This window comes from Lactuca virosa, chromosome 8, assembly GCF_052849685.1.
Source record: "Lactuca virosa cultivar CGN04683 chromosome 8, Lactuca_virosa_CGN04683_v6, whole genome shotgun sequence".
Lineage (NCBI taxonomy): Eukaryota > Viridiplantae > Streptophyta > Magnoliopsida > Asterales > Asteraceae > Lactuca > Lactuca virosa.
Genome location: NC_136433.1, coordinates 387,694,588 through 387,838,766, shown reverse-complemented (window position 1 = coordinate 387,838,766; position 144,179 = coordinate 387,694,588).

Here is a 144,179-nt window from a genome sequence, read left to right as displayed (position 1 = left end):
GGATAGAGATAATTTCTGCTCTCAGTCGGGCTGGGTATTTACCCTAAATGGAGGAGCAGTTACATGGAAAAGTTCCAAACAGGAGACTGTAGCTTATTCAACGTGCGAATCAGAGTACATAGCAGCAAGCGAAGTGTCGAAGGAGGCAATATGGATAAAGAACTTCATCGGAGACCTTGGAGTTGTACCAGCCGTAAAGGAGCCTATGGAGATTTTCCGTGACAACAAGGGTGCGGTCGCCTTAACCAAGGAACCGAGGGATCATGGTAGATCCAGACATATCGACAGAAAGTACGACTTCATAAGACATCGAGTAAAAGAAGGACTCCTTGTAGTGAAGAGGATATCGTCAGAGAATAATCCAGCAGATCCCCTTACAAAGGGACTGAGTAGGGTTAAGCATTTACAGCATGCTAAGAGCATTGGCCTAAGGGACGATATTAGTTTTAGTGATTAGATAGGCAGTTAGAAACTTGTAATAAATAAATGTAATTGACATTTGATAATTAAATAATAAGGGTTTTATTTATAAGTAAAGTTTACTGTCTTCTTTCAATTGTTTATTTTATGTTTCACTTTTTGCATGTTTTGACTTCCAGAATAATATGATTATTCGAACTATCCACAGTCAATCATACTTTGGAAGTAGGTTATGAAGTTAGGCTATCATGAATTGACATGTGATTGTCTAGAGTGTTTAGACATAGAAAACGTTTGCTACAAAGTTCATGAGTGCTCCTGAAATAAGATTTAAGTATTGGATTAAACCCACGCTCACATGAATCACTTCATGGAATTTATCACGAGTGTTTGTGAGACGATAATATTGTATAGTCTTCAAACCAAGATATATGAGTTATTGATTACGAGTTGGTTGTGCATTGATAATACGAAAACACATCAGTAAATTGATGTTATAAAACGTGCTGTTGTGTATAATTTAACAAGTAATTAGTACAAGCATATAAATCGAAGTTTATCTGTTCCATTTATCCTAGGACGATTAAAAACAATATCTTGGGCCCCTCGATGATTTTGTTTTGACTTATGTGTTGGGCCCGATCAGGACTAAATTCATGTGTTCAATTAAGTTCTATGTCAAAGAAATCAGAAATCGGGAAACAAACTGCTAGACAATAAGTATGACTTTATTCCATTTTTCCACACGATATCTTGAAGAACAGAGGATTATATAATCCCTTATCTAAAGGACGCATCATAGTTCGACAACGGCTTTTAAGAGCTACGATTGCTAATCGGATTTTGAAGTCGTACTTGCAATTATAGTTATTAGACGTATCCAAGTGGGAGACAGTTGGATTAGGTGTCTAAGCCCATTACTATAATTGGTATGTACTTGACCCGATAGTAGCATGGTCCATTTGGGTTGCCTTCACCGGAGCAATTTGATAGGATGGATATTTGAGGAAGTGGTTATTTGTGATTTATTAATATATTATAAGTATAATATATTAACTGAGCAATCATATTATTTAGTTGGTATTGATCAAGAATTAATTTGGAATTAATTTAGTGATCAAAAGAGACTAATTAAATTAACGGGGACTGATTATGTAAATCAGTGATACATATAGTTTGGGCCAATGATCCATGATTGATTAGTAATGGACTAAGCTTATGTGAGAGTTCATGAAGTGTTAGTCCAAATGAGTTATTGGATTAAACGCCTAAGTGAATAAATTAGCGTTTACAAGTGACCCTTGGAATTCTACACTATAAATGTAACCCCTAAGCCCTAAAATAAAAAACAAGAGTATTCGAAGAAGAAGCTAGCCAATTTTTGGTGCCTCCAAGCTCTCTCTCATTCTCCTTCATTGTTCTTGTTGTTTGTGACTTATTTGATGCATCACATTTGAGGTGATAAGCTCTTGTAAGGCCAAGTTCTACAAGCTATAACAAAGAGGTAATAATCTTAATTGTTTTTATGTTTCAATTATCAAAGTTGTATGCTAGTTAGGCTCCATTCTTTGGAAAAATGAAATTGCATGTATAACTTGAGAAAACTTAGATCCAAAGCATCTAGAGTTGTATGTACACCATAGGAATGCTATAGTGCTCAAAACCCATCATCTTCTTCTTCAAGGATCTCTCGCATTTCATTTGTCAAGGGGCGAAAGCCTGAGAAGGGCAAACTGCGATAGGCTTGCAACACATCACTCGCTGCCGGAACATCACAAATCATTGCTTCAGGAATGGAACCGATAAAGCTGGACTTTGAGTTATCAGCGAGTATGATGTTTGTTGTGTGAAAAATTTGGATCGAAGCCATACAAGACCCTTCCAAGACAGGAACTTTGAGTTTTTTAAAAGGTCATTGAACGATGATGGTTCCGAAACTAGCACAGGAGATTTCATTGTGTCGTGAGGTAAAAAGAGTGCTTTGGACCAACTGAGCCTAGAGAATAGACCTGTAATCCAAGTTGATGCCAGAGTAGATGCCGTACATCACAGTCATGAACAGCTTTCTTGCACAGTACGAGCGAGTAACCCTTTCCGAGAAGCTCTTAAAGATCATCGTGAATATACCATTCCACATCGGCGACAAGTTAGGCTTCTTGAACTTAGAAACTGCTACCATTATTTCCTTGTAGACCATCTGGCATAACATCTCCAGAATTGCTGAGTTGGAGACGCTCTCAGGGGAAATTAGTTCAAGACCCTGTTGAAGCCCTAGGAGTTGACAGAACCATGATTTTGATATTTGGGTCTTTTTGTTGAAGATCTCAAACGAGATCCGTTCTTCCCCTTTTGTATAACTGGCAGTGGAATAAGCCTTTGAGAGATGCACCATAGGAACAATTTCGACTTGGTAAGCGCGATAACGAGTGGGGAGTACTTCAGGCACTCAACGATTGGTTGAAGAAACACTTCATATTTCGTCGGGTCAAGATCGAGTATCAAGTTTTGATTTGCTTTTAGGTTGAGGATTGAGGACTGGGCCACATTTTCTTCAACTGAAGAAGTCTCTGAAGAAGCTGCCATTGATGCTTGATGAAGAAGACGATGAAAAATAGAGACTATAATCGCCGGAGGATATGTGTGCTTTTTGAGAGTAGTAATTAATTAATGAAGGGTTGAAATCCTTTTATACGGAGTGGTAGGTGAGAGAAAACCGTCGATTGGTTGTATCGGTTATTGAAAAGGTGCCTAAAAAGGCGTGACTGACAGCTGTGACATGTGTCAGGCGGCATCAAATCTGTGTCGTTTCAAATTCTCGCGCGCAATCTTATTTTTTAAAATGATGTGTCAGCAACGTGCTTTCTCAGTTGATTCTTTTATGAACTTTCGCAGTGAATAGTCATCATCATGTCTGTGAAACTAAAAGAACATATGAGTGCCACGAACCAGACTTTGGAAAATTACAAGGATCTTCGTGCGAGAGTGTGCCAAAGATAAAGAAATAAATCAAAATTGTATGGGAGTTTAGTGATGTCTTATTAAGCAGTGGATCCCGGGCAGTGATCTCTTCCTTCGGAGTCAAGACAGACTCTAAAGTGTCTGTGTGTTTTCCCGTTGAATTACGATCACATGTTTGTTGAGAAACAGTGAAAGCCATCTTTTCATTAGGCTTTGAGGGTGGATTTTAGCTACAACCGAACTACGAAACTTGATATAAGTCCGAACGTTCGGATGAAGTACTTGTCTGACCGGTGTAGCCATAAAAACAAGTATGGTATGGAATTAGTTTAAGTGACAAGGGTAAGAATAGAAATATCGAAAAGATAAAACTAGATCTATTGGGAAGAAACGTCTTAGGTCTAGATCGTCTCATTAAGATCATTCAAAAAGAAAAAGAGATTTCTTTGTACTGACCATGAAAGTGGATATTCGTTAATTCCTTGGTGAAATATCTAGAACATGTATATTGTTCACCGGCTATATGTATATATGTGTTGGATGTTGGGTTTCACTCAATTCATGGTTATAACGAATTTAAGATCATAAACACAGAATTGGTTGTAACCATAAACCTCAGTGGTAAGCTTTGAGAGTCTCAAGGGTTACATTTGTGAATGCGAAAGTGATGGAGAAATGGTATGAGGTGGCTTCAAGGAAATAATGTACCTCTTAACTCAATGTGAGAAGAGTCAGGTAGCTGTTGACTTATGTGAATGAACAGCCTTATTAGGAAGAAACGATTGATGTTATCGATTCATTAAGGCTTCAATATAAAAAGTCTTTGAGGCTTTGGATGACATGCATCAACATGCTTCTACGGACACTGAACTAGTGCAAAGTTTTGGAATTTATACCTGTCCCATCATTCGTAATTGAGATTACCAACATGTTTTCCTTGAGACCTGCTCAATTAGCTAATATTTTTGGTATTTTATAATTTTATAATAGAAATAAATGATGAAAATAAAGAAAATATTTTTGTATTTCTGTTTTTTCTGAAAAAGAAATAAAAAAAACAGAAAGAAATAAAGAAAATATACATAGGATACAAAGAGTTCCAAACCACGAATGAATAGTAGACGACGAGTCACTGTGAACATTCACATCAATTCACAGTGTGAATAGTTTGTTGTGAGTAGCTGCGAGCGTTCGCACCAATTCGCAGGCCAAAACGATGACTGCGAGTCACTGCGAGCGTTCGCACCGATTCGCAGGCCAACCAAAAACTTATGAATGCGAAGGTGATTTTGGAACAGATTCAGCTTCTATCCTTCCTAAGCCTTGTAGAATGCGATTAAAGGATTGTTCAGGTAAGGCTTTCGTGAAGATGTTGGCTAACTGATCAGCGGATCTTACAAAGTGTATCTCGACATTTCCATCTTCCACATGATCTTTGATGAAGTGATACCTCAGTGCTATGTGTTTCGTCTTTGAATGTTACGCTGGGTTGTGACATATGCGAATGGCGCTCTTTGAATCATAATACAAGGGGCTTCGTTTCATGTTGATTCCATAGCCACGAAGGTGACTCTGAATCCAAATTACTTGTGAAGTGCAAGATGCAACAGCTATGTAATCTGCTTCAGCAGTTGATAGGGAGACGTAAGTTTGCTTTTTAGATTGCCAACTTACGAGTTTTCCATAAAGAAATTGGCTCCTCCCGTTGTACTTTTTTTTATCTAGACCGCATCCTCCAAGATCAGCATCCGAAAACGCTTTCACAAAGAAACCTGAACTCGAAGGGTACCATATTCCCAATGAGGATGTTCGCTTGAGATACCTGAAGATGTTCTTAACAGCAGTCATGTGAGGTTCGCGAGGATTCGCTTGAAACCTGGCACAATAACAAAACGAAAACATGATATCTGGATGACTAGCAGTCAGATACATCAATGAACCTATCATTTGACGATAGAGTGTCATATCAGCAGCCGGCTTGTCTAGAGATGTAGTTAGTTTCGTTCCGAATGCCATTGGAACATTCACTTTTGAATCTCCATCCATCCCAAATTTGGAGAGTAAGGTCTTTGTATAAGCCTCCTGATTGATGAAAATACCTTCCTGACTCTCTCTTATATTAAAGCCAAGAAAAAAGTTAATCGGACCCATGGAGCTCATCTCAAACTTAGTTTCCATCAACTTTTGGAATTCGGTTGTTAAGCTGGGGTTAGTTGATCCGAAAATGATGTCATCAACGTAAATTTGCACGATCATCAAGTGGTCACCATCTTTCTTGCGAAAGAAGGTTTGGTCGACGGGTCCTTGTTTAAATTAGCCTGTTTTCAATAACGAGTAAGAGTTTCATACCAGGCTCTTGGAGCTTGCTTTAGACCATAAACTGCCTTATCCAGAATGTAGCAGTGGTTCGGATACTTTTCGTTTATGAACCATGGTGGTTGATTCACATACACTGTTTCTTCTTGTTCCCCATTTAGGAATGCACACTTTACATCCATCTGATAAACTTCAAAGTTTTTGTGTGCTGCATATGCCAGAAATATGCGAACAGATTCCAACCTTGCAATGGGTGCGAAGGTCTCTTCATAGTCGATGCCTTCTTCCTGACAACACCCTTTAACAACGAGTCTCACCTTGTTTCTTATCACGTTACCTTCCTTATCAAGCTTGTTGCGAAAATCCCATTTAAGACCAACAACAGATGCATCCTTTGGAGTGGGAATAAGTCTCCAGACTTTGTCTTGTTGAATTCATTGAGCTCCTCCTGCATTGCTTGCACCAAATCTGAATGATCAAGAGCAATTTGAACATTTTTAGGTTCAATCTTGGAGATAAACGAATTAAACATGCAATATTCCACTTTAGAGAATAATGCAGTTCGTTTCGCATTTTGCTATGCTCTCGTAAGAACTCCTGAAGACGAATCTCCTATGACTTGAGTTTTTGGATGATCTTTGGTCCATTTAGCCAATGGAGGGAAATTAGGATCATATGTTGCATCCAATTCAACATACACTTCTTCAAACTCTGATTGTACATCCGAATCATCATTCAGATTTCTATTCCCCCCCTCGAATGATGTATATATGTCTTCTTCTGGATTCGTATTCTCCCCCTGGAAAGTTGGGTCTAAGCTGACTTCAGGGGTTTCGTTCTCCCCCTAAACTGGTGGATTAGTTGAGGAGGTAGACGTTGAGCCCTCCCCCTGCGGTGTAGCATTCACAACTGTTGATTGAGACGAAGCTTCCTTGTCCTTCGTAGTTGGTTGCTCACGTTCCATATCTTTTGCAGCATCATCAATGATTTTCTTTAGTTCGTCTTCCTTATTGTCTTTTGCTTTGGACTTAAGGAGATTTCCTTTTCTGGTTCTTCAAATAAATTCAAGAACTCCTCGTAGAGATTGGAGAGTGGGATGGTAGTAGGATTCGTTTTGGGAAAGATCTCCTTTAATGAACTGTCATTCTTCCTAAACTTCCTCAAGTAATTGTTATCAAAAGTGACATAGTAGGTTTCTTCTATCTTTTTGGATATTTTATTGAGAACCCTATATGGTTTAGAAGTTAAAGAATACCCCAGGAAGATACATTCGTCAGCCTTCACATCGAATTTGTTCCGTTGCTCCTTTGAGTTGAAGATAAAGCACCTGGAACCAAAAACATGGATAAACTTGACATTAGGTTTTCAATTATTTATGATTTCATATGGGCTGACAGAGAATTTCCTATTGAGAATAGATCGGTTTTGGGTAAAGCAAGCAGTTCCTATCGTATCCGCCCAGAAGTAACGTGGCAAATTCACGAATGACAGCATGGCTCTTGCAGCTTCGCACAACGAATGATTTCTTCCTTCGACTACTCCGTTTTGTTGAGGAGTATAAGGAGCTGAAAAATTTTGAGTTACTCCTTTCGCAGTCAGGAATTCTACAAACACTTGGTTTTAGAATTCCAGACCGTTGTCACTGTAAACGTTACAAACCAGCTTTCACAGTTGTAGCTCTATCTTCTTTATGAAGTCCTTGAGCTTGGGAGTGGCTTCTGATTTCTTTTTAAGAAAATACACCCAAGTGAATCTAGAAAAATAACCTACAATTACGAGAATATATTTATTACCACTGATGCTTTCAATTGTAGATGGACCACAAAGGTCTATATGCAAAAGTTCAAGTGGCTCAATGACTTTCGTGTTGACAATTGTTGGATGACTCTTCCTACTCTGTTTCCCCATTTCGCAGGCTGAACATAGATGTTCTTTGTCAAATTTTAGGAGTGGTAACCCTCGCACGTGATCACCAAGAATAACCTTGTTGATATCTTTGAAATTGAGATGTGAGAGTCTCCTGTGCCATAGCTAGCTATCATCAGTGGAAGCTTTTGTAAGTAAGCAGATTGCAGGCTTCCCTTTGATGAGATTCAGATTCATCAGATACATTTCTCCTTTTCGTTTTGACTTTAGGAGTACTGACTTGGACTTCTATTCGATTCTTTTCGATCCTTCTGTTGGATTAGGTTTCTAAGCCCATAACTATTATTGGTATGTACTTGACCCGAAAGTAGCATGGTCCATTTGGGTTGCATGGCATCGGAACAATTTGGATAGACTTTTGTGAGAAGAGGATATTTATGATTTATTAATATATTATAAGTTCTAATATATTAATATGAAATCATATTATTTATATAGTATTGATCAAGAATTAGTTTGGAATTAATTTTGTGATCGAAAGAAACTAATTAAATAAATGGGATTGATTTGGTAAATCATTCATTCTTATAAAGTGGGCTTATGATCCATAGTTCTTCATGTTGGGCTAAACCCATGTGGTGACCCATGGATACTCCATGGAGGTTAAAACCCATGGATCATGAGGAATGTGGAAAGTCATGAGTTACATGGTGTAACCCTAATGTGCACACTATATAAGAAGCCTCATAGTTCATGAAATTGGCACTAGTGGATACACAAGTGAAGGCTAGCTGATTTTGCTATAATATAATCTTCTCTCAAGTTATTCCAATTGTTGGTGGTCTTGTGTGATTCCATTTGAGGTGCAACACTTGGGACACTAAGTTCTTAAAGGTCCAAGGCTTCCAACTACAACAAAAGGTATGTCTTCTAACTTGTTTTATTACCCAAGTATCCAAGTTTTGTATGCTAGTTAGGGTAATACCTTAGAATGTTCAAGTTTTCATGTATAATAGAGAAAACATAGATCCAAGGTATTTAGGGTTGCATGCACACCTTAGGAGTGTTAGAATGCTCAAAACCCATCAGTGGTATCAGAGCCTAGGCTTGTTTTCAATTATATTTGATGCTACTTGCTTGCAAATGCTTTAAAAATCGATTTTTTGCTGTTCTGGACAGTGGATTCGCCGAGCCCACTGATGGACTCGCCGAGTCCAAGTACAAATTCATCCAACTCGCCGAGTTGGTTCATACAGTCGACGAGTTGGTGCCCCGGAATGCAGTTTTTCGAGTTTTTTGGCTGGAATTGGACTAGGATCATTACCCTAAGCTGTTTTTGAACTTATAAACCTATTTTTGACGTGGTAATGATCATACTAATCCAATTTAAAAGATAATTGTCAAAGTTTCATGTTTTGTATTAGATTATATAGTTAGGCTAATTACATGAAATTTGTTTGATGTGAATTGTCTTGTTCTTATGAGTTTAATTTAAATCAAAGACAAATTATTTGGTTTTCTTGTTAGAATTTTTGATCTAGATGATTTTGATGAATTCCATAACTTGTCCTCAAGTTATGGAAAATGAAAAGTTTTCTTTTAAAGAGATCATTAAAATCATAGGTTATGAACTTGAAGAGTCTTTTTCCCATAAATTGTTTTTTATGAACTCCATAACTTGTCCTCAAGTTATGGAATGTCAAAAGTCTTTTCTTAAAACCTATATTAAACTAATAAGTTATGGATTCCAAAAGTTTTTGAATATTTCAAAACATGCCCTCAAGTTTTGGAATTTGTAAATGTAAAAGTCTAACTTTTGAAACATTTAATTCCAAACCCTAGAATTTTAAAATTTTAAAATTCAATCCTTATACTATTATAATATTATAGGTTTAATATTTATATATATGTATAAGAGTAAAGTCAGTCTTACCATTAGTAGGCCTCATTCACGACGCCGATCTATAAGGGGGGTATAAGGTTACTGCCTATAAAATGACAGTTTAATGGGTGTCCACTCTCACCCACCGCTTCCTTGACTGGTGGAGGGTCGTTAGCCAAACGGGTAGGATAGGACTCTAATTCTCCCTTCATTAAAAGTATAATAATAAATATAAAGTAACTAAGCACTTAGAAATTCCCAATCTTAGTTACTTTAGGAAAATATGAATATGGTTCTAACCCATGAAATTGCACTTTGCACCTTGTTAAGCCGTTAGTGGAGCGTGTGTGGTTAACCGGCACACTAATCGGGACTGACAGTGCGTGGAAAAGGGTAGCTTGATGTTAATCATAGATCAATGGAGCGTGTGTGGTTAACCGGCACGTTGATCAGGTGGTTGTAACATTGAGTGTACCAAGCTAATTTGCATGGTTATTCACACCTTGTTTGTGATCCTCGGCATCCCAGTCACAAAATTGAAGGGCATACTCGAGATTTAAACATGCCATTGAATTGTTCAATGAATCTCAAAGGATCTAGGAGTTTCAATTCACTTAAAACCTAAAACTCTTTTTCGTTTTTCGTGGTGGAAATTGGTAAATCGTCATTTACCTACCTTCAAATATTTTGCGATTTGGATTACGGCATCGCTCTTCTAGATTATAAAATATTGTGTTGGGTCCTAGCCTTGATATTTCATTTGGGTGTTATATTAAGGACTTGAATTTGAATTTTCCCATTATAGATGTCTAGTTCAGACAACTATGGTCTTCCTAAATCCTTTGGAACAAGCTTTCCTCTTGAAGATGATGTCCCGCGGTTGGATCGTGGAAGTCATACTTCACTTCCTCCACCTCCTCGAATAATTCTCCCTAAACCACAAGTTCAAAGACTTGAAAAATTCAAGGTCACTCAATCCCTACTTGCAATGTAACATCAAGATAGAAGGCCTATGTGTACTCACATCTTGGAGATGAAGTCACATATTGACAGGCTGAGAGTATTGGGTGTCGAAGTCTCGAGGAAGTTGGCTGTTGACAGGGTTATTCAATCACTTCCTAAGTCATATAGTAACTTTATTAAGGACTACTATGTGACAGACCACGACATGACCCTTGTTGATCTTACCTATTTGCTTGTTGTTGCTGAATCAACAATGATTTGGTGCACTGGAAAAGAAAATTCGATTGGAAGATCTACTCTCCAAACTTCCATGGACATTGACAATGGAAACATTGGAAGTCCAGAAAAGATTTCTCTTTCCAAGGGAAAGAGAAAGGATATGTCTGAGATTGTCCCGTGTACCATTACAAAAGAGTCTATATGTTTCTGTTGCCAAGAGAATGGGCATTGGTTGCGAAGCTGCCCTGACTACCTGAAAGATCTGAGAAAAGGTTGAATCGAAAATTTTGACTCTGCTTCAGGTAAGTCTACTGTCTAACTCTATTAAGTTCCTAATTGTTGATTCTTAATACATGATGTGAAAAGGTTACATTTTGATGTTTTGTAGGATCATGAAAAGGGAAGGAAGCTTAAAGGAAGAGTATGTTGAATCTGATCGTGAAGATAGATTTCAATCGCATGGTTCGAAGATTGGATTTTTGAGCTACTGCTTAGGAGTTATGATAGATTGCTAGGAAATATGTAATAACATAGTTTCATTTGTAATTGCATTGTAAGGAAATTTTTTGTTCCGCATTTTATAAATAAATAAAATTTTGGTTTTATTTTTATTATATATCCTTGCAATGGCATTTGTGAAAATTGATGTTTGTATGTTTTTATGTTAACAATATGAATTTGATTCTTTAGTTTATGGTAGTGTCGAGTATTTGCCAAATAAGGAAAGATTCTCATCACCCAAGTTTCAATTGGACAGAAACTTGGAATCATGCAAGTTGTATTTTATGATGAATGAGAATTTTCAACTTTGGTTAAATTAAGACTAATTCCTTATTCACATGTATATGTGAGTCAAGTGAAGGACTAAGAGATCGGGTACACTGGGTGCGCGATGGTCAAGATCCACCACAAAGATCGATAATACTATTCGTCATGATTTACTAAAGTTTAGTAAACATGGTTATGCTTACAAGTTTAAGTATAATTCTGAAACATTGGAAACAGGTTCAATGTATGTCAGAACGAATGAGAAAAATCAAATTAGGCAGAAAGATAAAAGTTTCTCCAATCTGAAAAGATGGGAGAGTACTTTAGTATCGTGTTTTATGATCATCTTAATGATTATGGAAAACCATATCACAATTGATCCTCTAAAGACATCTTAGTGCATTTGTATGGCTAAGAAGAGGAATCGCGAATTGTTGAAATGGGTAAATCAAGAAGATTAGTCATACTTCGTTCCCAAAACAAGTCTTAGAGTTATACTCCAAGATTGTAACCTTGAGTGACATAATCTTAAGAAAGGTTTAACACAATTATCAAATGTAGAGTAAAAATTTTTCTACTCTTATACATTTGAAATTGGTAAGTTGTGATGTTTTGGATAAAACAAAGACCAACTAAGGCCAATTGTGTGAAGTGTTTTGATTAGAATCCGCACTGACTCTTGAATATTGGTTTGTCAAGTAATGTTCCTTGACAAAGTGAATCATATATGTCAAGAGGTCAGTGGGAGTCTCAAAGATCTTGACAAGTTTCAAGAACCAATCAAGAATAAACCTATTGTTAAAGACTAGCACACGAATTGAGGTTTGTGACCTATCGTGTTGACATATTCTTGTTTATGTGCCCATTCCAGTTAAAGCTGACTATGCATGTGAGTTCTGCGAGTTCTCAATTGGTTGCATAACAACCTGGAGGCAATGGTAGGCCCTTGTGCTGCCAGGTGGCAAGAAATTAAGATTGAACAAGTTCAGTCCATATGAGTTTGGATTTGTCACTAACCATGTCTTGTGATTATGGTTTGGCAAATTCACATGGATAGGAACACATATACCATAAAATCTAAGTGTCATAAGGTTTCTCTCCGCTTCATGAAAATGATTGTGAGGAAACGCTTTCACTAAGTAGATTTTAAGGAGATAGAATTGTGATATTTGCATTCTCAAAATTCAATTATGATTACGGCATCCCTCTTCATAATTTGAATTGTGAGAAAAGGAAGAGGGTCTAAACATTCGAGACTTATTGCTATAAGTTCTAAAATTGTTTAGACACACATGTGAGCTATCTGAGGTAAGGTGTATAAGTTTGAGACGCCTATATAAAGTCTTATCAAAGCATCTCATATCAGAAATCTGAATTTTGGTAAGAAAGTCAATAAGTATTGATTTCTAGAACTCTAGCTATTTTCTGAATACATGTCAAAGCTAGTGGGAGCATAAGTGTTATGCTAATAAAGATAATAATTATTATGCTAGTGGGAGCATAATTATTATGGTAAGTGTTGCAAGTTAGCAATGTTAATTATAGAAAACAAAAGTTTCAATTCACAAAGTTGTTTTGCTATAATTAAGGAAGAGGAAATTATACTTCATGTCAATTCTAAAAGCTTAGATTGAGATTTTAATCAAATTTAGTAAAATATATATGAATGTTATGTTGGAATGGTTCAACATAAGGAAATTCTATATATGGATGTGTTAATTGCATTCTCAAAAACTATGATTACGGCATCCCTTTTCATATTTCGAATGATGAGAACATGGCAAATAGAAATATTATAGCAAAAGACTGGTCAAGTATCATGTCTTTATGTTAGACATTATAAATCGTGTCCCATATGCTTCGGGTATAGGATCGATTGCATATGCTATAATATTCTCGTGTTCTAAATTTTTCCAAATGCCTAGGGCATTAAGAGGGAAAAAGGGGTAGAACCGGTCATGACTAAAGTGGTTGAGCAACTATTAAGGACAATCTAAGGTTCGCCAATGATTGTTCGCTTAAGGAAAGTTGGAAATATAGTAATGGATGGACCATATTGACATTATTATGAATAGACAGGAGTTTATTAATAATGAGTTGTCGTATGGAAAATATGGAATGTTTCCATATTGGGAGTCGAAGAATATATGGAAAAGTTAGAAACTTTTATGCAAGAAGGATGTTCAAAGGAATATACTTTGAATTTGAGACTTCATTTCCATGGAATTGTCTTGTAACAATCTCCATAGGAATATTTTGTAATAGCATTGGTCAAGTCTCTGTGACTTTTGGCACCTAGACATTACAAAAGAATCATTGCATGATAGTTTAGAATCTAACACTTTCTAGCAGTGACAAGAATTTGGAATTCTTACACTTGCAATTAGGATTTGGAATTTTGAAATGAGCATCGTTGAAATGTTTTTCAATTGATCTATTTCACAAAGTAAGGACCATAGACAAACATAGTGTGCATGCTTGGTGCATGGCATAACTATTGTTTAGACAAACATAGTGTGCATGCTTGGAGCATGGCATAACTATTGTTTTAATTCAAGTATTAAGTTGATTATTCGAAACATTATACAATGAATAATGAGTAATCAATATGACTCAAAAGTTTTTGTGCCATATAGGATTAGTATTATTCTTGTGTTTTGCTTTTGCATGTTTTGACTTCCCGAATAACTAGGTTATTCAAATAATCCACAGTCGATCATACTTTGGAAGTAGGTATTGAGGCAAGACTGTCATGAATGGGTCTGTAGTTTATCTAGGACAAGGTGGCTGTAGTGTTCATGAGTGCTCCTGGAATTAGATTCGAGTATTGGATTCAACCCACGCTCATTTGAATCACTTCATGGATTTTATCATGAGTGATCATGAGACGATAATATCTTATATTCTTCAAACGAAGAAGCGTGAGTTGGAGTTGAGAGTCGGTTGCACATTGACATATGTAAACGCACCAGTAACTTGGATGTTATATAACATATCGTTGTGTGTAATTTGATGAGTAAGTACAAGCGAGGGATTGATTTGCCAAATCATTCATTCTTATAAAGTGGGCTTATGATCCATAGTTCTTCATGTTGGGCTAAACCCATGTGGTGACCCATGGATACTCCATAGAGGTTAAAACCCATGGATCATGAGGAATGTGGAAAGTCATGAATTACATGGTGTAACCCTAATGTGCACACTATATAAGAAGCCTTATAGTTCATGAAATTGGCACTAGTGGATAAACAAGTGAGGGCTAGCCGATTTTGCTATAATATAATCTTCTCTCAAGTTATTCCAATTGTTGGTGGTGTTGTGTGATTCCATTTGAGGTGCAACACTTGGGGCACTTAGTTCTTAAAGGTCCAAAGCTTCCAACTACAACAAAAGGTATGTCTTCTAACTTGTTTTATTACCCAAGTATCCAAGTTTTGTATGCTAGTTAGGGTAATACCTTGGAATGTTCAAGTTTGCATGTATAACAGAGAAAACATAGATCCAAGGTATCTAGGGTTGCATGCACACTTTAGGAGTGTTAGAATGCTCAAAACCCATCACCTTCATCATCAAATGATACTTTCGGTCCTGTACCAACTACTAGCTGCGAAACACTGATGAGGTTGTGTTGCAGTCCTTCCACGTACGCGACCTTGCGAATCGAGTACTCTCCACTGGTTATCATTCCATAACCGTTGATTTCACCAAGTGAATTGTTGTCGTACTTCACTCTTCCTCCATATTTTAGAGTTCTAAAATCTCGTAGTTCCTCCTTCCTACCGGTCATGTGACGCGAGCAACCACTGTCGATGTACCATTCAGAGTCAAACTGCCCGTCACGTATTAAATGCGAAAATCAAGTAGATTTAGGAAACAAAGTTGTTTGGGTCCTCATGAGTTTTTCACAGGAAAAGAAACAGTAGGATCAACCAAATAAGTTCATTTTATTAAGGTTGTTTTATCTTTCTTTGTGATTTGAAATACAGTAATCCTATTGTCTTTTGAGTTTGTATCCTTAGACGTTGTTTTCTTTTGTTTATTTAGGATGTCCTGCTTGACAAATTTATTATCATTTTCCTTGAGATTAGTTTCGGATCTTTTGAAAGGAACGTTTGACAAATGTGAGACGTTGTTTTCTTTTGTTTATTTCGGATCTTTTCGGATCATTTTCCTTGACAAATTTATTATCATTTGCCTTTGACATCATGCGAAGTCTTGGCTGAATGCGAAACATTCATATTAGGAGAAAAGTGAGATTTAGTTTTCTGCACAGGTTTCGCATGATTTGGAAAGGATAGTTTTTGAAAAACTTTTTGATTTGAAACCTGTGTAGATTGATTTCGTTGAGAATTATTAGGTTTTGCAAGTGAAGAGACTTTCACATTTGGATTGTATTTTTCTCTTTGAACGAAGTTGAGATTCTTAGACTGCCAGAACTGCTTTCTTTCCTTGAGATTTTTGTTCTATCTTGCATTCCTTTGGCGTTTTTGAGCTGCGAATTGCTCAGAGGATTTGTGAATACTAGCCCTAGGTTTTGACTTTCTTGTAGAGGTTTCAGTTCGAAATGACGATGTCTCACTTGGAACGTTCTTAGTTCCACTGGGATATCCTTTTTCGTAGCTTGAATTGACATTGTTTAGGGTTCTGCTATGTATCGGCTCTTTGTTTTCCAAGAGGTCATCTCAGATAAACCCTTGGTTTCGTTTTGCATTATCTATTGGACCAGACCAGAAGAACTCATCACAACCATCTTTGTTATCATCCTCGACCATGGATGTTAATTCAACTGTTTGATTTTTTTTTAGTCCTTTAGTTGTAAAAACTTGGTTAGGAACAGTTTGAACTTTTGGGAAAACAGTTGCTTTAGCTTTTAAAACTTTAGATTTTTTCTCAGAAACACGTGCGAACTCAACTGAATTTTCAGAAATTAGGACTTTCGCAGGTACAGGTTTGTTTTTAACAAACTCAGAGCAGTCAACCTCATCATCCATAGAGATTTCACTCATATCACTTTCATCGTCGAATTCAGCAACGTTTTCAAGATCAAGTTTATTTTCTGAATTTAACTTGGTGCTTAATGAGTCAAACTTCTGTACAGTTTCGGATTTAATTTGATCTTTTTGTATTTTTCATCTAAAAGCTGTTTAAACATGTTTTTGTGATCTTTGGATTTTATGAAAGATTCAATTTTGTTCAGTCCTACTCTATATGCATCTGAGGTTTTGTCTGATGAGACGATGGATTCGCACCTGTAACACTCTGCGTCGATTTCATCCTCTTTCAACTCAAAAAAGGGCAAAATAATCTTGAGAATTTTCTTTCCAATCTCACAATTTAGATGCAACTAAGTAATATTAAAATAAAGTCTTTTGGCAATCAAACAAAAAATGTTGCGCTGTTTTAAAAGACCTAAATTATCCCTCTGCAAATAAATTGACTCATCCCTAGACTTAGACAAATCATACTCCAAATTTTCAATCCACATGCGTCTCTCTTCACTTTTTGACGAAACCCTGCCGAGTTGATCGGTTAAGTTAGAATTTGTTAATCGAGTTTGTTTTAAACTATCACTGAAACTTGAAAATGTGTATTTTAAGTTGTTCAATTCAGTTTCATATCTAGACACATGTATATTCAAAGATTCAAGAATAGATTTTACCTTGTTGATCACCTGCTCGCACTCGCTTATCTGTTCAAGAACTAGTTTCGCAGCGAAATAGCTATTAGCGCCACGTCCACCACCAGTTGCATAGCCTCTCATCTCTGACACTTCACTTGTAACCATCAAACACCTTCCATTGAACTACGAAACTTCATCCTTTGCTATGAAGCTCCTTCCATGAGTAGGTTTATGAACTTCTTCATCTTCAGAGTCAGTCGACCAGACCTCGACTCTGCCAAATTCATCTTCAGCTTCGTTTTCCTACACAATTAAAGCACGAATGGTGTTATCAGAGTTCTTCTTCTTTTTGATCTCTAGCTTTCGGAGATAATATGCTTCATCATCCTCACCCTCCTTCTTCTCGTTCAATCTTCTCAGCATGCATTCCTTGGCCTGATGTTTTTTTGCCATGACAGTAATTACAATCATAGCCGGAGTCCCCCGTCAGCTTTTTATCCTTCTTCGCTTCTTCTTTCTGAGAGTTATTCGTACTCTCCTCTTTTACATTTTCGGAGCTATAACTACCCTTCTAGTTTCGATTTTGTTGCGACTGAATTTCTTTTTTGCAAACTTCCTTGGATTGGACACCATGAATGCTTATTCTTCCTTGAAAAGTTCACAATCGGAGAGATCAGACTCCGAAACATTATCATCTACAACCTTTTTACCCTTCGAAACAAGGGCCAATGATCCATTCCCAGAAACTATCTTCCCATCTTTCGTCACTTTAGCTTCATGTGACCTCAGTATTCCAACTAGCTTCATGTGACCTCAGATCTTAGCCCGTTCATGAACATGACTTTTTGCTCAATCTTGTGCTTCATCATCCTACTGAGAAGATGATTATACCGATTGAAAGTTTGATAAAGACTCTCTTCAGATTTTGTACGAAAGCTCCAAACTCTGAAAGCAGTAGAGTTTGAGTAGAATCCTCAAGATCAACATCAATTGAATATAGTTCCTTAAGCCTATACCAAATGTCTTTTGTTGTGTCGCATGAACTAACCAAATGAAAAGTGTCTGGTGGCAAAGCAAATCTGATGATCCTCATCGCTTTAATGTTGCTCATCAGCCTATCCTTCTCATATTGTGATACGTCTTTTACATTAAGAAGAAGTTTGTTGTAGTCTTGCTGAGTTTTAATTTCTCTTCTTGTTCCTGTATGAGTAAACAACTGGATAGTAATGTCTTCCCATATCAAACACCCATGGTCTTCAAGCCCAAGGACGTAGTCTTCAAAATGCAACGCCCACACTTCATAATCATTGGGGAAAAGAATAGGGATTCTGGCTGTGGGTCCAATGTTGCTTGAAAGATTTATGGAGTTAACTTGAGAATCGTCTGACATGTTTCAAGATCGATTATAACCTATATGAATCAGATGTGTAAACTAAAATTGTTTTTGGGTAATATCAAGAACAAAGATCAGCGACAATAACAATGATGACGGCCGAACCAGATCCAATAATCGCGGAAACCCTAAAAACTCTTTCAACAGAAAAGATGCGTATATATTACACAGTCTCCTGCTCTGATACCAATTGATGAGATAAAAACTCTAAAGATCGAATAGACTTAAACAAATAATAACAATCAAACACAGAAGATGAATCCAGAATGTGTCGAATGATTATAAGTCACAGCCTCAGAAGAGCTCGATAAAGAACTTCTACTGTAGAGGTGTGTAAGGCTTACAATGACACGATTAGAAAATACATGATGCATCCATGCACCTTAAATAGTAAACCCTAATCATTAATCACGGGTGGACAGACCCAACCCGGATACACAAAAGACTAAGTAAAAAGCCCAAAATACACAACATTAAATACCCAAGAAATGATTTTGTAAATACTTTTATTAGTAAATGGGTTGTTTTGAAAGGTTTAAATTTGTTGAAATTTTTGGGATGTTACAGTGCGTGCGCAGTGTTCGCGTCGTGCGCTTTGCAAAAACTCAGATTTTGTAAATTCCGTAACTTCTTCATACGAGCTCCATTTTTGACGTTCTTTATATTCACGCGTAGCTATCGACGAGATCTACAACTTTCATTTAGACTCCGCCGGTCTCAATTTAATGTTTAAGTAATATAATTTATAGGTTACTGTTAAAGTCTGTATAAAAATCATAACTCTTTCATACGATATCCGTTCTCGACCGTCTTTATATCGACAAGATCTTCAACTCTAGTTTAGAATGTTTTTTCTAAAAATTAATTGTTCTTAATTTCAGTTTCTATGTCGCTCCCTACTGCGCTGAAACTTCGAAAAAGCTTAACTTCCTCTTATGGAGTCAGATTTGGACGTTCCTTATATGCACACTCTCGGTTTAATGAATACGATGACTCTCATGTAGACTATTTTCCCTAAATAATCTTCTATTGAAAATATATATACTTATTGTCGTGACGAATAATTATAGTATTATCCTTTAATCATCTAGCCCTATCTTTCGGGCCTTACATGTCATCACATTCAGAACCATATAACTATATAATCCTAATGAGTCTTCTAATCTATCGATACATAATACGACATTAATGACGCCTAGTCTGCCATTTATCGTTCATACTAGACGTAAAGTCAAGCAAGCCACTATCAATTCCAATTAAGCTCTCTTCGGTAGTAATCTATACTACATATATTACAAACTCCTCCAACCAATAATTTCTATTATGACATTGCAACCATTCAAACTTTCCTTCTAATATATTCTTTTGCGAGTATAGTATTTCAACTACTAATGTTACTATTAATTTATTATTCTCCAATGTTAATATTACATCCACCAAGGCTATTTCATACTGTAATATTAACATACAAGCAATTATACATCCTCATTACCTCATGGTGTTACTGTCACCAAGATCACCACAAATAACTTATCTCAACACAATGATGTTTCATTCACCAGGATCACCACAACTCAAAATAGTGATATCACAGTCACCAAGTCCAGTATAGTACTAAATAATTCCTATATCATGGCGTTACAATCACTAATACCACCATAATATTTATTCATTCCAACACAATGGTATTTACATCACCAAACATACTACTAATATTCAATTTCATTTCAATGGTGTTTACAACACTAACACACCAATAACAATCAATTCACATATAATGGTGTTAACAGAACTAAGCACACCAATAATAATCAATTCCAATACAAGGGTGTTTACAACACTAATCACACTAATAATAATCAATTCCAATACTATGGTGTATATTGTTGGATTAGGTTTCTAAGCCAATAACTAAATTGCTATATACTTGAATTATTAACAAAGTCCTTTTGGGTTTCCCTCAAACTTGGTAAATGAATAGGATAACTTTTAGAGAGAGAGAGAGAGAGAGAGAGAGACTGATTTATTGATTTATTATATGATTAATAAATAGCAATAAATAAATTATTAATATATTATGAGAATAATATATTAATTGAAAATAGTATTATTGAATGAAGAATTAATCAAAAACTAATTAGAATTAATTTTGAGATTAATTGGATTAATTAAAAGTGCAAGAACATAAGTTGCAATTGTTCAATAGTTGAACAAGAGAGGGATTCTAGAATAATCCTAGGTAGGCTGAAAATTATAGGCTTCCTTAGGATTCTAGAATATGCATTGGAGATAATTAGGGAACTAGATAATTACCTAATTTAAGATATTATTATTTTAATCATGTAAGAGTTATCTAGGGCTTTTCTGTCAGCTATAAATAGGGACCATTAGCCTACAATTTTCGGCCATTCATTCTAGCTAAGAGTCAACCGAAATTTGTCCCTTCCATCTCCTATCTTCAAGTTTTCCCAGTTGCTAGGGTTTGGGTGTGAGCCATCAAAGGAACGAGATTTCTAGTGCTAGCTTCCAAGAGTTTTTATCAAGAAGGATTGTTTGATTGTTTACTACAACAATCAAAAGGTACGTGATCTTCTATGAATTTCGAAATTAGCTAGGGTTATAGGGTTTCTATTGTTCAATAGAATGTTACTTCAATAATGTTATGACTAGATCTAATAGGTTGCATGTACCCTTAAGTGTATAAGGATTTATCTGCGTTATTCCATGTAAAACTCATCAGTGGTATCAGACCGTATGGTTGTCTAACAATTAAATGTACATTGCTTGAACTTGATCAAAACCCGACTTGGAGGAAAGACATATTTGTCATTCTGTCACAGCACCACGTCGTGGTCTTCTTCTGCCACGATGTGGAGATCTTTGGATCTGTGTTTTTCTTTGTTCTGCCATGACATGGCAATTGTCTACCATGACGTGGTGAACCCTCTAATCAGTGAAATTTGTTTTTTCTTAATTCAAAAATTGATTAGGATAATTACTTTAGATAATGTTTTTTAATTGTGATTTCTATGTAGTTAGTGGAGCGTGTGTGATTAACCGACACACTAATAGTGATTATAAGGAGTAGTAATGGGCATCTCGAAAAATTATCGTTGTTAATGGAGCGTGTGAGGTTAACTGACACATTAATTAGAGATGATAAATGACATCGAGAGTGCCAAGCATATTTGTATGGTTATTCACATCTTGTTTTTGATCCTCGACATCATAGTCACAAATAGAAGAGCATAATCTGAGATTAAACATGCCATTGATAAAATTCAATGAATCTCAAAAGATCTATAAATTTCATAGTTTGAAATTGGTAAATTGCCTTTACCTACCTTCATAAATTCGCGATAAAATTACGACAACCCTCTTCTTAGTTGTGAATTGTTATTTTGGATCCTAGCCTTAAATATTAATTATGGGTTAAAATATTAAGGATTATTTCCATCTAACTAAAACTACTTTTTTCTCTATAGATGTCTACTTCTGGTGATTGGATGCGCAATATTAAGATGGCTCTTCGATACGATGGCAAAGATTATGTGCTTGAAAAACAACTTATCAAGATCGATGAAGCTACTGCTACTCCTAAAAAAATAACCTCCTACAAGAAACACTATGACGTCGCAACTAAGGTTGCTTGCATCATGGTTGCCACCATGATCCCGAATTGCAAAACTTCTATGAGGACTATTGGATATACGAGATGAACTTGGATCTTGTGAAAAAGTTTCACAATAGTGTAAAAGTTTCAAAATAGAGCCTGTCAAGAAAATTATGAAGTCGCCAAAGCTCTTATGGCTTGCAAATTGAAGGAATGAGAGTCTTTTTTCAACCATGTGCAAAGAATGCAAAGATATGTGGAGCTACTTGAAAGGCTCAATGTGAATTTCGATGAGGAGTTGGCCATTGAGAGGGTCCATAACTCGTTGCCTCCTTGTTATGATCAGTTCATTCTGGTTTATCATTTGAACAATACAGAAACCATATTGGCCCAACTTCACAACCTGTTGCGAACAACTGAGTCATAAATGAAGAAGACTCCTACCACTACTAATGATCCTATCCATGCCATTAGGCAAAACAAAGTAAAGAAAAGTAAAGGTGTTCCTAAGAAGAAAAGGAAAGGAAAGGCCCATGTTGGGTCGTCTAGCAATGGCCCAAAGGCAAAGCCCTATTCTGATATTCCTTCTGTTAGTGATCCCAAAGAGGCCATTTGCTTTTATTGAAATAACAAGGGCCATTGGAAACGAAGCTACCCCAAGTACTTGCAGGACACCAAGGATGGCAAAGTGAAGCCATTGTCGGTAGGTATTTACACTACTCCAACTAATAACTCACAACCTACTTGTTCTTGGGTTCTTGATACAGGATGTGGTTTTCACATTTGTTCTGATTTCCAGGGACTAAAAGAAAGTGAAGAGGTAGAGCATGGAAGGATGAATCTGATCATGGGAAATAGGAAATCTTCTCCTGTTACCAAGATTGGAACTTATAGTCTTATACTTAGTAGTGATGTTATATTAGAGTTAGTTAATTGTTGCTATTCGTCAGAAATAACACGAAACATTATTTCTTTTCATGCACTATTTAGACAAGGTTTACGATATTCGCTTAATGATATCAATGGATCGATTTTGGTTTATAAAAATGGCAATTTATGTTTGAAGCTTTACCTTGTGATGGTGTGTATCGAACTGTGATTTGTGTTGATAGCTTAGATAATTGTGCTTTTCATATTGATTCGTCAAATGGTTTAGACAAGGCATGCTTGTGGTATTGTCGTCTTGGTCACATTAACAAGAAACACGTCGCCCAACTCCAAAAGGATGGAGTGATGGAATCATTTGACTTAACGCCAAATGATGAATGCGAGTTTTGTCTTTTTAGGGAAGATGACAAAATCACGTTTCACTGGATCTTGTGAAAGAGGTGAAGGTTTGCTGGATCTCATACACATAGATGTGTGTGGGTCCTTCAGATCCACAACAAGGGATGCTAATCGATTTTATGTGACATTTACAGATGATTACAACAAATATGGATATATTTACTTAATCAATCATAAATCAGAAACCTTTGAGAAGTTCAAAGAGTTTAAACATGAAGTCGAGAATCAATTAGGCAAGAAGATAAAGATGCTCCGATTTGATAGAGGCAAAGAGTATCTTAGTATCGAGTTCCACGACTATCTCAAGGAATGTGGAATTGTTTCAAAATTAACTCCTCCTTGAACACCACAACTTAATGGTGTGGCTAAGAGGCGTAATCGGACCTTGTTAGACATGGTTTGTTCCATGATGATCTTCTCTTCCCATTTCTTTCTTGGAGTATGCATTAGAGACAACCGCCCATATCCTCAATCTTGTCCTTACAAAGAAGGTTGCCAAAACACCTCACGCGATGTGGACATGGAAAGTTCCCTCGTTAGCACATATCAAGGTTTGGGGTTGTGAAGATTTTGTTAGATGAAAGACTCACAACAAGCTAGAACCTAGAAGTGAAAGACGTGTTTTCATTGGATACCTGCAAAAGTCTTTTGGATATTTCTTCTACGGACCTAGTGAGAACGTGTTTGTAGCACGGAGGGGAGTTTCTCGTGAGAGAGAGCTCATATGCAAAGAGGACACTGGGAGTACATTTAATCTTGAAAATATAAAAGAGTCAACCAATGAAGGAACCTTCGAAGATACTTAACTAGAGCATGAGACTCTTGTTCAACCCACTGACAATTTGTTACCTCTTCAACATTGTAGTAGATTTAGCATGCCACCAACGTTCTATGGTTTCCATATAACGTCACATGGTGATACTTTTATCAGTGATCGTACACTGGTAAATTTGGATAAGCCAGCTAACTATAAGGAAGCGATGGTAGGCCCTAAAGCTACCAAAGGGAAAGAGGCAATGGACAACGAGATCAAGTCCATGTATGATAACCAAGTTTGGAATTTGGTTGATCAAGAACCTGGTTGAAAGACAGTTGGTTGCAAATGGATCCTCAAGAAGAAGACCGACATGGATCTTAAGGTACACACTTTCAAGGATCGACTAGTTGCAAACGATTCCTCAAGAAGAAGACCGACATGGATGATAAAGTCTATTAGGATAATGCTCGCCAGAGCTGCCTTTCATGATTATGAAATATGGCAGATGGATGTCAAAACCGCTTTCCTTAATGGGAAGTTGGATGAAGATATTTACATGAGTCAACCGAAGGGTTTTGTAGATGCAAAGTTTCCAAATAGAGTGTGTAAGCTTGAGAAATCAGTTTATGGATTGAAACAAGCGTCTCGTTGCTGGAATCTTTGCTTCCATGAGAAGGTCAAAGAGTTTGGTTTCTCTAGGAGTGAAGATGAGTCATGTGTGTATGTCAAGGCTAGTTGGAGTATAGTAACCTTTCTAGTATTGTATTTTGATGACATACTCCTTATAGAAAACGACATGCCAACTTTGCAAGAAGTAAAGTCTTCGCTTGGAAAGTGTTTTGCTATGAAGGATCTAGGAGAGACAGCCTATATTCTTGGGATAACAATCTTAAGGGATAGAAAGAAAAGACTAATTGGTCTTACTCAAAGTACATATTTGGATAAGGTACTAAAATGTTTTACTATGGAGAATTCCAAGAAAGGAGAGCTACCTATTCAGTGTAATGCCAAGTTGAGAAATATTCAAAGCGCTAGTACAGATGAAGAGATAGTTTAAATGAGTCGAGTTATATATGCTTTGGCTGTAGGATCGATCATGTACACTATGATATGTACTCTCCCCGATGTGTCTTTTGCTTTAAGCATGGTCAATCGCTTTCAGGGAAATCCCGATAGACCTCATTAGACAGCAGTAAAGAATATTCTTAAGTATATGTGAAGAACAAAGGATCTGATTCTAGTCCTTGGTGGCAATGATATATTAAGAGTAACCGGGTATAATGACTTCAGCTTTAAAACAGATAGTGAAAATCTTCGTTCTCAATCTGGCTGGGCGTTTATGTTAAATGGAGGAGCAATCACTTGGAAAAGTTCCAAGCAAGACACATTGGTTTATTCTACTTGTGAATCAGAGTACATAACAACGAGTGAAGTATCAAAGGAAGCAGCTTGGCTGAAGAACTTCATCGCGATCTTGGAGTAGTTTCGAGCATTCAAGAGCCAATGGAACTTTTCTGTGATAATGAAGGAGTAGTTGCTTTGACCGAAGAACCGATAGATCATGGTAAATCAAGACATATCGACAAGAAGTACCATTATCATCCACAGACCAATTGCCAGAGTGAGTGGACGATACAGACTCTTGAGGATATGTTGCGAGCCCGTGTCATTGATTTTGGTGGGAGCTGGGACTCCTACCTGCCTCTGGCGGAGTTCTCATACAACAACAGTTTTCACTCTAGCATTGGTGTTCCGCGTTTTGAGCTCTTGTATGGGCGGAGGTGTCGTACCCCGGTTTGCTGGGGCGACGTTGGTCACAGGGTTATGGGGCGGACCGAGGTGGTCCTTTAGACTACGGAGATGATTCAGCAGATCAAGCAGAGGTTGCAGACTGGTCAGAGTCGGCACAAGAGCTATGCCGACCAACGCCGATCCAAATTGGAGTTTCAGGTCGGCGACATGGTGCTATTGAAAGTCTCACCTTGGAAAGGTGTGATTCTCTTCAGGAAGAGGGGGAAATTGGGTCCCTGGTATATTGGGCCATTCAAGGTTATTTCCAGGGTTGGCAAGGTTGCTTATAGAGTGGCTCTTCCTCAGGAGCTTATTCAGATTCATAGCAGTTTGCATGTTTCGCAGCTGCGAAAGTGCGTATTGAATGAAAACTCGTGTGCAAGTTGGTATCAGAGCATTGATTTGACTAAATTGGAAGAACACTCGTGTGAATCTAGTCTCAAACTAAGGAAAAAGATTTTTAAAATGATTTATAAACGTTTTTGAAAATGATCAAGGAGGATGTGATGTGTACGATCAGCCGGAGCCAGTAAGTAGACCCCAAAATAGCTTACTATTATTTGATATTATGATATGTTAGATTTGATGGGTTTTAAGCATTACATCAGTCCTATGGTGCACATATAAGCCCTAAAGCTTTGGATCTAGTTTTCTCTATTGTACATGCAAATCATCGAAAGCTTGTAAACCCTAATTCTAGCATATGAAAATCGAAAAATACTATCTAAACAAGTTTAGATGATTACCTTTCAAGAGTAGCAAGAATCTTTAATCTTCAAGAGCTTAGTATTTACAAATGTAATACCTCTTCTGGCTCACAAACACCAAAGCAAGAAGAATGATCTTGGAGAGAGGAGATGGAGGCACGAAATCGACTCTAGGAACTATAGGGTTTCACTGGTAGCCGATTTTGGATGCCCTAGGGTTCCTTTTATAGGTGTGCTGCTAGAGTTTCAGTCAAAACCCCAATTGGATAGCTTAGGCCTTAAGCAGTCCAAAGAACCTTCTGGAATAAGGCCTTGGACGATTTCAATGTGGGCTTCCACCCTAATTTCGTCCACCCCTTGATCCATAGGGATCCACAGCCTAAAATCCAATTATCTTATAATTGCAATTCCAGTCCCCTAAATTCAATTAATATCTTTTGATCACAAAATTAATTCTTAATTAATTCTTGACCAATATTAATTAACTAATATGATTTCTCTTTTAATATATTATTCTTATAATATATTAATAAACCATATTATCCTCTCTCTCCACTAATCATTGAGTCAAGTTGCTTTGGTGAAGGCAACCCAAAAGGACCATGCTTATAATCGGGTCAAGTACATACCAAATATAGTTATGGGCTTAGACACCTAATCCAACAAGATTAACATGCTAATGATCGGCTAGGGATCTTCAGGATGTTTGCAAGATAAAATTGCCTGATTATATGATGCCTAATAACCTAGGGTTATTCTTTAACGGAATTGGCATCATTACTGTAGTTCATTAGTGTATGCATCATTGTCGTACAGAACTAAGATGTTATAGCCTGAGAATATTTGGTTTGGCCTTATTTCCTATTCTTGTTTGATGAAGGGCTTAGGGTAGGATCATATACTCGAATGTCTATAGGGTCCAACGTTGTGTATGGCTAGCATACGCGAGTGCTGCAGGGTTGGTCGAAGTTTCATGGATGAGTGGTGTGGGGTCAGCCGACCAGTTTTGATATATATAATTATCCTATAGGGTGTGAGGATTGAGGGTATGAGCATGCTAGAAAGTGTTGTTAGGGTTGTTGTGATAGTTCACTAGGGCAACTACGGGTAGGTGTGGAAGGTAGTATGGGCCCGTACTACTGAAAGCACGAGACCCATACGCGTACTAGAGAAGTCGCAACCCCTAGGGTTTTGTTGGGACTTGGTTCCCCTGTTATGTTATGAGTATTATTTGATAACTCCCTGGTGTATTTTCAGTATGGTGACCACGAGGCGAGTTGAGATCGGATCTGTATCGGGATCAGGAGTCGGCAGGCAGATGAGTTGGATGCCCGGATTAGGGAGATTCTCCATGATGAGATTGTAGCCATTATTCTAGATCAAATACCAGAGTTGTTTGGGTCTATTAAGACCACGATGATGGTGTTCTTTGATGACAAATATGCAACCATTGCTTAGACTGCTGCAGTTGCAGCCTCTGCAGCTGTGGTTGCTGCGGGTATTGGACTGGGTCAGGTTTTTTAGTATCAGGCCTTCGACAATACAAAGCCCCCGATTTTCGATGGGGTTCAGGACCCGATCATTGACATGAGGTGGATATATGATGTGGAGGGATGTTTCTTCACTTATTGATTCCATGCTGACCAGAAGGTCAGGTGCGTTGTGAACCTTCTAAGGTCCGGAGCGAAGGATTGGTTAAGGCTCGCTACCAGTTCTTATTCTGCTAAGCAGATAGCTGCTGTGACTTGGGAGTAGTTTTCTGAGATGTTTCGCTCCCGATATGTTCCGCTGGTGGAGCGTGAGAGGTTAGCATGGGAGTATCTAGATTTGAGATAGGGTTTTGAGTCACTGATAGAGATCACCAAGATGTTCACGGAGAGAGCTATGTTCTGCCCTGAGTTTGCTGCATCCGAGCAGGCTCAGATGACCCGTTACTTGCGCATGCTTAAGACGGAGATCAGATAGTTTTTATCTACACAACGCTATGGTAGGTTGATGGAGATACAGGAGGCCGCTAAGTGGCGTGATATTGAGATTGATCTGCAGATGAGGAGCAGAGGCCGGCCCCGACGCAGTCGCAGCTTGCGCCAAAGCGCTTTAAGACCGCTGATGTCAGATCTAGGGGCCGAAAGGCCCGCACTTGTGGGAAGTGCGGAAAGGTGCATGATGGTGCTTGTATATAGTCATCTGGATGCCACAATTGTGGTCGGAAGGGCCACATGGTGCGGGATTGCCGCCAGCAGGCTCCAACACTCAGTTCCAGGATTTTTTATCATTGCGACCAGGTTGGCCATGTGAAGGCCAACTGTCCATCGCTCACTTCCAGGCCGGCGCAGGCTCCAACGCTGGCTACCTTGAGGATCACTGACGGAAGTCATGGTAGGGCGAAGCCCCCGAGGGCTCAAGGTTGCGCATTCCAGCTTACTGCCGAGGAGGCCAAGACAGCACCAGATGTTGTGACTGGTATGTTTCTATCCCTTATCTTATTGATTATGTTTGTATTATGCTTATATATTTGTACCTTTGGTATGTACGTTCCTAGTGAACTCCTTGCATGCTTTAGTGTTGTTTGACTCGGGTGCAAGTCGGTCCTTTGTTTCTCGGTCTTTATTAGGGAGTTTGCTATGCCCTTAGGGGAGTTGTAGTCTCCGTTGCGAGTTTCTATCTCCAACGAACACGGGGTTTCTGCTTCTTTGGTATATCAGGGTTGCGTTCTGGAGATCTTCGGGGTATCCTTTCCGATCAATTTGATTCATATCCCCATGGCGGATGTCTCCGTGATTGTGGGTATGGATTCGCTGATCCGTTTCGGTGCTATGATCGACTACGAGGGTCAGTGCGTAGTAGTTCGAACCCCAAGTGAGGGAGAACTGGTTATTTATGTAGAGGGCACCAGGATGGGTTCTGGGTTTTGTTCTGCAGCCAGGGCTCGGCAGTATATTCAACACGGGTGTGCAGGTTATTTGGCTTATGTGGTGGATACGCGGGTTGGGGATCATGTGTCGGTTTCTGATGTTCTGGTCGTCAGGGAGTTCGATGATGTATTCATGGAGGAGTTACCTGGTGTGCCTCCAGAGAGGCAGGTCGAGTTCAGGATTGACCTCGTTCCAGGTGCGGCCCCGATTGCCAAGACGACGTACCGTTTTGCACCACCTGAGATGCAGGAGTTGTCATCTCAGTTGCAGGATCTGCTAGGCAAGCAGTTCATCAGACTGAGTAGTTCTCTGTAGGAGTGCCGATTTTATTTGTCAAGAAGAAGGATGGTTCACATCGGATGTGTAGTGATTACCAGGAGTTGAACAAGTTAACGGTGAAGAACCTTTATCCCCTTCCGCGGATTGATGATCTCTTTGATCAGTTGCAGGGTGCATCTTGGTTCTCCAAGATAGATCTGAGGTCCGGATATCATCAGGTCAGGGTGAGAGAGGAGGACGCGGAGAAGATTGCGTTCCGGACTCGTTATAGGCATTACGACTTCATGGTGATGCAATTTAGGCTCACCAATACGCCTGCAATATTCATGGATTTAATGAATCGGGTATGCAGGCCAATGCTCGATCGGTCGATTATCATGTTTATTGATGATGTCTTGGTATATTCCTAGACCAGAGAGCAGCATGTGGAGCATCTTTGCGAGCTTCTAGGGGTTTTGAGGTGAGAACAACTTTATGCTAAGGTTTCGAAGTGCAAGTTCTGGTTACGAGAGGTCTAGTTCCTTGGACACCTCGTTAACCAGGATGTGATTTTGGTCGATCCAGCCAAGATCAAGGCGGTGATGCAGTGGGAGGTTCCAAAATCTCCCTCGGATATCAGGAGTTTCTTGGGATTAGCAGGGTACTACCGAAGATTCATTCAGGATTTCTCCAATATTGCAGTACCCCTCACTCATCTGACGAGGAAGGGGGTGGATTTCCGGTGAGGCCCCGAGCAGCAGTCAGCATTTGAGACCCTTCGGCAGAGACTATGCGAGGCCACAGTTTTGACCCTCCCAGAGGGAATTGAGGATTTTATGGTTTTCTGTGATGCATCCATCACTGGGTTGGGAGCAATCCTCATGTAGAGAGGATGGGTGATAGCTTATGCTTCGCGGCAGCTGAAGCTGCATGAGTCGAGATATCCCTCGCATTATCTTGAGTTGGAGGGCTGTGGTTTTTGCCCTCAAAATTTGGAGGCATTATCTGTATGGGGTCCGTCGTACCATTTACACGGATCACAAGAGTCTGAGACATATTATGGATCAGCTGAACCTGAACATGAGGCAGCTCAGGTGGCTGGACGTAGTCAAGGATTATGACTGTGAGATCCTTTACCATCCGGGTAAAGCAAATGTGGTAGCGGATGTCTTGAGCTGCAAGTTGGCTGGACCTTCTGATGCGGTGTCATGTATGAGGATATCAATGGATTCTATGCTTGTGGGATTGATAAGGGAGGCTCAGACCGAGGGTGTTCGGGAAGAGAATTGGAATATTGAGAGGATCAGGGGTGAGATCACCAGATTTGTTTCGGACAGTTGTGGTTTGTTGAGCCGTTGTGGTCGAGTTTGGGTTCCTATGTCTGGTGGGGTCAGACAAATTGTACTGGAGGAGGCTCATAAGTCTCGTTTTCTATTCATCTGGGGCCACCAAGATGTATCGGGATCTGAGATTGAGCTACGTGTGGTCGTGTATGAAGAGGGAGATCACCCGATACGTGGAGAGGTGCTTAACCTACAGGATGGTTAAGGCCGAGCATCAGAGGCCGCATGGAATATTGTAGCCTCTAGAGGTTCCCATGTGGAAATGGGAGCATATTTCCATGGACTTCATCACCAAGTTGTCGAAGACAGCAAAGGGTTTTGATGCTATTTGGGTCATCGTGGATCGATTGACCAAGATTTCCCATTTCCTGACAATTCGGGAGAGATCTTCGGCTGAAAATTTGGCCGATGTGTATATGCGAGAGATCGTTGCTTATCATGGGGTTCTGGTATCCATTGTTTCAGACCGTGATGTTTGGTTCACCTCCCGATCTTGGCAAAATCTCCATGAGGAACTGGGTACAAAGTTGCATTTCAGCACATCTTATCATCCGCATACCGATGGCCAGAGTGAGTGGATGATACAGACTCTTGAGGATATGTTGCGAGTCTGTGTCATTGATTTTGGTTGGAGCTCGGACACCTCTAGCGGAGTTCTCCTACAACAACGTTTTTCACTCCAGCATTGGTGCTCCACCTTTTTAGCTCTTGTATGGGTGGAGGTGACGTACCCCAATTTGCTGGGGCGAGGTTGGTCACAGGTTTATGGGGCGGACCGAGGTGGTCCGTCAGACTATAAAAATGACTCAGCGGATCAGGAAGAGGTTGCAAACTGTTCAGAGTTGGCAGAAGAGCTATGTCGACCGACGCAGATCTAAATTGGGGTTTCAGGTCGGCGACATGGTGCTATTGAAAGTCTCAACTTGGAAAGGTGTGATTCACTTCAGGAAGAGGGGGAAATTAGGTCCCCGGTATATTGGGCCATTCCGGGCTATTGCCAGAGTTGGCAAGGTTGCTTATAGATCGGATCTTCCTATGGAGCTTAGTCAGATTCATAAAACTTTCCATGTTTTTCAGCTGCAAAAGTGCGTATTAGATGAGGATGCAGTGGTATCATTGGACGATATTCAGGTTGATGAGCGCATGAACTATGTCGATAGGACGGTAGTTATTCTGGATAGGAAGATAAAGGTTTTGCATAGCAAAGAAGTACCTTTGGTAAAGGTACGGTGGCAGCACTGAAGGGGCTCTGAGTGGACCTGGGATCCGGAGGCTGAGATGCTGGAGCATTATCCGGATTTGTTCACAGCAGCAGGCTTCGAGGACAAAGCGTAGTCCAAGTGGGGGAGAGTTGTAACATCCCGATTCCCAGCTATGAGATTTAATCCTTTATGCATGTTTTTCCATTGGAACACGGCGTGGTGGAAGCCTCACCACGTCGTGTTGAAGGACTTGTGGGCCGTGTATTTTTATGGACCAACACGGCGTGTTGGTGGCTAGATGAGAAATCCTAAATTCTAGGGTTTTGCACCCTATATAATCTCCTTAAGTCCCCAGGGCTGATCTTTTATCAGCCTCCAAACCCCCATATCGGCCCTTGTGAACCCTAATCATCATTCCCTCTCATTTGTGAGCTAGTATGGTATTTTTGGAGCAAAAGAAGAAGAAAGTTGGAAGAAGGAAGAAAGGATCTAGCAAGCAAAGCCCTCATCTTCAGTTTGACACTCTTCTGGACCTTTGTAAGTGTCCAAGATCCAATTCTTATTCCTCTATGTAGCTAGATCTTGAGTTTTGTCCCTTTTTCTCCGTATTCTTGGATGTTGCAATGGATGGATCTCATAAAGTTTGCAACTTTATGAATCTCCAGGTCAAGGTGACCTTGTAGTGGCTTGGATCTGCTCATTAGCCAAGTTTTGATGCCATGCATGGAGTTTAGGTCATATTTTCCTTTTTTGACCCATTTTGGGTTCAAGACATGCATTGGACATTAATTTCTATAAGGCACCATCCTTTGGGATGATTTTGAGGCTAGAATCTCTTCTGGAAAGGTTGGGTTCCAAATTTCAAGGATTTTGTGCTTAATGATTAAGCCCCTGAATCTTCAAGCCTTTTGGATGGGTTTTTGAACACTTGGAGTAGCCCCAATGGAAAAAGTTGGAAAATTTATCCTTTTAGATAGCATTTGAGTTTAGAACTGAGCCTTCGAGTCCCTGGAATGAAGGAACAACTGAAGGTATTAAGCTGGGGCAAACACAGCGTGTTTGCCAGCCAACTCGGTGTGTTGGTTGGGGTTTTTCCCAACCATCTGATTACCATCAAAACACGGCGTGTTTGTTAATGCACACGACGTGTTGGGTTAACATGGACTATTGACCTTGATCGTTGACTTTGACTTTGACCATGGTTGACTAAGTTTGACTTTTGAGGGCAATTTGGTTATTTCAGAATTTTGATGGAAACGGTCACTTGTTGGGTGTAGGTCTTGAGTAGAGAAGCTAAGATTCAGAGTCGGACCTTATCAGTTATGTTCAGCTTGTGAGGTGATTGTTCGTCACTGTACTTTCGGGTCGAAGGCACCAAGGTCGACCCATTGGGTTGATAACCTGATATTGTATGTTGAGTATGGAGCATACATGCATGCTAGATTTGATATGCTAGTTTGGTAGATATGTAGGACTACCTGTGATACTGCCTATTATCTAATTATGATATTATATGTTATATGTCAACATATGGTATGGGGGTTGAGGTTGTACTGCTCCATGTTGTAGCCAACAAACCCTAGAGCATACCAGATATGAGCTGAGGGCCAGAAAGGGCATGCCAGACTTATACTGAGGGCTCATGAGCATTCCAGATACGAGTTGAGGGTCGGGTAGGGCATGCCAGACTCGTATTGATGGTAGGGCTAATGTGCCGAAGACAACAATGTCACAAGTATGCCTTTTCTAAACCGTTAGATGAACCGATATGAAATACACTCTTACCTAATCTATCAATACAAATCTCAATTCCATACACACCATTACATGGTAAAGCTTCAAACATAAAAATGCCATTTTTATAAACCAAAATCGATCCATTCATGTAATTGACAAATATCAAAAACCTTGTCCAAAAAGTGGATGAAAAGAAATATTGTTTTGCGTCATTTCTGACGAATAGTAACAATTAACAAAATCTACTCTAACATCACTACTAAGCATAAAACTATAAGGTCCAATCTTGGTGACAAGAGAAGATCGCCTATTGCACATGATTAGATACATCCTTCCATGCTCCACCTCTTCAATTTATCTTAGTCCCTGCAAATCATAATAAATGTGAAAACGACATTTGGTATCAAGGACCCAAGAATGGGTAGGTTCTGAGTTATTAATTTGAATCGTGTAAATACCTAGCGACGATGGCTTCACTTTTCCATCCTTGATGTCCTGCAAGTACTTGGGGCAGCTTCGTTTCCAATGGCCCTTATCATTGGAATAGAAGCAAATGGCCTCTTTGGGATCACTAACAGAAGGAATGTCAGAACTGGGCTTCTCTTTTGGGTCATTGCTAGACGAACCAACATGGGCCTTACCTTTCAAGTTATGCTTAGGAGCACCTTTCCTTTTGTTTCCTTTGTTTTTTCCAATGGCAAGGACGGGAGCATTAGTAGAGGTAGGAGCCTGATTCTTCGTCATTCCTGACTCAGTCGTTCACAACAGGGTGTGGAGTTGGGCCAATGCGGTTTCTGTGTTAATCAAATGATACTCCAAAATGAACCTATCATAACAAGGTGGCAAAGAGTTAAGGACAATGTCTATGACCAACTCCTCATCGAAATTCACATTTATCCTTTCAAGGAGCTCCATGTATCTTTGCATTCTTTGCACGTGTTTGTAGAGAAAATTTCCTTCCTTCAATTTTCAAGCCATTAGAGCTTTGATGACCTCATACTTTTCTTGACGGACTCTCTTGTGAAACTTTTCCACAAGATCCAACTTCATCTCGTATGCCTAGTATTCCTCATAGAACTTTTGCAACTCAAGAATCATGGTAGCAACCATGATGCAAACAACCTTAGTCACGTCGTCATAGTGTTTATTGTAGGAGGATATTTCTTCAGGAGTAGCAGGTGCCTCATCGATCTCAACGAGTTGTTTCTCAAGGACATACTCTTTACCCTCGTATGGAAGAGCCGTCTTGATGTTTCGCATCCAATCATTGGAGTTGGTGCCATCCAATGTCAACTTGGAGACGATCGAGAGGAGTTAAAAGTTCTGGGAAGTGTTTTGAGAAGCAGAAGCATCACTAGGAGTAGACATCTATAGAGAAAAAGAAGTTTTACTTAGCCGATGTAAATCCTTAATATTTTAACCCATAATTAATATTTAAGGCTAGGATTCAATATAAGAATTCACAACTAAGAAGAGGGATGCCATAATCTTACTACGAATTTATGAAAGGTAGGTGTAATCAATTTACCAATTTTGAACTATGAAATTCCTAGATCTTTTGAGATTCATTGTATGTTATCAATGGCATATTTAATCTCAGATTATGCTCTTCTATTTGTGACTGAGATGCCGAGGATCACGAAAAAGATGTGAAATAACCATACAAATATGCTTAACACTCTCGATGTCATTTATCATCTCCAGTTAATGTACCGGTTAACCACACACTCTCCATTAAAAATGATAAATTTCTAGATGCCCATTATTACTCTTTATATTCACTATTAGTGTGTCGGTTAACCACACACGCTCCACTAACTACATATAAAGCGTAATCTGCAATTTTGTGGATTAGCATACCTTTCACATTTTTCCTAAAGTAACTAAAAATGGGATTTTTAAAAATGGTTTAGTCACTTTATATCATTATACTTATTAATGATATTATGTAATATCAAATCCGTTCGGCTAAAGATCCTCCACTTACAAGAGAGCGGTGGGTAAGAGTGGATATCCAATGACGGTCATTTTATAGGTCACTCCTGAAATGCCCCTTATAGTATGACTTCGTTAATGAGGTATACTAGCAATTTGACTAACTTGTCTTATACATATAATATATTAATCTCTTAATTTATTTATAGTATAAGGTGTATTTTAAAAGTTTTCTAAAATAGTAGGTTTAAATTTAAATTTTCGAAATTAATAAAAAAATTCATTTAATTTAAAAATAAACCAATTTTGATTTAATCTTTATCTTTTAATTAAAAAATTAATTAAATTAATTAAATCATTATGGTTTAAATAACTATTTGCAATTAACCAATTAGCAAAATAATTCAAATTTAATCATAATCTCAAGCCTCCTAATTTTCGAAAATAGGCTAGGGTTTATCAGGTTTTAAGTTTTCATATTTTAAGGTTTTTAAAATAACAAATAAGGAAAGGTAAATCCTAAAAGGGACCCCTCAATTTTCGAAAATGGATAATGAGGCTAGGGTTTCTAAAACTCTTGAAAAAAATGGAAAATATAAGGTGACGTTTGGTTCGCAGAATGTTTTTGAAGGAATTAGAATTTGTTAAGGAATTGAAATCTGCCAGGAATTGGAATCAAATTCCATTTTTTGTTTGGTTGGAAGGAATGAAATTTGAATCCAATTCCATATTATGTTTGGTTGACAGAAAATGGAACTGAAATAATATACAATGACAAAATTGCCCTTTTCTTTGCTTATTTTTACTTTGTTTTATAACTTATATGTAAAAATATATTATATAAATTATAAAATTAGTAATTGTGATGGCGACAGAGGTGATGGCGGGTAGTGGCGGAGGTGATAATTGTGGTGGCGATAGTAATTATGATGGTGATGGTGATGGTGGCGGTCATGAGTAGTGGCATAGGTGGTGCGTGGTGTGGTGGTGGAGGTGGCAATGGTGGTAGTAACAGTGGTGATGATGAAGGTGGTGACGAAGGTGTTGGTGATGGTGGTGGCGGAGGTGATGGTGTCAGTGATGGTATGGTCTGGGTGGTGGAGGTGGAAGGTAGTGTGGCGGTATAGGCGGTGACGGTGGTGATGGTGGGTGGTTGTGGCGGTGGTGGGTGGTGGTAGAGGTAGTGTGTAGCGGGTGGTGACGATGGCGATGTGTGGTGGTGGAGGTGGTGTTGGTTGTGGCGGAGGTGGTGATAGCGGTGGCAGTGGTTGATGATGGTGGAGGTGACGGTGCTAGTGGGTGGAGGGTGGTGGTCGCAGAGGTACCGGAGGTGGTGATGGTGAGTGGCAGTGGAGGTGGTGGTGGTGATGGTGGGTGGTGGGTGGTGGTGGAGATGGTGGTGGTGGTAGCAACAGAGGGGGTTTCATATGGAGTGTTGAAAGTAAAATGGGTAATGTGGTAACATTCCACATTCTCACTTAAAAGGAATTTTAATTCCTTAAGTTTTTGCATGGAATTTATTTTCCCTCATTGGAAGGAAAATTTGACTATTTAGGAATCCAATTACTCATGAAAGCTTGAACCAAACAAATGAAAGTGATGGAATTAGATTCCAATTCCTTCTAATTCCAATGGATTCCAGTGAACCAAACGACACGTAAGGGTGGAGGCTTGGGTTTTATGAATTGTAGTAAAATTTGAAAATTGGCTCCTTAGGGTTTAGTATCTGTAAACCCTAATTTTGATCTATTCAACTTTGTGCAAGATCAATGAGAACAATGGCTCTGATACCACCGATGGGTTTATAGGTTACAAAAATCTTATTTTGGCGCAAAAACTTAAACCCTAAATTCACATGCAACCTAAAGGATATATGTTCTCACTATGATTTGCAATAAAAATTGAATATAATGAACCCTAAAAGTACATTGCTATTTTTGAAATTAAGAAAGCGATATTATAAATTACATACCTTTATTTTATTATATCAAATAAACTAGTATTCTTTCTTGATTGGTCTTTAGAAAGCAAGCACGAGAAGTCTCGTGCCTCTAGTGGCTCAAACCCAAACTCTAGAAATTGGATGGTAAAGAGGAGAGATGAAAAGAAGGAAGAATTTCGGCTCTAAGCTCTTGGATGAGTGGTGAAATCTGAAATCTAAACCCTTAGGGGTTTATATAGGTGTTAGGAAGGTTGTATGTAAGGCAAGTTCCATTTAGATAACCCTTACCCATTGCTTCCTCCCTAAGGCATTCTAAACTTTCATAAAGACCAAGAATACCTGCAAAAACCTCTCTAGAACCATCCCCTTCTTGCGAGGTTCTAGAATTAATCAATGTTCAACTTTTGAACATTGTAACCTTTAGTCCTTCTACTTTTAATTAATCCAATAATCCCAAAAATAGTTCTAATTAATTTCTGATTAATTCTTAATTAGACAATAATATTTCTAATTTATATATTATTCTCATAATATATTAATAAATCATTTATTTTGATTTCTAATTAATTTATTAATCATATAATAAATTAATGAAATAGTCTCTCTCTCTCTCTCTCTCTCTCTCTCTCTCCAAAAAGCATTCCAGTCAATTACTAGGTTTGAGGGCAACCCAAAACGACTTTGGTAATAATTCAAGATAATACTAATTTAGTTATTAGCTTAGAAACCTAAGCCAACATGTACTACTGAAATAACAGGATTCATACTCAAATCAAGGATGGTCACAGAGATTCTAGGAAGCCTGTAGGATGAGGAATTTTTATGGGTATGATCTGATTTTGTATGGTTGTTTTTTAGAATGGTGATGAGTACACGTGGAGGAGGTCCGGGTTCTGCTTCAGGCTCAAGTGTTGGCACTGTGCCAATGGATGAGCAGATGCAAGAATTCATTTCGTCAGAGATCACCCGCTGTATTTTGGAGCAGACTCCTATAATTTTCGGTACGGTCAAGGAAGGGATCATGGAGATTATGTAGGAGAGTTATGATGTGTATAGCTCTGGGATTATGGAGTTAGTGGATGAGCGACTCGGGGATTTTCAAGTCGAGATCACGGGAGGGCAGTTCGGAGCACGGACTCCCTTTTTTCGGGTGTTCAAGGCTTGTGGAGCTCTGGAGTTCTTTTGGGCTAAGGACCCCATTTCTAGCCACCGATGGATCTATGACATGGAGAATGCTCAGCGGACGACTTTCTACCCTGAGTGGGCGAAGGTGGGATTTTCATCATGTATTTTGAGGGACCGATCCCATGATTGGTGAGAGGAGGTTGGGAGTGGATTAGGATCAGCGGCTGTGATGGCCATGACTTTGGAGGAGTTTGCACCAACAATAGAGGTGTAGCAGCTGACAAAGGTTGTTTTAGGACGTTCGTCATACTACTGAGATTGTGGTAGAGATCACTGCTAAGTTTCGGGAGAGGACTTTGTTGTTTCTGCAGTATACGACGGACGAGGAGATATAGAAGGCGAGGTATCATGATATGTTGAGGGATGACATTAGGGATTTTGTGAGCTTTTCATGGTGCAAGAGATTAAATGATATGATTATTATAGCTCGTAAGAGGGAAATTGATTTGGAACACCTTGAGAAGAGGAAGTCAGAGTAGATTCAGATTGGAGTGGGCCAAGCGAACATGCCCCTGACTCAGGTTTTGCGTCTAGGAGGCCACCAGAGACGGGGCCGATGTACCAAGTATGGGAGGACCCACGAGGGGACCTGTCGTGAGAAAGGAAAGGGTTGCTTCAGTTGTGGTTAGACTGGTCATTTTGGCAGGGATTGTCCTCGAGGCTCAATTCCGACGTGTTTTCACTGCAATTAGGTAGGCCACAAAAGGCCAAATGTCTGAGGTTGTTGATGGAGCTATGAGTGCACCTGTTCTAGTTAGTTTGAGGATTAATAATAGTATTGAGGGAAGGGCGCATGCTGCAGTAGTGAGGAGCTGAGCATCGTAGTTGTATTGAGGGAAGGGCGCAGGCTGCAGTAGTGAGGAGCTGAGCATCGTAGTTGTAGGCAGGGGATACTAGAGTTCCATTGGATGCTATCGCATGTATTATATCTTTTGGTTTTCCTCGTGCCTTATTATTGTATACATGTGTGTTTGGATCATGTATTAGTATGCGTAAGTCATTATCTTAGTTTAGTTTCCCTGTAATTGACTGGTTAGTATTATCAAGGGTCGTTATATGCCATTTTTCATGCCGAGACTTATCAGTGGGGCTCATCTCCTTGGGCTAGAATTAGGTTGTCAATCATCTTTGGTGTGGGCACTTGGGAAAGCAATTTAGGAGTACCGCTCAGAGGATCAGCAGTCAGATTGGCATGTTAGTTTAGCACAATGGGGCAAAGGAAGTTGTATTGCAAGTTCATTTGTTTATTGGAATTCAAGATAGTTGTGGGGTGTAAAGGGTTGACCAGAATTCGGGTACAAGTGATTTGCTCTAGGTTAATGTTTTCAGGATGGTGAGGGTGGTCCTTGCATCAGAAGCTTTAAGGAAAGAATCTCATGGGAGCTGGTTGTCCCATCCGGGGTAACGAAGCCAAAGTTTTAAGGTGTTTGTATCGTTCCGGATGGATGACAGTTGATTGTTGATAGAATCTTTGATCGGATCGTTGTCGTTAATATGATAAGAGTGGTACTATGTGGGTGATGATTTTTGACATATGGGTTTGTTCAGACGTCATGATTGTCAAAGAAAATTAAAATTGTAGCGGTTGAAGATGTTTTGAATGCATACATCCTTCGGTAACTGGGTTGTTGGGTTGGTGATCCATCGGATCCGGTAAAGGGGTTCATCATTCGTTGTCTTTAGTGAGGTTGGTCAGGTGTAGTTAAATCCAAGTGGGGAGAACCGCTTAGATTTTTGGCAACAGTTTCAGGTGCAGAACAATGAGGAGTTCAACATCCTGGTCAAAAGGAAAGCCAGTTGAAGTGGCAGTCTGGATAGAGGTTGCACAAGGTTGGGGATTCAAAAACTTTCAATGATAAGGTGGTGCATTCTCAGTGATGCATGAAAGATGTGTGAATGGATCCAGATTGAGGGTTGTGTTAGAGCTTCTCTGGCTATTCTTTTCTGATGAAGGCTTTAGGGTTCGAAGCATGACCCGAACACTTGATTGGTATACAATCGATGCGGTTTTGACTCGTGAATGATTGAGGGTTGGTATGGTAGATGGAGAGCAAGACCATGAGTTGGGCCCGTGGGTGTTATGGGAGTGTTGTATGACTACGGGGTAGTCGTAGCATCCACAAGGATGATCGGTTGTCAAGGAAGTCTTGTAAGTCTATGATGGATTCGTAACATTCACCAGAATGAGATAGGCCATTATAGGAGTGGTTGTTGGAATGAAGGAGGATAAACGCATGCCTGGGTCGAGACAAACAATATTGTTGGTGGATAACTCCTTGTTTAGGTTGAGGATTGTTGGATCTGAGGCGATGTTGGGCCTGTATAGCAATCGAGTGGGTGAGACCCATTGTCGAGGCCCGTTCAATTGTGTAGATTGGGTGAGACCCGTGGGCGAGGCCCGTTTGATTATGATAGTATGGGTGAGATTCGATGGAAATTGGATTGAGTAAGGTATTGTATTACGTTTAGAGTAGGATGAATATGTGGTCAATGGATGACATCCATGTGGTGTTTAGGCTCAAGTAGCCTGTACCAGTTAGACTCTTGGGTGGATCCCTATGGTGTGACCATGCGCAAGATTGTCATATGTAGCAAACGATTGAGGATTTTATATCTCAACTTAATAAAAGGCCACCATGAAATCAGAAAATCTCGGATAAGATGAATAGTTGAATCTTTGCATTTTAGGCAGAGAGATATATTATGGGTTGGAACATAGGGATGAGACTCGCGATGGGAGTCAACTTTGTTTATATGAAAGATATTATCGACAAAAAGGTATGGTCAGAGATTCTGTCTGCCAGGGGTATCAGCTGGATAATTTAGGATCAGAAGGATTTCATTCGGTTCAAGTTACGAAGTGAGGACATTTTGTATGTGTTTCAGAATGGTTCTGTTTGTGCGAAGGTCAGGAACGGTATTGGAGTTCTGGATTTCTGGCAGCGAAGTATTAGTTATTATTCCTTAGTTAAATTAGTGGATTAATGATTTGTTCTCCATCAGGACGTGTGAGACCTGCTAAGGTTGGGTTTCAGTGGTAGCATTGGAAGGTTGTTGTGTGTATGAGTCAACTTTTAGCTGAAGTAGGGTTCGATAAAAAGAAAATTCGTCCGATAGTCTGGGTGCCTGGAAAGAAGCAAGAAGTGATTTTAAGGACGAAATCGAGTTTAAGTGGGGGAGAGTTGTAACATCCGGTTTCAAGAAGCTTCCTATTTCGGGAATTTTGGGCATTAATTAGGGGTGTGCGCGGTGCGGTACGGTGCGGTTCTGAGTCAAAATCGCAAACCGCACAACATATGTGGTTAGAGAATTTTAGAAACTTTAAACCGCACCACTGAAGCTTTAAACCATGCTATGCGGTGTGGTTTGGTGCGGGCGGTTTATGTCGTTTAGGTGTGGTTTGATTAGTTTTTCGATATCATGCGGTATGAGTTTTCCCAATTTCTAAGTGTTACGGTGTAATTATTCTTTTTTGGATAATTACGAAAATGGTATGTTGATAGTTTTAAATTAACTATTACTTATGTATGGTAAACATAACTGTAAAAGTACTTATAAGTGTATTATGTAATTGAACATAAGAAGTTTTCATCAAACTTTGTATATTTTTAATTTAAAAAGTGAAAAAACTGAGTTGTGGGGTATTATATATATATATATATATATATATATATATATATATATATATATATATATATATATATATATAAAGCGGTGTGATACAATTTGAACTGTGATTTTTTAAATATAAACCGCAAACCGGACCACATAGTGCGGTTTACAAAAATTACAAACCGAAAACCACACCCGAACATTCAAAACTGCATTATGCGGTGTGATGCAGTGCAGTGTGGGCGGGTTGTGCGGTTTATGCAATTTAATGCACACCCCTAGCATTAATGGATCAAGTTAGGGCCCTGGACTTTAAAGGGTTTGGGTTTTGGAACCAAATGGGTGTGGATTATTAAATTTGTGTGATCCAAGCTTTCGGTTTGCGTTTTGGGAGTCTAGGGGTATAATTGTAAAAGTGATGCTTCATGCCTTTTATTGAATTAAGGATTCTAGTTCGGAAGGCTTTGAGTCAAAAGAGATTAAATGGGATGATAGGGTTTTTCACTACCTTTTCTAGCATATAAAGAACGCCAAAATCGGATTTGGGATTCAAGAGTATTAGAAGTTAAGAAGGTTTTGGATTTAGGCTAGTACGCTGAGCGTACAGGGTGTACGATGGGTGTACTAGGCTTAAATGATCGCTAAGGTTCACCCTGGTACACTAGGCATACCAAGAGTACACTGGCATACACAAGTCAGAAACAAACCCTAATATTTGGGTCTTGGACCCTATTTAAAGACCTTAACTTATTCCAAGCCCTTCTTACCTTCAACGTATATCCTCTCTAACCCTAAATTCGAAACCCTAACCCCATTTGTGAGATCCTTGTGCTTTTGAGTGTTTTGGAGTGTTCTTGTGCATCTTGGAGAAGAAAGAGCTCATTGTAGAAGTGTTGGTTGTCTTGGAGCTTGTAGATCCAAATCTTAAGGGTGTCATTTCTTGGTTTGTGTTAATAAAAGCTACTCCAGATCTTAAGGGTGTCATTTCTTGTTAGATTTGGGGTTCATATAGCATAAAAATCGGATCTTGATAAGTATAAATTTTCCATGCATGAGTTAGTGGCCTTTTTGGTGAAGTTTATGACATTATGGCTTTGGTTTGGACATGATTAAGCCATGAAAAGTCATAAAGTCAGGAAATTTATGACTTAAGACGTCCCTTGGATTCAGATCTGTAAGTTAGACGTTTTGTCTTAAGGCATTAAGAGCTTAGAATGAGAAATAGGGCTTTAGCATGCAGTACATCGGGCATACTAGGGTGGTACGTGGGGCGTACTCACCAGAATGGCTTTGGGGCTATTTTTGGGCCTTGAGTCTTTTGGGTACTGGGCCAGGAATCGTTGGGCTAAGTATGGGAAGTGTAAAATGGTCTTTTACCCCTTAGCATGATGGTATAGGATTGGACCTTGGATTATGGGTGACTGATTTAATTATTGATTAGGGATGATTTTTTATATGTTCAGTGTGAGGAGCCCGGTAGTAGCTGCGCGCGTGTGATTCGGTTATCTCTAGATTAAGGTGAGTCTCCTCACTATACTTTTAGGTCGAAGGCACTATTGCCCTGCCCACTGGATTGTGTTAGGTAGAATGCTAGCTGTTTTTGTGACCCTTGCATTATATGTTGGGCTGGGCCCATGGTCATGCATGTAGGGCTAGGCCCAATTGCATGAGAGGGTGGGCTCATTGTATGTTGGGCTAGGCCCATCATATGATGGGCTAGGCCCAAATGTATGTTGGATTGGGCGAATTGATTAGGAAGGGCTATGCCCATTATTATGGGTTGGTATGTGGTATTTTAGGGAACTCACTAAGCTTCGTGCTTACAATTTTATGGTTATGGTTACAGATACATCCAATTCAAAAGGGAAGGGCCCAGCTTGACTGAACAACATTGTGACATCCCCATTTTCATGGTCGGGAAAGACCAATTTGTTTATGCTTATTTAAAAATCAGAGTATCCTTTTTGAAGAATAATATTACGGAATTTGTTCCCAGAATACATGATAATGATATTATCAAAGCATTTCCGAAGAAATGTATTTTATTTATATTAAAACATTGGAATGTCATCATTAATACAGTAACATAAGCAAAAATAGACCTTACATTAATTTACACTAATGATTTACATCTCCTTGAATCTCTCAGCAGAACGTATTTTTAATGTCGCTACCTGTAATACAATAAACTGAGTGGGTCAGGTTGTGAAATCTGGTGAGTACATAGGGTTTTCAACCAACAATAATATAATTATTATGTTTAATCATCAAACAATTAAACCAATTTCTCATCCCCGTTATCTTTTTTATTCGTAAGGATCTTTCCTAAGAATCATTTATTCTTCATTTATTCATTCCTAAGGATTGTCCTAAGGAATAGGCACGAAGTCCATCACTGCGAGGGTTAATCTAACAGACACTAAGTCCATAGTTGTTGATGTTATCTGTTAGGCACTAAGTCCATAGCTGCCAATGTTCATTTGTAAGACACTAAGTCCATAGCTGCCAGGATTTTTAGAGTACATATGTTGAACCCGTCATTCACAAACACCTACAGGTTGCGAGCATGCTAGCATTCCACTGCACTGTCTAGAATAGTCTGTGGTCGTCATCTATGCTCTGGTAGATGACTTGATAATCATTAAAGTCATCTCTTCTCATCATCATTCACCACTCATCATCTATATCAGCTTTTATCTCTCATCATTCATCTACCCATCTTTACCCAATATATAAATATAAATATAAATATAAATATAAATATAAATATAAATATAAGTATATATATATATATATATATATATATATATACATATAGGTATAAAAATACATATATAGTTTAATCACGTAAAACATGTATAAATCGTTCATCTAGCATATATATCAGGAACACAGATAATAAGCACATATAGCATGTACTAATATTAAATACTTCATATCTATGTGTAAGATGAAAGTAACTATGCACTCACTTGTTAAAGTGATGATTTGTATTTCGGGACGCGGTTTGCTTCTAACAATTGTCCTTTCCTTTGACGAAACCTAGTATTATTATCACTAAGTTTTAGTCTAATATTTATTGCGACTAATTATTAGTCTAGATTTATCATTAACTCAAAGTCTACTTTCATGGTCTATCAAGTAAGGAACAACCAGGTAGGATCATATTGTAGGTGGGGTTCGTTTGGTATACGAAGTATACTGTTTGGAAATCCCACTTTAAACACCTCACTAAATCACAGCCTAGATATCATCCCCGTAAGTAGATCAATCAGTATAATGACTTGGAATCACTGATAAATCTTGTTTATAGGTTCATAATAATGATAATGAACTGAAGCATAAGTTATACTTAAAGTGTAGTAAGCATAACTCATTTACAAGGGGGTTTAGCGAGGAACCGGGCTTTGCGCGGGCAGAACTTCTGAGCCGAAAACTCTTCTTCTTGGGGCCTTCTGGGGCTCCGGGACTCGCTACTAACACTTAGGAAGTGATAGGGAAAGGAAAAGAGAGTTTGGTGGTGTTTAAGAGAGAATGGTTGAGAAAGCTGTGAGAAAATAAGTGATTTGCGCCTTCTATTTATAGGCTGGAAATCTCACGAACACGGGTCGTTTAAGAGCTAAACGTCGGGCGTTCGCATACCATGTGTCGCCATCTCGTTCCAAGCTGTGGGGAAGAAGGTCCGGCTCAGATTGTGCCACGTGTCACTCGCAAGTTTAGACCAAAATTAATTATCATCTAAAATCTGTAACTTTGGCATACAAGCTCCGTTTTTGATGTTCTTTATATCCACGTGTAGGTATCGACGGGATCTACAACTTTCATTTAGACTCCGTCGGCTAATTTTGACTTTATTTTTAAAGTTATCTTTTAACAGGCTTAGATAGTTAAAGTCCATTAAAATTTCATAACTTTGTCATCCGACGTCCGATTTCGAATGTCTTTATATCGTTGAGCTCCTATTAACGAGATCTTCCATTCTCGTTTAGGTTGTGTCGGTTAAAAATTGATCGATATAAAATTTGATTTTCAGGTTGTGTACTGCTACGCTAAATATTAGAAAATTCATAACTTCCTCAAATGAAGTTATATTTGGACGTTCTCTATATGCACGATCTCGATGTAATGTCTACTATGGCTTTCGTTTAGGCCGCTAAGTCTAAAAAGTATTTCGTTAAACATTCACTTTTTAAAATACGCGGAGGCGTGCTGGTTTAATCGCGAAACTTCGACGGGTCATAACTTCTTCGTTATAAGTCGGATTTCAGTGTTCTTGATATGTACGAAATCATATAATATAACTTTGGTTGAGATTATTTATGCTAAATTATCTTCTATCAAAAAGTCATTTTTAACGCTTATTATCTCTAAATTGACTAGCCCGAATCTGCAGGCGTTACAATTATCTCCCCCTTAGGATGATTACGTCCCATAATCATCAACGAAATAGGGCTTTTATAATGATTTCATACGTTATATTTTCATCCTAGGTAATAACAGTAACTCTTATGTCCTTTCAAATGAGTATCTAACTTTTGGACATCTTGACTGTTGACGGTGCTCAATCTTGCACCTGATCTTCATACTATGTTGGTCTTTCGATCGTAACCTTCAAGTTACAAACTCGATCCTTATTGGAGATTCCTGCTCCTTCTTAACCATACTTAACTTAAGATAAGTTATTTACTTCGATTTTCGTAACAGACCGATGGGTCATGTCCTAATGATATCTCATTGTATGATGCGATGCTTAGACTCAGGTCTTTTAGAGTCAAATTCTAGAATGAAAGATACCTTCCTTCATGTTCTAATGTGATATAATCACATTCTAGCATGTAGAACTTCTAGTTACAAGCTCCTTACTTTAACGGTGATCGTGATAATTCTATTGACTGCTTCGATTATATTTCACTTCAATCTTCTGACTTAAGTCGGATACTACATCGAACTTGGTTCTCTGAGCCACGTAACATACTTATCTTAGTCGGACTCGATTTAATATGGCCATTAGGGTCGGAATAACAATCCTCTTCTTAGTTATTACTAAAACGATGGTAACGACAAACATGAACAAAACACAATCAATTACTAGCGCCTTGGTAACCTTGTGACTTTCCCTGATCCAAGTGTGAGTCATGTGCTTTCGGTAGCATAGGCCTCTACTACCTTTCACACCTACTCATACTCGTCCCAAGAATTGCCTCATAGTCCCCAAGTTCTTATTTCCTAATATCACAAAACGATTTAATACATACAAATGTGTCCAAATAATCTTAAAATTTTCCCTAGACTCTACTAGGACTTCTTCCATACGTACCTTAAATAGTAATTCTGCTACAACTTGGTTGGTGGTGGAAACGCCAAACGATAGGACAACTTCAGGAATTATGCCGATCGTTCTATCATCCCGCCAATCACATGTGTACATTTGGATGTACCGTACTCCTCTATACGTATTGTTATTTTATCAGGTGTATTCTAAAAGGAAGATACCACTCTTACGATTTCTTCCGATAGGTATCATTCACTATCGTAATCCTTCTCATTTCCTCTGTTTACTCAGTTCGCTATGAGTCTTCACCATGACGTTATGTTCACGGAAGCACACGTTCAGTGGGACGAGAATATAGATAAAGAAAGTTTTATTTACGACAGGCGTATAAATCTCGTTATTACTCCGAAAAGTTATATGCCAGGTCTAATACCGTAATTAAACGTTTAGAAATCTGAACACATAAAATTGCCAGATCCGGTCGACAATAGAACATAGATCTGATCACATCATAAAGCATATAAGGCATACTATAGTATAAATCATTTAGCAAATAAAATCATTTTAGGCATCTTCCCTAAATAAGCTAGTGCTTGTGTCTATTCAGGCATATATCCGAAATATAGAAGACACTCATCTCACAATCATCGCTTATCATTCTAAGTTTAAGTGTAGAAATTTCCTAAAAATCATAATTCGCTTAAACTAATGCTCTGATACAAACTGTGACATCTCCATTTTCACGGACATAAAAGACCGATTTGTTTATGCTTATTTAAAAATCAAAGTATCAATTTTGAAGAATAATATTGCGGAATTTGTTCCCAGAAAACATGATAATGATATTATCAAAGCATTTCCGAAGAAATGTATATTATTTATATTAAAACATTGGGATCTCATCGTTAATACAGAAAAATAAGCATAAACAGACCTTACATTAATTTACACTAATGATTTACATCTCCTTGAATCTCTCAGCAGAACGTATCTTTAATGTTGCTACCTGAGATACAATAAACTGAGTGGGTCAGGTTGGGAAAACTGGTGAGTACATAGGGTTTTCAACCCATAATAATATAATTATTATGTTTAATCATCAAAGAATTAACCCAATTTCCCATCCACGTCATCTTTCTTATTCTTAAGGATCTTTCCTAAGAATCATATATTCTTCATTTATCCATTCCTAAGGATTATCTAAAGGAATAGACACGAAGTCCATCGCTGCCAGGGTTTATCTTACAGGCACTAAATCCATAGTTGCTGATGTTATCTGTTAGGCACTAAGTCCATAGTTGTCAATGTTCATTTGTAAGGCACTAAGTCCATAGCTGCTAGGGTTTTTAGAGTACATCTGGTTAACACGTCATTCACAAACACCTACAGGTTGCGAGTCTACTAGCGTTCCATTGGACTGTCTAGAATAGTCTGTGGTCGTCATCTATTCTCTGCTAGATGAATGGATCATCATCAAAATCAATTCTTCTCATCATCTTTCACCTTTCATCATCTATATCATCTTTCATCTCTCATCATTCATCTACCCATCTTTACCCAATATATTCATAGGTATAAAAATACATATACAGTTTAAATCACGTAAAACATGTATAAATCGTTCATCTAACATATATATCAGGAACACAGATAATAAGCACATATGGCATGTATTAATATTAAATACTTCATATCTATGTGTAAGATGAAAGTAACTACGCACTCACTTGTTAAAGTGATGATTCGTAACTCGGGCCGCGCTTCGCTTCTAACAATTGTCTTTTCCTTTGACGAAACCTAGTATTATTATCACTAGGTTTTAGTCTAATATTTATTGTGACTAATTATTAGTCTAGATTTATCATTAACTCAAAGTCTACTTTCATGATCTATCAAGTAAGGAACAACCAGGTAGGATCATATTGGAGGTAGGGACCGTTTGGTATACGAAGTATACTGTTTGGAAATCCCACTTTAAACACCTCACTAAATCACATCCTAGAAATCATCCCCGTAAGTAGATCAATCAGTATAACGACTTGGAATCACTGATGAATCTTGTTTATAGGTTCATAATAATGATAATGAACTTAAACAGAAGTTATACTTAAAGTATAGTAAGCATAACTCACTTACAAGGGTGTTTAGCGAGGAACTGAGCTCTGTGCGGGCAGAACTTCTGAGCTTAAAACTCTTCTTCTTAGGACGTTTTGGCGCTCCGAGACTTGCTACTAACACTTAAGAAGTGATAGGGAAAGGAAAAGAGATTTTGGTGGTGTTTGAGAGAGAATGGTTGAGAAAGGTGTGAGAAAATAAGTGATTTGCGCCTTCTATTTATAGGCTGAAAATCTCACGAACGCGTGACGTTCATTTTCCACGTGTCGCCATCTCGTTCCAAGACGTGGGGAAGAAGGTACGGCTCAGATTGTGCCACGTGTCACTCGTAGTTTTAACCCAAATTTAATTATCTTCTAAAATCTGTAACTTTCGCATACGAGTTCCGTTTTTGACGTTCTTAATATCCACGCGTAGGTATCGACGGGTTCTACAACTTTCGTTCAGACTCCGTCGGCTAATTTTGACTTTATTTTTAAAGTTATATTTTAACAGACTTAGACAGTTAAAGTCCGTTAAAAATCATAACTTTGTCATCCGACGTCCGATTTCGACTGCCTTTATATCATTAAGCTCCTATTAATGAGATCTTCAATTCTCGTTTAGGTTGTGTCGGCTAAAAATTGATCGATCGAAACTTCGATTTCCGGGCTGTGTTCTGCTACGCTAAATCTTAGAAAATTCATAACTTCCTCAAATGAAGTCAGATTTGGATGTTCTCTATATGCTTGATCTCGGTTTAACGTCTACTACGACTTTCGTTTAGGTCGCTAAGGCTAAAAAGTATTTTGTCAAAAATTCACTTTTTACGATACGTGGAGTCGTGCTGGTTTAATCGCAAAACTTCGACGGGTCATAACTTCTTCGTTATAAGTCGGATTTGAGCATTCATGATATGTACAGAATCATATACTATAACTTTGGTTGAGATTATTTTTGCTAAATAATCTTCTATCAAAAAGTCATTTTTAACGCTTATTATCTTTAAATTGACTAGCCCGAATATGTACGCGTTACAAACATCCCTAGAGTTTTATTCCGCAGTAGTTGTTTTTCACTTTTACTCTGATGTTTAAATATTATTTTTACCTTGAATGCTTCCGAAAATAAATTTTTATATTGATTAATGTTTTAAAAATGAAAATTTTTCCATGGATTTTTGGGATGTTACACCTTCCCTAATTCCACCATGAAAGCATCACTTAAGCTTCAAGGAAGATGAGTTTGCTTACAAATCCAAGTGATGAAGTTAGGTCTTTGATTCCCTAAATGTTCTCATTTCACCTCAAATTGCCAAGAACTTGTGCTCCCTTTTTCTCTCTGAAGTTTGTGTGAAATATAGGGTAAAAAGTTCAATATTTTCTCTTAAAACACAATTTTTTTAGATTCTGAGACATCTCTGCATCGTGGTGGCTACCGGCCGCGCCGCGGTTTCGCAACATTTTTATCTCAACTTCAGATGGCCATAACTTCTTCACCCGAACTCGGATTTCGATGTTCTTTATATCCACACGTTCGTATTTGAGCCAATATAGCTTTCTTTTACATTTCTTCTACTAAAAGTTATTATATTTTTATTTATACTCCCAAATACCAAAAGGTATACATTATTCATCCGTTAAGACTAGACACAAACTCATACCTATACTTTAGTAAAACACACGACCTAACCCATTTATTAAACCAATAAAGATATTAAAGCTTTCTTAATATATAAGTTATAAGAAATTGGTGTTACATCCGACATGTGAAGAAACTATAACTTGAGATTCTGACATGGAGCTTTAAATTTTCTAGGAGGTGGGGTGAGGGGATGGAAGGGTGATGAAGTTGGCGATAGTGAATGACGATTATATTTGGGTTTGAGTTCCTTGGATAGATACGATGGAGATATGGTGTTTTCTTGTGGTCGTAAAATATGGATGTGGGGTTACATCGAAGGGGAAGGTTGCGACGATAGAGTAAGAGACGAGAGAGATAAAGGTGATGTAACAAGTTAAAGGTTTGTGGGAAAATGAAAAGGGGATAGGAGGGGAATAGGTTGTGTTGGTGGGTATGTGAGTCCTACCTGATAATAAATGATAATATATAAAAAATATAAATACATTAATTTTACACTCATCTAACATCAATCTGTTAATGTCTATTGGACCACGAGTGTAACATTAATAAAAGTCATGGACTTTACAAGTGAAAAATTAGTTTTGGAGATGAAATATATAATTAGTGACATGATATAAAGACGATTTATGTAATTTAGCCGTTTTCTAATATAAGTCGAGGTAGAGGTAGAGGTGGAAAAACTGACATGGCACACTAACTCGATACAAAATAAACGAGATTGGGTAATGTTTAATTAAACAGGTTGACATGACATGACATGAAAATTAAAAGGACAAGAAGAAGGTTGAGAATTTGACTCGAAAATGACACGTTTATTTATGTGTAAGTCTTTTTTTAATTTCTTTAAATAAACTAGAAAGACGCAAAACCAAAACCATATATAAAATAAGAACTTCGGATTGAATCGTCTAGGTTAACATTTTCGTTTCAATTTTTCGTCCATACTCCACAGTGCCCTCGACCACTCCCTCCTCCTCATGGCCTCATCCTCCATGTAAGGTCCTTAAATCTGTGGATCAGAACCTGTGATCAAACAAATAGCAATCAAACAAAGCGAGAATGGAGTAGAGGAAAGATTAAGCCAAGCAGGCACACGTTTATATCATAAAAACTTCAAATACAGCTTGGTTACACACACTAGAGCCGTAAACACTATGAGACACTATTGATTCGTCAACAACCCTGACAGACTTTGACAACCCCTATATATATATAGGAAATAGTTGGTCGTAAACAGGTTTACGGCCGTACACACATACCTAGCCGTAAACACTGCAAACATCAAAAAAACATGACCATAAACCCATTAAGACCGATACATATGATTGCCTAGCCCAAACCACAAAAATAAGACCTTTCAATCTCCCCCTTGGTTTGAGGCTAGCATTGACTCAGTCCTTTTCAATGATAAGCACATCTGACCCCCCCCCCCCCCCCCATGGCACCAAACCACATCTCCTTTTGGATGATCTCTGCAACCATTGCAGTGTATTCTTTAGCTGGATTCTCAAAAATCTCTTCAGCTACCTTGATTTGATGTTGAGCTAGCTGGTGAATATCCCACCTTCCAAATTGAAGTAGATCTCTCTTGTCAAACAGGAAAAAGCAACCATCTGGAAATTTAATGACAGCAGAAGCTGTGGATTCATCATAAACCCAGTAGAGCATATTTCTCAGAGAGCCATTGCAAAAATTCTGCAACACAGGAATCTGTCTCACTTGGTTGGTAGGTGGCCACAACATCGTCTTGAAAGGCTCGTTAGTCCTTGGATCCAGTATGTGAAGATGTGTTTTGATAATGGATTAACAAAGGGAGCATTAGCAAGTTCAGAGAGATCAACTCTTGTCCATGAGTTGAAATCATGAAAGTCCCTGTAATACTCCACATTTGAACTTTTACGTTTCACAATCCACATATTCAATCTGTCATGAAAGCCCCACGATACAATTCCTGATCGATCACCATACTTGTGACCAAATTGTTTCTTTTCAAGATCAGTTACAGTGATTTCGGGTTGATCTCCATGAGCATTTTCATCTGAATTCTTCTTGAATAACAGTTGCGGTTTCTTAGCAGATGCTGCCAATTTGGCACGTTTTAAAGAAACTACGTGAGGAGCTTGAATTGGTTCTTTTTCAAATCTATCAACAATTTAGTTGTTCTCACAATAGATGGGTCAACAGGGGGGTCTTCAGAAGACTGGCCAGCACTGAACTCTTCAACTGATGATTTGAACTTGTCTCCAAGTTCCTCTGCCAACTTTCTTTTTAAATCAAAGTAACATGCAGTTAGAGTCCCAAGATGCGTCTACAGATCTGAAATTTTCTTTGACTTCTGAGCAACATCTGCTTCAAGCTCAGTGATTCGAATATCATGCTGTCCAATTAGGAGATCTTTCTCTATGTTTTTCTTGTTGAGAACACCAATTTCTTTTCTAAGCTTGGACACTAAAGGATTGCCGTCCCCTGGATGGCTTTCCTCAATCGATATTCCTTTGGCACGAGAGGAAGGCACTGAACTTTGTTGATGTGCCAAGTGCATTGCAAGCCTCACAGAGGCAGCATCATGCGAAGGCCTTGGAGGAGACGATCCCTAAGCAGTTGATGGGCCTCCAGTTTCATTCATTATGCTTGTACCTTCTTAGGTTGATTCGAGTGATGCAGCAGCAGTTGTTGTTGTTGTTGATTGTGTTGGCGGGGCTTGTTCCAGAATAAGTACTCTCTGCCTTGGATCATGTCTTCTCCTTTTTAACGGAGGCTGGGAGGTTTGAGTCGTCAGAGGATCACTCACAGATGGCACAGTGGTCGGAATAGCACCATCAAGTGGAGGAATCCCTGATGTTGCATCCATATGACTTGAGGTGTCAGCCATCTGTTTTGAGGTAGAAGGCGTCGTTTCTTGAATATCTTCAGCTTCCCCTATCTCTGTTGCTTGTTGAGCAACATCATTGATATTGTCAAAGAAAATGTCGAGGTCTGCATTTGATAGGAAACCCTCATTACTTTCAAAATTTAAAGGAATGTCGTCCTTATCAAAACTTGAGAGATCAATATCATGAAATGAATCATCCTCATCTTCTTTATCATCATTCACAGTTACATCTCCATCATACTCTCACTGAAATCACTTTGAACATGCACAGATGTTAAATCATGTTCCTCGGTCACGATTATGACCGGAGGAGCTCTATTTTCTTCATGATCCGAAACTGTTATCACATCATCTTCTGATGGCATATAGTCAGAATACTCGTGAGACTCAGATGCCATACGATCAGAAGACTCGAAAGACTCAGATGCTTCACTCGATTCAGCAAACATACCAAACTTCATCAGAGGGTATTTGCCTTGAAATGTGACTTTACCCTTACGGTTTTGCTTAATTAACCTAATGGTGTTTGATCCAAGAGACTTCATGTCCAAAGTTTCTCTTTCTTTTACGATCTCCGGGAATTGCTCATTGATAATCACTTGGAGAAACCTAGGATACATCAGAAACTTGTCTCTTGTCTTTCCTTTGATATTCGCAACGAGCTCGTCCAGAATGAACTTGGAGAAATTAAAGTCAAGTCCTACAGCAAGAGCGACGATAGCTCCTGTGTTCCGTAACGAGATTTCATCCGCACCAGATCTTCTTCCTGAAATACAACTCAAAAAAAACATGAGCTAGAAACCTCCAATATGGTGGTAACAGCTTCTTTAGGGTTGGAGGAAATTCGCCTTCATAACCCATTTTACTGAGGAGTTCCTGAGCTTGGTCTATTCCGATATCGGTTGGGAAACATGATGGGTTTTAGGTAAAACAAATAAACTAGAAAAACAATTCCTAAGTTCACATGCAACCTACTTTGGATCTATGTTTTAACTATTGAACATATAACTTTGAATTGCAAACAAGAACCCTAGAGGAGAGAGGCTAATTTCAAAATTAACAAACTAGGGTTTCAGAATTACATACCTTTCAATTGTTATAGCAAACAATTGTTAATCCTCTTGAACTTGATCTTCTTGGAAGCCTAGCACCACAAATGTAATGCCTCTAATGGAATCACACCCAAGAACTAGCAAGAAGGAAACTTGAAGGAGAGAGGGTAGGGTATGCAAAAATCGGCCTAGGGTTTCTTCCAAGCTAGGAGTGGCCGATTTTAGGAGCTGGGAGGCTCCTTATATAGCTGAGGGATCTAGGGTTTAGGGAAAACCCTAATACTCCTTTGCTTAGGGCCTAAACTAACCCAAAGGCCTTATCCAAAGCCCCTTGGACGAAATCCTTAGGGTTTCCCCTATAGATTTCATCCACCTCCTTCCAAGGAGGTTCTGGAGCCTTCCACTCAACTATTAGATAATTGCAAACTAGTCCCTGCACTTTATAATTAATACTTTTAACCCCAAAATTAATTCTGATTAATTTCTGGCTAACTATTAATTAAACATAATGATTTCTAATTAATATATTAATCTTTTAACATATTAATAAATCATTTATATTAATTTATTAATCTTATAAATTAATATCTCTCCTTTCATAATTTCCTTGTCCAGTTGCTAGGTTGAGGGCAACCCAAAAGGACTGTGTTGCTATCAATTCAAGTACATACCAATTATAGTTATGGGCTTAGACACCTAATCCAACAGTCTCCCACTTGGATAAGTCTGTAACTATAATTGCTAGTATTCCTTCTAAATTTCACCAGCAAATTGTAGCTTCCAAAAGCTGCTGCTAAACTCTGACCCAGTCAGTTACGTGTCCTTAGATAAGTGATCATATAATCCTTCGTTCTGCAAGATATCCCTAGACATAAGACATGGAATGTAATCAATCTCTTTGTCCAGAATCTATGTTTCCCGATTTTCTGATTTGTGATGATGTAGGACTTCTAATTGAACACATCAATTTAGTCCTGGCTGGGCCCAACACATAAGTGAACACCAAATCATCGAGGGGCCCACAAATATAGGGCAAAAGGAACGAATAAACGTTGACTCATATGCTTGTATCTTTTACTCATCAAATTATACATGACAATACGTTTTATAACACCAAGTTATTGATGCGTTTTCGTATCACCAATGTATAACCGACTTTGTAAATTACAACTCATATATCTTCGTTTCAATATTATAAGATATTATCGTCTCAGTATTACTTGTGATGAATTCCATGAAATGCTACTCTGAGCGAGGGTTTATCCAATACTCAAATCTCAATTTCTGAGTACTCATGAATGTTGCAGCAATTCTATTGCCATGTCTATCCTTAGACAATCTACAATCTAGTTCATGACAGTCTTAATTCACTACTTACTTCCAAAAGTACGAGCGACTGTGGAGTTTGAATAATCTTATTATTCGGGAAGTAAAACATGCAAAAATGAAACACAATAAACAATTGACAAAAGGCAGCAAACAAACTCATAAATAATACTTTATTATTTAATCACCAAAAGTCAATTACGTTTACTTTGTTACAAGTTTCAGAACTAATCTAACTACTAAAACTAATATCATCTTTCAGTCCTATGCTCCGAGCATGCTGAATATGCTTAGCCCTACTCAGACCCTTTATGAGGGGATCTGCTGGGTTATCTTCAGATGACACCCACTTTACTACAAGATGGCCTTCTTCTACTCTATGTCTGATAAAATGGTACTTTCTGTCGATATGTCTGGTTTTACCATGATCTCTTGGTTCCTTTGTCAAGGCAACCGCTCCTTCATTATCGCAGAACAGTTCCATAGGCTCCTGGATGGTTGGAACAACTCCGAGATCTCCGATGAAGTTCCTCAACCAAGCTGCTTCTTTCGACGCTTCACTCGCTGCTATGTACTCTGATTCACAAGTAGAATCAGCCACCGTATCTTGCTTGGAACTTTTCCAAGTAACTGCTCCTTCATTCAGTAAAAATACCCAGCCTGATTGAGAACGGAATTTATCTCTATCCGTTTGAAAGCTGGCATCATTGTAACCATCTATTCTCAAAGTATCACTGCCACCAAGCACAAGGACCCAGTCTTTTATCCTTCGCAAATACTTGAGTACATTGTTAACCGCTATCCAATGAGCTCTACCCGGGTTTCCCTGATAGCAACTGACCATGCTCAAAGCAAATGCCACATCAGGGCGAGTACATGTCATAGCGTACATGATCGATCCGACAGCGGAAGCATAAGGTACACGACTCATGTCTGCTATTTCCTCATCTTTACTCGGGCATTGAGTCTTACTCAATTTGGTATTGCTTTGGATAGGTAGCTCTCCCTTCTTGGAATTTTCCATACTAAACCTCTTTAGTACCTTATCCAAGTATGTGCTCTGACTAAGTCCAATTAGTCTCTTCTTTCTATCTCTCAATATTCTAATCCCAAGAATATAGGCAGCTTCTCCAAGGTCTTTCATGGCAAAACACTTTCCAAGCCAAGACTTAACATCTTTCAAGGTTGGAACGTCGTTACCAATGACTAATATGTCATCGACATATAACACCAGAAAAGTTACTATACTCCCACTAGCCTTGATATACACACAAAACTCATCTTCACTTCTAGAGAAACCAAACTCTTTGACTTTCTCATGGAAGCAAAGATTCCAGCTGCGAGATGCTTGTTTCAATCCATAAATGGATTTCTCAAGCTTGCACACTCTATTGGGAAACTTTGCATCAACAAAACCCTCTGGCTGATTCATGTAAACATCCTCAGCCAACTTCCCGTTAAGGAAAGCAGTCTTGAAGGTGAAACCTTTTGCAACCAGTCGAGCCTTGAATGTGTGCACATTTCCATCCATGTCTGTCTTCTTCTTGAAGATCCATTTGCACCCAACTGTCTTACGACCTGGTGCATTATCAACCAAATTCCAAACTTGGTTGTCATACATGGACTTAATCTCGCTGTCCATTGCCTCTTTCCACTTGGAAGCCTCTGGGCCTGCCATTGCTTTCTTATAAGTGACTGGTTCATCTAAATTTACCAGTGTCATATCACTGATGAATGTGTCACCGTCTGAAGTAATATGAAAACCATACAACTCAGGTGGCACACTCACCCTAGTGGATCTTCGAAGAGGTAATGAGTTATCAACTGGTTCAATAGGAACTGTTTCCTCTGGTTGAGTGATAGTGTCATCTAAGGTTCCTTCATTGGCTAACTCTTGAATTAATTCAAGGTCAATGGTGCTCCCACTGTCCTCTTTGAATATGATCTATCTTTCTAGAAAGACTCATCTTCGTGCTACAAAGACCACGTTTTCACTAGGTCTATAGAACAAATATCCAAAAGACTGTTTTGGGTAACCAATGAAAACACATTTCTCACTTCTAGCTGCTAGGTTGTCGTGAGTCTCCCGTCTTACGAAAGCTTCACAACCCCAGACTTTAATATGTGCTAACGAGGGAACTTTCCCCGTCCACATTTCGTGAGGTGTTTTGGAAACCTTCTTTGTAGGGACAAGATTGAGGATGTGGGCGGCTGTCTCTAAGGTATACCCCCATAAGTGAATAGGAAGTGAAGCACGACTCATCATAGAACGAACCATGTCTAAAAAGGCTCGATTACGCCTCTCAGCTACACCATTTAACTGTGGTGTCCTAGGAGGAGTTAATTGTGAGACTATCCCACATTCTTTCAGATAGTCGTTGAACTCGATACTAAGATACTCCCTGCCTCTATCGGATCTAAGTACCTTTATCTTCTTGCCCAATTGATTTTCGACCTCATGCTTAAACTCTTTGAACTTTTCAAAGGTTTCTGACTTATGTTTGACTAAGTAGATATAGCCATATCTGTTATAATCATCAGTGAAAGTCACATAGAATCGATTAGCATCCCTTGTAGTTGATCTGAAGGGCCCACACACATCTGTGTGTATGAGATCCAACAGACCTTCACCTCTTTCACAAGACCCTGTGAATGGTGATTTTGTCATCTTTTCCAAAAGACAAGCTTCACACATATCATCTGATTTTAGGTCAAATGATTCCAACACTCCATCCTTTTGGAGTTGGGCTATGCGTTTCTTGTTAATGTGTCCAAGACGACAATGCCACAAGCATGCCTTGTCTACACTATTAGACAAGTCAATATTAAATACACTATTTCCTAAGCTATCAACACAAGTCACTGTTTCATACACACCATCACAAGGCAAAGCTTCAAATACAAAAACACCATTCTTATAAACAGAAATTGAACCATTCAAATCATTAAAAGAATATTTAAAACCTTGTCTGAACAATGCATGAAATGAAATAATGTTTTTCGTCATCTCAGACGAATAGCAACAATTTAATAAATCTAATCTAACATCATTACTAAGCAAAAGTTGATAAACTCCGATCTTGGTCACTGGTGAAGACTTCTTGTTTCCCATGATCAAGTTTATCCTTCCTCGCTCTATCTCCTCACTTTCTTTTAGCCCCTGTAAATCAGAACAGATGTGAAAACCACATCCTGTATCAAGGACCCATGAACGAGAAGATAATGAGTTATTAGAAGAAATAGTGTAAATACCTGCTGAAGATGGCTTCACTTTGCCATCTTTGATATCCTACATATATTTTGGGCAGCTTCTCTTCCAGTGCCCTTTGTCATTGCAATAAAAGCAATCTGCATTTTTTGGATCAGAAACATGGGGAATGGTAGCATTGGGCTTAACCTTTGGGCCATTACTAGATGAACTAGCTTGAGCCTTGTTCTTCCAGTTTTGCTTAGGAGGACCTTTCCTCTTTTTCCCCTTTCCCTATCCAATATCCAAGACAGGGGGACTTGCAGGAGTGGAGGCTATACTTTTACCCTTCATCCCTGCTTCAGCTGTCTGCAACAAGTTGTGCAATTGGGACAGTGTCTGCTCAGTGTTGTTCAAATGGTAAGTTAGAATAAACTGACCATAACAATCAGGTAATGAGTTCAAGACCATGTCAATGGCCAATTCCTCATCAAAGTGAATGTTGAGCTTGACCAAACGCTCTATGTAGCGTTGCATTCTTTGCACATGAGACACAACCGACTCCCCTTCTTTCATCTTGCAAGCCATGAGTGACTTGACTACTTCAAACTTTTCTTGACGAGCTCGCTTATGGTACTTCTCCATAAGGTCCTTGTTCATATCAAAGGGCCAGTAGTCCTCATAGTACATCTGCAGTTCTGGGGACATGGTTGCGACCATGATGCATGCCACTTTGGTAGCATCATCATAATGTTTCTTGTAGGCAGCATATTCTTGAGGAGTAGCTTTAGACTCATCAAGCTCTTTGAGCTCCTTTTCAAGGACATATTCTTTGTCCTCAAATCGAAGCGCCATCTTGATGTTACGCATCCAATCATTATAGTTAGAGCCATCCATAACGACTTTGGAGCAAATGTTGAGCAAAGAGAAGTTGTGGTTGGAGGATGATGAAGCAGAAGTGTTTCCAGGAGTAGACATCTGAAAGGAAAGAAAGTTTTAGTTAGATTTCAAGATACCTCAATATAATAACCCAAAGATATAATATTAAGGTTAGGGTCCAACTATGAAGATTCACAACTTAGAAATAGGATGCCGAGATCCTAGTGTAAATTTCATAAAGGTAGGTGAATGACGATTCACCAATTCCACCATTAGACGAAATAGACGAAGTGAAATTCCTAATTCTTTTGAGATACATTGAAACTATTCAATGGCATGTTTTAATCTCAGATTATGCTCTTCTATTTGTGACTGGGATGCCGAGGATCACAAACAAGATGTGAATAACCATGCAAATGTGCTTGGTAACCTCATTGTCTTTATCATTAACTATTGATGTGCTGGTAAACCACACACGCTCCATCCAAATGACAATTATGAGATACCCATTACTACTCTTTATTAGTGCCTTTTAGTGTGCTGGTTAACCACACACGCTCCACTAACGACCAATAAAGCATAATGTGCAATTTCATGGATTAGCATACTTTTCACATTTTTCCTAAAGTAACTAGAGTTGGGATTTTGTAAAATAATGTTCTAGTACTTTCTTTAATAACATTATACTTTTAATGAGATGTAGTTGTCCTATCAAACCCGTTCTGCTAACGACCCTCCACTAATCAAGGAAGCGGTGGGTGAGAGTGGACACCCATTCAACTACCATTTTATAGGCAGTTTCCTTATACCCCCTTATAGACTAGCTTCGTGAATGAGGCATACTAGCGATTTGACTGACCATATTCTTATACATATATAATATTAAACTTTTAATTATAATACATATATAAGGTGTGTTTTAAACTTTTTAAAACTTTAAGGTTTATATAAATTTCGAAAAATTAAACTATTAATTTAAATTTAAAATAAACCAAATAACTAGATTTAATAATTATCTATTAATTAACTTTAAATTAATTTATTAAATCTTGTAAGGATTATCTAATCAAATTAAACAATTAATTTAATCCTAATCCTTATCCCTCTAGATTTCGAAAATTAGGGTAAAGGATAATTTCCTTATTTTTCTCAATTATCCAATTAGGCAATAATTATCCAATCAAGTAATAATTATCCAAAATAAGATAAAACCCTAAAATAACAAGCAAATTTCGAAATTCAAGGGAGGAGGCTAGGGTTTTCCAAAACCCTAACCCTAATTTCGATTAGGGTTCATGGAGGCTAGGGTTTTTCGAAAAGCCCTTTGAACCAAAAAACCCTAAAAAACGAAAGTTTTGGCCTTTAGGGTTTAATGGCTATAAACCCTAATTTGCAATTCAACTATTATAGCAATTCAATTTAAAACAAACAATGGCATTGATACCACTGATGGGTTTTAGGTAAAACAAATAAACTAAAAACACAATTCCTAAGTTCACATGCAACCTACTTTGGATCTATGTTTTAACTATTGAACATATAACTTTGAATTGCAAACAAGAACCCTAGAGGAGAGAGGCTAATTTCGAAATTAACAAACTAGGGTTTCAGAATTACATACCTTTCAATTGTTATAGCAAACAATTATTAATCCTCTTGAACTTGATCTTCTTGGAAGCCTAGCACCACAAATGTAATGCCTCTAATGGGATCACACCCAAGAACTAGCAAGAAGGAAACTTGAAGGAGAGAGGGTAGGGTATGCAAAAATCGGCCTAGGGTTTCTTCCAAGGTAGGAGTGGCCGATTTTAGGAGCTGGGATGCTCCTTATATAGCTGAGGGATCTAGGGTTTAGGGAAAACCCTAATACTCCTTTGCTTAGGGCCTAAGCTAACCCAAAGGCCTTATCCAAGGCCCCTTGGACGAAATCCTTAGGGTTTCCCCTATAGATTTCGTCCACCTCCTTCCAAGGAGGTTCTGGAGCCTTCCACTCAACTATTAGATAATTGCAAACTAGTCCCTGCACTTTATAATTAATACTTTAACCCCAAAATTAATTCTGATTAATTTCTGGCTAACTATTAATTAAACATAATGATTTCTAATTAATATATTAATCTTTTAACATATTAATAAATCATTTATATTAATTTATTAATCTTATAAATTAATATCTCTCCTTTCATAATTTCCTTGTCTAGTTGCTAGGTTGAGGGCAACCCAAAAGGACTGTGCTGCTATCAATTCAAGTACATACCAATTATAGTTATGGGCTTAGACACCTAATCCAACAAAACTTGACTGATCTTCAATCTTCAGAACATCCCTGATAATTTGCTCTGTTACAATGACCTTGTATCCTTTAACAAGAGCTTCAACAGACATAGAGCCATCATTCCCTTTCTTCACTTCTGCAGACTTCCAGAATTCTTTAATCAGACTTTGATAAATTGTTGGATTTAGGGTTAGAGCGGTAGCTAAGCAGCATTCCCTCAAGCCATGAATCATGGACTTGAATTCACCATGTGCAACAGGGGGTCAACCAATAAGATCGCCAGATTGTGACTTTCAACAAATTTAAGTTCAGCCATTTTGACCTACACAAACCGAGCCAAGTGAGAAAACCATTGATTTAAACAATTAAAATTAATGTTTTACTCATTAAACAATTTAATTAGGCTCTTAATTAATGATTAAGTGTTAGAAAACATATTTAACTGACCAAAAGTTTGAGTTTACGGTCAGACAATGGGTTTACGGCCGTAAAAGGGTGTACGGCCGTAAGCGAGTTTACGGCCGTAAACTCTATTCAATGGCCGTAAATGACTCAAGAGCCGTAAATGCCGACGGTTCAATTTTTTCGATTAATCCTTCGATTCAAAGTCGTTTCTCTATTAAAATAACTTTCTGGTGATCGCAATGAGCATATCTTCAAACGCAAACAGTCAATTTCGAGTTAGAAACACAAAGTATGATGAATCGAGGAGAGAGGATGAGTGAGTTTACGGCCGTAGAAAGAAAAGAGAGAAGGAGTGAATGGCCGTTAACTCCTGCTTATATAGTTGGACCCTACCCGGTTCATCCATATGGGTTGCAACCCGAAAAACTTCAATTCCAAGCCCAATGCCACAAGTTAATTAAAATTTTAAAAAAAAATACATTTTGAGGACTTAAAAAAATAAAAAATAAATAAAAAATAAAATAAAATAAAATCTAAAAAGTTTAAACTAAAATAATAATAATAAAGAATTTAATTAATTTTTTAATTTTTAGCAAAATAAAAGTAAAATAAAATAGAAATAAAATAAAAAAATTGAAATTAATAATGAATTAACACTAATTTCTCTTTTACCGATGCTAATAATATATTGTGAGTTTGGGATCAAAGTTCTTAGACAACCTGAATCCATTTATCAGTATCTTCTCCTTCATGAATAGATCTGGTCAATCGTCGGTATTGTGGTCCACTTAAACACGAAAGATTGTGACAAAATTAGGACATACTACAAGTGACAAGACATTGTGACCTTATGATTGTAAACAAAATTCTTAAGGTCCATTCATCTGACGACGACCAAGGATATTGTTGTCCACCTAAATTGCGCAGCGAGATCTACAGACAACCTATTAATTGTTTGATTTTAGATGTACTAGAACATGTTTCCCGCTTCCTGATATACTCCAATAATCAAGAGCTTCCGAGATACTCCTTACTTTAGGTGAGCATACAACTATTATGGGAGAAGTCAGATTTAGAATGCATATGCTGCACACCCAGGTCGGATCTTCCGATCACGCAGAGGGTGAAACATATGACTGACCAGATTTAGAGGGATTGAGAAGTAGAATGGTGCATATGATGTGTACCAGGTAGGATTATTAGTCACGCAAAGGAGACAACATATGGCTAACAGATAGGAAGAATTGCATAGATAGAAGATGCAAAGAAATAGAATTGCATATGTTGCAGTCAAGGTCGGATGTATTTCAATCACACAGAGGAGGCAACATATGACTAAATGAAAGAAAGCAAGAAAATAATTTCCTACAGACCTACTTTATCGGAATTCCCCAGTCGCCCCATCAATACCGGAATTAAGGACAGAGTTCGTACATCGAGGAAGAGTTAAACCACGATTCTAGATACGGATTACTTTAGTGTGACCGATGGATTATCATGTATATCTCCCTGCTCAATCTACCCAAGCGTCGTATTGTCAGGCTAAATGGAACTATCTAAGTTAAGATTTGTCAAATCTCTAGATTCCTTAAGTTCATCTACACCTATTCAAGTCCATTTAAATCTTTCGTGCCTACCAGCGCATCGAACACAGAGCCTAGACAATTCAACTTTGATACTTTACACGAATTCAAATTACCTGTTATCACCAAGTTTATATCACTTCCCATCACAACATCTACAGAACAAACTTAGCACACAATATTTTTGGATTTTTCATATGTTCTGAAAAAATAAAACAGAAACAAAAATATTTTTGGATTTTTTAATTTTGAATTTTTTTTTGTTTATTTCTCCCCCTAAATTTGTGCATGGGAGAGAATGAAAACTAAATGCGCAAATTTAAACTAACCTAAAAACAAAAATTAGTCCTCAAAGCATATCATTTTCAAAAATCCGACAAGCACATCGAATCGAGCTTTGTTAAACGGTTTTGTGAACAAGTCCGCCACATTATTAGCAGTGGGAACTTGTTCCAACCGAATGAGCGAACGCTCATAACAATCTCTGATAAAATGCACTTTGATATCGATGTACTTGGTTTTGGAGTGTTAGACAGGATTTTTAGCAATTTGAACCGCAGCCTCATTATCGCAAACAATAGGGGTTTCTAGAAAATTCAAACCGTAATCCATGAGCTGATGTTGTATCCAGATAACTTGAGAACAACAAGCAGAAACAGCTACGTATTCTGCCTATGCTGTTGAGGTGGAGACTGTATGCTGTTTCTTGCACTGCCATGACACCAGCCGATCACCAAGAAATTGACATCCTCCAAACGTTGATTTCCTGCCAAGCTCACAGCCTCCATAATTACTGTCAGCAAAAGCATACAAATCAAATTCAAAATTTTTTGGATACCAAAGACCCAATTTTAGGCTGCCTTTGAGATACCGAAAGATTCTTTTGACAGCAGTAAGATGTGAAAATTTAGGATTAGCCTGATATCGTGCGCATTGACAAACCGCAAACATGATATTTGGCCTGCTTGCGGTTAAATACATCAACGATCCGATCATTGATCCATAGTCAGTCTGATCTACGGATTTGCCTTCATTATCTGGAGTCAACAGTGGTCTCTCAACCATTTGTGTCAGTGCAGGTTTTGCATCTCGAAACCCGAACTTCTCTAGCATATCTTCAACATACTTGGCTTGATGTAGCAGGATTCCGGTTGATTCTTGTTTGACCTGAAGCCCCAAAAACATGGTCATCTCCCCCAAAGAACTCATCTCGAACATCTTCTTCATAACGCTTTCGAACTCTTTGCACAACTTTGAACTCGTTGACCCGAAAATGATATCATCGACATAGCTTTGAACAAGAATCTGATCGGTACCAACATGCTTAATGAATAAGGTTTGATCGAATGTCCCCCGTGAATATCCATGCTCGAGCAAGTGCTTCGTAAGAGTAGCATACCACGTCCTTGGAGCTTGGTGTAACCCATATAAAGCCTTGTCCAGCTTGTAGACGTGATTTGGAAACTTTGAATTGACAAACCCGGGAGGTTGATCAACATAGATTTCTTCCTTCACAGCGCCGTACAAGAAGGCAGTCTTGACATCCATCTGGTAAACCGTGAAATTCATGTAAGAAGCGTACGCAAGGAAGATGCGAATAGCCTCCAGGCGAGCTACCGGAGCAAAAACTTCGGTGTAGTCAAGACCCTCAATTTGACGAAATCCACGTACAACCAATCGGGCCTTATTTCGCACAATGACCCCTGAATCATCTTGCTTATTTCGATAAACCCAGCGTGTGTCGAGTGACTTCTTGCCCTTAGGTAACTCCACCAGCTTCCAAACCCGAAGCTTCTCAAATTGATTCAATTCCTCATGCATAGCATCCACCCAGCTGGGCTCACTCAAAACCATTTCAACATTCTTTGGCTCTATTTGAGATATGAAGCAAGAATAGAGACATGCATTTACATCCCCACTCTGACTCCGCGTTCGAACACCATCGCCCAGCTGACCAATGACATTTTCGATCGGGTGATCGCGTTGAATTCTGGAAGGTAGCTCCTGGCTGATGACATTGAGCGTTACAGGGAGATTGTGAATATTTACAAATCCATCATCTGCTGAATGATCCACCTCAGACGTTCTATAATCGTGAGAGGGGCTTGCCATGAACTCGTTAGCAATTGGATCGGGAAAGAGAAGTTTCATAAACGTTTGAGTAGTAGAGGAAGCATCTCTGGACATGAACTCTCTTTCATCAGGAGTAAGAGGAGTGACATCAGCATCTGGATTGTTTTCTTGACTTTTAGAATCAGAAAAATTACTTGGCACAGATGTATCCACTGAAGGAGTCTTAGAGGACACCACCGGCGGTCTGTAGACAACTTCTTTGTCTTCACCTTCAATCACAGTCATTGAACCAGAACTGGACCCAGATGAATCATTTGAAAACCCATTGAATGATTTGAAAAGCGATGTGTAGTCAAATAACCAATCTGGACCAACTCTAGCATCCGTCTCGTTCTCCTCCAACCAGCGCACGTCGAAGGATTCTACGATCTGCTTTGTTTTCTTATTGTAGACCATGTACGCCGTGCGAGCGTCATACCCCACAAAGTAACAATCATCGGCTTTGGCATTGAGTTTGGGGTTGGATTCCAGATAAAGGAGGGTGCAAGGATAACCAAAGATACGAAAATGACTAACAGATGGTTTGTGACCGTAGAGAATTTCGTATGGAGTTTTCATCTGAGCTTTGTTGATCAGAACACGATTTTGAACATAACATGTTGTGTTGATCGCCTCAGCCCAAAAGAAAACCGGAAGTTTGGAGTCACATAACATCGTCCTCACAGCATATTGAAGAGTTCGGTTTCGCCGCTCAGCAACACCATTTTGTTGTGGAGTGCGAGCAGCACTATATTGACGCATTATCCCCTTTTCTGCACAAAAATAATCGAGAACAGCATTCTTGAACTCTGTCCCGTTGTCAGTTCTAAGCGCCTTCACCCGGTGTTTTGTCTGGTTCTCTATCATCACAATAAACTTCTTAATCAAGTCAGCAACCCCAGCCTTGTTGGACAAAAAGAAAACCCACGTGAACTGCGAGAAGTCATCGATCACAACCAGACAATATGAATTTATGTTGATAGTGAGGACGTTGACCGGACCAAATAAGTCCATATGTAACAATTGGAGCACCTGGCTGATTGATTTGACCTGTTTAGATAGGTGTGGCTTTCTGTGATGTTTTCCTTGGGCACATGCCACACACTTTTCAAACATGATTAAATATTTGACAGGAAGCCCGCACACTATTTCATTCTTAGCAATTCGATTCAAGTTCTTTGTGTTAGCATGTCCGAGTCTTCGATGCCACAACATAGCATTGTGTTCAGAAACTTTTGAGAAGAGGCAAGTGACTTGTTCTGGAAGATTGTGGTTCATGTAAATAATATATGCATTGCCGTCCCGTTTTGATTTAACTAGAATCCATTCATCTGGGATGGCAAAGCCTGGCTTCAGAACTAGACATTCATTATCTGTGAAATGTGTTGAGTATCCCTTGTCACATATCTGCGAAACGCTCAACAGACTGTGCTTCAACTCGGACGCGTAGTTGACATTCTCGAAACTTAGCACTCCATTTGAAACTGTTCCTTTCTGAGTGATTTTGCCGCCATCTCCTCCCGCAAAGGAAATGTATCCCCCATTAAAATTCTGAATGTTGTGTAGTTGGGAGATGTCTCCTGTCATGTGCCTGGAACAACCGTTGTCGACATACCAAGGTCTGGCGACATTCCACCGCAGCTGTTCCTGCACAATGAACGAGATTATTTAGTTTTGGGAACCCAGGACATTACAGTCCTAGGTGTACCCTTGACTTTGACAGATTTATCTTTTTGCTTTTTCAGATTTTCATTCATATCATATACATTTTCAGAGGATGACGATGATCGGACAATTGTAGATTTGGGCACCCATTGGTAGTTAGGTTTTAAAGTATTCACAGGTGAATTAGAAACATTTTTCTTCTTCTTTGAGCGTTTAGATTTTCGGCTACGATTAGTCGAAGATCCAGACGCACCCTTTGACGAAATTGACCTTGGCTCAGCCACAGTCGATTTCGGCAAAGTACCTGTGGCTGGTTTAGAGAAAACCTCTTTGTTCGGTTTAAGATCTGCCCTTTTCTTATAATTATGAATTTTCCGATCATCATCACGAAGACGAGATCTCGAGGACTTTCTCGTTAAAGACCGGCAGTACCACAGTTGAAACAAATTTGCTTATTATCATAAGACCTGGTACTGCTTTTCACAGTTTTCATGCTCTTATTGACCTTTCTACTATTCCCACACGTGCAAGTGCAAGATTCAGATTTTGTGACAGGTGTAGAAGATGTGGATGTGTTAGCATCAGAATCAATAGATTGTACGAAAATAACATCACAATTATCAGAAACATTTGAATTCGACACTAAATCATAACAAACTAAACTATCAGTCTTAACATCAAAAACAGAGTTATCATCTTTTGAGATAGGGACACCAAATTTTGACACAAGCTTATTAGCAGACTCAATTCTTCCATTCTCCTACTATTCCTGGCTTACTGATGAATCTGCATCAAAAGTAGAAACGTTAGTATCTAAATTCCTAGCACTACATTCGGTTGCATGTTCAGCAGTCAATTTACAATAAACCATAAATGGTTCACGATCAATCTCAGCTTGAGTTAATGGAGAAGCAGTATAATTGTGATTGAATGGGGGAGGGACACTCTCATAACCTATTCCTACTTGTTTCTGGTCCTTCCATTTCATTTGGTGTTCAATTATTGTTGCAACTCTTTCACTTGACACATCAAATTTTTTGAAGTTAAACTCAACATTTGCAAAACGAGTCTTTAATGTGTCAAGCTCCGCAGTTGCAGCATGAAAATCCTTTTTAAGATATCTATAATGAACACACTTGTCACTATAGTGTGCTTGTAATTTCTTAGAGTCATTTGATTTGGCCTCTAACTGATCTTTTAATGGTTTTTGGCCTTTTCTCAGTTGGTATCCCTCATACTTGAGTTCTTCAATCTCTCTACGCATTAAATCTGCCTGTTCACGTAAAAAGTTGATAGTTTTAATACAAGATGGAGAGCAAGTGATTTCACTGACCTCAGATTTTTCAGGCTCTGATGTGGTTTGAACCATGAATGGAAACTGTAGATTCATCATTTCCTCTTCTGAATCTATCTCAGCTTCTCCTTTTGCATTGTCGTTGATTTGAGCAAGATGCGCATTTTCAGATCTTGAGATGTTCAGGGCTTGAATTTGGTCATCCCAATCAAATGATTGTGCTACCACAGCAAGATTTGCAGTCTGGTTGCTGGTTGTAGCTCCCCTGTTGTTACCAACTAGCATCATTTTTCTTTCGTTATTTTCTCTTCTGTCAGGCTTTGGGTAATCTCTGGCAAAATGACCAGGTTCGTGACAGTTAAAGCACCGGAGTTTGCTTTTGTTGAATCCCACTTTCTTCTCTGCATTCATTCCCCAGTTATTCTTGCCAATCTTCTTGGAGAACTGTTTTGCGCGGAACACTGCCATAGCGATTTGCCAAGTGATATCCATTTCCTCCACATCTTCAGGATGAATTTGATCCAAATCAGCAAATGACAATTGAGGAGGTAGTTTACCCGCTACAAAAGCATTATAACAATTGACAAGACCGGTTGCAAGAGCCAAATTTTCTTCATTCTCTTTGGAAGCAAGAATTGGAGCAGGAACTGGAGCATGTGTCTTTGAAGAAGAAGCAACTTGTGGATAAGGTTGGGGAGCAGCAAATGATGATTGAGGAGCAGCAAATGATGACTGAGGAGCAGCAAATGGTTGAACTTGAGGATTGGTGAAAGATGAGAAAGCATTGTTTGATTGAATTCGAAGATTAGCAGAAGAATATGAGTTAATGTGATTGATCTCTCTTGTTTGTCATCCAGATCACAAGCTTTAATGATGGCCATGATTTCAGCTAAACTAAGTCGATTAAGATCTTTTGTTTTCTTGATGACAGCAACATTCATATCCCATGTCTTTGGGAGAGAGTTAAGCAACTTCTTGTTGACTTCTGATCTTGGCACATAGACACCAGCTGAACTAATCTCAGTGGTGAGTGTGATAAAGCGTTGAAGTTGACATTCCAAAGTTTCTCCAAGAACATGATTAAACATATTGAATTTCTGTCTCAACATGTCTTGACGGCTTTGTTTCATGTCCTCATTTCCTTCATACACTTCAATCAAAGCTTCCCACAGAGCTTTTGCATATTTATATTCCCGAAAACCCTGGGCAATTTCAGGAGAAAGAGCCATAGTAAGAGTAGCAAGTGCTCTTTCTTGCTGTTCAATTTTATCGAATTCTTCATCAATGTATTATTCGATAGCCTTGTCAACGATTGTTTTATCCGGAAGTGTCGTGGTGATTCTGATAGGACCCTTCAAAATATATCTCCAAATCTTGAAATCTTTCATCTTGATATATTTCTCCATACGATACTTCCATTCCGGAAACCCCTCAGCCGATAACAACCGGTGTATGCGTGTAGTAGTGCCCATAACTGAATTGAGTTCATGATGAGAATTTTGTGAATCCAATTTTTTTAAATTTCTGATTTTTAATTAATTTTTTTATTGTTAACTTGAAAAACCAAGAGTTAAAACAAAAGTTAAATCAAAGAGACTATTTACGCCCAAGGTTTACGGCCGTAATCAGTTCACAGCTTGAGATGTTTACGGCCGGAAGCTTGTTTACGGCTGTACACGAGTTTCCGGTCCTTGAAGATCTGAGGTTTACGACTTTTGAAGATTTGTAGATCACGATCTTTGAAGATCAATAGATTACGACCGTGAAAGGTGTTTACGGCCGTACTCCCTTCAACAATTTCAACCGTAAAATTCCAGAAGTGATGAAAACACGAGTTTTTCTAGCAGTTTTGATCCCCTTAGCTATGAAAACGCATAATCAAGCCTTGAACAATGAAGAAACTGAATATCTTTCAACCGTGAACACGACTGAAATTTGTTTTGACCCGGATTGCTCTGATAACAATTGTAAGGTCCTTAAATCTGTGGATCCGAACCAGTGATCAAACAAATAGCAATCAAACAAAGCGAGAATGGAGTAGAGGAAAGATTAAGCCAAGCATGCACACGTTTATATCATAAAAACGTCAAATACACCTTGGTTACACACACCAGAGCCGTAAACACTATGAGACACTCTTGATTCGTCAACAACCCTGACAGACTCTGACAAGCCCTATATATATAGGAAATAGTTTGTCGTAAACTGGTTTACAGTCGTACACCTGTTTACGGCCGTACACACATACCTAGCCGTAAACACTGCAAACATCAACAAAACATGACCATAAACCCATTAAGACCTATACATATGATTGCCTAGCCCAAACCACAAAGATAAGACCTTTCACTCCACCTCCTCGACTCCTACTATTTCCACTTTGCCTTCCATACATGCTACAAATTTTGTCTTTCCATCTCTAAAGTCTTACTCTTTCCCATTTTTCAAGCTTTCATTTCTACCTCCTCAACTTGTACCCCTTCAAATTGCTTAGTGTGACCCAACATGACACAACTCATTTACAAGGTCTAAACCCTAAATCTTAATCCAGAACATGAGAACGAAACAAACAGGTTGACACGACAACAGGAGAAATTAGGGTCAGACTGTAAACTCGTTTAATGTTTAACCCGACACAACGCGAGACGTTTGTGAGATATAGTTAGAGTTGAACCCATGAATTTAAATGCCCAAACGTATGTAGTCCATCTTTTTCCATATGTTGACTTCTCAAATTCATTTAATGTTGTATTTATTATGGTGTAGCTAATAAAACGCAGACGAAAGCGATATAGAGTTGAATGTGGTTAGGAGAATATGATTATGTAATTAAGTTTTTGTATAGTAAGATAAGGACACTTTTATCTCAATAGTGCACTATGTTAATTAACGGCATCATTTCTACATGGATTACACGATATTTGAATTCTTGAAGGACAAGTATATCTCAATTACAAAAAAATGTTAAACCAGCAAAATTCAAAAATTGTTTTTTTTTTCTTTAGATATACAATAAAAGAAAAGGCTTGATTGTTACATGGATATCATTTATTGTCTTTATCGTGACTAAACACATTATTTGGGACGAGCTTTTGAATCGGATCATTACGAACCGGTTTTAATACCTGGACCAATATTTACAATATGAGGAACCGCTAATCGAACTGTAAGAATAAATCTGGTCCGGTTTCGGTTATCCTGGTATTTTCGATTATCCCAATATTAGTGTATATTCTACTATTAGTATTTTCACACGACAAATGATTAAATATTTTTTTGAACAACTAAATTAATGGAAACAAAACAATATCTAGGAATCGTTAGAGAAAAAAACCGAATAATTATTATATATAATAAAAAACAACACATGTACAAATAATATATTTTTGTCTTTTAGACTTTTACCATAATAGTTTTGGTTTGTTAGACTTTTGACACAATAATTTTGTATGGTCGCACGTTTGGTTCATATGTAGAAAATAAATTATAAAACATATACATCCTTGTCTATTTTTTTTACATTTGGAATTTAGACTTTGGCCAATATGTTTTTATATGTTTGTAGGTTTGGTCCCTGTATAGAAAATAAATTACAAAATTTGTATTTGTAATTTTCGGAATAGGTCCATGTTCATTTTTTACGTATTGATTTTAGACTTTTGTCACTATATTTTCGTATGTTGTCAAGTTTGGTCCCTATATAGAATAAAATTACAAAAATTGTCCCTGTAATTTTAGAAAATGTCAATGTACATTTTTTATAGCAATGGTCCAAGTGTTTAAATAGTATACTTGTGTGGGTTTCAGACTTTGGCTACAAGACTTTCTTATGTTGGTAGGTTTGGTCTCTATATAGAAAAATAAATTACAAAATTATCCTTCTAATTTACAGAAAAGGTCCCTATGCATAAATCTTTTTACAATAAATGGTCCATGTATTTATAAAAAATTAGAAAAATGGTCACAACCTAATAGAAAATTTATAGATTACGCCCCCACAAAATAGACATAAGTAGACTCATGGCCTTCGTCCCCCGCGAAGCGTGAAAGAGGGCAATTTTTAATTACAAATAAAATGCATTGACTAGATTGTTTTAATGAGTCAATTGAATGATTAAATATTTTTTAAGGAAATTGAGTAAGCTAACAATTATAAATGAACTTTTAAAAAAAAAATAACCATTTTTTTACGTTTTAAAAAATGACCACTTACTCCCAAATGTTCTATTTTGGGTTTAATCTTCAAATTTCAGAGTTATTTTTTATTTATTTTTCTAAATAAACTTCTCTACTTATGTCTGAAAAGTCCATTTTGAAGTATTTACATTTACTATGTTTGTTTAACTTTTAATTAGTTTTAAGTAAAAAACGTTTTTTTCCTCTAAATTCCGTAATTATTCATTGGATTTCGGACATGTTCTTGAAATACTGGAGTTTTTTTTCTTCAGAAATCCGAAACTTTGGTGTGAAATCCTGAATGTTGGTATGAAATTCTAGAATATCAATCCAAAATGTATTTTTTTTGTTAGAAAAAATGTTTTTTTTCTTAGTCTGAAATTCTCATTTCGGACTACATGGTTATTTTTTGCTAAAATATTTTTTAGTTATTATCTTCAAATACACATTAAATTGAGGTTAGATTGCTTAATTTTCCTTTTTTTGAATACGCCTGATAATTTAATCCCGATAATTGATTAGATTATACCGATCAATACGATTTAACTTTAGGATGTGTAAGTTATCTTGAAAAAAATGTAATGCTTTGATACATATTTTGTTAAAATGTTTTCATATGTTATCTATATTTTGTTATAAATCATATTGGCTATTTGAAATTTTAAGGTGGTGTTTGGTTCGCAAAATGTTTATGAAGGAATTGGAATATTTCATGAATTGTAATCCAATTACATATTATGTTTGATTGGCATGAGATGAGATTGGAATCTAATTCGATATGATGTTTGGTTGAAGGAAATGAAATTGAAATGATGTAAAATGTCATAATTTCCCTTCTTATCTGTTTGCTTAATTTTACTTTGTTTTATAAGTTATATGGTAGCGATGGTGCCGATGGTGGAAGTGGTGGTGATGTTGGCGATTGTTGTGGTGGTGGGTGATGATGGTAGTAGTTATGGTGGGTGGTGGCAGAAGCGGCGGTGGTGGTGGTAGCATCGATTGTGGTGATGGTGGTTGCATTGGTAGTCGTGATGGTTTAGTAGTGGTAGCGGTGGCAGTAATGGTAGTGGTGGTGTTGGTGGCGGAGGGTAATATGGTAACCTTGCACTTTCCTCGTGAGTTAGATGAATTTCTTCCATTTTTTGATGGAATGATGATGTGTAAAAGATACAGACTTGAAAAATACAAATCTAGTTTTACATTTATAATTCCTAAATAACCAAATTGACTATCTACATCATGTAGTGGACCTGATCAACAATGGCATAACTTAGGTAAGTAAAGGTATCGAACACACGGAGAACAAAAATGTACTAACATATCAGTATCTTCTTATTAATCAATCTTAAATGAAAGAATATAAAGGTGAATTAAATAGTCTCACTAACATGAAATAAATAATAAAAAAACATAACAACCATGGCCATCTGTATAGATAAAATAAAAGTTACTCATATTTGTATTTAATCCATCCTAGTTCAATTAATTAATATCCTTTAAATGATATTCATAAGTTATCCACCGCTTCCTAAATTGATTAGATTGGATGGTCAAGTCAATAATCATATGATTCCAAGTTGTCTACCAGCAAGTATAGCTCCCTTAGACTCATTGTATTATGTCATATTACGAAAGACTCAATTGGTATGATTAGTCCCATTGTTAGTAAAAACTTCTCAAATTGTCCGAGTTATAAAATTAATCATGAACATTATTTCAACTTTATCGTGTTTAACCTAGTGATACGGTCGGTCTCTAGTCCTAATGCCTACATCATTAATGGAGTTTTGTGCCACCAATCTTAGCAAGACAACATGATATAAGATACATAATCTGAACCTAATCTTAGCTCATGCACTTAGTTACATAAACATAACAAAATCAACATCAATACGCATGAGTCTTTAATTGATCAAAGATAATAAATTGAATAACTCTCAATACTAAATATCAATTAATCAAACAAACTAGGGTTTCACAAATAACAAATAATCATAAAGGGTTTAATCCCAAATATTAAAAAGAACATACATGAGATCAAAAACTTGACTTATTATAGACAGAAAAGTAAACAAATTAATAACCTAATGATGTATTGATTCTCTAGACGAATTTGTGGTTATATTTATATTTTTTCACAACCGACTTAAATCGCGGCGAGATTTGAAATCTCAGCGAGAAATAATAAATCGAGAAATTATCTACAAAATTTGCAGATTTCTTTCAATGCTTAACTCCAGCGATCTCTCTTGTTCAATACTTCATTAAATTATATCCAAAGTGGCCCTTTTCGGCAACTACTTTACCAACATGACATTTTCAACTCTAAAAATATGAATATAAGGAAATTAAGCACCTTTTATCCATAAAAATGACTATAAAAGTATATGAAATGTCGATTAAAATATTCATAATTTATGACACATCAAAATACCCACACTTGGCTTTTCCTTGTCCCCAAGCAAAATATAAAATAACTTAAGTTAAATTTATATTTTTCATTACATAAGATAATCCAATTCTAAACCCACCAATTTTATTCAACTTCAATGCGCCTATCTTTGTCCAAAGCCTATTAGCTTTCCAAGTTTTAAATACTCATAATCTTCATAAATGTTCCCCACTTAATATGAACAATACGCATTTTTGCATCCCTTCGAATACACCCTTATTGAAAAATCCCTTACATCAAGGTATTGTTATCAAGTTCCCATACTTTACATACTATCCCATAATGATGTTTATATTTGAGATACCACTTTCCACATTTCCTTTGTACAAAAATCTCTCATTTATTTAATTATATTTCATATAGTACCAAATTTACTAGCTTTAGCTTGTGACTTTCTATGATATATTTTTGGATATCTGTTGTTTTTCCTGCCAAATGCCACTAAAAGTAGTCCATGACTTTCGATACAATCCATCTAATCAGAATTCAACCTAATGATTACCAAATGGCTCATGGACACCAGACATTAAATTTCTTTAAGGGTTTACTATCTCGAATCGTAAATGCCACATATTGAATCCTCATCTTGAGCTCAACTAGACAATCTTAATTTTTCTAGATTTCACATATGTCATATTTTGAACTTTTTCTTTCCTTCTTTTCTATCCTAATTTGAAAATTGAAATTATCCCTCGTATCATACATGTTCACATTTTTGTTTCATGATTTTTTTAAAACTAGAAAGCCACAGATATACTATAATATATCCACTAAATAAAACCATAGGATTGATTTCACATTATCCTACATAACTATATTAACTTCATAGTTTAATTTAATTTCTATGAAAGCAAAAACTTTAAATAAGAAATAAATTTCCTTTTAGCATGCTTTTTGAACAATTATTCATTTTAATCGATTTTACTTATTCAATATCCTACCAAACACTTAAATCGTACAGTGCTCTCGTTTTATACTTAATAAATTAAAGAACAATAAAGGAGAAAAAAGAAATAGACTACCTTGGGATAGTACTGACGAGATTAATATTTGACTTGAGGACATCATGTTGTTGATGAAAATTTCTTATTTGATTTTGGAACTTCTTTGATTCATTGGAATTTGGATTCTTTTTCAGAATTTATGCAAAGTTGAGTAATTCAAACATCTTCTTTGATGGATTGTTGGTGTCTCCGATGTGCACGTGATAAGTAGTATCTTCTTCATTTAATTATTGGAGAATAAAATGAGTTGCACATTTTTCCTTTGCGAATAAATGGTAGACTTGACTCGAGTTGGCCAAAAGTGAATTGTGTTTTCTTCTTTGAGCTTTATCTTTATTTTTAATTAGCATCGTACGCTTTTCTTGCATAAAAAAATAAGGATTCAACTTTTGTTTGTGCTAAACACTCATTTCTTCTCCTTCGTTGAAACTTCATATGTCATCTTTTCTCTTCGTTATGTATTTCCGCTCTACGACGAGTATTATCGACATGTGGAAGAATAGATTTGCACTTGAAGTTCATGTGTACCAACATTAGTGAAGAATCATGGCGAGATAGTGGTCAGTCACGACGTGATTTTGCATCAAATATCTCCCGTCTAGGTTGAGACCATTTTTCGTTGCGCGTAGTAAGTAGTCGCAACGTGATATGTATAGCGCCTATAATTTTTCTTCAAAAATAATTGCCGGGTCGACTTGTGTTTATTAGGCACTCGTCTTTCTTCATTTGTAAGCTCTTTCTTCTGCTCCTATTAAGATAACCCCACACTTATGTGATGTCAACTCCTTCATTTTTTCCCATTATTTTTTGCATAAGCTCCATGCTATTTTGATTTTTCCAAATTTATCCAAATCATCGAAATTCGCACCCGCTTATGAAGGCTAATATGTCTGCAAAAATCTAAACATCTAAAAGAATTATATTGCAAACTAAATTTAACAAACATCAAACTATTCAAATAAATTAAAAACACACCAAAATAATAAATAAGTTCAAATAGGAAATAAAATAAACAGATAACAAAAATAGATAACAAGATCACTCATCGTTGGATGAGTCATGTTGATGCGTGCTAGGTTCTTGTGGAGATTGCAAAAATTGGTGGTGTTATAATTGTCAAAATCTCTCATTAGTTGTTCCTTTCGATGGGTTTTTAGGGCATATTATGCAAAATAACAACCAAAATAGAATAAGATATTCTATTACTTAGTTGCGAAAAAAATTGAAAAACAGTTCACGGTTTGTTTCAACCATACGCGCTGTGTGTCAGAGCTATGAGCCGCATATAAAACGCGATTTCGGGGGTTTATTCTACTATGATTTATACTTCGATTTGCCTAAGGGCTGCACATATTTGGTCCACTTAAACCTGTTAATTATTCAGCAAAAACCTTTTTAGAAAAGTGAATCGTTATTAAAATAAATAAATTAATTAAAATAACGAAGGATACGAAAAATAAAAATAAAAATCAATAGACAAACAAAAGTGACCAAATTAGTCAAGAGTAGCAAGAATCCGGTCCTCCGCTTAATCACCGCGAAAATGCCTCGTTGTACTACACTTCATGGATCGAGTTGGACAATTCACCAAATTGGTAGACTAAGTGGGTCGAAAATTATGTAATAGCTTGCAATTACCAAACCCACGGCAAAAGTGAAATAAAAAAAATTGTTGTTTCTATTTGAAATTTGCGGCACAATTGAGTGCTTGTGTCGTGACCTATGATTAAAAAAGGTTAATTCACGACGTGATAAATGTATTCCCGACACAATTTTTTGTCTGAAAAAAATATCTTCGCTTTTTTGATTGGGTCTCTTCATTATGACCCACACTTGAATTATTTCGAATTTCTACACATCACAACAAAATACCTTCCCAGAAAAGGAAATCGTCACAAATGAATATTAAAATTTAAGAATCAAACAAAAAATAACTTTCTTTTCGGAAAGGATCGATTGATAAGTAATTAGATACAACAATATAAGTTGAAATCTATTCCTTAACAACGGTACCAAAAACTTGATGTGTAAAAGATATAGACCTGAAAAATACAAATCTAGTTGTACATTTATAAATCCCACAAACCAAAGTGATTATCTACACCAGAAAGTGGACTATATCAATAATAACATAACTTAAGTAAGTAAGGGTATCGAACACACGGAGAGCAAAATGGTGCTAATATATCAATATCTTTTTATTAATCAATATTAAAAAAGCATAAAAAGGGGAATTAAATAGTGTCACTAGCATAATAATATAAATAATCAAAAAAACATAACAACGATGGCTAACTGTATAGATAACATAATCTGAAGGTACTCATACTTGTATTTAATCCATCGTAATTCAATTAATTAATATCATTTAATTATATTGGTAAGTTATCCACTAATTCCTAAATTGATTAGATCGAATGGTCAAGTCACTAATCCTATGATTCCAAGTTGTCTTCAAACGATGATAGCCCCCCCCCCCCCCCCCCCCCCGACCTAGTCTATTATGTCGTATTATGAAAGACTCAATTGGTATGATTAGTCTCAGGGTTGGCGGAAACTTCTCAGATTGTTCCAGTTTATCAGATCAATCATGAACATTAATTCCATTCTATTATGTGTAACCTATGGACACGGTTAGCACATATTCCTACCTCATTAATGGAGCTTTGGGTTCCTACCTCATTAATGGATTTTTGGGTTACTAATGTTAGCAAAATAGCATGGTACAAGATACGTAATCTGAACCTAATCCTAGCTCATGCACTCCGTTACATAAACATAATAAAATCAACATTAATACGTATGAGTCTTTAAATGAGCAAACAAAATAAATTGAATAACTCGCAACACAAAATATCAGTTAATCAAACAAACTATGGTTTCACAAATATCAAATAATCATAAAGGGTTAATCCCAAATCTTAGAAAGAACATATAGGAGATCAAAAACTTGACTAATTATAGACAGAAAAGTAAACAAATTTGTTGAGATAAAACCCTAATTGTGATTTGATGAACAAGATGCGGAAAATAAGAACAAACACAAATAAAGAAGATATGTCGAATGATCACTCGATTTATTCATAACATGAGGAATAAATTACACTTTCAGCATAGACTAAAGAATCTAACACTACATAAGAAACCTCACAACGTGGCGGCTACATTTTGCCTCACTCTTAACCCTAATAATGAATAATACATGACTATTTATAGGGAAAAGAAAAGTCTTGGGTTTTTAACCTACACTTCATCAAGGGGGCCCATTGCCATCATCCATGGAGTGCTTTAAAACCCTACAATCTCCCCCTCAAAGTATGGAATGGATGACAATGCTTTAACTTCCAAAACAATCATCTAGCAAATAAAAAGATCTGCAACGAGGAATATATGAAGCAATCCACGAATCTTGATTCTTCAATAGTCTTCAAACACGGGCTCTAGGATATATAAACCAAACACTGAAGTAATGTCTTTAAACTTCATTTTCGAATGTAATCCCAAAAAAATCTTCATGAAAACCAAACCTGCCATGAAAAACCCATTTCAGAACAAAGAAACCAAATCACTTCTTGTCTTTGAAGAGCTCCCCCTCCATGTCACAATGATCTTCAAATAAGCTAATGATATAAGCCATCAAAAAATATCATGTAGCAACCCAAACTTTAAAATTCGTAACGCCACTTGATCGAGAAAATACAAGAAGTTAGAGATATAACAAGTCCTTAGATGAGCTCGATGAAGAACTTCTACTGTAAAGGATACTTCTCTGTAAAAGCTTTAGAAGAGCTCGATGAAGAACTGCTACTGTAAAAGCTACCTTCATAAATCTACCACAAGCTTTAAAAAATCTTCAAATTTGAAAAGTCACAAATCCAATTTCGAATGGCCATACCAAATTCTCCCCCGATTTATAATCAAAAACATGATTATAAAGCCTTCAAATGGTCATGAGAATGATCTTGAATGGATAAAAAAAATTACTATGCTCCCCCGCGACAAAATGATATACACAATGAAGTATAAAATTCAAAAAAGTCGTGAAAATTTGACTTTATCACGAAAAACGACTTTCCGAACCGCCAAGACTTGATGAAATCTTTATTTTTCTGTTCACGAAAAAATATGTGCGTTAAAGAATTCAAAACTGTTCACCAACCCTTAAAATTGTAAACTTTTTCGAAAAATGGGCTGAAATTGTCACTTGCTGAAATTCAGGGGCTGGAATGGAAATTCAGCATCAATATACCCTTTTATTTGTAACAAAATCTGGAAATGGACCATTACAGCCAAGTCACGAAAAATTCAGGGACCAGAACTGTCAAATATTTGAAGTTGAAGGGACCAGAAGTGAAACATAAGCTTTCTTCCCCACTTTATCTGTGATTGAAAGAACAACTGGAACGAATCAAATCGTAGACGAAAACCAAACTACCGATTCCAATCAATTCCATCGTTTCCTATCATAAAGACGTGAATCTGAGTCACTTTCGTTTCAAGCACAAGCAACCGAACCCAAGTTCGTTCCAGGTTCATTGAACCGAAACCATGTTCGGTCCGAGCACATGTTCGCTTTTCTGATGTTTCGTTCTAGGGCCAACAAACGAAATCATGTTCGGTCCATGTTCATTGATACAAAACCGAAACCATGTTCGGTCCGAGCATCATGATGAGAACAAAAGCGAAACTATAGCTAAACCGAATCACATGTTCACTTTAAAACCAGTTGCAGGTTCGTTCCTTCTCGCTCCGATTCAATTGATCAACTACAGAAAGCTAATCAAGGACCGAAAGTGAATTGCAGGTTCGCTTTAATTTCATACCCAAACCGAAATAAACCGAACCTTCTGTTCCATTCGGTTCCAATTTTTAAGGTATGACCATACATCCGATTTAAGCCCCAACATTTCAAGCACATGCTCATTACACTGACATCACGAACTTTCGCAGGATGATCCATTCACAAATTTGACCGACGTACATACCAGATGAGATCGATTCCATTCACAGGTAAGGACATTCGTTCCAAATCAGTCGTTCATGACCCTGATGCGAATTACAGTCTAATTTTGACTTTTCGATTTTGACTAACGTTCACCCCTGTTACGATTTCATTCCGATAAACTCTCAAATCCGATTACATTCGTTCTCAGTGAGTTCACTCGCACCAAAGATTTTGCATTACCAATTTTTACCTGCAAAAGCGAACAGACACACAAAAACCATTCCATCTCGTTCCGATTGACGCCATCCATCATCATAATTTTGAAACCAAATTCTGAGAAATTGGTACCGACTCCGAGATCTGTATTCTAATTGCAAAAACCATCTGTTCTGATCACAAGCTAATCTCTGATTGGTGATTTGAGTTCCGTGATAATCACCAAATTAATTTACACAAGTCAATTCCAGATCGAACGTGTTTTTCAATCAAAATAGCAAACTTCCTTTAATGGTTCATCAACGTACCCAGAAACTCATGAACACCAATCGATTAAAAAAAACTTGAAAGCTAAAGGAATCGATTCATGGGTCGATAATCACGACACGGATGTTGAAATTGATAATCACGAATGATTGAATTTGAGCACAGAACAAATACGCAAACGGAGACACATATGTAATATTAGGGCCAAATAAAACTGGATCGTGATTAAGCATATGGACCAGGAACAGTGAATTGACCAAAAGATTGGGCCAGATCAAAATAAATTATACGCACGGTCAATTGGGTCAAAACAAATAACTAAAATCGATTGATTTTTGGATTAAGCGAACAAACAGATCCATTATGAACATATGAACGAATCAGATTGAAAAAAATACCAGATGAACAGTATAAATCTCCATGAACAGTAGATCGAACAAAAATCTTGATTCCATACTGCTAAAACACTAAAATCTTCAATAACTTGTGCAGAAAATCATCAAATCAAGAACCGATACTTCAAAAATCAATAGATCTTCAAAGACCCGCTCTGATACCACTTGTTGAGATAAAACCCTAATTGTGATTTGATGAAGAAGATGCGGAAAATAAGAACAAACACAAATAAAGAAGATATGTCGAATGATCACTCGATTTATTCATAACATGAGGAATAAATTACACTTTCAGCATAGACTAAAGAATCTAACACTACATAAGAAACCTCACAACGTGGCGGCTACATTTTTGCCTCACTCTTAACCCTAATAATGAATAATACATGACTATTTATAGGGAAAAGACAAGTCTTGGACTTTTAACCTACACTTCATCAAGGGGGCCCATTGCCATCATCCATGGAGTGCTTTGAAACCCTACAAAATTGATAACCTAATGATCTATTCTCTTGATTAAAATGTTGACTAGTTATACCTAGTCGGCTGATACTCCCTTTTAACCATCAAAACAACCTCTTTTGGTCTTGATCTTCTAAATTCTTCTTATATTCTGATCTATTGATGCTCTAGATGAATTTAGGGTTCTATTTATAGTTTTTCATAACCGACTTAAATCATGGCGAGAAATAATAACTCCGAAAATTATCTACAAAATCTGCAGATTTCTTTCCATGCTTAACTCCAATTGTCTTTGTTCTTCAATCATGGCTTAACTCCAATTGTCTTTGTTCTTCAATCATGGCAACCGACTTAAATCATGGCGAGAAATAATAACTCCGAAAATTATCTACAAAATCTGCAGATTTCTTTCCATGCTTAACTCCAATTGTCTTTGTTCTTCAATACTTCACAAAATTATGTCCAAAAAAGTCATTTTCAGCTACTACTTTACCAACATGTCATTTTAGTTGCAATATATATATATATATATATATATATATATATATATATATATATATATATATATATATATATATATATATAAAGCAATTAAACACCTTTTGTCCATAAAAATGCCTATACAAGTATGTGAAATGTCTCCTAAAATATGTATAATTTAGAACACATCAAATGAGTTTTCCTCCTATTGACGAGAAGTTTTTCATTTTGGAATCCAAATCCTTAGAAAAGGTTGAAAAAATTGTAACGTCTGTAGGTTGGGGCTAAACGATTATGTGATTTTAGTAATAATTATTCATTTTATTGAGTAAAATAAAATATTCGAATAGGATACTTATTCGTTATACACTATATAAATATTTATATATCCTATACACGTTATGTGGACAAATAGTAGGAGTATAAAATAATTGTAGAAAATCTTATTCTAAAATTTATCGTTGAAGCGCTAAAATAAAGTCTAAAACTAAAAGATTATTTGGGATAAATAGTATAAACGAAAGTTGTAGTAGTCGTGATCACAAGCTCGTGAATTTAAAAAACATCAAAATCAGACTTCATATAAAGAAATTATGATTTTTTGAAAGTTTGCGTTCAACCCGACACAATGTTGGAGCATGTAAATGCTCTACAAATTATGAGTGATAAGTTAGGCTATTTTATTCCCTTTATTGTATTGTTTGGTTTCTCTCTCCTTATATATAGAGAGAGTTGGTCATGTAAAAAGAAAGAGTGCACAAATGTAGTTTCTAGTGAGAGAGAGTGTGGTGGGATCTCTCCCACTAAGGGAGAGTTATCTCTCCCAACCCATGTTCTTCATGTATTATTTTTATCTCTCTTTTCTAGTAGATTATGGAATTACTCATCTTATTTTCTTCATTTCTGTTTTTATGATCGTTAAATCTCAAGATGTTATTATTGTTCCGCATCCACCGATCATCAAAATGGGTTACAACAATTGGTATCAGAGCCGTATATTGAAGATCTAAGCGATTATTTCAATGGAACGACTCCCGATCGGTGTTTATCTTGAAATTTTTTCTGATTTTTGCAAGAATTTTCGGGTTCAAACCAGAAATTTTTATGATGAGTTTTTCTATTTTTGAGTGTTGATTCAAGCTTTCAAGAATAAAAAAGTTACTGATGCTTGTTCATTTTTCTACTGGAAAATCCGGGTTTGCAAAGTGTTCCTATGATGCTGTTGAAAAAGAAGAAGAAAAAGGGAGAAGAAGATTTTTGTTGTCTAAAAATAATTGAAGAATTTTCTCCGGACATTTTATTTATGCTTTGGAAATGAGACACAAAATCTTGGGCTTTTATTGATGAAGATGGAGAAATTATCTTTGAAGAATTTGTTTCAGCAGCCTCTGTGGACCTACTCATCCTCCTTAACCGGAGACCTACTGCTAATCGATGATTGCTGAGTAGCCTCTGTGGTTCACTAGCCTCCCTACCCGAAGACCTGATCTTCACTACGTGGGCAGGTCTAGTACCAAAGACCACTCTTACGCATATCCGAGATACCGCAGACTCCTCTCTTCTTTGCCTTCGCACCGCAGACCTGACCCTTTCTCATTCTCACCCCAGCCTCCATTCCTCACCACCGCAGACCACACTCAACTACCGCAGCCTAACCTCTTCAGCTCCTACCGCAGACCTGATCCTTACCCAAGCCAACCCGAAGACATCAAGTCCTCGGTACCTATACCCTTCCTACTTTGTGGTACTCCTTGACCATTAACCCTCCCACCACAGTCATACAACCTTCTCATCTTCGGTACCCACTACTCCTTCTCCACTACAGACCTCTCGACCCGAAGACCCCTATCATCCTTACCCTTCCCCACTGCAGAGCTCTCATACCGCAGACCACCTCCTCCTCTTCGACTGTAACCCCCTTCCTCCTCCTTCCTCCTCCTCCTTTCTCCTCGCCTCTGATAGCAGCCCCCTCCTTATTCTTTTTGCCTTATTTTTTTAATTAACACCATTTATTTTTTTTAACACCAATTTTTTTTACACGAATTTTTTTTTCAACCAATTTTTTTTATTTAGCCAATTTTTGCTTAAACCCAACAAATACCTTAGCCTTTTTTTTATTAAAACCAATTTTTTTATTAAAACCAATTTTTTTTTATTAATACCAATTGTTTTTAAAACCATCTATTTTTTTTAACATTAATTTTTGCCACAACCCAACCTATGATAGTCACATTGGTTTACTTCATGCAACTTATATTGGAAGAATTTTATTCTTTATATGAGGATTACTCCATACCGTAGTCGGACATCATAATTTTCTTCGCGAGGATTGTACCGCAGTTGCGTCTGATCAACAAAATTGTTTCGAAACCTTCGCTTTACGGGGGTTTTATGACTTTTCGCTCTTGATCTTCGGTTGACGAGCCATGTATCTTGCGCATGTGGACTTTATTTTATTTGAAGACCACTTCAGGAGTTCCGACACTGAATTTTGGGTACATTGGTATTATTCAGCACATCAGAGATTTTTTCATGCAAAGTTATTATTTGTTACTTTGGTATTTGTTCGAGCAGTTTTTCAGTGACTGAATCAGCCAACTACATATGATCGGAGAGTATTTATTTTACTCTCATTCTCGTGTTTTATCGAGACCCTTCATACATCTAGGGAGAGCTTGCATCACTCTTGGTATCCGACACTCTCCATCCCGATGATTTGTTGATTTTTGATATCCGGTCATTGGTTATCAAAAATAGGGAGAAAATATTATGTTATCATTCATATATGTTTTATGATTGTTTGAGTTTGGATTTTCGAGACTGTAGAAGACGATGATTTATTTAGTGATGTGATGTGGCACTAGTTTTTGGTCATCTTGATCAAATTTTTGGCATTGTTAGATGTTTCCTGGATCCAGATTATTTATTATTCAGACTCTACCACAGGATGATTCATTTGTGTTTGCATACGGTTCAGATCTATGATTTCACGAGTTTGGATTTAAGATATTTTGAAGACGAAGACTATTTTGGCGTTGTAACGTGGCACTTATTTTTGATCTTCCGATCAAATTTTTGGCATTGCTAGACCATGTATTTGGACTCACATTAGTTATTATTCGGATTTCACTTTTGGATGATTCACATTTTTAGCAGGTTATTCTTTTGAAGAATTTTGGGTGTATTATGATTCAAGAACTAGAGATGTTTTTCACACTGTGTGAAGCCGAAGTGTTTTTCTGATTGGATCTTCCACTTGATCATGGGGCTTATGACTAGTTTGAAGATTTGGATCTTATTTTTTTGCCTCAAGATTGGTGACCTTGAAGCCGAAGACCTTTTATGGATTAGAGATTCATAGTCAGTTTCAGAAATCACAGACACTTCAGAGTTTCAGAGACATTTCAGCATTTGGTTCTCATTATGTTTCATTTTATTACCACACTTGCTAGTCGGTTACTGTGTATTTTAACCTTTTATCACTTATTTGTATCCATCATCATTTGCGAGCATTTAGGGAAAGAATGTTGGAGCATGTAAATGCTCTACAAATTATGTGTGATAAGTTAGGTTATTTTATTCCCTTTATTGTATTGTTTGGTTTCTCTCTCCTTATATAGAGAGAGAGTTGGTCATGTAAAACGAAACAGTGCACAAATGTAGTTTCTAGTGAGAGAGAGAGTGGTGGGTTCTCTCCCACCATGGGACAATTATCTCTCCCAACCTATGTTCTTAATGTATTATTTTTATCTCTCTTTTCTAGTAGATTATGGAATTACTCATCTTATGTTCTTCATTTATACTTTTATGATCGTTAAATATCAAGATGTTCTTATTATTCCGCATCCACCGATCGTCAAAATGGGTTACAACAATATCATTCGGACATGAAACATGGAATAGAATCAATCTCATTATCCAAGACTTTGTTTCCCGATTTCTGATTTGTGATGATATAGGACTTCTAATTGAACACATCAATTTTTTCCTGGCTGGGCCGAACACTACAAGTCAACACCAAATCATCGAGGGGCCCACAGATATCATTTTTCCCGTTAGGGAAAAAGGAATGAATGAACTTTGACTCACATGCTTGCATCCATTACTCGTCAAATCATGCATGACAATACGTTTTATAACATCAAGTTACTGATGTGTTTACGCATTACCAATGTACAACCGACTTGTAAATTACAACTCATATATCTTCGTTTCAAGATCATAAGATATAATCGTCTCAGAATTACTCGTGATAAACTCCATCAAGTAATTCTCTGAGCGTGGGTTTATCTAATACTCGAATCTCCATTTTCTAAGTACTCATGAACATTGTAGCAATCTTATTACAATGTCTAATCTCCATAGACAATCTACAATTCAAATCATGACAGTCTTATTTCACTACTTACTTCAAAAAGTATGAGCGACTGTGGAATTTCGAAGAATCGAATCACCCGGGAAGTAAAACATGCAAAGTGAAACGTACACTACTAGAAAAACAGCCTTTTACGATGTGCAATGTGTGTCGTAAAACGCTCAGATGACGCACAAATGCGTGTCAAGGAAGGCCCTTTCATAACCAGAGACGACACGCTTTTGCGCGTCGTCTATTTACGATGCGCATTTACGACACACATTTACGACGCTCATTTACGACAGACAATGGGTATCAAGGAAGGCCCTGTCATAAAGGAAGATGGCACGCATTTGTGTGTCATAACCTTATGACGCGCGTTTAGGACACGCATTGCGTATCATTAAATCCCCTGTCATAAATGAAGATGACACGCATTTGCGTGTCATAAACTTCAGCAACCATTTACGATATACATTTACGACGCGTCTTTACGATACTCATTTACGCATAATACAAAAATATGGAAACAAATATATACCAAAACAATCAATTTCATCCAATAACATCATATCAAAAAATTATAATACATTGGTATTAAGGGGATCTGATTGTACATTGTTATTAAGAGGTTTTCCCTAACTATATAACCCAATACTACAATGCTATTAAGGAACACCTTCTTGTTTCTACTTCTTAATGTTATGCTTCTATTTCCACATGATACCTGTTTTCATCATCAACACATTAGTATTTAGAAAGGCTTCAAGCCTCATCAATCTATGTTATAAGGCTAAAAGGAGTGGTAACACTCCTAACACTTTGACACGTCAGCTTTTTGATTGCCACATCATTTTTCTCTATTTAACACCTGGTCTTAACATTTAGTAGGGAGTGGTAACATCCTTAGCACTCCATTTTTTTATTTTCTTTTTATAGTTTAATTTAATAATCAAATTTTTTTTCTAATATTACACAAATATTTTTTAATATCACATATTTGGAACAGAGTTGCAAAAAACAGAAGTCATTAGAACAAATATATAGATTACTAAATACCTTAGGGACTAGTTTTGTAACTATAATTTAAAATATGCCTAAATACCCATCGCCATTAAGTTATACCCTAAATCAGCAGCCTCCATCCATTGTGTTCTGTTTCTCATCGATCATGTCACCTCCCAAGCTCCGATTCTGCAATTGTCTTTCTTCCATTGCCTGCAATCGCGTTCTTCCATCGCCTTCATTAGGTGCAATCGTTTTCTTCGCTTTGCAGGGATTTTTTTTAACTGTTCATGATTGATTGAAGCTCGAAGCATCTGATTTCTAATTTAGCAATCCTTATTTTTGTGATTGATTGTAGAATCTGATTTTAAAATTGATTTTGCATATTGATTGGTAAAGCAGCCAATCATATGCAAGCATCATTCCCTCTCTCCTCTCGCCAAGCCCTTAACGAACTTCATCTAGCGAGCGCCCTAGCAAGCGCTAGGGGGCGGTGTTCCCATGCCCTTAGCGAGCTTGGCGATGTCATTTGACGACTCCACTCCGTTTGGCCTAAAATATTAAAATGTAATACACATGTAGTAAAATAACTTTTGCCAAGAATCCAGGCTTCAATACAGCCCATACCTGCATAAAATATTAAAACAAGAAGCATGTATGATTTTTCAGCTTTTTAGACACCTCCAATCTATTGGTGAAGATGCAACAGGAAGCATAGGATTTGTATAGTCCCTGAATAAATATAAAGCTTATTAGGTTAGGGGCAAAACCGTCATAAAAAGAAATCAAGTCGGAAAGATATAATATTGTCTTATACTTGCTACGATGACTCTGGAATTTTACACTCAAATCTGTATGTGCAGAATATGTTATCTTAAAAGAACATGGTCCAAGCTCTGGAATCAAATACCTGCAAATCCATAGGGGCAAAAACATCAATTTAAACATTAAAGGGCTCTTCTTGAGACAAAAGAACACGAGGTTCTTGGCGACACATCTGATCTAAGTCTCTGGAGTAACTGATCTCTGTTCTTTTGCTAGCAGAAGGAATTGGGTACTGTATCAAGTAGCACACACTATCAAATTTATATAATTTATATTTTTTTTTTAAAAAGTGTTTTGATCTATCAATATTAAATCATACATTTTTTGGTAGAAGGCGATAACTTGGAGTGCAGCATTCACAGTCAGAAAGGTCAAGTTCTTGAATTGATTTTGTTAGATACTTCTCCTTGATGGCTGAACTATTCTTTTCCATTTCATCTCCATCAAAATTTCCATATTTACCCCTGTCATTACCCTTTATTACTCCTGGTAAATGTCCATCACTCCATAAAGATCCTGCCAAATTTAGTCAAAGTCATGCTAGAGAGTCACGAAAAAAAACAATTTAATATCCTACATTATTGAGGAAATAACATGGAGGGGCATTTAGGTAAAATCGTCATTGGGATTAGGATATACTCCTTCCGTCCCATATTAATAGTCCATGTTTCCTTTTTGGTTTGTCCCAAAATAATTGTCTATTTCTAAAAATAAATATGTCTTTTACCATAATACCCCTCATTATTAGTTAAATTACCATAAAGTTAAATGTAACTACCATTGAATTAAATGCAACAGAAGGGTAAGACTGTCATTTCATTTAATAAAGTTAATGATAATTAATGTTTTCTTAAACAGTGTGTTTTTTGTCTGTAGACAATTATTTTGGGACGGAGGGAGTATGTAATTATATGTAAACTTACTCATGGGGATGAGCTATCTGCATATATATATATATATATATATATATATATATATATATATATATATATATATATATATATATATATATATACTAGGAAACTAGTTCGGGTCGTGATAATCACGAGCCTTGTGAATATTAGTAAGCTACTTTTACATGATTTTAGGTAAAAAATGGATGTTAAGAGAATGTGTAACATACTTACTCTTGCTGAAAATATGTGCAATATAGCATGGTACTTTAAAAGTACAACGTTTTAGGGAGAAAAAGATATAATTTAAGTACATTGTTATTTATTGCATATTGGAATACAGAATCACAAAGCTTGTTGTCGAGTGGAATTAATCTCGACATCCTCTAGTTTAGACATAAAGTTTCATCTCCATTAATGGACTTGAAACCCATCCTTGATAATATACTATCGGACACTTTCGTCCTCTGGTGCATTTTATTTTCTTTCGACATTAAAATTCCATCCGACTTTTCTTGAGTGCAACTTGTGCAGGTGTTGTGTGTTTATTTCATCAAACTTGTAATGTTGATTCATTTATATTTTGGTAACCTTCACCGAAAAATGTAGATGTGAAGTACCCCGATGTCTATTCTCTATTTCTTGACAGCCTCTTCATCGTCCTACATAATTAAATTATAAAATTTTAAAGTTAAGAAATCTCACATAAACACCAATTTAGTTGAAATTTTCACTTAAATTAGGCGAATCCAAGCAGGTAGTTCTATTTTAAACTAATGAGAAACCCTAGTTTTAAAACCTCATTTATCCATAAACAAATTAATAGAGACAATGTCAAGGTTTAAAACTTCATTTATCCAGAAAACATGAAATGAAAAAAGAAACGACTGTTTTTCCATCTTGTACCTATCTTAATATCCTTAATGATATCGTGCATTTTCTGGTGGAATGTTAATTCCATTAGGCTTGAGCACGCCCGACTCAAATAAAGTGAATGCATATTGATTGCTATAATACACGATTCATAACTACAACCATCACCTTACGACAGATCCTGGAACTATGTAAAGAAGACCCATCATTGATTCAAGAAGCTAGACCCTGAAACCATGTAAAATAAAGTGAATTCAATTTTTTTGTACTTATACTTTCATGTAGGCATTTCTTCAAACACATGTAGTGCAACAATACACAACATTTCAACTAATACAATAATATCCCAAAATGTATTGGTCGTTTCATGTCTTAAAGATATTGAATTGATAAAGTCAAAATTAATTTTACCATGAATCTAGTACTGAATCTCCATTAGGGTTTTCAGTTACCCCTTTCATTTGATTCCTATAGATTAGAACAAAGAGGGAAAACCCAGATGAAACTCTTAGCCTCCACCTCTATTGTATTCCTCGTGCTCCTGTATCTCATTATCTGCATCTCAAACTTTTCAAATTTCTGATTCGTGGAACATATGATTTAATCATGCTACTTTTTCTTTTATCTGCATTTCCAACACATAAAATTGTTAGTGGTTGCCTATGAAAATAAATGTTTCTGAGCCATTTTTTTTCGATTCCTCAAAAGGGAGTTATTGAACAAACAAGAAAAAACTCACTCAATATTGGGTTTGCAACTTTATGAATTCATTGTTAGTATTTTAACGCCAAAATTTTAAAAAAAAATCGTTGCATGTCACTACTTCTGCCTTTTCAGCTTCTTTTATTACTTATGAAGATATGAGGGTATGAATTAAATTACCTTGTAAGCCATTATATGTTAAAAATATATAACATCACCAGGTTAAAAATCACTACCAAGAGCTTTATCTGTTATACTTCGGTTCATCTTCAAAAAGAAAAAAAAAATGATAAGGGAGAATTTGAAAGTAATTTACATAAGAACTTTGAAACATGTGACAAATTGAACTGGGTGTAAAATGATCAGTTAAATGTTTTTAAAAAGAAACAAAAAAACTAACAATTCAGTTTTTTGTTTTGGAAGTGATCAACCGAGTGAGGGAGATTAATAAAATAATGTAGAAAAATAAGATACCAGTAAGAAACTCCATGCCTCAGAAGTCTTTAACTTAAATCTCTGCAACCACAAAACTTTCTGACACATCATCTTCAATTTTCAGCAATCTGAAAGTTGGAACCTGGTAAGGAAGGAATCAATTTGGATGATGAGTCGGGTATCTCAGGTGAACTCAACTCCGAGGTCACCATCATCTGGAGCAGTAAAGCACTAATCATAGAATAAAGCCAACCCTAATAAAGCAAAAAATGATGTTTAGATTGAAGCGACCATTACCTATGGTCAGAATAAGGAAAAGAAAGGTAGGTCGAGAAAGAAAAAAGGAGACGTCAGCTTACACAGATTGCATAATCAAAACACAGAGGAACGGTTGTAGAATCAAACTTGTATGTCAACAGAAGAGGAAACAAACATTCAGTCGATCAGTCATCGATTATCAACCCCGGTGCCCTAACTCATAAAACAAACAAAAAGATTAGTTTCACATGAAGTGCATCCTTATCAATGGTGGAGTAATCCCCATCTCATGAGCAGTTCTGATCACTCTCACTGCAATTTCCCCTCTTTTTGCTATCAGGGTCTTTTCAACATGACATGTGGCACCAAGTGCTCCTTCATGTTTCCCTGATTTATGAGCTTTTTGAGAGGCTTGAACTCTTTGTGTAGGAAAGTTTAACTTGTTTCTCACTAAGAAGCTACACTGGGAGCTCTTGATTCCACTAGACCTCCCAATGAATAAACCCTAGCATCAAACAGTTCTAATAAGGAATATATTATATATACATATCAATGAAATTAGAATTTGGGGGCTAGGATTACGGTTAGGGGTAGCAGCCATGAAATATAGCACACTGATTGTTGTTCAGAACATGTTCATGTTATGAACTCTGTAATGGAACTATAAATGGTGAAATGAGATCGAGAGGCGCTTGTTCGGCCTTAAGAATGTCAAGGATATCAGTTGCGTCAGTAGGAAGTTGGTCCAGAGCCACTCGTACCTCCTCCTCCGAGTTCTGTATCGGAATAGCAATGAAGCAATGAAGCAGAAAAAAATGGAGAAAATTGGGGTGAAGAAGAAGAAACCTGATAGCAGATTGCAGGCAGGACAGTCACTCGTGGTATGCAGAAGTGGAAGAGACGTTCCCGATACACGTGTAGACATGAAGGTTTCAACAACCCTATCGATGTTCCCGATACAATAACTCTCGAATTTGAAAACCTTCTATCTGCTTTATATTGGCTCGTATGATTGGAAGAATGGTGGTGGATGAAGCGTTCGTCGATAGAGCCGGTGCGCCACCGCTGTGTGAGGCCAAAAGAGACGGTGAGTGTTGGAGGCGGTGGTGGTGGGTTAGGGCAGAGACGAAGGATGTGAGATATGAGAGAATGATAGTCCTCGTGACGTTCTTGAAAAAAATCCCTAGTTTTGGTCCCCATTTTGTAATAGGAACACGCGTTTTAAAATTATAAAGCGACATGGTGCACAGGACACGCATTTATGATGGGTGTCTTCCGCTTTTTTATTTTTATTTTTTTCTGACACAAATTTTAGGGCGCGCAGAAATGCGCGTCCTAAATCTTTCAAAACTTTGGAGAGATGACATTATTTTTACGTCACACACTTTTGCGTATCGTAAATCCGTGCGCGCCATAAATTAGTTGTCATTAAAGGCCTTTTTTCTAGTAGTGGTAATAATAAACTAATTAACTATGGTCTCAAAACTTATTGAATATAAATTAATCTCTTATTATTTAATCACCATACTAATTAAGACTTTATTCATTTTATAATGTTTCGAGTAATCAACTAACCACTTGAATTAAATAACATCAATCATGCCTTGTTATGAACATGCATACTATGTCTCTCTATGGTCTTTCCTTTGTGAACCAATCGACTGGACACTATTCCAAAGATGCTCATTTCATAATTCCAAATTCTTGTCACTGTCTAAAATGTATTGGAATTCAATCGTTACATGTATTGACCTTCTGTGATGTCAACGCTTCAAAGTCACAGAGACCGAGCCAATGATATTACAGAATGTCCCATTGGATCTTTGTTACTAGAAACATTTTCATGATAATGAAGGTTCAAGTTCAAGGTACACTCCTTGAACACTTCTCTTGAATTAAAGTTTCCAACTCACATGTAGATTTAATAATCAACCCCCGTTATGGACACATTATCAATTCTAACCAAGAATCATCTTAATCTAGGATCTTGTCACTATGGTCCATCCAAATTAATACCATACTTCTAACTGTCTACAAGCAACCAATCTTCAGTAAACCTCAGCATGTTCTTGACCGTTGTTTAATAACTCTAGTCACAAAAATGTTTAATCCTTTTCCTCTCAATGCTCAAGGCATTTGGAAAAATCAAAATACGTGAATATTATAGCATATGTAAGTGATCGTATATCTAAAAATATGGGACTCGATTCATTATATCCGATATCCGTTCAATCTCTTGCTATAATATTTTCATATATGGAATTTCTTGTGTTGAACCATTTCAACATGATATTCACATATGTCTATGACTTAGTTATATTAAATTATATGATCTAATCCTTTAGATTCAAAACTAAGTATGAGTGCCCTCTCCCTTAAGTGTACTTATAGCGAAACAATTCCCAAACTGTGCAATTTGCAAATTGGAAACATTGGTCCCTACGAATAGTGTTGTCAACATGTAATACTAGCATAACAGTTATGCTCCCACTAGCTTTGACATGTATCCATAAATCAACTGGACTTCTAGAAATCAATACCCTTGTCTTTCTTACTGAAGTGCAGATTTCTGTTACGTGATTCTTCGATAAGTCTCCAACTAGACTTTTTAAGCTTATACACCTTTATTGGACAGCGTATGTGTCTGTTTAAACCCTTTCAAAACTTGTAGATATATGTCATGAAAGTTCAAAAAACTCCTTACCATTCCTCATAATTTTAAATATGAAAAGGGATGTTGTAATCAGATTATGAATTTGAGAATGTAATTAACATAGCAAATATCCATATTGATCTTTATCAGATCTTATAATATATTGGAAAAAGTATATCCTCACAATCATTTTCATGAATTAGAGTGAAAACTTTGCCACCTAGATTTTATGGTGCATATGTTCCCATCCATGTGAATCTATCATTTCCAACCTACAATCATAAGACAAGGTATACGACAAAACCAAATTCAAATTTAGCTTTTCTTTCATGGACTGAACCTCGCATATTTTAAATTTCTTGTTGTATGGTAGCACAAGGGCCTACCAGTGCTTCCATGTTGTTAGCAGCTCACCCATATTGATCAATGTACTTTCACTGACCAACGTGCTTTGCTTTTGTATTCAAATGAAAAACATAGAACTCATAAGCATTGCCAACTCAACTGGAGGGTGCACAGAAATAAGAATGTTGCAATCAAACACGATAGGTTATCAACCTCAGATTGCGTGCTGGTGATAACTAAAACGTTTATTGCCGGTTGACTCCTGAAAGTCTCAAGATCAATACGACGCCCACTGACTTCTTGACATATGATTTTTCTCTCAAGGAACATTCCTTGACGAGCTAAAACAAATATTCAAAAGTTTGTGTTGATTCTCGACAACAATAACGCTTCATAGAATAGGTCTCAGTTTATCCTTTGTTTCTCGATTAACAAAAACATCACAACTCCAATTCTATATGTGCTAGAGTAATAAAAATTTTAACTCCATATATTTCGAGGTGTTTTCAACCTTCTTTGTTTGAAATTAGTTTCAAGATACGATTTGTAGTAACTAGATCAAGTATCTAAAACTCGATTGGAAACGAAGTATGACTCGTCGCTTGATTGAACCATTCCAACAATATTCGGTTCCTCTTCTTATCCATACAATTGTACTAAGATGTTCTTGGAGGAGTCAATTGTGATACAACTTCACAATTACTTAGATGATCATAAAACATGATACTAAAGTACTCTCCTTTCCTTTCAGATTGGGGAAAGTTTTATATTTCTGCTTAATAGATTCTTCTTATTTATTCTGCTACTCTTTGAATATTTTAAATGTATCCGAATTATGCTTCATCTTATAAACACAACCATATTTACTGAAACATCAGTAAATCATGATGAATAGAGTTATTATCCTTTGTGGTGGATATGAATAGTCCATATCAACATATACTAGATCCATTAGTCTTTCACTTGACTCATATAAACATGTGATCAATGAATTAGTCATAATTTTGCAATGAACAAGATTCTCATATACTATACAATGCGACTTGTACAATATAAAATATATGTCCAGTTGGTGATGAGATTTCCTCTCACTTGGTCAATTATGACAATACCACAAGTGATATCATAATAATCAAAATCACATTAATATTGCTAATATTAGAAACGCAACCAATACTTTCATAAATGCCATTGCAAGGAAATATAAATAATGGAACCAAATAAACCAAATTTTCACTTTTATTGAAAATAAATGAAAATTTGGAACTTTAACCTTACAACGTATAAAATAAAAGAACTATGTTTCTAGACATCTCCTGAGAGTAATAGAAATCTATTAAATTATCCTAACTCCTAAGTAGTAGCTCCAAATTCCGATCATTGAACCATGTGACCGAAGTTCATGTTGTTGGATTTAGTGTCTAAGCCCATAACTATATCTGGTATGTACTTGGCCCGATTGTAGCGTGGTACTTTTGGGTTGCCTTCACCAGTGCAATTTGATAGGATGGACTTTTGAGAATAAGATTATTGGTGATTTATTAATATATTATAAGTATAATATATTAATTGAGAAATCATATTATTTAATTAGTGTTGGTCAAGAATTAATTTGGAATTAATTTTGTGAACAAAAGTGACTAATTAAATCTAATGGGTTGATTATGTAAATCAACCAGTTTTATAGAGTGGGAAAAAGATCCATTAGGGTGGGCTAAGTGGTTCATGGATAGTCCATGGAGCTTTAACCCATGAAGCCTAAGGGATATGGAAGGTCATGGTGCATTAGGGTTTCATGGATGAAACCCTAGCCTTGAGAAACACTATAAAAGAGTCCCCTTAGTGACAAAATCGGCCAACCCTACATACAAGAGTGTGTGAATCGATTTTGCAAGCTAACTTATTCTCTAAAGAGCCTCCTTTGCATATTGGTGTTTGTGACACATTAGAGGCACAACATTTTGAGGTGCTCAAGCTTCCAAGGTCAAGAACTACACAAGAGGTAAGTTATCTAACTAGTTGTTATTTTGAATTGTATTCTAGTTAAGTTATATGCTTTGGAAATTTGAAAATACATGTATAATTAGAGAAAACATAGTTCCAAAGCATCTAGGGTTGCATATGCACTATAGGAGTGTTATAGTGCTTAAAACCCAACAGTGGTATCAGAGCCTAGGATTGCTTTCTGTTATACTTGATGCACACTTGTTTTCAAAGCTGAAAAATCGACTTTTCTGCATTCTGACAGATGAAATCGCCGAGTCCATGAACAGACTCGATGAGTACACTCAGTAAGGCATCAACTCGACGATTCCAGTTCATGTACTCGACAAGTTGGTGCTCCTGTGTTGCAGAAAATTCGAGTTCTTGGCCAGAAATGGATAAAGTCATTACCACAAACTGTTTTGTAATCATAAAAATTGTATTTTCTGAATTGGTAATGATTGTCTTCATCTATTAAAAACGCAATTGTCAAATGTTTAGATAATAAAGTAATTATATGTAGTATTTGATATGAATTGTCTTGTTATGAGTTTGTTTAGATCAATAGGAAAAATTATATAATAATTGTGTTTGATCCAAAAATTTGATCTAATTGTTAATGAAATGTGTTATTGTAACTTGTCCTCAAGTTATATGAAAAGTCACATTCATGGATATTAAAACTCATAATGGTTCATAGGTTATGAATATGAAATGTCTTGAAAAGTTTCAAAACTTGCCCTCAAGTTTTGGAATTAGTAAAATCACATTAATAAGACATTTAATTCCAAAACCCTAGAGTTTTAAAAGATTAAAATTCTACGCTTATACTATTATAATATTAAATGTCAATACTTATATATATATATATATATATATATATATATATATATATATATATATATGTATAAGAAAAGGTCAGTGTTATTGTTAGTAGGCCTCATTTACGAAGCCAGTCTATAAAGGGGGTATAAGGTTACTGCCTATAAAATGACAGTTTAATGGGTGTTCATTCTCACCCACCGCTTCCTTGACTGGTGGAGGGTCGTTAGCCGAACGGGTAGGACGGGACATTAATTCTCGTTAAAAGTATAATGAAATTATAAAGTAACTAAACCTATTATTAAATTTCCAATCTTAGTTACTTTAGGAAAAATGTGAATAAGTGCTAATCCATGAAATTACACTTTACACTTTATTGAGTCGTTAGTGGAGCGTGTGTGGTTAACCGGCACACTAATTTGGGACTAATAAAGAGTGGCAAAGGGTAGCTTAATGTTAATCATAGATCAATGGAGTGTGTGTGGTTAACCGGCACATTGGTTAGGTGATTTGTAACATTAAGAGTACTAAGTATATTTGCATGGTTATTCACACCTTGTTTGTGATCCTCGACATCCCATTCACAAACTTGAGAGGGCACAATCGAGATTTAAACATGCCATTGAAAGTTCAATGAATCTCAAAAGAATCTAGGAATTTCAAATCCAATTAAAACCTAATAAGTAATTTAGTTTTTCATGGTGGAAATTGGTAAATCGTCATTTACCTACCTTCAAATATTTTACAATTGGATTACGACATCCCTCTTCGCACTTGTAGAATATTGTGTTGGATCTTAGCCTTAATATTTCATTTGGGTGATTTATTAAGGATTCTCATCTAATCTAAACTTTATTTCTTTTCTTTTACAGATGTCTATCCCAAAGAATGCTTCATGATCAAACCCTTCAGGCTCTTTCTCCCTAATGAACTTAGTAGGGAGAACCATCTTTAATGGATCCACCTTCAATGATTGGATCATAAACATTCGCATGGACCTTTGATATGAGGACAAAGAATATGTCCTAGAAAAGGAGCTGAAGGAAATTGATAAGCAAACTGCTACTCCCGAACAAATTGAGGAGTACCCGGTTCATGAGAGGGACGCGACAAAAGTTTCGTGTATAATGATAGTTACCATGTCTACTGAGCTGCAAAAGTCCTATGAGGACTTCTAGCCCTATGAAATGCACCAATATTTGATGGAAAGGTACCATCAATCAGCTCGGCAGGAGAGGTATGAGATCATAGCCTCCATGATCAAAGGATGGAGATTCCATCACGGGCCACTTGCAGAAAATGTAATGATATGTGGACCGCTTGCTAAAAATTAATGTCAACTTTGATGAAGAATTAGCTATTGATATTATTCTTCATTCCCTACCTCCTTGTTATGATCAGTTTCGTATGACCTATCATATGAACAAGGAGGAGGTCACTCTTAGTAAGCTTCAGGGACTCCTTAGAACTGTTGAAAGCAACATGAAAGGAAAATCTGTTGCTACTACTCCTACTCGTACTGCTACTGCCCCTGTCCTGACAATTGGACATGGTAAGGGTAAAAAGAGGAAGGCTCCTTCCAAGGGAAAGTCCCGGGATGGATCTTCTTCTAGCGGAACCAAAGTTGGTGTTGTTGTGCCCTCTACCAATCCAAAGGAAGCAAAGTGCTTCCATTGCCATGAAAAGGGGCACTGGAAGCGAAGCTGCCCAAATTACTTGCAGGATATTAAGGATGGGAAAATCAAGCCCTCCTTTGCAGGTATTTACACTATTCATTCTAATGAGACATCACATGCTAATTCTTGGGTCCTTGATACAGGTTGTGGTATTCACATTTGTTCTGATTTGTAGGGAGTAAAAAGAAGTAGGGATGTGGAGCACGAGAAGATAAACTTAATCATGGGAAATAGGAAAGTGTCGCCTGTGACCAAGATTGGAGTTTATTATTTATTGCTTATTAATGGTTTAAATTTAGATTTGAATAATTTTTGTTTCTCGGCCGATATGGCGAGAAATGTTATTTCCTTTCACAGTTTGTATAAGCAAGGTTTTACCTTTGCTTTTAATAATAATAATGGTGGTATTTATGCTTATTATAATGGTGTCTTTTATTTTGAAGCTTACCTTGCAATGGTGTGTATGAAACTATGAATGTTGTAGATAATCTAGGAAATAATGTGTTAGATATTGATTCATCCAATGATTTGGATAAAGCATGATTATGGCATTGTCGTCTTGGACATGTCAACAAGAAGCGCATAGGCCAACTCCAAAAGGCTGGAGTCTTGGAATCATTCGAATGGAAATCGGATGATACTTGCGAATCTTGTTTACTTGGAAACATGACTAAGTCCCCTTTACTGGTACTTGTGAAAGGGGTGAGGGTTTGTTGGATCTCATAGACACTGATGTGTGTGGGCCCTTCAGATCTGTCACAAGAGATGATAGCCGCTTCTATGTGACTTTTACTGATGATTATAGTAGGTATGGCTATGTCTACTTAATCAAGCATAAGTCAGAAACCTTTGAAAAGTTCAAAGAGTTTAAGGGAGAAGTGGAGAATCAATTGGGCAGGAATATAAAGGTACTCCGATCTGATCGAGGAGGAGAGTATCTTAGTATCGAGTTACACGATTATCTTAAGGAATGTGGAATTGTTTCACAATTGACACCTCCTAGGACACCACAGCTGAATGGTGTGGCTGAGAGGCGCAATCGAACCTTATTAGACATGGTTCGTTCTATGATGAGTCGAGCTTCATTACCAATCTCATTTTGGGGGTATGCCTTAGAGACCGCCGTCCACATTCTTAATCTGGTCCCTACCAAAAAGGTTGCCAAAACACCTCACGAGATGTGGACTAGGAAGGTTCCCACTTTAGACCATATCAAAGTTTGGGGTTGCGAGGCTTTTGTGAGGCGCGAGACTCACGACAAGCTCGAACCTCGGAGTGAGCGATGTATTTTCATCGGCTACCCACAAAAATCCTTTGGATATCTCTTCTATCGACCAAGTGACAATGTTGTATTTGTCGCGAGAAGAGGAGTCATTTGTGAGAGAGAGCTTATATGCCAAGGGGACAGTAGGAGGCAAATTGACCTTGAAGAGCTTCAAGATTCAAGCGGTGAAGGAACCTCAAACACTAGCAATCAACCCGAGGAGGAAACTCTTGTTGAACCTATTGATGAATCTGTAGCTCTAAGGCATTCCACCAGAGTTAGGACTGCACCTGAGTTTTATTACGGTTTCCATATTACTACAGAAGGTGATACGTTTATCAGTGATAGTACATTGGTAGATTTGGATGAGCCTAACAAATACAAAGAAGCCATTGCAGGCCCAGAGTCTGCTAAATGGAAAGAGGCTATGGATAGCGAGATTCAGTACATGTATAATAATCAAGTTTGGAACTTGGTTGACAATGAACCGGGTCGAAAGACAGTCGGGTGCAAATGGATCTCAAGAAGAATATCGACATGGATGGAAAAGTACACACATATAAGGCGCGACTGGTTGCAAAGGGCTTTACTCAAACGCATGGAGTTGACTATGATGAGACCTTCTCACCAGTAGAGAAGATTAAGTATATAAGGGTTATGTTGGTTATAGCTGCATTTCATGACTATGAAATATGGCAGATGGATCAAAACCTCTTTCCTTAATGGAAAGTTGGCTGAAGATGTTTACATTAGTCAACCAGAGGGTTTTGTCAATGCAAGATACCCTAATAGAGTGTGTATGCTTGAGAGATCCATATATGGATTGAAACAAGCATCTCGCAGTTGGAATCTTTGTTTCGATGAAAAAGTCAAAGAGTTTGGATTTTCGAGAAGCGAGGACGAGTCCCGTGTGCATGTCAAGGCTAGTGGGAGCATAGTTAGCTTTCTCGTGTTGTATGTAGATGACATACTACTCATAGAAAATGACATCCCGACCTTGCAGGAGGTTAAGTCCTGGCTTGGGAAGTGTTTTGCTATGAAGGACCTTGGAGAAGCTACCTATATCCTAGGGATAAGAATTTTGAGAGATAGGAGTAAGAGACTAATAGGACTTAGTCAAAGAACCTACTTGGATAAGGTGCTGAAGCGTTTCAGCATGGAGAACTCCAAGAAAGGTGACTTGCCTATCCAGAGAAATACCAAACTAAGTAAGACTCAGAGTCCGAGTACAGAAGTTGAGATAGTAGAGATGAGCCGGATACCTTATGCTTCCACAGGTGGCTCAAGCATGTATGCTATGACTTGTACTCGCCCTGATGTGGCCTTTGCTTTGAGCATGGTCAGTAGATATCAAGGGAATCCTGGTAGATCTCACTGGACTGCATTTAAGAACATTCTTAAGTACCTGTGGAGGACTAAGGATTGGATCCTTACCCTCGGTGGGAGTGATGACTTGAGAATATTAGGATATTGTGACGCCGGGTTTCAGACTGACATAGACAATATGCGTTCTCAGTCGGGCTGGGTGTTTACCCTAAATGGAGGAGAAATAACATGGAAAAGTTCCAAGCAGGAGACTGTGGCTGATTCGACGTGCGAATCAGAGTACATTGCAGCAAGCGAAGCATCAAAAGAGGCGATATGGTTGAAGAACTTCATCGGAGACCTTGGAGTTATGCCATCCATAAAGGAGCCCATAGAAGTTTTCTACGATAATGAAGGGGAGGTTGCCTTAGCCAAGGAACTAAGAGATCATGGTAGATCAAGGCATATCGACAGAAAGTACCACTTCATAAGACATCAGGTAGAAGAAGGACACCTCGTGGTGAAGAGGATATCGTCACAAGACAATCCAGTAGATCCCCTTACAAAGGGACTGAATAGGGTTAAGCACTTGCAGCATGCAAGAGGAATTGGGCTAAAAGACGATATTAGTTTTAGTAATCAGATAAATTAGACACTTGTAATAGCTAAATTGTAATTGACATTTTGATGATTGAATAAAAGGAGTTTTATTTATAATTAAAGTTACTGTCTTGTTTCAATTATTTACTATTGTTTCATTTTGCATGTTTTGAATTCCTAAATAATATAATGATTCAAACTATCCACAATCGATCATACATTGGAAGTAGGTATGAGGCTAGACTGTCATGAGTTGGCTGTAGATGTCAAAGGAGTTAGACATGGCAAGAGTCTGCTGCACCATTCATGAGTACCTGTGAAATAAGAATTTGAGCATTGGATCAACCCGCACTCATCAGAATCACTTCATGGAATTCATCACGAGTGATTGTGAGATGATAATATCATATAATCTTCAAACCAAGATATATGAGTTGTTGACTACAAATTGGTTGTGCATTGATGATGCGTAAACGCATCAGTAACTTGATGTCATTAAACGTATCGTTGTGCATGATTTAACGAGTAGTTAGTACAAGCATATAGAGACGAAGTTTATCTGTTCCTTTTATCCTAAGAAGGATCAAAAGCGATATTTGGGCCCCTCGATGATTTGTTTTGACCTATGTACCAGGCCCGGTCAGAACGAAATTGATGTGTTCAATTATGTTCTATGTCAAACTAATCGGAAATCGGGAAACTAATTGTAGGACAATAAGTATGACTATGGTCCATGTATTTGTCCACTGATATCTTGTAGAACAGAGGAGTATATGATCACTTATCTAAGGATAGTCACTAACTGGGTCAGAGTTCGACAGCGGATTTTGGAAGCTACGATTGCTAATCGGATCTTGAAGTTACATTGGCAGTTATAGTTATTAGACTTATCCAAGTGGGAGCCTGTTGGATTTGGTGTCTAAGCCCATAACTATATCTAGTATGTACTTGACCCGATTGTAGCATTGTCCTTTTGGGTTGCCTTCACCAGTGCAATTTGATAGGATGGAGTTTTGAGAATAAGATTATTGGTGATTTATTAATATATTATAAGTATAATATATTAATTGAGAAATCATATTATTTAATTAGTGTTGGTCAAGAATTAATTTGGAATTAATTTTGTGATCAAAAGTGACTAATTAAATCTAATGGGTTGATTATGTAAACCATCCATTTTTATAGTGTCGGCCAAAGATCCATTAGGGTGGGTTAAGTCGTTCATGGATAGTCCATGGAGCTTTAACCAATAGAGCCTAAGGGATATGGAAGGTCATGGTGCATTAGGGTTTTATGGATGAAACCCTAGCCTTGAGAAACACTATAAAAGATTCCTCTTAGTGACAAAATCGGCCAACCCTACATACAAGTGTGTGTGAATCGATTTTGCAAGCTAACTTATTCTCTAAAGAGCCTCCTTTGCATATTGGTGTTTGTGACGCATTACAGGCACAAAATTTGAGGTGCTCAAGCTTCCAAGGTCAAGAACTACACAAGAGGTAAGTTATCTAACTAGTTGTTATTTTGAATTGTGTGCTAGTTAAGTTATATGGTTTGGAAATTTGAAAATGCATGTATAATTAGAGAAAACATAGTTCCAAAGCATCTAGGGTGGCATGTGCACCATAGGAGTGTTATAGTGCTTAAAACCCAACACATTTCCCACGATCAGATTCAGCTTACTCTGCTTAAGCTTCCTTCTTTCTTTTAGATCCTGCAATAACATCAAATGTGATCATCACATAATGTGTTAAGAATCTACGAATAGGAACTTGAAAAAATAATGGAGTTAGATAATGGATGTACCTGAAGTAGAGTCACACAACTTGACCTCACTATCTCTGAGATCTTTCAAGTACTTTGGGCATCTTCGCAGCCAATGTCCCTTTAATTGGCAATAGAAACATATGAAATCTTTGGGGTTACCACATGAAACTATCTCAGAATTAGACTTTCTCTTTACCATACGATCAAACTGTTTGATTTTGGCCGACCCTTTCCATTGGGAAGAGAAATATTTTCTGGACCACCATTGTCATAATTGCTGATGTGTCTAAAACCAACTAGTTTTAATCCTACTTTTCTAATGTAAATTTGACACACAATAGGCAGTGTACCTGTCAATTGGTGGTATAGTTTTTTACTAAGCAGGGTCTCAAACTCAGGGAATGGTAAATTTTTAAATTAACTACTAGTACTATCTAAAAACAAATAATAAAAGAAGGGGTTTTCTCTAGTTTTGCAAGACTAGAAAACTTAAATATCTAACTAGAACTCAAACAAAACAAATAACAGCTAGAGAGTAAAAATCAACTAAATTCAATGGTAAAGGAGACTTCTATTTAGGTTTGACTCATTTACTCCTATGGTTGATTTTATGAAAAGTGCAATGGATTAATTCTTCTTTGGCTACTGATTAAGGTGATTAGGTTCACGTTCGCTATAACTAATCCTTAGAAAACAAATTAATCTAAGCAGTGGCCAGTTGTCTAAATTAATGAATTTCCTAGTTTATTTATTCGGGTTAAGTAAGACTTGTAGTGGTTAACTAAATTGGCCCTTCAATTAACCTCTTGCTGATGGTTCGTCACACAAGCTCACACATTAATTTTCCTATTCTCTATTAACCCTAGTTTCACGTTCGCTATTCCTAGGCATATAAAAATGTTTTCACATAAATCATATGAGATTAGCAATTAAGAGATGGTCATGCAACTTAATTACAGGTTAATTAACAGAAAATAGTCATAATTAACACATAAGGGTCTTTAACAAGCTTAGCAAAACAAATCACCAAATAAGAATAATCCAAATCATAAAATCAACATATAATCACAAAATTTGTCTTTCCTAGACAGAAGAAAATAGTTTTAGCTCATGATTACAGTAAAACTAAGATAAAAAACGAAGTCAAGTAACTCAAACATAGTTCAATTAAAAGAATAAGTAAGAATGGATTTGAATTTGCCTAGATTCTTCTCAAAATTGGATCTAGTGTTGATTCTCTGGTTTCCAGCACCTTAGCAGGTCTTCTAATCGCAGCTTTTCGTCCAAAGGTTTCTTCTATATGCTAGGGTATCGGGCAAGAACGCCCTTTATATATATTTTCACAAAACAGAGGTGACTCGTTGAGTCCAGTGACCGACTCGGCGAGTCCGTCACTTAAAACCCGTGCACGGCAAGTCAGAGTCCAGAATCGCAAATGTTCGACGTGACTCGTCGAGTTGAGGCCCAAATCATCGAGTCCGTTTGGAATCAGCATTTGCTCAAAACACGAAAGTCGTCCGAAATTGTTTCTATTTTTCAGAACATTTTAAATCTATTCAATCGGAGTTACGGTTCATCAGATATGACCAAAACACTGATGATGGGTCAAGCTGTCCAGCAACATCCTTCTTTCTTCAAAATCCAAGATCCAAGACTCCAATCGCTAGTTCTGCCTCCTTTTCCATCCGAGCACTTCTTATGAACTGAAAATATAATTTAAACGTAATTAAGCATCTTTTGTTCCATAATTTCATTAAAATAGTCAAAAAGTATTAACATTCTTATACAAAATATATGACTAAATATGCACATATCAAATTACCCCACACTTGACTTTTGCTTGCCCCCAAGAAAAACTGAATTTTAAACATACTAAAATTACATAAAACAATCCTAATCAAACCCAGCCATTATTGGAAGACCTCAATGCATGCATTTGTGTCTAAAATTTTTCCTAAGGAACCCCCCATACTCTAAATACTCACAATCCTCATAAACACTTGCCCACTTCTTTTGAATAACGCTCATTTTATGCATCCCTCCGAATCAATCCTTAGAAAACTTTCTTGACCTCAAGGTATTTTTGTAAAGCTACCCAAGCATACATAATCTAGAGAATTACAACTTTTAGATACCATAATGGAGCTCTTGAATTCTTCACTTTCTTTGATATTTGATCTTCAATTTGTACTTTGAATTCATCACCTTTTTGTAGGATTTTTGGTATCTTCAACTTTTGAATTTCTTCAGAATTTTTGATCTTTAATCTTCAAACTTTAAACTTGATAGCTCCAAAAATTCTTCAACTTTTTGGTAATTTCTCTCTCTCATTTTTTTTACGTGTATATCTCACTTTTTTTTACTAAAATCCTACATGCTTAAGCAGGGGTGCTTAACTTCAACCCTTTTTGGTTAAGATACAAACCTTCCTGGATAGATTTCTGGTACACGATGCTAAACATATTGCGACCCTCAAACTAAGCGAGGTTGTGTTTTTGTCCCATGATTTCACTAGAATAAGGGAGGCGACAAATACACTATAACATATATTGGCTCAACTAAACATTTGGGTCCTCATAGAATCATAATACTAGCATGGATCCTAATTGCTTTACCAAAATTTTCTAAATTAGCCCTAGCAATTTTATGCAAAAATTTCAAAAATAACTAAAATTTCAACTAATGTAACGAACCCCCTACCCCACACTTAATTTATGCAATGTCCCCATTGCATATTATGCATGATAAAGAAAAATAAAATAAAGAGAGAATTGGAACAAACTCCCCTGGGATAGTAGTGCGAAGTTGATATTTCGTCTTTAAGCTCCATCTTCAATTGACTTTAGACATGGGAACAACTCATCCATGTCTTGGGTGTCAAAATCTCGTGTGGTACAGCTCCAAATATTTAGGAAAAAGCTTCTTGGAAAACTTCAAAAATGGACTTCAAAAAAATATGGACAATGCCTGCGTCGTATGGAATCAAATCGAAGACTCAAAAATCAAATGATTGAGCAACACGCCGAGTTGATAGTGGAGAACTCGTCGTGTTGGATCGTAACTTGGGCAGAAATCGTGTTTTTCCTCTGGAACTCGTCGAGTTGTATGTATGCACTCGACGAGTTGTCGGCTCTGATCATGCAAATTCTTCTTTCCGTTTCAGTTCTTCAAGGAAGGTATCAAGGTAATACACCTCCTTATTTTCTTCAATAACAAGACTCCTTTTTAACCATTGTAAACATCAGACTCAAATTATCACTCAAATCTTCTAATCTTCTCGTCTACAACTCGACCCCTCACTTGATTTCCTTCATGCTTTAAGAAATCGCTCTAACCTCACCCAAACTTCTGCAAATATCAAAGACAAATACCAAGTAAAAAAACATCAAAATAAAAATCCTAAATTATCCCTAAATACTAGAAGTTTAGAAAGAAAAAGAAAAGCAAACTCTAATGACGGGTTGCCTCCTGCAAGCGCTTCTTTTTGTGCCAGTCTTTAGCTGGACTCCCAACTTAATAAACTTCCAATAAACTCAATGCCAATCCATCCGTTGCATTGAATATTTTCTTTGGTGAACCAATTTGTGAAATTTTGCGCTTTGCTTCTAAAATTGGCCAGACGAGCTTTAATTTATAAAACCCAAGAATCTTGATAAGGGTTGGGACCGGTTGTATTCTAATCAGAAATGGATCGCGCTTCAGAACTTTCTCCAAAGTTGGAGTCGTCACCCCATGCTTCGAAACACAAACCGGATATACAGGGGGCCATGTCGTGGTAATGGTCAAACCACAGGTTGGTTCCTGCAATTCAGCTTGTTCTTGTCCTTCGTCTGACCTCTCTACTAGCAACCTTTCCAGCTCCTCCAAATCTTTTTCTGGATTAAATTCTTCATACTGTAAATGTAGCTCTTGTGACTCAGATTGTTCTTGGTCGTTAGACAAGATGTTATCTAACCATCTTCCAAATATCTCCAAATCATCATCCGAGTCATACTCCTCATCTTCTTGCTTAATTTCCTGTACTACTTCCTCAAGAAATGCATGAAAAGCATCGAGATTTGGAAAATACATAATAATAAATATTAAAACAAAAATCGTAACTTTATATGAGATAAATCTCACACAAAGGATCGATAATACTAGCAATTAAAATAAATTTTATAACCGTTCCCCGGCAACGACGCCAAAAACTTGATGTGTGTAAAACCAACTAGTTTTAATCCTACTTTTCTAATGTAAATTTGACACACAATAGGCAGTGTACCTGTCAATTGGTGGTATAGTTTTTTAGTAAGCAGGGTATCGAACTCAGGGAATGGTAAATATTTAAATTAACTACTAGTACTATCTAAAAACAAATAATAAAAGAAGGGGTTTTCTCTAGTTTTGCAAGACTATAAAACTTAAATATCTAACTAGAACTCAAACAAAACAAATAACAGCTATAGAGTAAAAATCAACTAAATTCAATGGTAAATGAGACTTCTATTTAGGTTTGACTCATTTGCTCCTATGGTTGATTTTATGAAAAGTGCAATGGATTAATTCTTCTTTGGCTACCGATTAAGGTGATTAGGTTCACGTTCGCTATTACTAATCCTTAGAAAACAAATTAATCTAAGCAGTGGCCAGTTGTCTAAATTAATGAATTTCCTAGTTTATTTATTCGGGTTAAGTAAGACTTGTAGTGGTTAACTAAATTGGACCTTCAATTAACCTCTTGCTGATGGTTCGTCACACAAGCTCACACATTAATTTTCCTATTATCTATTAACCCTAGTTTCACGTTCGCTATTCCTAGGCATATAAAAATGTTTTCACATAAATCATATGAGATTAGCAATTAAGAGATGGTCATGCAACTTAATGACAGGTTAATTAACAGAAAATAGTCATAATTAACACATAAGGGTCTTTAACAAGCTTAGCAAAACAAATCACCAAATAAGAATAATCCAAATCATAAAATCAACACATAATCACAAAATTTGTCTTTCCTAAACAGAAGAAAATAGTTTTAGCTCATGATTACAGTAAAACTAAGATAAAAAACGAAGTCAAGTAACTCAAACATAGTTCAATTAAAAGAATAAGTAAGAATGGATTTGAATTTGCCTAGATTCTTCTCAAAATTGGATCTAGGGTTGATTATCTGGCTTCCAGCACCTTAGCAGGTCTTCTAATCGCAGCTTTTCCTCCAAGGGTTTCTTCTATATGCTAGGATATTGGGCAGGAACGCCCTTTATATATATTTTCACAAAACAGAGGTGACTCGTTGAGTCTAGTGACCGACTCGGCGAGTCCGTCACTTAAAACCCATGCACGGCAAGTCAGCGTCCAGAATCGCGAAAGTTCGACGTGACTCGTCGAGTTGAGGCCCAACTCGTCGAGTCCGTTTGGAATCAGCATTTTCTCAGAACACGAAAGTCGTCAGAAATTGTGTCTAGTTTTCAGAACATTTTTAATCTCGTCAATCGGAGTTACGGTTCATGAGATATGGCCAAAACACTGACGACGGGTCAAGCTGTCCAGCAACATCCTTCTTTCTTCAAAATCCAAGATCCAAGCCTCCAATCGCTAGTTCTGCCTCCTTTTCCATCCGAGCACTTCTTATGAACTGAAAATATAATTTAAACGTAATTAAGCATCTTGTGTTCCATAATTGCATTTAAATAGTCAAAAAGTATTAATATTCTTATACAAATTATATGACTAAATATGCACATATCAAATTACCCCACACTTGACTTTTGCTTGCCCCCAAGCAAAACTGAATTTTAAACATACTAAAATCACATAAAACAATCCTAATCAAACCCAGCCTTTATTGGAAGACCTCAATGCATGCATTTGTGTCTAAAAATTTTCCTCAGGAGCCCCCCATACTCTAAATACTCACAATCCTCATAAACACTTGCCCACTTCTTTTGAATAACGCTCATTTTATGCATCCCTCCGAATCAATCCTTAGAAAACTTTCTTGACCTCAAGGTATTTTTGTAAAGCTACCCAAGCACACATAATCTAGAGAATTACAACTTTTAGATACCATAATGGAGCTCTTGAATTCTTCACTTTCTTTGATATTTGATCTTCAATTTATACTTTGAATTCATCACTTTTTTGTGGGATTTTTGGTATCTTCAACTTTTGAATTTCTTCAGAATTTTTGATCTTTGATCTTCAAACTTTAAACTTGATAGCTCCAAAAATTCTTCAACTTTTTGGTAATTTCTCTCTCTTTTTTTTACATGTATATCTCACTTTTTTTTACTCAAATCCTACATGCTTAAGCAGGGGTGCTTAACTTCAAGCCTTATTGGTTAAGATACAAAGCTTCCTGGATAGATTTCTGGTACACGATGCTAAACATATTGCGACCCTCAAACTAAGCGAGGTTGTGTTTTTGTCCCATGATTTCACTAGAATAAGGGAGGCCACAAATACACTATAACATATATTGGCTCAACTAAACATTTGGGTCCTCATAGAATCATAATACTAGGATGGATCCTAATTGCTTTACCAAAATTTTCTAAATTAGCCCTAGCAATTTTATGCAAAAATTTCAAAAATAACTAAAACTTCAACTAATGTAACCAACTAATGTAACGAACCCCCTACCCCACACTTAATTTATGCAATGTCCCCATTGCATATTATGCATGATAAAGAACAATAAAATAAAGAGAGAATTGGAACAAACTCCCCTGGGATAGTAGTGCGAAGTTGATATTTTGTCTTTAAGCTCCATCTTCAATTGACTTTAGACATGGGAACAGCTCATCCATGTCTTGGGTGTCAAAATCTCGTGTGGTACAGCTCCAAATATTCAGGAAAAAGCTTCTTGGAAAACTTCAAAAATGGACTTCAAAAAAATATGGACAATGCCTGCATCGTATGGAATCAAATCGAAGACTCAAAAATGAAATTATTGAGCAACACGCCGAGTTGATAGTGGAGAACTCGTCATGTTGGATCGTAACTTGGGCAGAAATCGCGTTTTTCCTCTGGAACTCGTCGAGTTGTATGTATGCACTCGACGAGTTGTCGGCTCTAATCGTGCAAATTCTTCTTTCCGCTTCAGTTCTTCAAGGAAGGTATCAAGGTAATACACCTCTTTATTTTCTTTAATAACAAGACTCCTTTTTAACCATTGTAAACATCATACTCAAATTATCACTCAAATCTTCTAATCTTCTCGTCTACGACTCGACCCCTCACTTGATTTCCTTCATGCTTTAAGAAATCGCTCTAACCTCACCCTAACTTCTGCAAATATCAAAGACAAATACCAAGTAAAAAAACATCAAAATAAAACTCCTAAATTTTCCCTAAATACTAGAAGTTTAGAAAGAAAAAGAAAAGCAAACTCTAATGACGGGTTGCCTCCTACAAGCGCTTCTTTTTGTGCCAGTCTTTAGCTGGACTCCCAACTTAATAAACTTCCAATAAACTCAATGCCAATCCATCCGTTGCATTGAATATTTTCTTTGGTGAACCAATTTGTGAAATTTTGCGCTTTGCTTCTAAAATTGGCCAGACGAGCTTTAATTTATAAAACCCAAGAATCTTGATAAGGGTTGGGACCGGTTGGATACTAATCAGAAATGAATCGCGCTTCAGAACTTTCTCCAAAGTTGGAGTCGTCACCCATGCTTCGAAACACAAACCGGAAACACAGGGGGTCATGTCGTGGTAATGGTGAAACCACAGGTTGGTTCCTGCAATTCAGCTTGTTCTTGTCCTTCGTCTGACCTCTCTGCTAGCAACCTTTCCAGCTCCTCCAAATCTTTTTCTGGATTAAATTCTTCATACTGTAAATTTAGCTCTTGTGACTCAGATTGTTCTTGGTCATTAGACAAGATGTTATCTAACCATCTTCCAAATATCTCCAAATCATCATCCGAGTCATACTCCTCATCTTCTTGCTTAATTTCCTGTACTACTTCCTCAAGAAATGCATGAAAAGCATCGAGATTTGGAAAATACATAATAATAAATATTAAAACAAAAATCGTAACTTTATGTGAGATAAATGTCACACAAATGATCGATAATACTAGCAATTAAAATAAATTTTATAACCGTTCCCCGGCAACGACGCCAAAAACTTGATGTGTGTAAAACCAACTAGTTTTAATCCTACTTTTCTAATGTAAATTTGACACACAATAGGCAGTGTACCTGTCAATTGGTGGTATAGTTTTTTAGTAAGCAGGGTATCGAACTCAGGGAATGGTAAATTTTTAAATTAACTACTAGTACTATCTAAAAACAATTAATAAAAGAAGGGGTTTTCTCTAGTTTTGCAAGACTATAAAACTTAAATATCTAACTAGAACTCAAACAAAACAAATAACAGCTAGAGAGTAAAAATCAACTAAATTCAATGGTAAAGGAGACTTCTATTTAGGTTTGACTCATTTGCTCCTATGGTTGATTTTATGAAAAGTGCAATGGATTAATTCTTCTTTGGCTACCGATTAAGGTGATTAGGTTCACGTTCGCTATTACTAATCCTTAGAAAACAAATTAATCTAAACAGAGGCCAGTTGTCTAAATTAATGAATTTCCTAGTTTATTTATTCAGGTTAAGTAAGACTTGTAGTGGTTAACTAAATTGGACCTTCAATTAACCATTTGCTGATGGTTCGTCACACAAGCTCACACATTAATTTTCCTATTCTCTATTAACCCTAGTTTCACGTTCGCTATTCCTAGGCATATAAAAATGTTTTCACATAAATCATATGAGATTAGCAATTAAGAGATGGTCATGCAACTTAATTACAGGTTAATTAACAGAAAATAGTCATAATTAACACATAAGGGTCTTTAACAAGCTTAGCAAAACAAATCACCAAATAAGAATAATCCAAATCATAAAATCAACACATAATCACAAAATTTGTCTTTCCTAAACAGAAGAAAATAGTTTTAGCTCATGATTACAGTAAAACTAAGATAAAAAACGAAGTCAAGTAACTCAAACATAGTTCAATTAAAAGAATAAGTAAGAATGGATTTGAATTTGCCTAGATTCTTCTCAAAATTGGATCTAGGGTTGATTCTCTGGCTTCCAGCACCTTAGCAGGGCTTCTAATCGCAACTTTTCCTCCAATGGTTTCTTCTATATGCTAGGGTATCGGGCAGGAACACCCTTTATATATATTTTCACAAAACAGAGGTGACTCGTTGAGTCTAGTGACCGACTCGGCGAGTCCGTCACTTAAAACCCATGCACGGCAAGTCAGCGTCCAGAATCGCGAAAGTTCGACGTGACTCGTCGAGTTGAGGCCCAACTCGTCGAGTCCGTTTCGAATCAGCATTTTCTCAGAACAGAAAAGTCGTCAGAAATTGTGTCTAGTTTTCAGAACATTTTTAATCTCGTCAATCGGAGTTACGGTTCATGAGATATGGCCAAAACACTGACGACGGGTCAAGCTGTCCAGCAACATCCTTCTTTCTTCAAAATCCAAGATCCAAGCCTCCAATCGCTAGTTCTGCCTCCTTTTCCATCCGAGCACTTCTTATGAACTGAAAATATAATTTAAACGTAATTAAGCATCTTGTGTTCCATAATTGCATTAAAATAGTCAAAAAGTATTAATATTCTTATACAAATTATATGACTAAATATGCACATATCAAATTACCCCACACTTGACTTTTGCTTGCCCCCAAGCAAAACTGAATTTTAAACATACTAAAATCACATAAAACAATCCTAATCAAACCCAGCCTTTATTGGAAGACCTCAATGCATGCATTTGTGTCTAAAAATTTTCCTCAGGAGCCCCCCATACTCTAAATACTCACAATCCTCATAAACACTTGCCCACTTCTTTTGAATAACGCTCATTTTATGCATCCCTCCGAATCAATCCTTAGAAAACTTTCTTGACCTCAAGGTATTTTTGTAAAGCTACCCAAGCACACATAATCTAGAGAATTACAACTTTTAGATACCATAATGGAGCTCTTGAATTCTTGACTTTCTTTGATATTTGATCTTCAATTTATAATTTGAATTCATCACTTTTTTGTGGGATTTTTGGTATCTTCAACTTTTGAATTTCTTCAGAATTTTTGATCTTTGATCTTCAAACTTTAAACTTGATAGCTCCAAAAATTCTTCAACTTTTTGGTAATTTCTCTCTCTTTTTTTTACATGTATATCTTACTTTTTTTTTTACTCAAATCCTACATGCTTAAGCAAGCGTGCTTAACTTCAACCCTTATTGGTTAAGATACAAAGCTTCCTGGATAGATTTCTGGTACACGATGCTAAACATATTGCGACCCTCAAACTAAGCGAGGTTGTGTTTTTGTCCCATGATTTCACTAGAATAAGGGAGGCCACAAATACACTATAACATATATTGGCTCAACTAAACATTTGGGTCCTCATAGAATCATAATACTAGGATGGATCCTAATTGCTTTACCAAAATTTTCTAAATTAGCCCTAGCAATTTTATGCAAAAATTTCAAAAATAACTAAAATTTCAACTAATGTAACCAACTAATGTAACGAACCCCCTACCCCACACTTAATTTATGCAATGTCCCCATTGCATATTATGCATGATAAAGAACAATAAAATAAAGAGAGAATTGGAACAAACTCCCCTGGGATAGTAGTACGAAGTTGATATTTTGTCTTTAAGCTCCATCTTCAATTGACTTTAGACATGGGAACAGCTCATCCATGTCTTGGGTGTCAAAATCTCGTGTGGTACAGCTCCAAATATTCAGGAAAAAGCTTCTTGGAAAACTTCAAAAATGGACTTCAAAAAAATATGGACAATGCCTGCATCGTATGGAATCAAATCGAAGACTCAAAAATGAAATTATTGAGCAACACGCCGAGTTGATAGTGGAGAACTCGTCGTGTTGGATCGTAACTTGGGCAGAAATCACGTTTTTCCTCTGCAACTCGTCGAGTTGTATGTATGCACTCGACGAGTTGTCGGCTCTAATCGTGCAAATTCTTCTTTCCGCTTCAGTTCTTCAAGGAAGGTATCAAGGTAATACACCTCCTTATTTTCTTCAATAACAAGACTCCTTTTTAACCATTGTAAACATCATACTCAAATTATCACTCAAATCTTCTAATCTTCTCGTCTACGACTCGACCCCTCACTTGATTTCCTTCATGCTTTAAGAAATCGCTTTAACCTCACCCTAACTTCTGCAAATATCAAAGACAAATACCAAGTAAAAAAACATCAAAATAAAAATCCTAAATTATCCCTAAATACTAGAAGTTTAGAAAGAAAAAGAAAAGCAAACTCTAATGACGGGTTGCCTCCTACAAGCGCTTCTTTTTGTGCCAGTCTTTAGCTGGACTCCCAACTTAATAAACTTCCAATAAACTCAATGCCAATCCATCCGTTGCATTGAATATTTTCTTTGGTGAACCAATTTGTGAAATTTTGCGCTTTGCTTCTAAAATTGGCCAGACGAGCTTTAATTTATAAAACCCAAGAATCTTGATAAGGGTTGGGACCGGTTGGATACTAATCAGAAATGTATCGCGCTTCAGAACTTTCTCCAAAGTTGGAGTCGTCACCCCATGCTTCGAAACACAAACCGGAAATACAGGGGGTCATGTCGTGGTAATGGTGAAACCACAGGTTGGTTCCCGCAATTCAGCTTGTTCTTGTCCTTCGTCTGACCTCTCTGCTAGCAACCTTTCCAGCTCCTCCAAATCTTTTTCTGGATTAAATTCTTCATACTGTAAATTTAGCTCTTGTGACTCAGATTGTTCTTGGTCATTAGACAAGATGTTATCTAACCATCTTCCAAATATCTCCAAATCATCATCCGAGTCATACTCCTCATCTTCTTGCTTAATTTCCTGTACTACTTCCTCAAGAAATGCATGAAAAGCATCGAGATTTGGAAAATACATAATAATAAATATTAAAACAAAAATCGTAACTTTATATGAGATAAATCTCACACAAAGGATCGATAATACTAGCAATTAAAATAAATTTTATAACCGTTCCCCGGCAACGGCGCCAAAAACTTGATGTGTGTAAAACCAACTAGTTTTAATCCTACTTTTCTAATGTAAATTTGACACACAATAGGCAGTGTACCTGTCAATTGGTGGTATAGTTTTTTAGTAAGCAGGGTATCGAACTCAGGGAATGGTAAATTTTTAAATTAACTACTAGTACTATCTAAAAACAAATAATAAAAGAAGGGGTTTTCTCTAGTTTTGCAAGACTAGAAAACTTAAATATCTAACTAAAACTCAAACAAAACAAATAACAGCTAGAGAGTAAAAATCAACTAAATTCAATGGTAAAGGAGACTTCTGTTTAGGTTTGACTCATTTGATCCTATGGTTGATTTTATGAAAAGTGCAATGGATTAATTCTTCTTTGGCTACCGATTAAGGTGATTAGCTTCACGTTCGCTATTACTAATCCTTAGAAAACACATTAATCTAAGTAGTGGCCAGTTGTCTAAATTAATGCATTTCCTAGTTTATTTATTCAGGTTAAGTAAGACTTGTAGTGGTTAACTAAATTGGCCCTTCAATTAACCTCTTGCTGATGGTTCGTCACACAAGCTCACACATTAATTTTCCTATTCTCTATTAACACTAGTTTAACGTTCGCTATTCCTAGGCATATAAAAATGTTTTCAGATAAATCATATGAGATTAGCAATTAAGAGATGGTCATGCAACTTAATTACAGGTTAATTAACAGAAAATAGTCATAATTAACACATAAGGGTCTTTAACAAGCTTAGCAAAACAAATCACCAAATAAGAATAATCCAAATCATAAAATCAACACATAATCACAAAATTTGTCTTTCCTAAAGAGAAGAAAATAGTTTTAGCTCATGATTACAGTAAAGCTAAGATAAAAAACGAAGTCAAGTAACTCAAACATAGTTCAATTAAAAGAATAAGTAAGAATGGATTTGAATTTGCCTAGATTCTTCTCAAAATTGGATCTAGGGTTGATTCTCTGGCTTCCAGCACCTTAGCAGGTCTTCTAATCGCAACTTTTCCTCCAAGGGTTTCTTCTATATGATAGGGTATCAGGCAGGAACACCCTTTATATATATTTTCACAAAACAGAGGTGACTTGTTGAGTCCAGTGACCGACTCGGCGAGTCCGTCACTTAAAACCCGTGCACGGCACGTCAGCGTCCAGAATCGCGAAAGTTCTACGTGACTCGTCGAGTGGAGGCCCAACTCGTCGAGTCCGTTTGGAATCAACATTTTATCGGAACACGATATTCGTCCGAAATTGTGTCTAGTTTTCAGAACATTTTTAATCTCGTCAATCGAAGTTACGGTTCATGAGATATGGCCAAAACACTGACGACGGGTCAAGCTGTCCAGCAACATCCTTCTTTCTTCAAAATCCAAGATCCAAGCCTCCAATCGCTAGTTCTGCCTCCTTTTCCATCCGAGCACTTCTTATGAACTGAAAATATAATTTAAACGTAATTAAGCATCTTGTGTTCCATAATTGCATTAAAATAGTCAAAAAGTATTAATATTCTTATACAAATTATATGACTAAATATGCACATATCAAATTACCCCACACTTGACTTTTGCTTGCCCCCAAGCAAAACTGAATTTTAAACATACTAAAATCACATAAAACAATCCTAATCAAACCCAGCCTTTATTGGAAGACCTCAATGTATGCATTTGTGTCTAAAATTTTTCCTCAGGAGCCCCCCATACTCTAAATACTCACAATCCTCATAAACACTTGCCCACTTCTTTTGAATAACGCTCATTTTATGCATCCCTCCGAATCAATCCTTAGAAAACTTTCTTGACCTCAAGGTATTTTTGTAAAGCTACCCAAGCACACATAATCTAGAGAATTACAACTTTTAGATACCATAATGGAGCTCTTGAATTCTTCACTTTCTTTGATATTTGATCTTCAATTTATACTTTGAATTCATCACTTTTTTGTGGGATTTTTGGTATCTTCAACTTTTGAATTTCTTCAGAATTTTTGATCTTTGATCTTCAAACTTTAAACTTGATAGCTCCAAAAATTCTTCAACTTTTTGGTAATTTCTCTCTCTTTTTTTTACATGTATATCTCACTTTTTTTTACTCAAATCCTACATGCTTAAGCAGGGGTGCTTAACTTCAAGCCTTATTGGTTAAGATACAAAGCTTCCTGGATAGATTTCTGGTACACGATGCTAAACATATTGCGACCCTCAAACTAAGCGAGGTTGTGTTTTTGTCCCATGATTTCACTAGAATAAGGGAGGCCACAAATACACTATAACATATATTGGCTCAACTAAACATTTGGGTCCTCATAGAATCATAATACTAGGATGGATCCTAATTGCTTTACCAAAATTTTCTAAATTAGCCCTAGCAATTTTATGCAAAAATTTCAAAAATAACTAAAATTTCAACTAATGTAACCAACTAATGTAACGAACCCCCTACCCCACACTTAATTTATGCAATGTCCCCATTGCATATTATGCATGATAAAGAACAATAAAATAAAGAGAGAATTGGAACAAACTCCCCTGGGATAGTAGTGTGAAGTTGATATTTTGTCTTTAAGCTCCATCTTCAATTGACTTTAGACATGGGAACAGCTCATCCATGTCTTGGGTGTCAAAATCTCGTGTGGTATAGCTCCAAATATTCAGGAAAAAGCTTCTTGGAAAACTTCAAAAATGGACTTCAAAAAAATATGGACAATGCCTGCATCGTATGGAATCAAATCGAAGACTCAAAAATGAAATTATTGAGCAACACGCCGAGTTGATAGTGGAGAACTCGTCGTGTTGGATCGTAACTTGGGCAGAAATCGCGTTTTTCCTCTGGAACTCGTCGAGTTGTATGTATGCACTCGACGAGTTGTCGGCTCTGATCGTGTAAATTCTTCTTTCCGCTTCAGTTCTTCAAGGAAGGTATCAAGGTATTACACCTCCTTATTTTCTTCAATAACAAGACTCCTTTTTAACCATTGTAAACATCATACTCAAATTATCACTCAAATCTTCTAATCTTCTCGTCTACGACTCGACCCCTCACTTGATTTCCTTCATGCTTTAAGAAATCGCTCTAACCTCACCCTAACTTCTGCAAATATCAAAGACAAATACCAAGTAAAAAAACATCAAAATAAAAATCCTAAATTATCCCTAAATACTAGAAGTTTAGAAAGAAAAAGAAAAGCAAACTCTAATGACGGGTTGCCTCCTACAAGCGCTTCTTTTTGTGTCAGTCTTTAGCTGGACTCCCAACTTAATAAACTTCCAATAAACTCAATGCCAATCCATCCGTTGCATTGAATATTTTCTTTGGTGAACCAATTTGTGAAATTTTGCGCTTTGCTTCTAAAATTGGCCAGACGAGGTTTAATTTATAAAACCCAAGAATCTTGATAAGGGTTGGGACCGGTTGGATACTAATCAGAAATGGATCGCGCTTCAGAACTTTCTCCAAAGTTGGAGTCGTCACCCCATGCTTCGAAACACAAACCGGAAATACAGGGGGTCATGTCGTGGTAATGGTGAAACCACAGGTTGGTTCCCGCAATTCAGCTTGTTCTTGTCCTTCGTCTGACCTCTCTGCTAGCAACCTTTCCAGCTCCTCCAAATCTTTTTCTGGATTAAATTCTTCATACTGTAAATTTAGCTCTTGTGACTCAGATTGTTCTTGGTCATTAGACAAGATGTTATCTAACCATCTTCCAAATATCTCCAAATCATCATCCGAGTCATACTCCTCATCTTCTTGCTTAATTTCCTGTACTACTTCCTCAAGAAATGCATCAAAAGCATCGAGATTTGGAAAATACATAATAATAAATATTAAAACAAAAATCGTAACTTTATATGAGATAAATCTCACACAAAGGATCGATAATACTAGCAATTAAAATAAATTTTATAACCGTTCCCCGGCAACGGCGCCAAAAACTTGATGTGTGTAAAACCAACTAGTTTTAATCCTACTTTTCTAATGTAAATTTGACGCACAATAGGCAGTGTACCTGTCAATTGGTGGTATAGTTTTTTAGTAAGCAGGGTATCGAACTCAGGGAATGGTAAATTTTTAAATTAACTACTAGTACTATCTAAAAACAAATAATAAAAGAAGGGGTTTTCTCTAGTTTTGCAAGACTAGAAAACTTAAATATCTAACTAAAACTCAAACAAAACAAATAACAGCTAGAGAGTAAAAATCAACTAAATTCAATGGTAAAGGAGACTTCTGTTTAGGTTTGACTCATTTGATCCTATGGTTGATTTTATGAAAAGTGCAATGGATTAATTCTTCTTTGGCTACCGATTAAGGTGATTAGCTTCACGTTCGCTATTACTAATCCTTAGAAAACACATTAATCTAAGTAGTGGCCAGTTGTCTAAATTAATGCATTTCCTAGTTTATTTATTCAGGTTAAGTAAGACTTGTAGTGGTTAACTAAATTGGCCCTTCAATTAACCTCTTGCTGATGGTTCGTCACACAAGCTCAGACATTAATTTTCCTATTCTCTATTAACACTAGTTTCATGTTCGCTATTCCTAGGCATATAAAAATGTTTTCAGATAAATCATATGAGATTAGCAATTAAGAGATGGTCATGCAACTTAATTACAGGTTAATTAACAGAAAATAGTCATAATTAACACATAAGGGTCTTTAACAAGCTTAGCAAAACAAATCACCAAATAAGAATAATCCAAATCATAAAATCAACACATAATCACAAAATTTGTCTTTCCTAAAGAGAAGAAAATAGTTTTAGCTCATGATTACAGTAAAACTAAGATAAAAAACGAAGTCAAGTAACTCAAACATAGTTCAATTAAAAGAATAAGTAAGAATGGATTTGAATTTGCCTAGATTCTTCTCAAAATTGGATCTAGGGTTGATTCTCTGGCTTCCAGCACCTTAGCAGGTCTTCTAATCGCAACTTTTCCTCCAAGGGTTTCTTCTATATGCTAGGGTATCGGGCAGGAACACCCTTTATATATATTTTCACAAAACAGAGGTGACTTGTTGAGTCCAGTGACCGACTCGGCGAGTCCGTCACTTAAAACCCGTGCACGACACGTCAGCGTCCAGAATCGTGAAAGTTCTACGTGACTCGTCGAGTGGAGTCCCAACTCGTCGAGTCCGTTTGGAATCAGTATTTTCTCAGAACACGATATTCGTCCGAAATTGTGTCTAGTTTTCAGAACATTTTTAATCTCGTCAATCGAAGTTACGGTTCATGAGATATGGCCAAAACACTGACGACGGGTCAAGCTGTCCAGCAACATCCTTCTTTCTTCAAAATCCAAGATCCAAGCCTCCAATCGCTAGTTCTGCCTCCTTTTCCATCCGAGCACTTCTTATGAACTGAAAATATAATTTAAACGTAATTAAGCATCTTTTGTTCCATAATTGCATTAAAATAGTCAAAAAGTATTAATATTCTTATACAAAATATATGACTAAATATGCACATATCAAATTACCCCACACTTGACTTTTGCTTGCCCCCAAGCAAAACTGAATTTTAAACATACTAAAATCACATAAAACAATCCTAATCAAACCCAGCCATTATTGGAAGACCTCAATGCATGCATTTGTGTCTAAAATTCTTCCTAAGGAACCCCTCATACTCTAAATACTCACAATCCTCATAAACACTTGCCCACTTCTTTTGAATAACGCTCATTTTATGCATCCCTCCGAATCAATCCTTAGAAAACTTTCTTGACCTCAAGGTATTTTTGTGAAGCTACCCAAGCATACATAATCTAGAGAATTACAACTTTTAGATACCATAATGGAGCTCTTGAATTCTTCACTTTCTTTGATATTTGATCTTCAATTTGTACTTTGAATTCATCACTTTTTTGTGGGATTTTTGGTATCTTCAACTTTTGAATTTCTTCAGAATTTTTGATCTTTGATCTTCAAACTTTAAACTTGATAGCTCCAAAAATTCTTCAACTTTTTGGTAATTTCTCTCTCTCTTTTTTTACATGTATATCTCACTTTTTTTTTACTCAAATCCTACATGCTTAAGCAGAGGTGCTTAACTTTAACCCTTATTGGTTAAGATACAAACCTTCCTAGATAGATTTTTGGTACACGATGCTAAACATATTGCGACCCTCAAACTAAGCGAGGTTGTGTTTTTGTCCCATGATTTCAGTAGAATAAGGGAGGCCACAAATACACTATAACATATATTGGCTCAACTAAATATTTGGGTCCTCATAGAATCATAATACTAGCATGGATCCTAATTGCTTTACCAAAATTTTCTAAATTAGCCCTAGCAATTTTATGCAAAAATTTCAAAAATAACTAAAATTTCAACTAATGTAACCAACTAATGTAACGAACCCCCTACCCCACACTTAATTTATGCAATGTCCCCATTGCATATTATGCATGATAAAGAACAATAAAATAAAGAGAGAATTGGAACAAACTCCCCTGAGATAGTAGTGCGAAGTTGATATTTTGTCTTTAAGCTCCATCTTCAATTGACTTTAGACATGGGAACAGCTCATCCATGTCTTGGGTGTCAAAATCTCGTGTGGTACAGCTCCAAATATTTAGGAAAAAGCTTCTTGTAAAATTTCAAAAATGGACTTCAAAAAAATATGGACAATGCGTGCATCGTATGGAATCAAATCGAAGACTCAAAAATCAAATTATTGAGAAACGCGCCGAGTTGATAGTGGAGAACTCGTCGTGTTGGATCGTAACTTGGGCAGAAATCGCGTTTTTCCTCTGGAACTCGTCGAGTTGTATGTATGCACTCGACGAGTTGTCGGCTCTGATCGTGCAAATTCTTCTTTCCACTTCAGTTCTTCAAGGAAGGTATCAAGGTAATACACCTCCTTATTTTCTTCAATAACAAGACTCCTTTTTAACCATTGTAAACATCAGACTCAAATTGTCACTCAAATCTTCTAATCTTCTCGTCTACGACTCGACCCCTCACTTGATTTCCTTCATGCTTTAAGAAATCGCTCTAACATCACCCTAACTTCTGCAAATATCAAAGACAAATACCAAGTAAAAAAACATCAAAATAAAAATCCTAAATTATCCCTAAATACTAGAAGTTTAGAAAGAAAAAGAAAAGCAAACTCTAATGACGGGTTGCCTCCTACAAGCGCTTCTTTTTGTGCCAGTCTTTAGCTGGACTCCCAACTTAATAAACTTCCAATAAACTCAATGCCAATCCATCCGTTGCATTGAATATTTTCTTTGGTGAACCAATTTGTGAAATTTTGCGCTTTGCTTCTAAAATTGGTCAGACGAGCTTTAATTTATAAAACCCAAGAATCTTGATAAGGGTTGGGACCGGTTGGATACTAATCAGAAATGGATCGCGCTTCAGAACTTTCTCCAAAGTTGGAGTCGTCACCCCATGCTTCGAAACACAAACCGGAAATACAGGGGGCCATGTCGTGGTAATGGTGAAACCACAGGTTGGTTCCTGCAATTCAGCTTGTTCTTGTCCTTCGTCTGACCTCTCTGCTAGCAACCTTTCCAGCTCCTCCAAATCTTTTTCTGGATTAAATTCTTCATACTGTAAATTTAGATCTTGTGACTCAGATTGTTCTTGGTCGTTAGACAAGATGTTATCTAACCATCTTCCAAATATCTCCAAATCATCATCCGAGTCATACTCCTCATCTTCTTGCTTAATTTCCTATACTACTTCCTCAAGAAATGCATCAAAAGCATCGAGATTTGGAAAATACATAATAATAAATATTAAAACAAAAATCGTAACTTTATATGAGATAAATCTCACACAAAGGATCGATAATACTAGCAATTAAAATAAATTTTATAACCGTTCCCCGGCAACGGTGCCAAAAACTTGATGTGTGTAAAACCAACTAGTTTTAATCCAACTTTTCTAATGTAAATTTGACACACAATAGGCAGTGTACCTGTCAATTGGTGGTATAGGTTTTTAGTAAGCAGGGTATCGAACTCAGGGAATGGTAAAATTTTAAATTAACTACTAGTACTATCTAAAAACAAATAATAAAAGAAGGGGTTTTCTCTAGTTTTGCAAGACTAGAAAACTTAAATATCTAATTAAAACTCAAACAAAACAAATAACAGCTAGAGAGTAAAAATCAACTAAATTCAATGGTAAAGGAGACTTCTGTTTAGGTTTTACTCATTTGATCCTATGGTTGATTTTATGAAAAGTGCAATGGATTAATTCTTCTTTGGCTACCGATTAAGGTGATTAGGTTCACATTCGCTATTACTAATCCTTAGAAAACAAATTAATCTAAGCAGTGGCCAGTTGTCTAAATTAATGCATTTCCTAGTTTATTTATTCGGGTTAAGTAAGACTTGTAGTGGTTAACTAAATTGGCCCTTCAATTAACCTCTTGTTGATGGTTCATCACACAAGCTCACACATTAATTTTCCTATTCTCTATTAACCCTAGTTTCAAGTTCGCTATTCCTAGGCATATAATAATGTTTTCACATAAATCATATGAGATTAGCAATTAAGAGATGGTCATGCAACTTAATTACAGGTTAATTAACAGAAAATAGTCATAATTAACACATAAGGGTCTTTAACAAGCTTAGCAAAACAAATCACCAAATAAGAATAATCCAAATCATAAAATCAACACATAATCACAAAATTTGTCTTTCCTAAAGAGAAGAAAATAGTTTTAGCTCATTATTACAGTAAAACTAAGATAAAAAACGAAGTCAAGTAACTCAAACATAGTTCAATTAAAAGAATAAGTAAGAATGGATTTGAATTTGCCTAGATTCTTCTCAAAATTGAATCTAGGGTTGATTCTCTGGCTTCCAACACCTTAGCAGGTCTTCTAATCGCAGCTTTTCCTCCAAGGGTTTCTTCTATATGCTAGGGTATCGGGCAGGAACGCCCTTTATATATATTTTCACAAAACAGAGGTGACTTGTTGAGTCCAGTGACCGACTCGGCGAGTCCGTCACTTAAAACCCGTGCACGGCACGTCAGCGTCCAGAATCGCGAAAGTTCGACGTGACTCGTCGAGTTGAATCCCAACTTGTCGAGTCCGTTTGGAATCAGCATTTTCTCAGAACACGAAAGTCGTCCAATATCGTGTCTAGTTTTCAGAACATTTTGAATCTCGTCAATCGGAGTTATAGTTCATCAGATATGGCCAAAACACTGACGATGGGTCAAGCTGTCCAGCAACATCCTTCTTTCTTCAAAATCCAAGATCCAAGCCTCCAATCGCTACTTCCGCTTCCTTTTCCATCCGAGCACTTCTTATGAACTGAAAATATAATTTAAATGTAATTAAGCAACTTTTGTTCCATAATTGCAATAAAATAGTCAAAAAGTATTAATATTCTTATACAAAATATATGACTAAATATGCACATATCAATTGCCAATGTCCATGGAAACTTTGGAATTAGACCTTATAAGCAACTTTGCTTCAGATGTGCTCTTAAGCATTTCTTCTTCAGCAACTATCAACATTCGGGTAAGATCTATAAGGGTCATGTCGATATTCCTCATATAAAAGTTCTAATGAACTGATCATATGATTTAGGAAGCGAGAGAAGAACCAAATCAATGGATTGGTCCCTTGGGAAAACGACACCCATTCTATCCAACTTGTCAATGTACGATTTCATTTCCAGAAATGTGAGCACACATAATTTCCATCATGATGTCTACATGCGAATAGGGCTTGAGTAGTGACGTATCTTTCAAATCGAAGAAAACGCAAAGTTGGGAGAGTCACTGGAGGGGAGGTGGAAGAGTTGAAGAAGCATGATGTCCAGTTCCACCATTTCCCAAAGAAGAGAAAACATTTTCACCTTGATTAGAAAGTGGAAGATCATCTTCAAAAGGAAGAGGAAAACTTTTTCCAAAGGAACGATTAAGACCACTATTGTCTTGACTTGACAACTATAATGGGAGAAAAGAAAATTCAAGTTAATTGATTTTAATCCTTAATTATTAACCCATAAATTTAATTAAGGCTAGGATCCATATTTTCGATTCGAATTTTGAAGAGGGATGCCGTAATCAAATTCGAATATATTTTAGGTAGGTAAGGCTTTTACCAATTTCAATCTTATGAAACTCCTAGATCTTTTGAGATTCATTGAATCTTATCAATGGAATGTTTAATCTCATATTATGCTCTCACTTTTGTGACTGGGATGCCGAGGATCACAAATGAGATGTGAATAACCATGCAAACCCGCTTGACAACCTTGATGTCATTTACCATCTCACATTGATGTGCCGGTTAACCACACACGCTCCATCAACAATGTTAATTTTCAAGATGTCCATCATATCTCTTTATAGTCCCTATTAGTATGTCGGTTAACCACACACGCTCCACTAACGACATATAAAGCATGATGTGCGTTTTCATGGATTAGCATACTTTTCACATTTTTCCTAAAGTAACTAGATTTGAGATTTTAATAAAAGAAGGTTCTAGTACTTTTTAATATTATTATACTTTTAATGAGAATTAATTGTCCAATCAAACATGTTCGCCTAACGACCCTCCACTAATCAAGGAAGCGGTGGGTGAGAGTGGACACCCATTCAACTACCATTTTATAGGCAGTTTCCTGATACCTCCTTATAGACTAGCTTCGTGAATGAGGCGTACTAGTGATTTAACTGACTTAGTTGTGTACATATAGTAATTATTAAACTTTTAATTATACATATAGTATTGGTGTATTTTCAAACTTTTTCAAAATACTAGGTTTTATATTTTAAATTTCGAAATTAATATCTAATTAATTAAATTTAAAATAAATCAATAATGATTTAATTATTATTTTTTATTAACAATTAATTAAATAAATTAAATAAATTAAAGATTATCTAATTAAATTAATCAAATAATTTAATCCTAATCATTACCCTCTAATTTTCGAAAATAGGGTATAGGATTTATTCCAATTTTAATTATTTTATTTTAGACAAGTGAAATAACAATTACCAAAATTTAAACACCCTAAAATCTAACCATATTTTCAAAATCTTGGGGAGGAAGGCTAGAGTTTCCAAACCCTAGCCCAAATTTCGAAATTCCAAAGGAAGGAGGCTAGGGTTTTGACAAACCCTAAGCCTAGTCGAAATGTATGCCATTTAGGGCTTGATTTCTGTAAACCCTAATTGATCTATTAGTCAATTATAACTATTCAACTGAAAACAAACCCTAAGCACTGATACCACTGATGGGTTTTATGCAAAACAAATAAACTTAAACTCTTATGTGTGCATGCAACCCAAATAATGATCTATGTTTTCTCTATTGAACCTATAACTAAGAACATCAAAAAGAAACCCTAAGAACCCTAGGTAATTTTTGAAATTACTAAAGAAAAGTTTAAGGTTACATACCTTTTAGTTGTTATAACAAACAACTAGAATTCTCCTTTGTTGATCTCTTGGAAGCAAGCACCACAAGTGTCGCGCCTCTAATGGAATCACACCCAAACTAGCAAGAGGAAAACTATAGAGAGAGGAGAGAGAGCTAATATTTTGTCCAAGGATTGTAGAGGGAAGGGATGGAAGAAGTTAAGGGCTAGGGACCTCCTTATATAGTTGAGGGAACTTGGTGCCAAAGCTAGGGTTAGAGGGATATGCCCTAGATCCTCTACTTGGCGACCAAGCAGCTCAAACCCCTTGTCCAAGGGGCCTTGGACGAAATATCCTACGGTTTCCCTAGATATTTGTGTCCACTTGTTTCAAGGGGTTCTAGAGCCTTCCTTTCCCAACTATTATTAAATAACAAAACAGTCCCGGTACTTTTAATTAATCCAATTAATCCCAAAATTAATTCCAATTAATTTCTGATTAATTATTAATTAACTAATGTGATTTCTAATTAATATATTATTTTCATAACATATTAATAAATCATTTATTTAATTCATTATTCACATAATAAATTAATCTATCTCTCTAAAATCATCCTATCCAATTGCAAGGTTTCAGGGCAACCCAAAAGGACTGTGCTAGTATCAATTCAAGTATATACCAATTTTAGTTATGGGCTTAGACACCTAATCCAACACCCACGCCGACAAAAGAAATAATAGGTCGGGAAATTTTATGCAGCGACAACATCAACAATGACTCCATCCCCAACAACAACACAACAAAGGAATTAGGTTGGGAAGCATCCTTTGTGTATCACTTATAAACAACATCACATTGGTGAATGCTTCCACTACTCAAAGTGCAACAGAAAAAGATATATTGTCAAATTCTTTAAAAGCACAACTCCTATTAGGAGAAACCAAAGAGCCGGTACACGATCAGGAAGTGAATGAGGAAGTGCATGTTATGAGTGTGGAGAGTCTGGGAATTTAAAATGTGATTGCACAAAATTGAAGAATAGGGATAATTATACTTGTGGGCATGCATTTGTGATTGGAAATAGGGATGCTATTCAAGATCCTTCGGTGGTTACTAGTACGTTCCTCGTCAACAACTTATATGTCACAATACTCTATGACTCTGGTGTTGATCGAAGTTTCATAACTCCAACATTTAAACAACTTTTAAATCAAGAGTCTAGTAACTTAGATATACCATATGAAGTAGAAGTAGCCAATGGCCAGATAGAAAGCACTACTAAAATTTTCAAGAATTCCTTGTTAACCCTAAACAACCACACTTTTCAATTAAATCTCATGCCAATGTCCACAGAAAGCTTTAACATTATCGTAGGTATGGATTGGATGTCTCCTCACCGTGCCGAGATATAGTGCAACAAAAAGGATGTACAATTAAACCTACCTAATAGAGAAACCTTGATCATCTATGGTAACAAATCGGGGTAAAACCTAAAACTCACTTCTTGAACAAAGGCACATAAATATATGAATAAGAAGTACTATGCCTTATTGGCTCACATTGTAGATAAGAAGAGCAAAGCAAAAGAAATCAAAGACATACCGAAAGTATGTGACTACCCTGACGTTTTCCCCAAAGATATTCTTGGGTTACCATCGGGCCGACAGGTCGAGTTTCGAATTGACCTAATCCCAAGAGCAGATCCAGTGGACAAATCTCCATACAGGTTGGCACCATCAGAAATGCAAGAACTTTGAATCCAACTACATGAACTTCTTGACAAAAGCTTCATTAGACCAAGCTTCTCACCTTAGGGAGAACCAGTTTTATTTGTCAAAAAGAAGGATGGATCTTCCAAGATGCGTATCGATTATCGGGAGCTGAACAAGGTAACGATCAAGAACCATTACTTGCTTCCAAGAATCGATGACATGTTTGATCAAATACAAGGGTCCAGATACTATTCAAACATAGAGTTGAGATCTGGGTATCACCAACTCAAAGTACTAGAAGAGGATGTTCCCAAGAATACATTCAGGACTGGGTACAGTTATTACGATTTCCTGGTTATGCCATTCAGATTAACAAATTCCCTAACGATATTCATGGATCTCAATAACCATGTATGCAAGCCATACTTAGACAAATTCATGATTGTATTCATTCATGACATGTTGATATACCCGCGAACTAAAGAAGAGCATAGACAACACTTGCAACTAATATTGGGACTATTAGTAGAAGAGAAACTATACGCAAAATTGTCCAAATGTGAATTTTAGATCTGGGAAGTACTTTTCTTATGGATGTGATGAGCGCTAAAGGAATACATGTGGATACCATGAAAATTGAAGCAATAAAGAATTGGGAAGCACCAAAGACACCAACAAAAGTACTCCAATTTCTAGGCCTTGTTGGCTATTACCCGAAATTCAAAGATAACTTCTCCAAGATAGCCAAACCACTAACCGCATTAACACAGAAGGAAACAAAGTTCAACAGTGAAGACAAGTAAGATGCTGCTTTCCAAAAATTGAAGCATATGTTTTGTAGCACACTAATCCTATCTCTTCCAAAAGGAATTGGAAATTTTTTTGTATACTGCGACACGTCTCATTAAGGATTGGGTTGCGTGTTAATGCAAAGGGACAAGGTGATTTCTTACACCTCTCAATAACTTAAAATGCACGAAATCAATTAAAATACTCATGAAATTGAACTAGGCGCAATCGTCTTTTCCCTAAAACTCTGGATGCACTACTCATACGTTACGAAATGTACTATCTTTATTGATTACAAGAGCCTCCAACACATCCTCGATCAGAAAGAACTAAACATGAGACAATGAAGATCGGTGGAATTATTGAATAATTACGAATGTGAAATGCATTATCACCCTCGCAAGGAAAACGTTGTGGAAGACGCCTTTAGTCGCAAAGGGCACGTGAAACCCAGATGGGTACGGGCATTGACTATGACCATCCATTCCAACCATAATCCACACATAGAAGAAGCTCAACTCGAAGCCATGAAAGAAGAGAACATTATGGACAAAGCTTTGAGAGGAATGGATAATCAATTTGAGCATAAGGATGAGGGGACACGATATTGATGGGTTTTAAGTATACTACAACATCCTATGGTGCACATACAACCCTAAAAGCTTTGGATCTATGTTTTCTCTAATTATACATGCAATATTGTTTCCAAAGCTTTAAGCCTACAACTAGCATACAAATGATATAAACAACATAAAATACTAGTTAGGAGTTTACCTCTTTATGTGGCTTGTAGAACTTGTTGTATTTGGCCTTTAAGAACTTAGAACCAATAGTATGAATGCCTCAAATGGAATCACAACACACCATGGACAAAGGATGACATTTCGAGAGAGAATCCTAGCCACCAAAATCGTTCATAATCTCTAAGAATACATTAGTCATGATTTTGGCTATGGAGTAACATATTTATATGTGGGATTCCAAAGCTCATGGGTTAACCTTAACCCACACCCATGGGTTTATGATCCATGGTTCATGTGGCCCAACTCTTTATGTATCCATACATAAACTTAGTCCAACATGGATCATAAGCCCAACATATAAATATAAGTAATTTACACAATTAGTCCCCATTAATTTAATTAGTCTCTTTTGATCACTAAATTAATTCCAAAATAATTCTTGATCAATACTAATTAAATAATATGATTTCATATTAATATATTAGAACATATAATATATTAATAAACCATAAATAACCTCTTCTCAAAAGTCCATCCTAACAAATTATCCTGATGATATGCAACCCAAATGGATCATGCTACTCTCGGGTCAAGTACATGCCAATTATAGTTATGAGCTTAGAGATCTAATCCAGCAGTCTCCTGCTTGGATAAGTCTAATAACATTATTGCAAGTACGAATCCAAAATCCCGACTAGCAATTGTAGCTCTTAAAAGCCGTTGTCGAAGTCTGACCTAGTCAATGACGCGTCCATTAGATAAGGGATCATATATTTCTCCATTATAGATATCATATGGACTAAGACATTGATTATAATCATTCTCTCTGTCCATTTGTTGTTTCCTGATTTCCGACTTATGATGACCGACTAATTGAACAAATCAAATCAGTCCAGGCCCGGCCGAGCACTTAGGGTTGTCATCACTAAATCATCGAGGTGCCCACAAATATCGTACTTATCCCTCTAAGGGTAAAAGGAATGGATAGACTTCGACTCATATGCTTGCTCTATTTACTTATCAAATCACACACAATGATGCGTTTTATAACACCAAGTTACTGGTGCGTTTTCACATCATCAATGTGCAACCGACTTGTAAAGTGCAACCAAATTGTAAATTGCAACTCATATCTCTTAGTTTCAAGAATATAAGATATTATCGTCTCATAAGCACTCGTGATAAAATCCAAGAAGTGATTTGTGACATCCCCATTTTCACGGTCAGCCAAGACCGATTTTGTTTATGCTTTATAAAAATGAGAGTACCTCTTTTAGTGAAAATGTTGCGGAATTTGTTCCCAATAAAACATGATAAATACGTTATCAAAGCATTTCCGAAGAAATGTATTTTTATTCATTTTAAAACATTTGGGATGTCATCGTCAATACAGAAACATAAGCATAAACAGAACTTACATTCATTTACACTAGTGATCCACATCTCTTTAATCTCTCAGTGTAATGTAACTTCGTATCAACACCTGTGATCCAAATAAGCTTGAGTGGGTCAGGTTGGGAAACCTGGTGAGTACATAGGGATTTCAATCCCACAATGTTATATCATATATATAATTTAGAACTCACAAAATACACAATTTCACCATATATATAAGAAACTCTTACCCCCACCCCGTTAATCCTTACAACGAGACTATCCATACTCTCGGTCCTTAAATTTTACCTCGTACTTAACCCATACTCTCGGATCTAATTCATGATCTCGGATCAATAATTGTGCCCATTCCATACTCTCGGATTAGGGACAAGTGTCTATGTGTAAATCCATTCTCCCGGATTAACGACGAACGACTATGTCCTATCCATACTACCGGACTGAGGACGTCTGACTATGTCTTAATCCATACTCCAGAACTAAGGACAACTGACTATGTCTTAATCCATACTCCCGGATTAATGACAGTTGACTATGTCCAATCCATACTCTCGGACTAGGGACAATGACTATGTCTAATCCTTGCTCCCGGATCAATGACATGTACTAAAGTTCTATTCTCTGAGTATAACTCACTCGTACTCGTAAGAAAATACTACCCAATATTCCTCATAATTAATTTAGGTTTACTCTTTATCCTAAATCATCATATATAATCAGGTATGTTCTTTAACACGTATTTCAGGAAACATCAATTAACTCACACATAAACATATAATTAATACTTCAATCAATACTTGTATTAAAATCATGTTCATGAAAGGGACTATGCACTCACCTGATAAGGTGGTGACTCGGTACTCGGACGGCACTTCGTTAACTTTAAACAACTCCTTTGACAGAACCTAGTATCATTACCATTAGAGTTTAGTCTAATGCTCGACGAGACTAATTAATAGTCTAACTATTATTACTATTATATAAGCGTTAACACACTACTTTTCACCCACTATGTACAGACAGGGGCCAAACATGGAACACCGGAGGGCAGGATCTTTTTGGCATATAGCACTTCTGAAATCCAGCAACCCAAGCGGCCCTCCAAACCAAATTCCCCGTACCGCGAGTGGTTAAAAAGATATTATAACGACACTTATATAACTCATAATAATAGCCCAAATATTTATTATAAGGTCCTTATAACATGACTACATTTAAATAAAAACTATATTTAAAATAGCGTAGGTGTATCTTACTTACGAGGGGGTTTGGCTAGAAGTCGGGCTCTGCAGGGGCAGAACTTCCGAGACGAAAGCTCTTCTTCTCGGAGCCGTCGAGCGCTCCGGGGCTTTCTTCTAGTGCTAGGGGAGTGTTGGGAGGTTTAGAGAGAGTGTAGAGAGAAGAAAGAATGGGAAAGGTGTGAAGAAAATGAGGGTGGGAGAGGTTCTATTTATAGGGTGAAATATGGCTGAACTTGGTGCCACATGTCACCATCTGGTGGCAAGACTTGGGGAGAAAGCAATGGCCTAGATTGTGCCACGTCACCCATTTTCACACAACACACTTCCGACTTCTAAAATCCGTAATTTCGCATACGAGCTCCGTTTTTGAAGTTCTTTATATCCATACGTAGGTAAAAATAAGACCTACAACTTTCATTTTGACTCTATCGACTAATTCTCGACCGATCTTAAATTTATCAGTAAGAGGAGATTATACTGTTAAATGACCGCGAAAAATTCGTAACTCTTTCATACGGACTCTGTTTCCGTCTATCTTTTTATCGTTGACTTCCTATTAATGAGATCTTCAACTCTAATCTAGGTCGCGTAGGCCAAAAACCGCTCGATCTAAAATTCTAGTTTCGGGTCGTACACTGCTATGCGAAATCTTAGAAAATTCATAACTTCCTCATACGAAGTCAGATTTGGGCGTTCTTTTTATGCACGCTCTCGGTTTAACGTATACTACAACTTTTTTTTAGATCACTAAGGCCAAAAAGCCCTCTATTGTAAATTCACTATTTACGTCTCCCAGTGTCGTGCCGGTTTTGCCGTAAAACTTCGACGCGCCATAACTTCTTCGTTATAACTCGGATTTTGGCGTTCTTATATGTACGGAACCCTTGTAACACATACTACAACTTGGTTAAGATTACTCCTTCTAAATAATATTCCATCAATAACTCATTTTTGATGCTTATTGTCTCTAAATTGATTAGCCCGAATCTGCTGGCGTTACATGATTCAAATGAGCGTGGCTTTAATCTAATCCTCGAATCTTATTCCAGGATCACTCATGAACACTACAGCTATGTCTAAAACACCTAGAAAAACTACAGACTCATTCATGACAGTCTTGCCTCAATACCTACTTCGAAAGTATGATTGACTGTGGATGGTTTGAATAACCTAGTTATTCGGGAACTCAAAACATGCAAAGTGAATCACAAAACTTTTTGGCCTCTTAATGAATAATGAGTAATCAATATGGCACTCCAGTTCTAGTCATTTTCCCTCTTAATGCCCTAGGCATTGGGAAAATTTAGAACGGATGAATATTAAAGCACATATAATCGATCCTATATCCGAAGCATATGGGACACGATTCATGATGTCTCACATAAAGACATGATACTAGACTAGTCTTTTGCTATAATATTTCTATTTCTATTTGCCATGTTCTCATAATTCGAATTATGAAAAGGGATGCCGTAATCATAATCGAATTTTAGAAAGCAAATAATATTTCCATATATAGAATATCCTTATGTTGAACCATTCCAACATAACATTCATATATATATACTTGACTAAATTTGATTAAAATCTCAATCTAAGATTTTAGAATTGAAATGAAGTATGAATTCCTCTCCCTTTAATTATAGCAAAACATCTTTTCAAACCCTGCAACTTGGCGAATTGAAACCTTTGTTTTCTATAATTAACATTGCTAACTTGCAACACTTACCATAATTGATTATGCTCCCACTAGCATAATAATTACCTTACTAGCATAACACTTATGCTCCCATTAGTTTTGACATGTACCCAGAAACACTACTAGAAAAACAGCCTTTTACGACGCACAATATGTGTCGTAAAATGCTCAGACGACGCGCAAATGCGTATCAAGGAAGGCCCTATCATAACGAGGGACGACACGCTTTTGAGCGTCGTCTATTTACGACGCGCATTTACGACATGCATTTACGACACGCATTTACGACGCGCACTTACGACACGCAATGCGTATCAAGGAAGGCCCTGTCATAAAGGAAGACAACACGCATTTGCGTGTCGTAACCTTATGAAGCGCGTTTAGGACACGCATTGCGTATCATTAAAGTCCCTGTCATAAATGAAGATGACACGCATTTGTGTGTCATAAACTTCAGCAACCATTTACGAAGTTTATTTCACTAATATGTCAAATACAAATAATTATTCCAATAATACAAAATAAAATACCATAAATAACAAAGATAATTCATTTCACTAATATGTCAAATACAATTAATTATTCCAATATTGAGTAAATGTAATAAACAAATGAACTCAAGAGAAGCAGAATTTATATGCAATTGCATTATCTAGCTTACTATGTGCCAACAACTATCTGTGTGTTTGCTTGAGTCTCGTTTCCTCCAAAGCTTCTAGCCATGCCAAAGTATGATATCTTAGGGTTTATGTCCACCAGGTGGTATGGATGGCAAGTAAGCGCTTGGATCATTAGCTAGATGTTATGTTATCCGGTGTACTGAATAAAACAACAAATCCACCTTTTTAATCAATTGATGTTAACTAATATAAAACAAGTAATGAACTTACTATTAAGCAAAGAAAGAAACTAACCTTATTTTTTTACATGAAAGAGTTGAAAGTCCAACATCTGTAATGCGGCGAACATCTAAGTTAAGTGATCTAAGAGTTGATAATCCGGATAGATCTGGTAAACCTCCATCCATGATAACAGTGAATGAAAGATTTAAAATTTGGAGATTCATCAACCCCGCAACAGATTTTATAAAATATTAATTAATTAATCCTTAAAAATCAAATTATCAAATTTATATTTCTTAATTTTAGTTAGAAAAATGTGTGACCTGAGAGATGGCAAAGACCATTGCTTCCAACTTTTGTATCAGACAACTCCAAACATTTCAAATGATGAAGGCCTGTCATTTACAAATATATGCATCAACATCTATATATAAAAACATATATGCACTAAAATATATATAAAAACGTATATGCACTAAAAAATTATTTAAACCTGCATCAAGTGCCACAAAAACATATAATCTTCTAATTTAATAGACATCAAAAACTTCGACTTTATGCATGTTTAGTATAAAACATATGTAACGTCCGGGTTTCGGGGCTAAGCATTATCAGATGATGTAATAGTCTAGGTCAACTATTGTAACTCTTTTGAGATAATAAAGATGAAATATTTGAGTATTATGTGAATTATGTGCCTTTATATGCTTATTATTTATTTATAATGATATAATAAATAAAGGATAAAAATAAGCGTAAAAAATAAAGTGTTAGATAAACCCAATATCGATGAATAAAGTTGTATTGGTCGTGACAAGGATTCTGGAAAAATAAAGAATGTCAAAATCCGAATTATAATGAAGAAGTTATGATATGTCGAAGTTTCACGACAAAACCGGCACGACGCTGTGTGACGTAAATAGAATTTACGATAGAGGACATTTTGGCCTTAGTAATCTAAACCAAAGTTGTAGTATACGTTAAACCAAGAGCGTGCATAAAAAGAACGCCCAAATCTGACTTCGTATGAGGAAGTTATGAATTTTCTAATATTTGGCTTAGTAGTGCACAGCCCGAAACTCGAATTTTAGATCGAGCGGTTTTTGGCCTACACGACCTAAATGAGAATTGAAGATCTCATTAATAGGAACTCAAAGGTAAAAAGACAGACGAAAACGGAGTCCGTATATAGAAGTTATGAATTTTACGCGGACATTTAACAGCATAATCTCCTCGTACTGTTAAATTTAAGATCGGTCAAGAATTAGCCGACGGAGTAAAAATGAAAGTTGTAGATCTTATTTTTACCTATGCGTAGATATAAAGAACGTCAAAAACGGAGCTGGTATGCGAAAGTTACGGATTTTAGAAGTCGGAAGTGTGCTATGCGAAAATGGGTGACGTGGCACAATCTTGACCATTGCTTTCTCCCCAAGTCTTGCCACCAAATGGTGACATGTGGCACCAAGTTCAGCCATATTTCACCCTATAAATAGAACCTCTCTCACCCTCATTTTCTTCACACCTTTCCCATTCTTTCTTTCTCTCACTAGTTTCTCTCTCTAAGCCCCCTAACCCCCCCCCCCCTAAAGACTAGGTAAACCCCCTAGCACCCGAAGGAAGCCCCGAGGCTCCCGGAGTCCCAAGAAAAAGGGTCTTTCGGTTCGGAAACGCTGCTCAGAGCAAATCCCGGTTTTTAAGAAAACCCGCTGTAAGTGAGCTACGCATACGCAATTTTTAATATAGCTTTTAATTAATTATAGTAACTTTATTAGGACCTTAAAATAATTATTTGGGCTATTATTATGAGTTATATTGAGTGTTGTTTAACGCTTATATAATAATAATAATAATAGCTAGACTATTAATTGGTGACGGTTAACGTTAGACTAAACCCTAGTGGTATTGATACTAGGTTTTGTCGAGGGAAAATTATTTTGAGATAACGAAGGGCTGTTCAAGTGCAGAATCACCACCTAATCAGGTGAGTGCATAATCACTTTCATCTTACACATAGATATGAAGTATTTAATATAAATTACGTGTTATGTGTGCATATTGTCTGAATACTTGCTGTCTATGCTGATGAAAGATTTTTATACATGTTTTAAATGATTTAAACTGTATATGTATTTTATATCTACAAAATGTTGGGGTAAAACATGGGTAGATGTAATAGACGATGTGTGATAAAATGATGAGAGGCCTCGATGTTGTTGTTATTGATTCTGTCATCTAGCGGAGTATGGACGACAACCACATACTCTTCTAGACAGTCCAGTGGAACGCTAGCAGGCTCGCAACCTGTAGGTGTTTGTGAACGATGTGTTCACCGGTGTACTCCATCCCCCCTCATGGTTTCCTTTAGGACATTTATTGTTGAGGAACCCCCTTAGCAGTAGTGTCCATCCCGATGATGATCCTTAGGCTAGGTCCCTTATGATAGGTGTTTAGGGACGTAAAGTGAGGATAACGAGAACGGGTAATCGGGTTATTGTTGGTTGATAAAATTAATAAACTTATTTATTGTGGGTTGAAAACCCTATGTGCTGACCAGGCTCCCAAACCTGACCCACTCAGTTTCTTGTATTACAGGTAGTGGTGCACGAGCATAGATATGATGTTTGGGATGAGAGATTACGGATATAGGCCTGCAGATATGAATAAATGTAGTAAGGCTTATATTGTACTGTTTATGCTTTTGATCTGTATCGAACATGACATCCCGAGGTTTTTAATGAAATACATTTCTACGGAAATGCTTTGATAAATCTTTATCATATTTTATTTTAGGAACAAATTCCGCAACACTTTTATTTAAAATGTTACTTTGATTTTTAAACAAAGCATAAACAAAATTGGTCTTTTCTGGCCGTGAAAATGGGGATGTCACAGTTGGTATCAGAGCATTAGTTTAAGCGAACTAGGAATTTGTAGGATTTCTAGACTTAAACTTAGAATGCTAAGCGATGATTGTGATATGTGAGCACTAGCTTATTTAGGAAAGTATGCCTAATATGGTTTATGTGCTAAAAGATTTATGCCTTATATGTTGTTATTTGTTCGGATTTATTGTCTATTGCCGACCGAATCTGGAAACATTATGTGTTCAGGATTCTAAACGTACGACTACGATATTAGAACTAGCATGTAAACGTTTCGGAGAGATAAGGATGATTTAAACGTTATCCTAAATAAAGATCTAAATTCACCTTATTCGGTGTATGGATCAAAATGGCAAGAACCCGCAGTGGAGCTGGGAATGCAAATAGGAATAGGAATCAACCCCTAGTGATTCAGCAAATACCTGTTGTAGCAGATGCTCCTGAGCCAATCACGATGGCCGGAGTACAAGCGATGATCCAAATGATGTTGGATCGTCAAATGGAGGAAACCAGACGTTTGCTTCAATAGAATCGAGAAGAAGCTACAATACAGGTCGAACAACCCGAGCTGAATGATGGGCCGTCAGAAGGAGGGAACTACAGTGGGACTGTTGGTCAAGCCAACCCACCGATAGTTAGACGAAACAACCAGGATGGAGGAAATGACGGACGTGGATGCAAGTACAAGGATTTCATGGCATCCAAACCACCGTGTCTATCTACAAACCCGACACCAGTGGAAGTCATGAACTGGATCTCCGAGATGGAGACAATGTTTGAGAGTTGCGAGTGCAGCAACAGGCAGAAGACCGCTCTTGCGGTTCCCCTGTTAAAATCTGGAGTACTAAGCTGGTGGAAGCTACTAGCTGATTCAATGCCCAAGGGTAAAGCTAGCAAGATGTCTTGGGAGGATTTTCTGGTGCAGCTGAAGATGCAATACTGCTCTGAGCAGGATCTGGTGGAAATCAACAATGAGTTACAAAATCTGAAGAAAAGGAGAATGAGCGTTACTGAATACGCTGCAAGTTTTACAGAGAAAATGAAGCTTGTTCCTCACCTAGTCCCAACCGAACTCTCCAAGGTTAACAAGTTTGCCCTCGGATTACCAGCGGACTTCGGTCCAATGGTCAAGCAAACAACCACTCTAAAAGCCGCCATCTGGGCTGCTAAGAATGTGGAGACCCAGATACAAGAGAAGGGTCTGGAGAGAGCGGAGGTGGGAGAGAAAAGCAAATTTGATGGGTCGTCGAAATTCAGCAAGAAAATCAAGTTCTCAAGGTCTGGTACGCAGAAGTCTGGAGGAGGTGAAGGCAAATGGTGCGACAAGTGCAAGAAGAAGCACCAGGGGAAATGTGACGGAGGAATCACCTGTTTCAAGTGTGGAAAGCCCGGACACTATGCCAACGAGTGCACGTTCACTAAAAAGGTCTGTTATGAGTGCAACGAGGAAGGGCACATATCGAGGGACTGCCCGAAGAAGAAGGAGGCAGGAAGACCCAACATTCCACTGAAGCCGAAGGCAAGAGCCTTCCAGATGACGCTTGAGGCTGCGAAGGAGGCAGCAGATGTCACTTCAGGTACCTTTCTTGTAAATGGTTTTCCTGCCAATATATTGTTTGATTCCGGAGCAAACTACTCCTTTGTGTCACATAAGTTTGGTGGGAAACTAGCATTGCCCATAGAAAAACTTGATAATGCCCTGATTGTAGAAGTTGCCAGTGGCAAGTTCGTACCTGTTAGTGATCGTACTAGAAACATCGTCATCGACCTAAATGGAAACGAATTCCACAAAGAGTTGTTGCCCATAGAGTTGAACGGTTTTGATATCGTTTTGGGAATGGATTGGCTTAGCGCCAACGACGCCGAGATACAATGCCGAAAGAAGATAGTAAGGGTGAACCCACCTGGAAAAGAGTCATTTATGGTGTACGGGGACAAACGTAGAGTAAATTCTGGAATCATCTCCCTGATGAAAGCCAGGAAATGTTTGTCCAAAGGATGCGCATCATATTTGGCATTTGTGATCGATGCTAAGAAGGAAAAGAAGGAGGTGCAGAATATACCGGTTGTATGTGATTATCCGGAAGTCTTTCCTGAAGATCTTCCTGGATTACCGCCTGATAGACAAGTAGAGTTCAAAATAGACTTGTTACCAGGAACAACACCGATAGCGAAAGCACCATACCGATTAGCACCGACGGAGATGAAGGAGCTCATGACGCAACTTATGGAGTTGTTGGACAATGGTTTCATTCGACCTAGTTCATCACCCTGGGGAGCTCCGGTGCTATTCGTAAAGAAGAAAGACGGAAGCATGAGAATGTGTATAGACTACCGAGAGCTGAACAAGGCAATGGTGAAGAACAAGTATCCATTGCCAAGGATTGATGACCTATTCGATCAGCTGCAAGGTTCGAGCTATTTCTCAAAGATCGATCTTAGTTCAGGATATCATCAGCTGAAGGTGAGAGATCATGATATCGAGAAGACTGCGTTCAGAACGAGATATGGACACTACGAGTTCTTGGCTATGTCGTTTGGACTAACCAATGCTCCAGCAGCATTCATGGATTTGATGAATAGGGTTTGTAAACCATTCCTCGATAAATCTGTGATAGTGTTCATAGATGACATTCTTATCTACTCGAAAATCCAGGAAGAGCATGGCCAGCATCTACGAGAAGTGTTGGAAGTCTTGAAGAAGGAGAAATTGTATGCAAAGTTCTCCAAGTGTGATTTTTGGATCCGAGAAGTCCAATTCTTGGGACACGTGGTTAACCAAGAAGGGATAATGGCTGACCCAGCAAAAATCGAAGCAGTGATGAAGTGGAAACGACCGAAAAGTCCCACGGAGATTCGAAGCTTTCTGGGATTAGCTGGATACTTCCAACGATTTATCCAAGGCTTTTCTTCGATAGCTACTCCATTGACAGCTCTGAACCACAAAGGAGCTACTTATACATGGAGTGAGAAGCACGA